At 39.8% G+C, this 105,313-nt stretch overlaps 3 protein-coding genes across 8 annotated transcripts; 2 read left to right on the forward strand and 1 right to left on the reverse strand.

Annotated features, from left to right (window-relative positions):
* Positions 1-31,708: 31,708 nt before the first annotated feature.
* Positions 31,709-32,875, reverse strand: rprma (reprimo, TP53 dependent G2 arrest mediator candidate a). Its single transcript, XM_082507123.1, has one exon. It carries the CDS (start codon positions 32,573-32,575, stop codon positions 32,267-32,269), a length of 309 nt encoding a protein of 102 aa, XP_082363249.1. The 5' UTR covers positions 32,576-32,875; the 3' UTR covers positions 31,709-32,266.
* Positions 32,876-35,010: 2,135 nt separating this feature from the next.
* galnt13 (polypeptide N-acetylgalactosaminyltransferase 13) lies at positions 35,011-71,791 on the forward strand. Of its 6 annotated transcripts, XM_082507179.1 has the most exons (15): positions 35,012-35,431; positions 40,461-40,550; positions 40,733-41,013; positions 45,354-45,522; positions 47,841-48,007; positions 48,872-49,079; positions 52,046-52,216; positions 52,834-52,951; positions 53,884-54,064; positions 55,734-55,873; positions 57,780-57,878; positions 58,991-59,125; positions 59,423-59,452; positions 62,321-62,543; positions 68,761-68,849. In XM_082507179.1, exons 3-14 carry the CDS (start codon positions 40,872-40,874, stop codon positions 62,504-62,506), a joined length of 1,746 nt encoding a protein of 581 aa, XP_082363305.1. In that variant the 5' UTR covers positions 35,012-35,431; positions 40,461-40,550; positions 40,733-40,871; the 3' UTR covers positions 62,507-62,543; positions 68,761-68,849. The 6 variants fall into 6 exon arrangements, with proteins under 6 accessions (XP_082363306.1, XP_082363305.1, XP_082363304.1 ...); XM_082507180.1 differs by lacking the exon at positions 40,461-40,550 and having other exon boundaries at positions 35,011-35,460; positions 45,357-45,522; XM_082507178.1 differs by lacking the exon at positions 40,461-40,550 and having other exon boundaries at positions 35,012-35,460.
* Positions 71,792-79,878: 8,087 nt separating this feature from the next.
* kcnj3a (potassium inwardly rectifying channel subfamily J member 3a) lies at positions 79,879-103,667 on the forward strand. The gene is made up of 3 exons (XM_082507184.1): positions 79,879-81,432; positions 82,402-82,618; positions 101,789-103,667. Exons 1-3 carry the CDS (start codon positions 80,755-80,757, stop codon positions 102,382-102,384), a joined length of 1,491 nt encoding a protein of 496 aa, XP_082363310.1. The 5' UTR covers positions 79,879-80,754; the 3' UTR covers positions 102,385-103,667.
* The last annotated feature ends 1,646 nt before the right edge of the window (positions 103,668-105,313 follow it).

The raw sequence follows: 105,313 nt of genomic DNA on the forward strand, positions 1-105,313 counted from the left end.
CTTATTGCTGACCTCAGGAGTAGAATGTGTGACCAAATCATCTCACCTTACATTTCACACTTTCTTATATATAGCTATCTAAAAATAGAATGTCAGTGATTCTGAGAAACTGGTGATATTTCAGCCAGCCTTAAATGTATTTTGTATTTAATCAGGAAATAGCATGCTGACATGAGATTCTGAGCATACAGCCATGTAAAAAAAAACCCAGTCCTGTGAAAAATTAGCAGCCAGATGCTGTTAATCAAAAGCATTTGATTAATTGGTCATTAGCAAGTGTGAGCACCTCTATAAAAGCAGAGGTTTTGACAATTTGAGGTGCATGTTAACAAAATGGCACGCTCTTCCCAGCAATGGATGTTCTAGCAAATTCACACACAGAAATTGCAAAAAAAAAGAAGAAAAGCAAGAGCTCCAGGCCTCAGTTGGAATGTATGGCTTGTTTAACGGGTAGCCATTAGGACATCTTGATGCATGCTCAATCATCCAGGTAAGTAAATCCCCAAAAGTTGATTCTGTTCATCTGGACGTAGCGTATTCAGTGGGAGAAACGTTTTGTCACTCATCCAAGTGACTTCTTCAGTCTCAGCTGACTGCAGGTTTCCCCAATCTTATAAACAGTACATTTGCATAATGACTGAAACTAGCATGGGCTGGGTGGTCTGTTCCTTGATCATTAATATGCAGATTCTCATGACCATTGATCAACAACCACTGATCAAAGCCATGAGAAAGTATTTTCTCTCTAGAGAGAACATGGCTTTGCTTAGATTTGCAAAGGTTAGGTTTGCAAACCTCAAGACTTCTAGAACCTTGTCATTTGGTCAGACGGGACTAAAGTGGCCAAAAGTGTAGCATGTTTGGCAATATTACACACAGCATAATAGCACAAACATCTCAAATAAACAGCCAATGCATAGGTGGAGTGGTTGATTTGAGCTTGTTTTGCAGACACAGGACCTGGGAACCTTGGAGTCATTGAGTCAACCCTGAACTTCTCTGTGTACAAAAGTATTCTAGAGATAAATGTGCTCTGCAAAAGCTTTGCCCAAATTTGGTCAGGACAATAATTCAAAGCACAACACAAAACAGAACAGACTGAAAAAGAAGAATCGAGGTGCAATGTTGCAATGGGTCAGAAAAAATTCAGACCCCAACCTGGCTGAAAAACTGTGGCAGAACTTTAAGAGAGCTATATATAAACAAATAGCCACTAAACTCAATGAGCTGAAGCAATGTTTTATAGAAACGAGGGCCAAAATTCCTCGACAATTGCATGAGAGACTGAGAAGTGCTTATTACTGAAGGTAGTTCTATAGACTACTGAATCAAGCAGTGCACTGTATCCAGTCCTGTGAAAACTTTCTCTTTCACACCACTGTAATTTGTTAGTACTCCCCAAGAAGTTATGCTGACAAATAGGCGACTGAGCTGATCATTAACACTGATAGTCAACAATGGTAATATTAATGCAACGTGCAATGCCACTTATATGTATGACTGCAGTTTTTAAATGTTGTTTATCTGCAGTTTTCAACCCTCCCTTCTGGGTTCTGTTTTCTGCCCTATATTAAAAACTCAATTTCTGAGTTTCCCAGGGACCCATGATACCCTCACAGAGTCAGACACTGCTATCTCATATGTTGTGACTGGCACAGCATTATGATATTGAGCGTGCTGAATGCACCTGCTCCGTATGTGCAATGTATATGTGCAGGCTTTGCTGCACATCAACCAAATACTAAAAACCTGATGGAAACTGTGAGCCCAGGTAAAATGACCGCATGTCTGACGCTCGTGTGGTGACTCAATTTAAAAATCCCTTTAGCTGAGTGACATATTTGATATTTCATTTAAGCGTTGCCTTAATCTGCAATGTGAGAAACTGCAGTTCTCTGTGGTACGCTCTCCTCAGAGGTTTGTTTTCATGATTATTCCAACCTACAAGGCAAATTCTCAAAACATGGTTTAACATTATTATTATTTTGTGAGCAATAAATAAAAAAATAATGGGGGCAATCATACATTTCCATATTATGATATTAGAGGAGACTGGAAGTAAGATATTTAAAACAACATTTGAATTTGTAGCTAAAAAAGGTATACTAAATATGCTTAAACATTAGATGATGTACATGTTACTGCAAGGCTGTTAACTGCTGTCTCCTATCTTTTTTAGTCCATTATAAAATGTTGTTATTTATCAACATGAAAACATCTAATTTGTTGGATAAGAGATGCTTAAATGACGCTATAATGGCACTCCTCCAATCACAGAGTATGGATAAAAGCTCTCAACTCTCTCTCTCAGGTTGATTGTGATCACTGATGTGAATTAGGGTGGAAACACATGGCAAAATTTGAATAGTATCTAAAAGATTCTTTCAACTTAAACAGATGAAAAGTAATAGATGTATAATTACGTGTACCAAGGGTTCAGTTGTTGTTCCATTAGGGTAAAATTTATTTATAGCCTTGACTCATGTTCCTGTTAAATCTTAGAGTTGGGATCTGCTGTCATTTATATTCGCTGAAACTTCTTTCATTCTCTAAGGGAAAAAAATTCTTTCTTCTTCTGTGATAAATCAAACCTGCTAACGATGTGGGGAAATTCGCAATTCCTCAGTGCCGCATTTCAGCCAAATTGGACACTTTTGAACGTGTCAGCATCTGGCAATCCCCGATTGTTAATTAGATATCATGTTAAACTGTCATTCCCTGTTTGCCTGACTTATTTAATTTGCTCCATCCCAAGTGCTCTGTTCCCCCTTATCTCCAGGAAACAGTTGGGCTGAAGCCATCTCTCCACTGGCTCTCGTTTAGGCTGCTGCAGTCCTGTTGACTTCACACATGGAGCAATCCTTTTGTGCCGTTTCTTAGAGGCTGTGATACCACAGGTCTGTCCTGTCAGACTTGAGACAGGCATTTAATTAAAAGACCACTTCTTAGTTGTTTTTCACTGTCTTGCATTGAGCCGTATCACTTTCTCTTCAATTGGTTAAGTGGTATTTAAGGAAAAAACGTCTGGTGTTTCATCTGTTTAAATACAGCTCCAGTTTCATTAATATTGATAAACCTTTCAGCCCATTCGGATCAGTTTTTGGACCGAATCTATGATTATCACATTCAAATGTAAATTGAGAGCATTACCATTATTAAACAGTGCTCTCAATCGTCTGTACTCTGTTGCAAAGTTGTGATACTTATCAACACGAAAATGTTTAATTGTTTAGATAACAGATGCCTAGATGTTGCCGTAATTGCACTTCTCCAATCACTGAGCGCAGATAAAAGCCCTCGACTCACTCTGAAGTTGTTTGTGATCACAGAGTGAAAATAAGGCCATGAGATTTATAACACATTTAAGTGATTCTTGAAGTGAATGTAGTAGATTAAATGAGAGTGCCAGGAGAAACACTTATGCAGATTAATTTCTAGAACTGCACAAGCAGCCAATTAAGAACAACAATAAAATGCCTGCTGATACACCATTTTCCCCAGTGTTCAGTTGCTTGGATTGAAGTCATTGCATCGCTTACAAATGGCTGACGTATACGTTGAACAGAAGTTAAAATAGTCTTGAAACCTGAGAAAGGTTTTCAGCCTGTTCAGCATCATGATGTATGTACACTCATGGCCACTTTTTTTTAGATATACTTGTTCTGCTAACAACTGCTAATTAATTTAAATAACCAACCAGCCGATCACGTGGTAGCAACTCGGTGGATTATTTACATATTTGGGATGTGATGGAGAGGATGATTTACATCAAGGATGTGCAGCTGAGAAACCTGCAGCATCTGTGATGCTGTCATGTCAATATCGACAAAAAATGTACCCAATTAAATGGCAGATGAGTGTATAAACCAATCTACACTCTATATAGTGTCCAGTGGCAGCATTGCTTTACTTCGTGGCCGAGTTGCTAGCATTCTTCATTGCTTTCAGTTTGTTATAATACCACTTTCAGTTGACTGTGGAATATTTAGCAAGGAAATTTCAGCTATCCTGGTTCCTCACTGAAATTTGCTGAGCTCCTGAGAGGGATCCATTCTTTCACAAATGTTCGTAGAAGCACTCTGCATGCATAGGTGCTTGACTTTATGCACCCGTGGCTGTGGAAGTCATTGGAACACCTGGCTTCAGTGATTTGGTTGGGTGGGTGAAAATGTTTGCCGATATTGTGTATGCTATCTGCCTTGATTTGACATCACTACTACAAAAGTAACAAATAATAACGAATCGAGTTAACGCATCTTTTCCCTAAAACTACAGAACCTAAAAAGATCTGCCTGTTTTTAAATGTTGCATTTTATTATTTTTAGACAATGTTGGAAGGATTCAGAAAGAATAAATAAATCTTCAGTGTTACACCAAGAAAGACCCAACTAACACATGTCAACCACCTCTGTGCACACACAAAGCAGTAGATACCTGTCACGGGCTGAAAGCAGGGACTCAAGCGCAGAGCAGGTTGATGTCTCAAAACACAATTTATTTACACACCCGTGCAATAATATATACAGTGACGGGAAATTCAGGGTTCCAGGGGATTAGGGGAAGGCTCTCTCTCTCTCACGCTCGCTCACGTCCTCACACACGTTCGTACCGCGGGGAGGTCACAGGTCCGGGAAGATAAGGTCAGTAGCGCAATCATCCCGCGATGAGAGGATCTGTGACTCAGCCTCAAATAGAAGACGGATAATCAGCTGATCGCCAACAGCTGTGAGAGCCAAGGGCGGGAGCCAGCTGTGAGCTCCGCCCAGGCAGAGAGATAGGGGGAGAAAGAGAAAAAAAACACAAGTGTAGCCTTGTGAGGCCGGCTGGGCAGGCACGGGGACCATGACAGTACCCCCCCCTCAACGGGAGCCTCCCGGCGACCCACCAGGCTTACCTGGATGCCTGCGATGGAAGTCCCGAAGCATATTCCTGTCCAGAATAGCCGCCCGAGGCACCCAGGAACGTTCCTCTAGCCCGTAGCCCTCCCAATCCACCAGGTACTGAAAACCCCTGCCGCGGCGCCGGGAGTCCATGATGCGGGAGATGTCATAGACCAGCTGACCACCCACAAGCCGGGGGGGCGGCGGGGGCCTGGCAGGAGGACACAGCGGGCTGGAGAGCACCGGCTTGACCTGGGACACATGGAAAACATTGTGAATCCGCATGGTACGAGGCAGCTTGAGGCGAACGGACACAGGGTTGACAATGGAGTCTATGGGAAAGGGGCCAATGAACTGAGGTGACAGCTTCTTAGACTCCGTCCGCAACGGCACAAAACGGGTAGACAGCCATACCTGTTGACCGATGGAGTATTCAGGGGCCGGTGTCCGGTGACGGTCAGCGAGGGCTTTGTTGCGCTCCTTAGTGCGGAGTAGAGCGGCCCGAGTAGCACGCCAGGCCCGGCGGCACCCGCGGAGGTGAGCCTGAACAGAGGGGACAGAGTGCGCACCTTCGACAGCTGGGAGCAGGGGTGGTTGGTAGCCCAGGGATGCCTCAAAGGGTGACCTGCCCGTGGCGGCGGAGGCGTGGCTGTTGTGGGCGTACTCGATCCATGGCAGCTGTTCACTCCAGGTCGATTGATTGTGGGAGGCAACACACCGGAGGGCAGCTTCCAACTCCTGGTTAGCCCGTTCGGACTGTCCGTTGCTCTGTGGGTGGAAACCAGAAGAGAGGCTGACCTTGGCCCCCAATGCGGTGCAAAACTCCTTCCATACTCGGGAAGTGAACTGTGGTCCCCTGTCCGAGACAATGTCCTCGGGGATCCCGTGGAGCCTGAACACATGTGAGGCGAGGAGCCGAGCCGTCTCCAGAGCCGTAGGGAGTTTAGGAAGGGCGACAAAGTGTGCAGCCTTAGAGAAACGGTCGATGATAGTTAGTATGGCGGTGTAACCTGCAGAAGGAAGCAGTCCAGTGATGAAGTCCAGCGCGATGTGTGACCATGGTCGAGCCGGCGTAGGGAGAGGTAGAAGATGGCCCGACGGAGGTTGGTTTGACCGCTTGTTCTGGGCGCAGGCGGGGCAGGTGGTCACAAACTCCCTGGCGTCCCTCGCCATGGTGGGCCACCAGAAGTAGCGTCGAAGGAAGGACAGGGTACGGAAGACCCCGGGGTGGCATGAGAAACGGGCAGTGTGAGCCCACTGGAGTACCTGGGAGCGGACCGCCGAGGGGACGAAGAGGCGGCCCGTTGGGCCGGTCCCAGGATCCGGTTCAGTCTCTTGTGCCTCCTGAATGAGGGATTCAATCTCCCAGGAAACGGCTCCAACCACCCAGGCCGCCGGCAGAACTGGTTCGGGTACCGACTCCTCCTCCGTGGTGGAAAACTGCCGGGACAGGGCATCCGGTTTCACGTTGCGAGATCCGGGCCTGTAGGTGATGGTGAAATCAAAGCGAGCGAAGAACAATGCCCACCTGGCTTGCCGAGAACTGAGGCGTCTGGCCGAACGGATGTACTCCAGGTTCTTGTGATCCGTCCAAACAATGAATGGGTGAGCAGCCCCCTCCAGCCAATGTCTCCATTCCTCCAAGGCGAGTTTTATGGCCAAGAGTTCCCGATCCCCGACGTTGTAATTGCTTTCTGCGGGTGAGAGACGGCGAGAGAAGAAAGCACATGGGTGAAGCTTACCGTCCTCCTGTTGTGAGAGAACCGCCCCCACCCCGGAGTCAGAAGCGTCGACCTCCACCACGAACTGCCTTGTGAGGTCCGGCTGCCGGAGGATGGGCGCTGAGGAAAACCTCTCCTTGAGCTGGACGAAGGCTCGCTGAGCGGCAGGGTCCCACAGAAAAGGAACCTTCGGAGAGGTGAGTCTAGTGAGAGGGAGAGAGATCTTACTGAAATCGCGAATGAATCTCCTGTAGAAATTAGCGAATCCCAGAAAACGTTGCAGTTGGCGGCGATTAGGAGGGACTGGCCATTCAACCACCGCACGCACCTTCCCAGGGTCGGTACGTAGATTTCCGTTCTCAACTATATAGCCCAGGAAAGCCACCGCAGGCGCGTGGAACACACACTTCTCCCCCTTCACAAACAGCCGGTTCTCCAAGAGGCGTTGCAGGACCTGTCTCACATGCACCTGATGCTCCGCGAGTGACTTAGAAAAAATGAGAATATCATCCAAGTACACAAAGACACAGCGATTAACAAAGTCACGAAGCACCTCGTTCACCATGGTCTGAAAAACAGCGGGAGCGTTGGTGAGGCCGAAGGGCATAACAAGGTACTCAAAGTGCCCCTGGTGAGTATTGAAGGCCGTCTTCCACTCATCCCCCTCCCGGATGCGAACCAGGTGGTAGGCGTTGCGCAGGTCCAGCTTAGTAAAAACAGTCATGCCCTGGAGCAGCTCAAAAGCAGAGGAAAGCAGCGGCAAAGGATACTTGTTCTTGACAGTGATCAGGTTAAGGCCGCGAAAGTCGATACACGGGCGCAACGAACCGTCCTTCTTGTCCACGAAGAAGAACCCAGCCGCAACCGGGGAGGAGGAGGGACGGATCAAGCCCGTAGCGAGCGACTCAGAGATGTAACGCTCCATAGCGACCCGCTCCGGCTGGGAGAGGCTGTACAGGCGGCTAGACGGCAACGGAGCCCCCGGAAGGAGATCGATAGCGCAGTCATACGGGCGGTGGGGGGGAAGGGACCGCGCCCGATCCTTGCAGAACACGCCACGCAAGTCATGATAGACCCGCGGAACCGCCGAAAGATCTGGGGGGTCGGACGGCGAACCAGAGGGCAGAAGCGGAATGGGCGCCGTGGCCGCCCGAAGGCAGGACATGTGACAATTAACACTCCAACCCAGGATGTCACCCTTCTCCCAGTCAATGTGCGGGTTATGGAGCACAAGCCAGGGGTGACCGAGAACCAGCGGAGTGAGTGGAGCCGTGAATGCAAAAAAAACAAATCCTCTCCGTGTGATTGCCCGAGAGAGACAACGAAAGGAATTCCGAGACATGAGTGATATCGGGCAGGCGGTGACCAGAGAGCGCGTGCACGCGGAGAGGGCGTGACAAGGGCTCCAAAGCGATGTTCAGCTTGGCGGCGAGCGAGGTGTCAATAAAGTTCTGCTCAGCCCCAGAGTCAATGAGTACTGAAAGCGAGTGAAAAACAGATTGTACTTGAAGTTTGGCCGGTAAGAGAAGTCTGGGGAGAGGGTTTTTACTAGACAGATCGCCCACCAGCACCCTCTCAATCACTGGCGAGCGCGCCCTTTTGCCAGCGTCGGGCACGAGGAGACAGAGTGACCCTTACGGCCACAATAGACGCACTCACCGGCGGCCAGACGGCGCTGGCGCTCTGCAGGCGTTAGCCGCGAGTGTCCAAGCTGCATGGGCTCCTCCTCATCACCGGCGTCAGAGTCGCGCGGCCCGTGGCCGGCTGGAGAGGCCCCGTGATAATCCAGTGATTCCTGTCCCGTCCGTGTGTGCGCGCTCCGGTGTGCACGTACTCTGTCATCCAGCCGAACGCACAGGGTCATAAGCGCTTCTAGGGAAGAAGGCAGTTCACGAAGCATCAGTTCTTTCTTTATGTCTTCGTTAACATTAGAAAGCAAAGTACTTTTTAAAGCCTCCTCCCCCCACTCTGTCTGTTCAGCTAAGGTGAAGAAGTCAATAGAGAAATCAGCCAAACTCCGCTTGCCTTGTTTGAGCGCGAGCAGGCGCTGGCCGGCTGTGAGCGTGGTGGATTTTCTATCGAAGACGCCTTTGAACTTATCCAAAAAGTCAGAATACGTTATGTCAGGGTTGGCGTGGAGCACAGCTTGAGCCCAAATCAGAGCCCGATCCTGGAGTAGTTGAACTATATATGCAATCTTAGCACCATCGTTAGCAAAAGCTTGCGGTTGCTGACGAAACTGAAGGGCACTTTGAGTGAGGAAGCCAGCACATTTATCAATTTCTCCGGAGAAAGCTTTCGGTGTGGGTAGAAATCTGTTAGCTTGGGAAAGTGAAGAAGCAGGAGGTGTGGCACTTACTGCTGAGGCCGAGGCTTCCTGGAGAGGAGCGGCGGCAGGTGGAACTGCCGGCAGGGGTGTTCGTTGGGCCACAGCCTGCGTGAGAGCAGCGAGCTCGCCACGGAGATGAACAAACATCTGTTCGTGTCGCTCCAGCATTGCGGCCAGGGTGGCGAGAGTGGGAGTGGAGGCCGCCGAGTCTGCTGAGTCCATTTCCTGGCGGGATGATTCTGTCACGGGCTGAAAGCAGGGACTCAAGCGCAGAGCAGGTTGATGTCTCAAAACACAATTTATTTACACACCCGTGCAATAATATATACAGTGACGGGAAATTCAGGGTTCCAGGGGATTAGGGGAAGGCTCTCTCTCTCTCACGCTCGCTCACGTCCTCACACACGTTCGTACCGCGGGGAGGTCACAGGTCCGGGAAGATAAGGTCAGTAGCGCAATCATCCCGCGATGAGAGGATCTGTGACCCAGCCTCAAATAGAAGACGGATAATCAGCTGATCGCCAACAGCTGTGAGAGCCAAGGGCGGGAGCCAGCTGTGAGCTCCGCCCAGGCAGAGAGATAGGGGGAGAAAGAGAAAAAAAACACAAGTGTAGCCTTGTGAGGCCGGCTGGGCAGGCACGGGGACCATGACAATACCTTCACTAAGTATGGAAATAAGTAGGGATAAACTGTAGAAATCAATCAACACGAGCAACAGTTGTGTGATGCGTAAAATTAACTGGTTCACTGACTTCCTACATGTGATTATTTTCTTCTTTTTTGATTGATTAGTAATTTTAACAGCCTCATGAAAGGTTAATGTACTGTACTGCTGTGGTATTGGTGTTTGATCATGCTATCCTACTTCTTTAATATTCTTCTTCTTTTTATTTTATTTCATCTTGAGTCCGAGTATCATAAGAAACAATGAAACATACTCTAAAATTCACATTCGCCCATTTAAAAATAAATCCTAACATTAGCTAAAAGGCAGTTGTGTACAATGCAGTTCAATTCAACATGAAATAATCTAGTGAGTGAAATTTACTGAAGATTGTGTTGTTATTGTTTGAGTGGCAGCTGCCCCTTATTAGAGTCACTTATTAATTCTGCTGGCCCACTCACACGCTCATTTCCATAACAGGAATCTTTGAAGGATGTGATGCCTATTATCTCTAGACCTAAACATGGAAGTAAAGGTCAGGAGCTGGCAACATTAATTCAGTTATGAAGGGCTTGAAAGGAAAGAAGTCCACCGATCCTCACCCTGTTCTGCACGTGATGCTGTGGAGGGACATAAACATGGTTTAAGAATCACACAGGCAACAGTCACATGTTTAACAGCCAGCTCTCAGATTACATTCCAGTGTCCTGGCTGCTCAAAACTGAATCTCAAAGTGTCAGTTGCCTTCTGTCAAACCTGTTCAACCTGCCAGTAATCAGTGCCTGCATTCAAAGGCTAACGCAACATGACAGTTGTCAAATCGATGCACCATGTCACCCACCGCATCTTTCCAGAAGACACAGCCTTACAGCTCACAGCTACATATCTGTGGCATCGCTGTAGAAATTGGATCTGTTCAGCGTTGTGCACAGACATAGGAAAAGAGGTTTCTGACCATGGTCTTGTGACCAGCTTTTAGAATGACTGATATTTTACGTAGAATTTTGGTTTAATGTACTGAAAATGCAAAAAAAATTGTACACTTTTTAATGGCATATATTTATATTAACATATTACAAGGACTTAAAAAAAAGTTTTAGTCATAGCCCTTTATGAAGAGGTGACAGACAAAGGAGTTGTAACCAAAGGCAAGCTTTTTATATTTTTAATGAAAAACCTCTAAATATCCCAGTTTAAATAATGACATGGATCTTACAGTTTTTTCATGTTATCTGTGGTTGATGGATAATTTTGATTTAAAGTTGTTACGTTTTGTGGGCTTTGTGTCAACACCTTATTTCTCTTATTAGTGGAGCATCACTGGTTGAATATAACACTCACACCCTGGAACTGTGGAAATTCACAACTGGCGTTTTCATGTAATCAACTCATCGCTTAAGGGTTGTAATCTGAAACACGTTGGAGCTTTTTAGGATAAATGTGACCACGCCATGAGAATAAAGACATTTTAAATTTTATTTGTAAAGAGTCTGCCTTTGGGTTTGTTGTAGTTTTAGCTCACATGCATCTCTCCCAAAATGATTTCGAATTATTTTACAAAAAAATAATTTGAATTTTCAAAGCATGCTGTGGTGGGGCGTGGTCTGTGGCACCGCTGACACACTGGAGCTGCATCAGCAATTATGCGTCACCTGCTTAGGAAGAATGAACTGGGTCCTGACGTTGTTGTTGGTGGTAGTGTGTGTGGCTGACAGCTGAAAAGCTGCAGCTGAGTGTAAGAGAACGACAACCGTAATAAAGTGTGCTGAAAAGTGCGAATATGGTGTCGGGTCTGCCTTAAGCCTTCATGTGTTTGAGGTGTGGTCCAGAGTCTGCTGGTAGAGTGAAGCGTTTTGTATTCCTGACATCCACATTTATTCAATCAGTCATAAATGTAAAAAATGTTATTACTACAAAAATAATGATTTGTGCAAACGTAGATTTATTTGTACAAATGAGGGTAAATTCAAGGTTTTGCTTTATTAGTATGCAAACAGCTAGCTTTAGTGTGTACCCCAATGCACTGTGGCCATAATACAAGCTATGTTTTTGCAGACCAACAACTGGCAGTTTCTAGATGCAGCCTCTTGATTTTTTAATACCACAGTTGTCCCCCCTCTCTTCTTAGAGATCTCCATCAGAGCATTGCCCACAGTGGCGTATTTCCAGAAGAGCCTCTGAAATTGGATGCTACAAAATCAAGTGGGGATTATGAGGCTAGCCAATACCGAGCCAGTCATTCGCAGTGTGTGCTTGTCTCATTCTTGACCAGACGCCAGAAGTAAGTATTTCAGTTCACCCACAATGAGAATGATTGATTAGAGACAGAAACCTCGCAGCTAAGATAGTTTTTTTCGAAAGCCAACAATGATAAGTGTCACAATTTCTCAGTTGCCTAGAAAAATGTGCCGCTTCTTAATGGCAGAGTTAATCCCAGTACATGTTTCGTGTAACACTTTCAGTCTTATACGTATGTACCCTATTTTGACACCTTGGATCTTGTGAATGTGCACATTGCTGTCTACAGCCCTATCATTCTTCAGCAAAAAACATTCTCCCATTTATAGGTATTATTAGAGTTCAATTTATGTTCCTTTCAGCTCAGCGCAGTCTGGCAGGCTCTGATTGGAAAAACAATGCATTTATTTTGCAGGATGAAGGAGCAGGTTTAATGTTGTGGTTTCAGGGAGAGATGTGGGTGTCTGTAGCCCCTGTGAGAGATTTGCATTTACAGAGCCAGAGCTGTGGAGCCTGGTGGCACTGAAACCTATGCTGAAACAGCTGATGTGTTTTGACACTAGTGTCACCAAAATGCAAGCTGAAAGCAAACAGGGTCCCACTGAGGACTTCAGAAAGAGTGACACAGCAGAGATGGGGGGGAGTAGAGAGAAGAGGACTGAAGACCATTAAAACAGGATGGATAAATGCACAGATAAACATCCACGGAAAGAGAGATATTTTATATCTGACAAAGTTTTCATAGTGTCGCCTAAAAACAAAAGAAGCTCCATTTCAGCACTGTCTACCTGAGAAATCTGGCAGCTGACCATGTTCTGTTATTACTTTTTCATCATGAAATGAACAGCTTTCCAAATGTCACCTGTAGTTTTCAGGGCTTTCATCCATCAGCAGCTGACCAGCTGAAATAGTCTGTGTAATGGAGACAGCTTCTCATGCACTCTCAGGTGTCTGTGTGCTGCTGGTATTGAAAGCTCTTAGAGTTCACTAACCCTTATATAGTGAATGCTTTAGGGCTCTGAGAACGACAGCTGTCACTTTCATCTTTGTCAGAGGGTATTAATCATAAAAACACAAATGCAGTGTCAAGTCTAAGAAGAACAGTGCATTTCTTCTAGCTTTCCACAGCCCCTGTTTTGTGCTGGTATCTTATCAGGTTAGAAAAAGATTAAAGGAGCTAGTGATATTATCGGATCATCTCCAGGCTTTTCCATCCATTTTGTGCCAGTATCACATCTGCTATGTAAAAATAACCTAACATGACAAGGCACCACCCGGACTGAGATATTTTTAGAGCAAACCTTTGAAAAGTAATTTACCTTTCCGATAATCTTTCAAACAACCAGACAAAGTAATGCCCGTGTCTGACATATGACAAAGAGGTCCCCCCTCACAGGCTGCCTGTTTTGAGGTGCTTTGATGTGCGTTGCGTGATAAAAGCTGGGGGCAGTAGAGCACTACTTTCCTCTCTGCCCTTGGGCAGCTTCAGCAAGGACCTGCTCAACCTTTACTGGCTGTCAGCTTGGGGATTTTGTGTTGAGCTGGTCTAACCCGGTGAGCGTACTGAGGTAATCTATATATGTCTTTGCCAGTGTAAGAGGAAGACTGGGATATTGGTGAAACTGTCACAGGATGGCTGTCGTTGTCTGCAGTGGAAAGTCCCATGGATTCATACACATTGATTTTAACGAATGAACAGGAGGCGTGGCAGCAGCAGGGGATGTGGCTTTGTTCGGCAGAATATCTGAACTGAAATTGCAATCCAGAAAGCAGCATTCATTCTGAATTTTAGCTTTAATTATTATGTTCCTGCAAATTTATTTTATATTGAATTTATATGCTAAATAATGCAATCATTATGCAATAAAATGCCCATAAATTAGAATTTCATGCCGAATTAGAGCCTAACGTGTCCACAAGCTAACAAAAACATTAAAAAGAGCAAAGACAGGACATATTCTCTGCAAAAGGTACCAGAACAATTTGCATTCACAGGTAAAAGTGAGGCATTTTCAAGGGATGTGATCACTTTTGCAAATAGTGGAGCAGAGGGGGTCGGAGTTTGGCTTAGGGACACCAGCTGCAGTTTCTGACATTACTGCAGGGCACAGATTAATGGCAGCCATGACCCCTTTGCATCAGGCGACAGCAGCAGGAGAGTAGGAGGCTGATAGCACTCTAATGATCCCTCTTTTCACACTTTATGAATATGTCCCCAGCACAGCCCCTCCCTTTTACAGCCATTTAGTACACACAAGTTTTCTTTTTGTTCTCGCCCCAAAGCAGAGCCTCTTAAAAACACTTGACACATCTGTCTTTGATTTAACTTTAGACACAGAAAACAAAGCTCTTGAAAATAGATAAAATATACTAATATTGTCTCACTGACACTTTGTGGAAATAATTTTAGAAGAAAACTTTTTGTTCAACACAACACACATGTTCCTCTTGCTCATACTTATCAATCCAATGAATGTTGCTATGCCACGTGAGCCGAACAGTCTGATGACAAGTAGTGTTTGTCTCTAAACATTCATTGTTATTACTTCGTCCTGAGTTCAGTTCACGAAAACAATTTTTTTGACTGTTTCTCGTGCTCTGAGCTTGATACGAGCCCAGCCCTCAATCTCAAAGAACGTCTGTAAAGACAACTGAAGACGGTGCTCGGCTGACAATTCAGAAAAGAGATGAGTTGTGTGAGTACATCCAGACAAGCCAAAAGTATTAATACTTGATCATAATAATTAAACTAAAATTAAAGATGAAAGATACAATTCTACATGGCAGGGAATAAGCAACTGAGGATGTACAGGGACAGGTATAATTTTCAAAATAAGGGTTTTATTATACACTTAAAAAAGGCAAAATAATATAAATAAATACATTATCATGAAAAAACTATTTTAAGAAATAAATGAGTCACCTAAAGTGAATTCCACTAAGAAATAATGCTTAAAAAATAATATCTGAACACACTGACCTGTCCAAATGGGAGACAGCTCAATCTATATATTATCTGTGTAACTATTGTACTTAAATTCCTCCAGATGTTGACATGACTAGCTTACATAACTTTAGTTCAAGTAGCGGGTCAGATTTACTGCATGAAGCACTCCTGCAGTGTTCTCACCTGGTAAAGAAGAGGAAGGTAATTAAGTTAATTTGGGTACCTGCACACGTTGGTATAAGAGGAAATGAAATGGCAGGTACTGGGGCCAAACAGGCACTTAAACAGGGAACGGTGGAGATGGCACTTAGTAAAATGGAAGCAAAAAGCATTGACAGCACTGACGATGAAAAAGAAGCTGCAGCACAGGTGAGACAACAGGTCAAAGTGAAGACACTTATGTAATATATAAGAAAAAGTGGGGCAAGTCATATTCTCTAGGTTTTGATTGGGTCATACAGGGTTCAATTCAACCATGCAGCTATTAGAAAAGCATTATACAGGACACTGAAAAATGATAAGAAAAGGAAAAGTGTAGCAGTGTTACTGAAGTGTAATGAACAGTGTTGGGTAAGTTACTTTAAATTAGTAACTTAGTTACATTACTAGTTACTTCTATCAAAAGTAACTCGGTTACTTGAAGTTACTCATTACTTTCAGAGTAACTAGTTACTAGGGAAAGTAACTTTGGTTTAACTCAGAATTCTCTTGTTAATGTGTTGCTTCCGTAACTGGATACCCAGCAAGATTGCCAGTCTTCTAGCTTGCTTACTTGCCACAAGTGCACTGTGCCACCTACCAATAGAAAGGAAAAAATAATGTGCACATTTCCACGAGAGAAATCCCACGCCTGATTCTATCCTAGCCATTCTATCCTCGCTTTTTACATCCAACACAAAAACTGCAGTCGTGGTGCTTTCGATTGTACTCAGAACTCAGAAATTCTGCCTTCTGAATAGGAAGATGTAGGTAACACCAGACTGCAGATGAGCTGCATACAGAGCTGGACTGGGACAAAAAAATCGTCCCGGGCATTTTGACTAGAGACCGGCCCACCATTATAGGAAAAATCATAAAGTCTTTGAATGAAAATAAACACTGTTGTGACTGTGATGTTCACTGTTCTGATGGTATATATGTATCAATCTATCAATTGTTTGTTGCAAGACTCAGATAATTATTTTTTTAAAAGTGAGACATTTTAAATGAGAATAAGAAAGTATTTCCTTGTGCCCCCCTTTCCCTTTTAATGCCCTACATGGACCCCTGGCAACACTTTGCTAGACCCGCCCCTGCACAGTTATCAGCTGTCAGCTACTTAGAAAAGGATCCTGGTGTTATTTGTCTCTCAGAAACAGTCCATAACTTCCCTTCAACTCATTCATGTCACCTAAAAGGTAAACCTGTTTCTCCATCACAGCTCTGATGATTCAGTAAGGACATCTCCTGGTTTCATCTTCATGTTTCCCTCTCACCACATAACCAAACCGATATCATGACCAGCAGCTTTACAGCTGTGGCTCCAGCAAACATCAGCTGATACTAGAAATTAATATTAAATAAATTCTAACAACAGCTGATCAAGCTTAAACGTGCTGCTGTTGTTTAGCGCGACATCCGCTGGTTTCCTCTTCCTGGCGCAAAGTGGGCGATAAATAAACAAGAGAGAAAAGCCGATCAGCTGATCATTGATCAGTTTCATGATTGAAGCAGAAACAGGAGAGAAGAAGAGGCAGCTGTGCAGCAAACACACAGTAACTCCAGCTTTGTGTATTTTTCATTGTAGCTGAAGTCCGGGACAAACTGTGTTTCTTTTCACCTAAATACGAAATGCGTAATATTTTCTCTGAATACGAGACGATTCTGTTTTTTACGTGACGGTTGGCAACTCTAATAATTAACCTTATGAACAAAATAAAGTTCAACATCAGTAACATAGCACCACCCAGCTGTATAGAAACTCCGTCATGCTAGCTAGCATGCAGTACGAAAAAGTCAGAATAACGAAAATAAACTCCACCTAAACTTGGTTCATATCTGACCCAGAGAGACTGCAGGTCATAACTTCTTACCTGAAGTTCAGTTCAGCTGACACTCTCGGACCAGCGGCCGCTTCGGGTCTCTCCTCTTGCCTCCCATTTCCTTCATCCACCTGCTGGCTTCCACCACTTGCTAATTTTATTGAATCTGTAGAAGCTCTGCGATAGCCACCACACGAAGTAACGAATAACGAGCCTATCTAAATCCCAGTAACGAGTAACGCGTTCCCGGTTTTGGCATAATAACTAGTTACTATGCTCGTTACCACAATAATAACGTAGTTACTGTAACGCGTTACTTAATAACTCGTTAGTCCCAACACTGGTAATGAATATATAGAAGAGCTTTAGAAGTTCTCAAGGTGAAATAGAGAAATAAAGATAGACTTAATTTTGGGTATTTTGTTGCAAGAGGTTGTTAATGCTGGGACCTTCTGCACAAGAAGAAGAAGGAGCAGTAGCAGAAGAAGAAAAAAACCAGGAGCCTCCTCTTTTATTTAAACCAGGAAGGATTGGAGCAGCAGACGGATAACTGAAGAAAAGTGTAATGTAGTGTCATAATGTATTAAGACAAATTAACCATATTTATTAAACCAACTGTTTCCTGCATAACTTCAGTGAAAATAAACTAATGTAAAAGTGGAAGTGTAAAAACTTACTCTACATTACAACAACCTTTTTTGCGTACAGCATATTCCAAATGGCAACGCATTTCTAAGACCAAAGAAAATAATTTAAATAATTGTCTAGATTCATGCTTTTTTAAACACATTTTTTCCTCCAAGTTCATACTTTGCATTAGAGCAGGGCGATATAACCAAAAATATTTATCACGATATACATTTAAAAATTTGCGATAACGATATAACTGACAATATAATTGACACTGGACAAAATACTTCACAACTCCACAACTTTATTAGTGCAAAAAAAACCCAACAACAACATTAATGTATTTTAACTTAAACAAGCAGCTGTTTTTTATGTGCATTAAAGTTATATAAAAATGTAACAGTGCAAATGCAAATTCCTTTCTGACAGTTTAACCAAAAGGCATTTCCAGTGGAAATTGGCCGACATATCCTCAGCATAACCAGAGATGGGTAACGCGTTACTGTAATCTGATTACTTTTTCAAGTAACGAGTAAAGTGAGGGATTACTATTGCAAAAACGGTAATTAGATTACCGTTACTTTCCCGTAGGAACACTGCGTTACTAAAACCGTGATTTTTTTGCGAGAATGTCTCACGACAGTGACATAAGCGAGTGCGCCGTTAGTGACAACAGCTGTGTGCAGATCAACAATGGATCATATATCGAGTGCAGAGAGAGTATGAGCGTGCAGCGTTTAAAGCGTGGAAGTACTGACCTTACTTTGAGTTTGATTCCATAAAAAGTGACAAAAACATTAGCGTCCATCGTGCGTTGGAAGAAAACTTCTTTTTACAGCGAAAAAAAACCCTAAACTTCCAAGCAAGCACCGAGTGCGCTACGACGTAATGGGAAATTCACAGAGAAACTTGCGGATTCTTCCATTGACCGCGGCACACCTGCACCAGGGTAAACCTCCGCCTACCGCAGTCCTGCTTTACAGGTGAAAATAGAGCAACAGGACCGCTGAGTCTTTGACTTTATTTATTTTCTGCTGTGTTTTACTTGCATCTATTTGAAAGACTGAGTGTAAACACCAAAAATATTTTATTTTATGTGCTGGAATGTGTAGAAAATAGGTTTAAATGTTAAACTAATTTATTCAAGTCAGAGAATGTTGCTTATAGTTAAATTTTTGCTTGATGCATAAAGTTAAAAGAATAAAACTGATAAAACAAGTTAAAAAAAGAGACTTTTCCATTTGATTACATTTTGTATGATGGATTATGCAGAAAAAGTAGAATTGGGCTGAAAGATCTATCGCTTTATCACCTCTTCAGGTTGTAAATCGTGTTTTTTAAAAAGTAACTAAGTAACTAAGTAATTAATTACTTTTGAAAATAAGTAATCAGTAAAGTAATGGGATTACTTTTTTGGGGAAGTAATCAGTAATTAGTTACTGATTACTTTTTTCAAGTAACTTGACCAACACTGAGCATAACCATGTATAATATCCACAAAAGAGGTTATACACACACAATACAGTAATATTATGTTGAAGCACAGTATGTATCACTCCTCGAGGCTCCTGCCTACGATAGCCGTAATGCTCCGACAATCCATCAAGCAGTGCGGCTTCGTAGCTTAGCAAAGTCGTACTGAAACATTTGACAGATTTTCCAGCTCCGTGTACCACATAAAATCGTTTCGAGGTCAGTAAACACAACCAGAATTCATACATAAGGCACATGGTATTATTTTTCTGTTGATTTTCAGAAAAATCAAAGGATTGATTTTAAGTGTGCCGTATTTTCCAAGAAACACGGTAATAACGACGGCCTGCTAGCATGCTCTACCAAAAATAGTGCTTTGTTGTGTATCTGATGGACGAAAGCTAAACCAGTTCCACACCCCTGAAGTTGCAGCATTTTTACAAACCAATTCTGGTTCATCCGTTTCATTCAACAATCTGCTTTCGCCCTTCTCATTCTGCGTCACCGCCATGCTTTTTCCACGGTGTGTATGAAAAAAGGCATGCGTGTTTTACCCATATTCTATCGCGATATTTCATTTTTCATATCGTTGCCCAACATTATACCGGTCATACCGTGAACGGTATGATATGGCCCAGCCCTACTTTGCATACTTTCAAACAATCTTTGAATACAGTTTGAATGGACTTTAATGTGAGCTTTAAACATTTGTTTGTAGTGCAATGCAGAGATCAGATAATTCATACAGATTTAAGGAATGCACTTTATTGAATAGTTCATTCAAGTTCTTACAGCTTCTTTTCTGTTTCTGTCTGCTTTGTTCTATAAGTGTTCCTTCAAACCTCCACATAATAGGTAATGTGTGGAAATATTAGCAAACTGAACCCTGACTGTGCACAGACCTTTAGATTTTATGTAACAACTGACACCACCCAATCTCAAGGTGCTGGACAGGATCCTTAAAGCAAAAATCACCTACACTGCTGTTAAAATCAAATGTGTAAAGCCTTCTACTGAAAAGGAAGCTTCATCCATCTGGAATTAAATCTAGTGCAAAATGCGCAGGGGTCTGAGTACTTTCAGAATCTGCAGCCAGCGTCACAGTCTGTCTACTGCATGAGCCAAGATCACATCATCAGTTTCTTTTTATTCAATTTTCTAACACAGAGGAAGTAAGAGTACATGTGAAATACAGTGAAGTGTTTCACTACCTCCATATGCATAAAACGATTGCTTTAGCAGCTTCAGATAGATGTTATATTGCGGACATCTTCTTGCTGTCCTCTCCAAACAGTGACTCTGCACTGTAAAAACCACCCACAGACCCGGGAGTCTGTTCAGACACAAAGACGCCTCTCCTCCTCTTTCCTGTTTTTTTCTTTTTTTAATCGCTAATCAATTTCCCCTCAAAGGAACCAGAGAGCTGTTTAATGGTTACAAAAAAGCGGAAAACAAGCAGAGAAATAGATCAAAGCGTCTCTAACACTAGCCAGGTGCAAAGCTCTGGGATCAAACCTTTTATGTGTAGCTAATTCACAATATTATAGTCAGACTTTGTCTTTTAAATTGGTGGTTCTATGGCAATTAAAATGCAGCGACGTCACTCACCATAGTCATTTATAGGCTAATAATATCTGAGCATCTGAGGTGGCTGATTGGATGACTGGTGCTTTAGATAAGACGTTTATTGCACATTATATTTAATATCCAGCAAGAGCTTCTTAAACACTTCAAAGTATGTTTTGATAATTTTGAAGAAAAACTTCATTTCTTTATTAATTTTACCTGGAAGTTATACCGTTAATAGCCCACAAACACTTCTTTGTGGCACCGTACACCTGAGCTGATGCAAACCGACACAGTCAAACAGGTGGGCGCTTATTTGTCATATGATGGAGCTGACCTTTCATTGGTAAGAATAAGCAGCTCGGACAACAGAACAGCAGAGGTCTTTCAGAAAGCAGCTCCTGGAGTGTGGCAGGCTGGGCGCTGATCTTTTGCGACAGCTGTTGTGCGGTAAGGTGCGGCTCCGCTAGGCCGAGAAGTCATTTCGCACACGCGCTGCTGCAACACTTTGTGGTCGCAGCTGCACCTGCGATGCAGACCCTTATAGTGTATGAGCAGAGGAGAGAAAGGTGTCACACACATAAAGACGCACGCCACATGGTGGAGATAACACCGCGGCGACTGCAGCTCAAGCTGAAGAAAAGAGACCTGAAAGGAAGATGTTATCAGGACGGCTGTAGTCAAAATCAATTTGCCAGATTATTTACTTCTATTTTGGCAACACAACAACAACAGCTTCCCAGCGGCTGTTGCTCATGCACTTACTGTATGTGGGAGAAGCCCTGTTATATGTTACAGTAGTGACATTTCTGAATGTCACACACGTTACTTGTGCGCTGGATAATTTTGACACTGAGTGATTGGCACTCTTCTTCTGCACTCAGATGAAAATCATTTGCACAGAAAGAGCACTTCGAGTTATCTGCTTTTCTGACTCATTTGCTTCAACTTCCATCTTTTTCTTATCTTTACTTTTTCTTCTTGCTCGCTCTCTCTATCGCCACGTCTCCTCGGCTATATGATAGATCTGTTCTGTCAACGCAACTTCTTATCTTTACTCACCAAGTCTGTCTTTTTCTTATAAAATATGATGCTTTTAATAGAAAAGTCATACATGGGAGTAATTATTGTCTTTCATAAGGCTTACTGTAGTATACTTTCATGTGTTCACCTTTAACACAAACTGAGCCATGTGGCATTATTATTTTTCCTGTGATAATTTAAAAGTTTTCTAAATTCAAATCAATCGCATGCACTGTGGAGTTAAGCTGCAGTATAACTTAAATAGAGGAAGTCAGGGATGTGACCGTAACCTGCAGACAGAGTCAGGCGATAATGGAGCCAGGCCTGGGGGAGGAAGAGCTTGCAACACCGTGAGAAGCAATTTGAGGTAGCTCAATAAGTCATGACCCTGTAGAGGTTTTATCATGCAGCATTCAGGCTTTCATGTGCTGTGACAGAATCAGAAGGTGCACCATTAGGCATGAATTCCCAAGGTACGGCATCAGATCGGAAAGAAAGGACACTTTGCCCAGCTGGCAAGTCACATTTGACCTATTGTTCATACTGGATGCATAGAATAGGTTACAAATGTAGTCATTCTGTTTTCAGATCTGTCCTGTAATAATATATTCGATCCATTTTAAAATATATTTGCTCATATAAAAGTGATATACAAGTGCTTAAAAGGGCTTGCCCCAGATTATCTAGTGGATTTCTTTTTACATTCCTATGCCCCATATTGCTCACTTAGAGTTGTGGATCATCATCCAGTATCTCTTGGTCTTAGTCTATTGTTACCTTCATTAGGTTTATAATTGTGATTCTGTTTATTGTATAGGTTTTTATTTTGCTGCACTAATGTAAGGTGACCTTAAGGCTCTTTAAAGGTGGTATAAATAAAATATATTATTATTATTATTATTATTATTATAATTATTATGAATTCCCAGTTGGCTTGTAAAGGTGACTGTGTATTCAGTCACAGTACCAACACTCTGGAATAGTCTCCCTCCTCAGATTAGGCCATCTACCTCGCTAAAATTCTTCAAATCCCATCTTAAGACATATTTCCTTTCAATAGCTTTTTGGGCTTCGTACTACTTTTGAACATGCTGCATTTCCCCTAGTGCTTTCTTGTTTACGTTTATTATTTTAATTGTTGTTTTTACTGTGATCATTTTAGATTTTTACATGTTTTTTTAAAATATTGAATTATTATTTTTATTCATTTTATTGCCCTTAAATCATTTACATTGTGTTTTGATGATTTTATTCATTGTGCAGCACTTCGGTCAGCATCTGTTGTATTTACATTTCCTATATAAATAAAATGACTTGACTCTATATCTGTATACTGCATGGGGCAAACTGTATAGCTGTATATAAAGTCTGTTGTGGCCAAAGCGTAGAAATGATGCAGTTTGGATGAAGATGATCAGGTTAAGAAATACTGTATGTTATAGTAAAGTATGGCTTGGCCAAAAGTAGTTCATTAATGGTACAGTGACTGAGTGCAGCTGACAGCTGGGGCATGGGAGTGCACTGCATAGGCAGATAGGACAGTGGTGCTTGGCAGGGAGGCCAAAACTGTCACGGCTCATTTCTACGGTCAGGAATGAAGAGTACACTTCTCATCAGTGTATCTTTGCTCAGCCAAAAGATTAGCTCTTCACATAAACGCTGCAGAAGACTTTGTACTTTTGAAAACAGAATAGTTATTAACTCTATTAATTAGAGGTTGTGTGACCTTATAATTGCTTGTTTTTATTGTACTGCACCATCACTGTTTCTCTCTATCCTTTCAAACGGTAAAGCACTCGAATGAGTACTCCTCTATGTCATTCAGGTCTCACGAGAGCAGGTGGTGGTGGTGATGATGAAAGCCCACAGACGGGTGTGTGATGCCAGTGTGAGCCAGATGTCAAACTGAGGTCTTCAGCTGTTTTCCTGGCCACTGAAAGTGCACAAACAGCTTCACACACAATTGACTCAAAATAAAGACCGCTTGATTAAAAATACACTTTGGTCATGGTGACAGGTCAGGGAAAATGTGATGCAGCAAACTGTAAACGCAGGAAGAGCGCGGAAGGTCTTTTGTTGTTCTGTTGAAACCATCTCATTAATAAATAAAAGAATCTGTCTGTGTGGGGCTGGTCTTAGCTTTTGTTGTGTACCATTCATCCAGTCTGCTTTACACTTGGTGGGTTTAGGCCTATTGCTGATAATGCAGAGCCAAGCTTGAAGTAGTTTGGATGAATGCTTCAGGTAGAGTAGAAATACAGACTAAAACTTGCCCAGCTCCTCATAGATTACCAAATGTTTTCAAATTCATGGGTTTTCTTGGAGAATCAAGCAGTTGTAAAAATGAAGACATTGCAGAAATGGCAAAAACTGTAGTTTCTCTCCTGCTCAGTCCATTGTGTTAAAGGTATATAATAGATGGATCCTACTGTGAGATCATCTACTGATTTGTGAGCTTTACAATGAGTGTTTTTGAAATCACCATCTTGATGTTTTGAAACCATAATCTAAAGTCATTTACTCATTCAGGTCAGGGCTGTGGACTGTTTTTCTTATGGATTCTGTTGAATTCTCCCAATTCTTTGAATCTTTGGGCTGAAGGAAGGACAATACTCGGTGTATAAATGCTCAATCAACAATCATTTATTTCCATACAATTCAACAATAAGAGCATTACAACGTCCGGACGGGAGAGATGCTACCAGAGGGTCAGGCACATGTCTCAAAATGGTGACGGGTTGCTCAGCTTTTTATAGTCTCTAGTGGCCCCCAGCTAGTCGTAAAAGCCAAAACATCACATTTTTTCTCTGTTACAGCGCCTAAGTTATGACCTCGGCAGTTGTTTCTCTGCTTTCTGTAAGGTGGGGGTGTGGAATGTTGTCTATCTCCCTAGACACCAAGTCTCCTGCTTACAACCTTCTTTTGATGATTCAGCAGTAAAGCATGTCAAGAAAACAGTATAAGACATTCACAGCCGATCAAGGATACAGAATGATGCACATTTATCTAATGAACTAATATGTGAATATGTTCTGTTAACTCAAAAGTATAATGAGGACTAAACTACATACTGATCACACACTCTATATTAAAGGGTATAATATGATCTACAGCAGTATTCTAATTCAACTACTTTGATTACATATATAAGGTAACATATAATAACAGAATAATCTAATAATTCATACAGAACTGAGGGTCTTTTTGCAGCCACTGATATCCCTCGTGTGTGTCTTATCTATAAGACAATAAGTTAGGGGTGTGGCTGCTTTGATTGACAGGAGCTGTAGCTTATTCTGGTGATTTGAGTTAGTGAGCTCGACTTCTTGACTGTCGATGTGTGGAAAATAATCACAACATTTCACTTTTTCCACATTTTGTCACGTTACAGTATTACTTCTCGCTGTTGAAAACACTACATCCACATGAACAGATTACAGATTCAAATCATTACCCAGAAATATTACTACACTAAAACAGTTTGTATATCAGGAATGAAAGATAGCAAAGTCTTCTCATTCATCAAAAATCAGTTTGAAAGTGCAATTTAAGAAAAAAGCAAAAAAAAAAACAACTCCCTCCCTTGATACTCTGTCAGAGTGGTCTCTTGAAAAGGTTATTACCTGGTGGTAATGGTGTATAGAGAAACTTCCCCCCGAAAGCCAAGTAATAATTCCCTTTCGGTGACAACACTGTTCTGATTGTAGCTGGCAGAGAGTGGCATGGTTAGAAGGTCAGTAAAGTCTGAAACGCACTCACGCAACAGCTGTAATGGATTGCAGGTTCAATAACACATCGACACCACTATTATTTTAAAACAACAAAGACTCATTACATATTGTGCTGCACTGTGCTTGCATGACTGCAGTGAATGATGAGTTCCTGCTGTTGTCTGTCATGAATCTTGTCTTTAGCGTGAAAATTGTTTGGTTTAGCAAAATCTGATGTATCCTCTAATTACAAGCTGCCATAGCAAAGCTGGTATTGCTTTTACCTTGTGAGTCTATTTGTGACTGCGCTGTGTTGGGTACACCTACCACAGCCGCATCTATGACAAAGGTGGCTGTGCGTACTTTGGCAGGTGCATTTTTGTCTGTCTTCCGAGTGGGGGGTATAATTATTTGATCCCCTCCTGAATTTGTATGTTTACTGACTTACAAGGTAATGAAAAGTCTCTAGTTTTTATGGCAGTTTCATTTTAATGGTGAGAGACAGAATATTAAGCAAAAATTTCAGAAAAAAACATCACATTAAATAAAAGCTATGAACTGATTTGTATTTTACTGAGTGAAATTTGATCCCCTACAACTCATCCAGAGTCCTACATATCAGCTGTGTGCTGATTTTTTTGTGATTACAATCAATCAATCACAATAAATAAATAAAAAATGCTATGTATATAAAACACACCCGTCCACATAATCAGTTTCTTCCACTCCAAACTCTCCACAACCACCGGCAAGACCAAAGAGCTGTCAAAAGACATCAGGGACAAGAGTGCAGACCTGCACAAAGCTGGAATGGGCTGCAAAACCATCAGTGAGAAGCTTGGTGTGAAGGTGACAACTGTTAGTGCGATTATCCGGAAAAGGAAGAAATATAAAATAACCATCAATCGCCTTCAGCCTGTAGGTCCATGCAAGATGTTGCCTCATGGAGTGAGGATAATCAAGATTAAGGTGGTCGATCAGCCTAAAACTACAAGGGAGGAACGCTTATATTGTGTTTGGGTCACATTTGACTTGTTTTCAAGTTTAGATATGTGAAAAGCACTCTGCTTTTTTTTTTTTTTGAAACAAGGGTTCATGTCAATCTTCAGAAGCAGGTTTTTTAACAGTGATGTAACAACAAAAATGTGTTTTCACTTTCACCATTTTAGTAAAGATCTTCAAAAAAAGGCCCATTTGTTGCGTTACAGGTCAAATATGAGCTGGCAGAGAGCACTGAGAGCATCCATAAATTTTGAGTAAGGGGACATTTTATTTTACAAAGGGACACTTCACATTTCTTCCCACATTGTTTTTAAATTTTGACTGTATTTGTAAGTTTATCAAATGTTTAAAGATTTATTTACATGATAATGTATCTTATGTCTTTCACTTATTGATGTTTTATTATGGCCGTTGTCACAAAAGAGGTTTTGAGTACGTTGACAGGTTCTTTTTATTATCACTGTGGATTTTCCCAACACGATAGCATCACAACCGGTGTAAGATCCTGTTACAAAACTTAACAAGTGTCTATTTAGAAAATAGAAATACCCGATTACTTCTTCAATACACACTAACACACATGCACACACACACCTTTATCCCAACTCTGTCCTTAAACTCATATTAACCTACTTTTTAAGGCACCAACTGTCTGTCAGATTTCAGAAGTCTTATAAGTTTATTGCAGGCCACGCTGTCCAGCATGGATAACAAACCTGCATACACAACATCAAGTTTTATGTAAGTAGACTGAGAGATGATAATACTTATTAAATTGTAGGCTAGCATGCATGGATGCAGTTTCTCTATCCCTGTATTATCTCCTCCTTGATGCAGCCATGATAACAGCTGGAAGACACATTCTACGAACAAGGCGTCTGCTGGCCAAACTAAATGAGATTTTCTTTCTTGTTTAGCACATGCAGTGTATGAGCTTTTGGGTTTGGACTTGCTTTGTTTTTTCACACCAACATGAGTGTCAGGGTACCTCTCATGTGGTATTCCTGTTGGTTGATTAATAAATAGATTCTAGCATTTATATTATGAGATAGTAATCTTGTCAGTCTTGTCAGTCAGTTATTGTTTTGTCCAAGTTAGCGTTCTTAACAACCCGTCATTTGTTAAATTTCTGCAACAAATGTTTTAGAAATCTGTCAAAAACTTGTTTATAACTATAAATCATATTGTTATATATTAGTCAAAAAACAAAAACCTAACTGAATTCATGTTTTTATACCAACATTTGAGCAGGCACACTGGATTTCTATGAAATTAATCAAATTTCCTCCACTTCTTCCTGTTCAGGAGTGCAAGCAAATAGCTGTAATTTGGCACACAGAAACATAAAAAATTATTTCAATAATTAACAATGGTGTTAATTTCAGGCAGCTGTGCCATAAACCTTACATTGAGTGGTAAAATTGCTTGAACGGTAACTTAATCAGAGGTTTTTCACAAAAAACGGGACCCTGTCATGAATGAACACAATAGCATTAAGCAGTTAAAGTCACTCCGTAAACTGAAAATGATGCTTCATGGAGCTGTGATGTTCAGCCAAGTTGGGATTTTGCATTACTCATTACCAGCTGCACTTCAAGAAACAAAAAGTGAACGAGTTGTTCAGCTTGAGAGTAATCTAAAAGTGAACAGACTTTTGCTCCTACTCTTTCAGTAATGTATGCACACACACGTTGGATTACACTAAAGTGTTAGTGGCAGGATTCCTCAGATGTTAAATCCCAGTGATGCTTCAGTGTGAAACAATCAACAGTACAACAGAGCCATGACTCATCCTGTAACTGCTGTTCGAGATGTGAAGTAATGCAATCAGTCTTCAGAACTAGTCCTCGTGGATTTATCACAACTTGTCTTCCACAATTATTGCTTTTGTTAGATTTTGGCATCTCATGACATCTGCACCAGCTGGTTCAGACCGAATACATTTTACTGTTGATGAAAATATCTGCATTTTATAGTCTGCATTCAGCTTTTTTCCAGCCATGTTTCCAAAGAAGCAAGAAGGCTGTGGTAAATGCTAAAAAAAAAAAACCTATCCAAATGACTGGCAAATCCCTACATTGATTTAATAGCACAACAAAGATAAAATGAAAAATGTTTTTCAGTTGGAATTGGGTGCAAGACAAACATTGTAAAAAAACTGGAGTAGAGGTATGAAAATACTGCAAAAGAAACACCTGGTAGAACGTCTCACAATTAATGACGCTAATTAGGAAAATGACGGGATATAAAAAGAAAATCCCATAAATCCTGTGTTTTTCAGAAGTACAGATAAAGGGGGGTTCAGGTCTCTGTGAAAGTTGGTGTCGGTAAATGCTTTGAGATTTTAGAAAAATAAAAGATAAAATAAAATGTCTAAATGTCTAGATTTCAGTAGATTTCAGCTGTGGTATGTAAAATCTTTAAAAATCTGTCCACATACAAGTGATATGGGTGAAAACCAATACAGAAGGGTTGTAATCTTAAGGCCCTTGGATAACACTGCATTAAAATAATATCATATTCTGGGTGTAAACTGCATTATATACAGATTTAGGAGTGTCATATGGTACCCAGATGAGGCTTGCTTATTTCTGAACGACAATGTCAAACCAGATTCTGCACATGCTGCAGCAGCATGTATCTGTAATAAAAATATAGTACGAGTTAAATCTCTTGCCTGTGATGCTTATGCAAGGTTTTTCAAAGAAGAAGTGAATTGTAGATATAAACAAGCCCCTGTCCTAACTCTTTTGAAATGGGCACAAACACTATTTTGTTTTAAATACAATTAAATTAATCACATTCAGCAATAGAGAATTGGCTAAATTTGCTTATGTTTTTTTCCTCTTTTTAAAATGTGTTTCACATTTTAATTTTCACTCTTATTTCAGTGTACCAACTCTTTAAAAATGGGAAAGTAATAAAGAATTACATTGAGCCTGAGTAGTTTTGAGAAGAAACATCTCACTGTTTAAAGACACAGCAGAGAAAAACTTCATCAAACCACAATTCAATGAGATAAACATAAGACGACATTAACAGATTTATTTCTCCCACATCACGGCTATAAAATAAACTGAATGGGAATAAAGCTGTGGGAGAATAGGAGTAAACCGAGGAGGTGGCTGTGGTGCCTTGCTGCTATTTGGAGCTTTTAGTCACTATCCAGTTCATCGACTGAATCTCTGCTTACCAGCCAATCATATGAGAGCGAGTCAGGACCCGAAGCCTCTTTTAGCCCACAATCAACACCCTGCAGATGCAGTCACAGTTGAACAAAGCTGGCATACAGTCCACATGGGATAAAGTGAGTTAATGCTGTTTTTACCTGTGCTGCGGTTGTGATATAAGTTACTCTAACCAGACTGCAAGTGTATTAACAAAATAAGAACATGTTTGTTTGTTTGTTTTTAAATCCCAAACACTTTGTGAATAAATGATGATTAACACAAAACCAGGTAACATCAAGTTATAAACTGAACCATGTTATGAAGCCCTAGCTTGGTGCTTTTGTTTTACACCGAGTAAAACTCTTAATGTGTGCCTAAATATATCGAGAGGACTTTAACATAAGCTTTGCGGGGAACTATCAGATTGCTGAGAGCAGGAAGGCCGGCGGTATAGATGACTGTTTGCTGTTAGAATCTCCTAAATCTCCCTCAGCATTGGTGTGTGACAGGTGTGTGTATTCTTTGAGATGGCCTCTAGTGGTAAATCCAAAGTAAAATCCTAAATAAGAAGAAAAATTATAGTATTTAAACTTGAATTTCCAACTTTAGATCTGCTTCTTTCAGGATCTCTAAAATGAGCCAGATTTCAGCCTATATAAATGTGTATGAAGCACTGCGGGATAAACTAACTACAGCTCAGCTGCAGACAGAAGATTGTTCTCTGCTGGATATTTAATATTTGAGAGCTATTCTCAGCACTACCTAACAGAAGCAATCACAGAAAAGAGAAACGCTTGGAGTCATATATACAAATACAATTATACCTGCTGCATTTTTACTGTTATTGTATCCCATATTCAGTTAGGCCAAAAAAATTTTTGTGTTTATGTTTTATGTTTACTTATATTAATAACACTTCATGCTGTTATTAACAGAGAAAGACATGTTTCTCTTTGCATCATTTGCTTTGTTAATGTGTTACTCTAACTACAGAGAGTCATACCTGAGGTGAAAATGTGAAAAAATCTATTGCTCAGCTTGAAAAACTAAATGTGGCTTAATTATTCAGAGGTAAATTTATGGGGTGTGAATTTTACATGTAAAGAAGCCTATTAACTTGCTATGAATAACCTCCCAGGATTGTGTGCTTTTGCAGTTATTTCTTATTAGAAATTTGAAGAAGGCAAGACAAGAACAGAATATGAACCCTATAAACCCAGCTCAGCTGTATATTTAAGATTTCCAGCTCTGGGTTTCTGTGGAGGCTGACTCCGAGAGGTGTTGATTCAGTTGTTGCAATTTCTCAAGCTGTTGTTTTTGGTGGTTTTTCATTAAACTCCTCTCTTCTAAAGAATCTAGGCAATATTTGCCCCCCACTGTTGAAGACTATAAAATATAGCCGCAGTAAAGTCAACATCATAAGCTTCACAAATGCAGCATTTATTGCCACTCTACTGGATTGTGCCATATTTGATAGCAGTTGTTTTAATTTCATGTAACCCATGTGTAGGTCTTCCACCTATAAGAGTATAAAATCTAATTACTGCTTACTCATTTATTTTTCCTCAGCACGATTAGTAAAATAAGTGCTTGCTTGAATTCTTCAGATCCAGCATGAGGACAGCAAATGTGGCCTGAGACAGTTTCCACCTTGACAAACATTCATCAGACGAGTAAGGCCGTGTCAGACAAGATGCATAGATCAGAAAGGGTAAAACAGATGGAGTAACTGGGGTGAAGGGCATTTTAAATTAAGTTGATTCTATTTAACTGCGAGCGGAGCACAGGTGGGCAATCAGACAGCAGCGTATTGTCTCTGAACTGAGAAAGCAAGTCATTTTTAAGGCTCCAGGGGAGGTAGAATCCAGGTGAAGCAGGGGATGAGCATAACAGATGTTTTGGCAGAAGGAGGAAGGATGTAAAAAGCTGCATGGATCAAAATCTGACCCAGACAGGGCTCTCTTGGGAAGGCGGGAAGGCTTTTTTTTTTCTTGGACTCTAGAGCATTTTTAAGGCATCCTTTTGGGTAAAATAATTCATATTTAGATGTTAAATCTAAATCTAATTTAAAAAATCAAAAGAGGGAAAAGCAGCTATTTCTTTGTTCCCTGTAACTGTACAACTCTTCATAGATATAGATAAAGCTTAAAAATATATATTCATCGGGATCAGTACCCTCTGTTGTATTTTAACATCATGTCATTATCACAGTATGAATCAAAGAGCTCTTTCTCCTGCTGTAATTTTAGCTTCTGAGATCTCAGTTACTTTGGCAGAGGGCGTGGTGGAGGATATGACAGAAAAGCAGATCTTAAGAAGAAAACTTTAATTACAGAATGAATTTATTCAAATGAACATGATACACAGCATTACGGACTTTCACCGCTGCCGACAAAGACACGCAAACAACTGTCACCAGAAAATAGAGAGCTGCATGTTGCATGCAGAGGCATACAACATTCATGTATTTTGCCCTTGCATTTTCGATGCAAGGAGGTATTTCTAAGCAGCAAATACAAAGACTTTGCCACTATTTTGACAAAGGATGCTGCTTTACAAACAGGGAAACTATACTGAAATGACAACAGTGCGTGATTAAATAGCCTACAGTACTTAATACAACAATAGGCTTAAAACGCACTATACCTCTAGAAGATGAATGAGTCTTTCTTGGCTTTAAAGGCCAGCAGAAATAAGGTAGACCCACCCCGTGAGTATCAGCCACCAGCAGAGTTCAGTTACCTCTTGCAAGGTGACCGCTCCTCTGAGTTCTTGTTTCTTTTTCTAAGTACCATTATGAAAACGGGGCCCGGTTTTGGCGGCTGATCATCACACTGTCTCCGATCTGTGGCCATCTGATCAGAGTGTGATCACTGTATATGTCTTTATCAGTCAGTAGGCTCCAACAATAACTGCTTCCGCTTCTTTTGACGGTCTTCTGTCCGTTACCAAAAAGTTTATCATCCCCTCTGACTTTATGAGGAGGTTGCAGCCTAAGAAAAATATGCCAAACACCACCGTGAGGGATAAAACGCACATGACAGCTATCTGGACCACCCTCATGATGAAGAGGCTCCTCTCATCCGGAGCGGCTGCCACAAAGCCATTATCAGTCACCACGGACGAAAAGTTGCAGCAAAAAACCTCCTCTGTCTTGTTGAATAGGCCGCTCTCTGTTTGGTTGAAGCCGGTGTTATTCATGTCTACTTTCGCAAAACCAAACTTTCAGTGCGACAGATGCGGAAGGCGGAGAGAGAAAGACGCGCTGGGCACGATCCGGCAGAAATTGTCATCAAGTGAAAAGTGAAGATGAGGAGGCGGCGAGTTGAACAAGTTCCCTCAGATCAGACAGCGCTCTTCTTGAGTTTAACAAGCTGCTTTGGCATCGCATTACTGGGGATTTCATGTGGTGTGCTGCCAGTTTCAGAGCGGAATGAAGCCACCAGCCCCGCCGTTAAATAGCCAGACTGTCGCTGTTTTCCAGTGGCAGGAAGGCACAGCAAGAGCGCCACCATACGACCGGACCGCATGCGTGCTACTAATGTGCATGTATGTAGGACATTACGTACTGTCTGTTACGTATGTTTGGGTGTTTGCGGCCATCTGTGTGTTGGTGTGTGTATGCATGCATGGTTTACTGAGTTGGTGGTTCATTCAAAACCTTGACAGGTCTTTGCTGACCCCGTGTCAGAGAGAGGCCAGAGCAGCTTGCATCGTGTTCCTGCAGCCATACTGAAGACCAGAACTGTTCAATATACGAATGCAAAGTGAGCTTCATAAGCTTTACAAATGCGTGTTGCAGCTGAAACGGCACGTCTCAGTTTTTCTACATGAAGTAAATGATGTAGTAAATGTAGTAAGATGTAGTTAATACATGCGTAAAATTACAGAAAAAGTCCTGATGAATTTGTCTGTGAATTGAAAAGCAAACAAAAAACGAAAGAGAGAGAGAAATTTCTGTAGTTTTAATTGTTATTGTTGATCTGTTACTTAATTCCTTTTTATGAATGGCAACGATGATTATCAGATTACCCGGAAAAGCTGAAACCTATGAATATAAGTTAAAAGTCCAAAATATATTCCCTCCTACACATGATCTAAAGCCGCCCAGACTGGATGCTTAGCTGGCTGATTTAAGCTCCCCGTGATAATAATAAGAACACAAGTGTTACAGATGTTTGTAACAATGGCTTTGTTCATGACAGTGAACCAACATGCACAATATGAGGACCCTGAAATGGCTTGGAGGCAAATTTAATAATATGAATCAGTGTTTTTTCCACTGCCACATGCAAAAGGCCTGCTTATAGCACAGTGTTTTCCTATCTTGCCTTTAGGAGGTTTATGCCTCACACCTCACAGCTTTGGCCTGTCATAAACAATAAAAGGAATCCTTTCTGAATTTTTTTGAAATAAAGTTTTGAGTTCAAAACTCAGGTTATTTCCACTGAGTTTTACTTTACATTTCCCTCACAATTACCCAGCCAGTAGAGCTCACTCTAAAACTTGAAAAAAACTTTATACTATACATCAGCTGTCGTAGAAAAACATACTCCCCAAAGCCATCTAGTTACTCAAAGTCTTAAAACTACTACTACTAATAATAATGATAATAGAAGTATTATTTTCAATTTTTTTTATTACTTTCTAACTCAAGGAGGGCGTGTAGTGACATCTAGTGGATAATTTGGGTCTGATCTGAAGCCAGTGTTCATCTGCATACACTGCAGATATGAACGGAAGTCAGATTTATTTCACAGAAAACAGATTGCAGTATTTATTGCAGCTTCTTTATTGTCGCTGAGGTAAATGAAATAGCAATAAAGGAGAGTTTGGAGTCTGTGGCTGCACATTGTTGACAGTACATCAAAGTTTTTATGATTCCCTGAATGTTTATTAAATGCTTCGGTTAGATTTTATCTGGCTAATTGCCCAGGGGCAAAACCGAGTTTCTTATCAATAACAGTAGATGGCAGCATTGTTCAACACGATCCACCAAAAGTCTGCTTCAAAATAGCTGTGATGTACACAAGTGTCTGTGTCGTTTGGAAATTTTCAGTGAATTGACCTTTAGACCCTGACCGGGTGTAATCTGCCTTAGAGTGCATTTTAACCAGCTTTCTCCTTGTCCCTACTGGAAACATAAACAGGAAAACGCTCTAACAGTTGCTTATAAGCTTTATAAAGGCGAAACTACAAAACCACACGAGGAATCAGGCTTAGTTCAGAATATTAGGACAAAGTTAAAACCGAGAATGTCAATAAAAGATCATTTCACAAAGAGCATAGGTATTTGGGCGTTTCTTTTGATTGCTTTTATAGCTGTATTTCTTGCTGCAGGTAACCTATGCTAAATGAAAAGTATGGGAAATAACTGTCATCAAGTTGACCTCCTAATATATGTCTGAGAAGATTCCGTGAAAACGAATTTAAAACAAAATAAAAATTCAAGTATCTAAAATCAAATTAAGCGTATTTCGATAAATGTATGTTAATATATGATTTAAAAAAACAAACACTATATTTGGTGGCATGCACGCGCCTACATTTACCAGACGCCCGTGAAGCCCTACTTCAAAGGGATTTCGTGAGCGACGTCGCTGTGAGCCAATCAGAGAGGAGACTCGGTATATATGCAGGTCGGTCTGAGCTGAGGTTAGATTGTGCTGACTATTATCTCAGCCTGTCCTCTTAGCGTTACAATATTCACTCGGAAAACAGGTGCGCGGAGAGAGGCGTCTGTTGCAGTGACCGCATATCCATTTAAACGCAAAAGGGGAAAAATAATGGAGACTCTTCATATCCACCGGTTTAGTGCGGCTCAGCCGGAGACTTATCACATTAAGGAGTCCACACAGGTACCATGAGAAGGTTTACTGGACGGACTGGATTTTGGACTACTCTGCGCTGAGATGGACTGCAACTTAGGTGTCTTTTTACGAGATGTTATGCGCTCGCGCGGTAAATTTGGCCCCGTTTTTTTAAACCAGTAATTAGCATTAGATTTGGGTATGTCGTCCACGTTCAACACGTTGCCCGGGAGCGAGTCAGGAACAGGTCAATGGTTCACTCCATCCATAATTTAGGTAAGCAAAGAGTGTCCCCGTTTTCTGTTGCGTGCACACCTTGCATAGCAAGACTAAAATTTGGCTCCTATGGTTACACATCACACCATTAAACCGTGATCTTAATGTGGTCGAGAGCTTGGTTATAGTTTAGATTTAATCTATATTACCATAAAATGAGTGGTTTTGGTTGGCTGCTCTTACAGTATTTGTCGTCTTGTTCATGTGACATCTAACAATTAATAAACCAGTCTTTGAAGCCAAGGCCTAATGTACCTGAACATGAATGAAAGATTGACAGATTGAGGGTAATCAACACTTTTAAGACCACCACAGTGAGCTATATAGATGGAGTCTTTTCTTCCAGTAAGCCTATGATTTTCTGCTGCCACAATCTCTTGCATATGCATAGTGGGCAATCTAAGATCAGTGTATGTATTGTTATTTTTCAGTGCCACTGCGACTTCCAGTTTGTACCAATATGTTTAACCCAATTATTAATTGTTTGTATGCCAGTTTTTTTTCTTTTACCATACATAACAAATACAGTTTTCATTTAACACTTAAGAAAGTACTGCAGCTTTACATGATGCTTGTGACCTTTTAGATGCAGGTGCGTGATGGGAAAATATCAAAGTCAATTATTAGCTGGCCTGGTCTCTCTTACTCCTAAGAAAGCACCCAAACCTCAGTGGGTGCTTTGATGGTCAGCAGGGTTTGTACTGTAAATGTGGAGGAGAAAAAGATTCATGCAAAAATGTTATGTTTTTTTAATTTATTAAATTTTTAGTCTCCTGTTACTGTCACAGCTCCATTGTCAGATGCTGATGTGAGCCGTGTCCAATTATATTACTGTGAAACGCAGTTTGGCAGCTTAAGTATACAGCCTTTCATTTGCATACAGTAGAAGCACTCCTGTTGAATGGGCGAGGAATACATAATTTAACTTGTAGCACTGCACCAGACATTTCACAACAAAGAGTGTTGCTAACAACACAATTAAGTGTCACTTGAGAAGCAGTTAATAATGGCCAGTGGTTTACACTCCTATTGAAAAGATTGAAAGAAAAAAAAAATTGCTTCAAGTCGAGAATGTAGACATGTATTTTTAGAGCTGTGCACAGCAGACAGGAAATATTCATCTCTCCAGATGGTGGGACTAATTGAGTCAGACTTCTTCAGACCAGCAAACTCTTGGTGGTGTGGCTGGTGCAGTCATAGTCACCCAAATATGTTTGTAACACACATGCAGCAAAGCAGATGGTTAGAGATGCAAACAGACATCATAAAGGCAGAATCATCATTGATCTGTCTACAGTGTGAGTGGAGGTGATAGGCTAGATGCAGACTTGTGTTTCGCTTTTAATGTCACAGTTTTGTTCATTACAATCATTAAGTGTAGACTGCATCCATCTACTTTATTGAGTAGTGTGCAGTTTCTGTCTGAGTGACTGAAATCATCCACTGCACTGTGATTTCAGTCTTGATGCAGCTGGGTAGAGGCTGCCTTATTTTTGAATGAGATAAGAGTTAGCCTAAGGTAAGCGTGTCAGCCTCTGTGATGGACATTTAGACAGGGGGCACAGAGTTGGACTGAGAGATGCGCGCGTGTGTGTGTGTGTGTGTGTGTGTGTGTAGTGCAAAGTCTTTACCATGCTGCATGCGAAAGATAAGGAAATCTGTCCTTACTCCTCTGCAGGCGTTTTTCAGCTAGTTATGAAAGTAACTACTCAGGTAAGTTATATCTAAATGCATTGGCAATTAAATGCATAGTTATTTATGGAAACTATGTTTAATGTATTTTACATTTTGAGAATATCAAGAGGCTCGTGTGGCTTTAATACATGGGATGTACCACATCATCCTAGGCTGGAAACAATCTGTAGACCATCCAATCTTTTTGATCTGTTTTACTACCCAGAGTAATGTAAAAGCACTGTGGTGTATTTTGTTACAGATGTTCAAAAAACTCCTGACCATTTCTGTGCTTGGTTTGTGTATTTGAATGTAAGCGTTATTCATGACTGTAATATCATCCAGATTGTACTTTCGTAAGTCTTTCAGTTAACAAAAACCTATAATTTCAGTCAAGTATCCTTTTAGACAGAAAATTATGTTGTCTTTCATCAGAAATATTGTGAGGCGCACTTTCCATGCCAATGAGATATTTAACCTCTGCAAATTGCCTCTGGTATTTAAGCATCCCAGATGGTCTTAGCAGCACTACTGATGAAGTGGGTGAAGACTGTACAAGGGAAATGAGCATTCACTCATCCTCTCAAATGGAAGAATGCGAAGGGACTGTGGTCAGTCCAATGTGGGAGACTGGATTTGACCTTCATTCCTCAGTTTTTAATTTTTATCTATTTATTATTCTTGTAAAAGCAATAAAGAATGGAAATAGAAAATGAGAACCGTGTATGAAGAAAATATACTATGTGTAGTGCTATTTGTCTCATATGTTGCTCATCATTATTAGTTATAATTAGAAAATGTTTGCAGTAAAGTTAAACACCTGTAGAGAAGCAAAGATTGCTTGAGAATTGACCGTGATTTATAGAAGCACAGAGTTTGAGTAATAAGCTATTTGGCTATTATTTTACTCGCCTTTTTTACTCTCTATGTGTTTATACACGTTTCTGCATTTAATCATTAGTTATTATTAATCTAGGCTCTCTTCCACCATATGTCTTTGCCCTGTCTTCCTCTCCTCACCCCCAACAGGTCGCCCCTGTCTGGTTGTCTGGTTCTGCCAGAGGTTTCTTCCTGTTAAAAGGGAGTTTTTCCTTCCCACTGTCGCAAAAGTGCTTGCTCACAGGGCGCTGTCTGATTGTTGGGTTTTCTGTTTTCTCTCTATTATTATAGGGTCTTTTCCCTGACAATATTAAGCTTCTTTCGGCAACTGTTGTTGTGATTTGGCGCTATATAATTTAAAGTGAATTAGACTCAGCTGAACCTAGAGTCATGATAAAAGGAAAGTATGCCCTAAGGTTTTACACTCTTTACATAGCATGTAAATGTTACCAGGTCATAAAGTTAAGTAAATACGACATCAGATGACCTATAAAACATGACAAATTGCAGTACGCTGTGTTATTATTTATTTAACAGAAAATGAACTGAAGTGCAGATCGGTGTGTGAAAAGCTACATACCCACATGATTTAGTGGCTTATAGAACAACTTTTAGCAACAATAACTGTATTATTTGTTCACTTTCTCACATCACTGTGGAGGATTTCTGTCCCACTGTTTTTTCCAATGTTGCTTCAATTCATTTAGTTTTGCAGATATTTGTTCATGCACAGTTTTCTTAAGGTACAGCCTGTTTTCTTTTTCAGTCATTCTGTAGATTTGCTGCTGTGCTTGTGATGATTTTCCCGTTGCATGACCAAATTTTGGCTGAGCTTTAGCTGTCGGACAGATGGCCTCACATTTGACTCTAGAATATTTTGGCATACAGAGGAGTTTGTGGTTGACTCTATGACTGCAAAGTGCCCAGATCCTCTGACTGCAAAACAAACCCAAATCATCACCAATTTATCACCGTACTTGACAGCTGGCATGACATGTTTGTGCTGATTTGCTCTGTTTAGTTTTCACCAAACGTGGTTATGTGCAACCATCTCCACTTTGGTCTCATCTGTCCAAAGGAAATTGTTCCAGATTTTGCAAAGCTAGGCTGTGCTGACATGTTTTTGTTTTTTTGAGAGAAAAAGCCATTCATTCTTGTTCAGTCTTTTTCTAAACATATTGTCTTAAACTTAAACATTTAACTGAGTCTGAGATGTAGCTCATGGGTTTCCTGCATAACATGTGGACAGTGGAAAAAATAGTGATAAAAAACGTGGAGTGTTCACTCACAGCCACACACTTACATGCTGTTAGCATGAAAGCTCTTCACTGTAAGCGAAGACCCAAAGTTCACCAAAACAAAGCGTAGGGGACCACTACGAAAATGTTCCTATCAAAAAACCTGATCAGACACTGAAGTCACACTCATGTAGCTGAACAAGAAAAAATAATCCAACAAAGGAATTTGTTGCATTGAAGAAGAGTATATTTTTGTCTGTATATGCTGTCAGTTATACTTCACCGGAAGAAAATATGATTTGCAAAAATCAGTACAGGGAGGTCATGCTTAGAAAAAATGAAAAATTAAGTGTGATATACAGTTGAATACAAAACAGGCTACTGTCAAGCAAGATCATTTTTCATGGGGTGTAGCCTGGTGGTCCTCTCAGCTGTTGCACTGTGTCACATGCAAGTGCATCCTTACTGCTCCACAGAAACTAACAGCTGGTTTTGGCAGATCTCACCATATGTTTATTATGTCCTGACATGAAAACCATTGAACTGAAAGAGCAGTGTACTTTTACAGTGACTCCATATAGCAGAGTGGAGTCCCAACAATGCTGGGACAGGATCCCCTGGAACCCAGATGCTGGTGACGGTGGAGAAGAAGTAATGAAAAGTTAAATGAAGATCTTTTAGTTAGGTGGAGGCAGGGAGGAGGCAGGTCGCACGAATGAGACTCTGAAAGGCAGAATGATAGAAGAGCGCTGAGATCAGAAGGACATGAAAAAGTGGGTCACTAGCTTGTAGAAAGTGGGAAAATGAATGGGCTAAAGTGATGAAGACAGACTCGAGTGTTTTAAGAATGGACTAGCAGGTCAAACACACAGATGAGTAAATAGAGAGCTTACTTCTTAAACTTATGCATGAACTTCATTGTTGTTTTGCCACAAACTGAACCACTACTAGTAAAAAAAGAAATCGCAGCTTGTATAAGACCCCCTGGATATTTTTAAACATTTCTAGGGCAATGACTCAAAGCAAAAAGTAGATCAATTACAAAATAAATTACAAAAGGAAATATTTGAGCTTCATAATGGTCCTCCTCCTAAAACAGTGAAGAAGCAGTGTCATTACTAGATTATAGCTGATCAATCAATATCTTAGAAAGATCATAGAAATTTTACTTAAGTTTAGCAGGTCATACTCATACTAATGTTTTTGCAGGTCTTTTAAGTAGCTACTGGAAACCTCTGACAGAGGATGCTAACAGAGCAATGGAACTGATAAAGTGAAGCCTGAGAAAGGTTAAAAGAGGTTAATATTGATCTACTTTAATGTAGTTCCTCCTTTGCATTTTATGTCATTTTATTGTAAGGATTGATATCAGTTGGATTCATAGCAGGAATACTTAAACTATTATGATGTCATTTCACATTAAATTTAGTATTCTGTCCTCTTTTTTTTTTTTTTTTTTTTTCTTCTCCCATCTCCTGAAGGATGATGCCCCGCGGTCAAACCTGCTTGGTTTCGTCCCTGTTACTTCACCCTGTCATTGGACTTCAGATGTTTCACTGGCAGCCTGAGCGCTCCTAAGTGCTCGCTATCAACTTGCCTGGCTGTCATCCTAGAGAGGTGATGCGACGGTTTGTCTACTGCAAGGTGGTGTTGACCACCTCTTTAGTGTGGGTGCTGGTGGATGTGTTCTTGCTGTTGTACTTCAGCGAGTGTAACAAATGTGATGATAGGAAGGACCGCTCGCTGCTCCCTGCTCTTCGAGGTAAGTTGATGTTGCAGAATTTCCCTGTTATTTTGTATTAAACATGCATGAGAATGTAAGCTGGAGACAATAATACCTTCTAAAATTTCACTTGAGTGTAAAATATTCATCATCTGTGACAAATCCTATTAAAACTGTTCACTGAGGGGAAAGCTTTGCCTGAAAGAGCAGAAAAACACATAAAACATATGAAACAGTTAATAGTTGATGGTAATGTAAGAAAAGGTAGGAATTCTGGTTTTATAACTACAAAAACATTAATACATTTATAGGAATTAGACATTTCTGATGTAGTGTCTTTTTTGCTCAATGGACTATGAAACAAAACTGATGAAATTGAGTTTTTTGTTGTTGTTGTAAAACTGTGCTTTTCTGTATAAAGGTGTGCTGCTCAAATCACTTTAACACACTTCCTCTTGGAGAGTTAATTTCCTCACATGTCCTCAAGTAAGCAGGTTTCTAAGAAGCTTAGTAATCTGCTTTTAAGGTTAGAATGATGCTGAGCTCCAAGTTACTGTCTCATTACCATACAAAAGTCAGCAGTTACATTGGATGTTATTTTGCATTTAAGATCGCAGGATTTTCTGTGTATATGAACTATATCTTAGGATTGCTGTCAAACACTGGATTTTGCAATGTCTCTGCAGGTGTTTCAAGTTTTATCTTGTTTAGTGTACCCCTGTTTTATTTTGTTTTTTCAGCTGTCAAATGAAAATATAATTTTTAGTCTAGCACAAATTCACTGCTATATTTTGGGTTTAAAATAGATCTTTGCTTGGATTCACATTAGTGAAAACAAGTCTTGCATGAAAAATTTGCTTTGTCAGTACTGCAAACCGGCTGAAAACACAATAAAGCACGTGTTAGTATGTTAAGTAGACAAAACAAGCTCTGAGGCTGAATAATGAAGCCCTTGGGGTTCCACGAATGACTGCTCGAGGCCGATTAAGTATTCCCTATAGAATATGATTTAAAAATGCTTAACTTCAGACAGAAAATTCATATCTCTTGCAGTTTAATATAAAAATAAGTTTTGTATATGTCTCCATAACAAATTTCTTCTTTCTAAAAAATATCTACAAGGCAGTTTTAGGTTATCAGGAGTATGGCTGCTTTGGTACACCAGTGCAACAGCTTGATAAACAAAATGTGTAATCAATGACACCAATCAAGTGGTAGCAACTCAGTGCATTTAGACATGGTCAAGATGACCCACTGAAGTGGATCATCAGAATGGGAGCAAAAAGGTGAACTAAGTGACTTTGAATTTGGTGGTGTTGTTGGTGGCAGATGGGGAGATTTCATAAACTTGGCTTTACAGAAAATGGTCCAAAAAAGAGAAAATCTCCAATGAGCTGCAGTTGTCTTTGTGAAAATACCTTGTTGATGTGAGAGGTCAGAGGAAAATGGCCACACTGGTTTAGGCTGGTAGAATCAGGGTGCGTTATTACATGTCAAACCATGAAGCAGAAGACCACACCGGGTGCCACTCTTGTCAAGTCAGCCTCAGTTGCCTGTTTTCCTATAATTCGCATGGTCTCACTTGATTGATCTCCATTCTGCATTGTTGCTGATCATATCTATTCCTTTATGTGCTCATCTTCAGATGGCATTTTCCAGCAGGACAATGCACCTTGTTACAAAGCTCGGATCATCTCAAGCTGTGAATGGTCTTCATTGTCACCAGATCTCAATACTATAGAGCAACGTTGGGATGTGGTGGAACTGAAAATTCTCTTCTTGGATGTGCAACAACTGTGTGATGTTGTCATATCAATATAGACCAAAATCTTCCTGGAATCTTTGTTACATCTATGCCAAGAATAATTAAGCCAGTTCTGTGTACTTACATTTCACAGATGGTACATTAATTATAATTGGCTGGAATCTTTCTATGAACAAAGCCCCTTACCTGTCATGTACCACCAGAGAGAGTTACAGTTAAAGTACATATCAGAGACTTGTAGAAGCACTCTGTGTGATGTGTGTTCATGGTCTTCTGTGGTTATGTGTTCAAGAGGAGCTTCTCTGATCTTTAATGAAATGGCAGCTGTGCCAGGCAGGAAGCAGAGCAGAGCAGGAGAGGGAAGAAGAGGAGGTAATGTCTGGATGAAAAAGAATGGATTGAGCCTAAGGAGGAGACTCCAACTGTGTAACACTACACAGATCTTTTTCTACGTAAACGAGAATGAAAACAACAGGGGAACCTTAGGAGCCATGTGATGATGACTGCACAAAATCTGCACGCTCACGTGTGTGTTGGTCTCAGCTGTGGCTTCTTCTCTTACCTGGCATTGCCTAAATAGCATGTTGGCTACTGTTCTGATATTCCACTTTTACATCTTTCTCTCTTCCAGAACCTTTCTTTCTGATTTAGCTACCACAGCATTACAGAAGGTTGGAAATATTCTAGAAAACCAAGCAATTTAATTAGATTGCTAATTGCACTGGTCTGTTGAAGTGTTTCTTTAGGCCTCTAGGTTCTCTCTTTTGTTAAAATCCTGGGTTCAGACTGTTTCAACACTTATCCATGCGTACACTGACTCGGGCTCAGAACGTCATTAGGAAGTTGGGCCCTAATCAACTGATAAGGACTTGGAAACCAGGTCAAGAAGTGTCATTAGGGAGTATGATAATTCAGAGACTGATGAATTATCAGGCCCTTCAAATGTTATGGGCTCCTTTAAGAAAGTGACCGATGATGTGAAGTGAAGCTAATTGGTGCCTACAGAGTAGGGGAAGACTATTAAAAGATGTCCCTTCCAGCTTGCATTTTCCACTAGGACAAGCTTTATGACCATTGAAGGCTTTGGGAAAAAAAATCACAATGCCAACACAAAGCTCACAACAAAGATGCACGGATGTGTTTAGTGCACATGGTTCGTAGCTAACAATCAAAACATGACAACTCTTACCTGTATAGTTTAAGTTGGATCTTGAGAATTTACACATAATTACACATTTAACTCTCATTTTAGCACCTTTCGCTGCCTTTCATTTGCCCTTTTAACCCTATTTTCACATTAGCATATCTAATACTTTGTCAGCCGCTATAAATTAGGCAGTACAAATTAGCTTTCAGATAACACAAACCTGTACTGTACAGCTTCCAGCTTTTAGTCATTGCACTGCTGCTTGGCCGCCATCCATCTATCAAGCAATATTGCACAGTCTCAGCTTTGCAGCTGGCAATTTCACTACAATTTCTTTAGAAACCCAAACTACTATTGATGGTTTGCTTGGTGCTCTCTCTCTTTCAGCAGGACGTTTATCCACACACAAAGAATGATGGATTGGAGTATGGCTGGAGCAGGCTGAGAATGTTTTGATGCTCAGTCATGCAGCTCGAGAGCTGTGTCCATCAGATGTCAGCTGGTGTCCAAATGAAGAGTGTCAGCAGCATTATAAAGAAAACCCAGGATCAGTTTAGGTTATAATCCGACCGATCCCAGTCCGTCTCCACAAAGGGGTCTTAGGAAATCCTCTTAGCAGCAGGCCATGCAGCTAATGTGAACTATGTGTCCCCCTTTCATGGAAATCACAGCCTCTGTTCTAAGAGATTATTAGAGAGAAAGAGAGTGAGAGAGAGCAGAGCCATAAATCAATGGGTGGTTACTTACCTTCGGTGAAAGAAGCTTGCGCTGTGCAGCACCAGTAGCAATTCTGATATTTTCCAGGCCTTTCATAGCAAAAACTGTAGCAATTGTTTTGCTGTCATGCTGCTTTTTTTTCACCTATTAATACATCGGCCTAAATCTCTGAATTCAAAACCTCCTAATAGATTAAATTTTTAAATTAAATATAGCTGGCAAAGTGTACAGTGCTTAATACCCTGTCAGCCTAAGCCAGAACCACCAGGAGAGGGCTTAAGCGGAGTGGATGCACTGTCGCTGTGTTAAAGGTTTTTCTCTGCTGAGCATGCACTGATGTTTGAAGAAACACATTTTTCCTTGCTTTTAATAGCACAGGCTTTTAGAGGCTTTCACTTTTTTTTGTATATACAGTATTATAATAATGTAATAAATGTGAACATGATGTACTGTTCATATGTGAACACCAGCTGCCAGTACATTTATTTCTGTTATCAAACGCACATGCACATTGATCTGGAAAATTAGGTTTTCATGCTCTGGGTGCTATATGAGTTTAGAAAATTTACAAAGTGGACAGAAATAGAACACGCACGCTTTTCTGCACTCTCCTTGTTCCACAAGGTCCATTTTTTATGCAGTAGGATTTGTTTTATGATGCAGTTTGATGTTAATTTTTTGCCTCATTGGTGAGAAAAAATATGTTTTCTTATCAAATATTTTTTCTGTGGTGTCCTTGTTACGTTACAGCAGTGATATCACGGAGCCACGAGGGTCCAGGTGAGATGGGCAAAGCGGTAAACATCCCTAAGGATGACCAGGAGAAAATGAAGGAGCTCTTTAAGATTAACCAGTTCAATCTGATGGCCAGTGATATGATTGCACTCAACAGGAGTCTGCCAGATGTGAGGCTGGATGGGTGCGTAGGCTCGTGTGTCCTCACTAACAGCAGATCTTTGATATCCATCACATTTCATGGCACATAATGTTTTTACCGTCATTGCTAAGAGGCTTGTTTTGTTTTTGGGTTTTTTTGTCAGATTTTTACTAACATATAATTAACTCAGAGTTACTGAGAAAGCAACAGAGAATAATAGAACAAGACTGACTCACTCTACTCAAAGCAAACAGCCTGGTAAGAATACAGAGGTGACTTCCATGGTCGACACCATATCTGGCATTTTATTCTTGGAGGAATTTTTATAGTGATAAGCCGCTACACAAAAACCAGAGCCAAGTATGTGACGCACTTACAGTTTTGAGCAAGAGCTGAACGAAGCTGTACGGAGACTATTTGAGTGCGAAGGAGACTGCAGAGAGAGCTTAATGATATCTGAAAGTGAAATCAAGAAATTATGCTATCAAATTGATTGAAAGATGCTTATCTAGTCTCATAAGGACTGCAGAAACTAAGGAAATGTAAGAAAAGTTTTATGATAATTTAAATAGAATTTAAACAGTTGGGTCCATTACATGTTATTAGTAATAACAACTGTACCCACTGTGAAAGATATCTTTAATAATGACTATCATTTCCATGCAGGATCTATTAGGTCCCTCGCGTTTTGCATTAGGCTTGACATTTGAATGGGAGTAGGGTTTGTTTACTGTCATTCAAGAGCCTCTTGAACACCTAATGAAAATTCAAAATGCATCTTGTATGAAACATGGGCACATTCATTTAAGGCTGCTGATATGCACAGACGTTTGCCTAGTGCGGAGACAATATCCAAGTGATTCATGTTTAACTATTCCAGTTGAGTTCTTCACGGCACTTTTCATTAAGTGGTTATCAGAGTCTCTACCTGTCAAATGAGAAATAAGCCACAAAATTATCTTTCTAAACTCCTACATTCTTTTTGTTTTAGCTCCTGTTTTTGCCTGTTTCAAGAAGAAGACCACTCCAGATTGTCTGGGATGTGGAAAAACTGTATAAAATACAATACATAAAAATTTATACAGTGCAAAAGAAGATCTATATTAGAGAGAAAAAGTTGAACATTCAGATGATGTGAACTCTGTATTTCTGCCCAATATGGGTCCATATAAATAATACAGCATCTTTATTACAGCGCACAGCTGAGCTGTGCAAAATTTCACCAGCATTATGTCTTCAAGGCAGCCTCCTGGCCTAGTTATGTCAGTCAGTGCTGTCACATTGAATAGACAGGACAGAACTAGCAATGCTGCCTGCTCCGGTAACCCCCTCCCCCCCTCCCCCACATCACCACCTCCTCTAGCCATACATGCTGCCTTCACTGTCCACATCCTCTTCTGTAATGTAGCTAATTCTTTATTCAACAGCACTGACTACAGCACCGTCCCACATTTACACCCTTTGGCTTTGACAGACGTCACATTAATCCAAGGACATGCTGACATAGCTGTCAACACTGGTTTAACTTTTTCTACTTTCTTTCTCAATATCTTTCAGTAAACCTATTGTGACAGTGTTTTTGCACTGATGGCGAAACTGGATAACACTTGGGAACTTTATGTTCTCTGATACAAAATAATGGGCTGCATTTTGAAACTAACTCAGTAGTAGTACAGCAACAGATTAGATGCTCTGTGCAGTGGTTCAAACATATTGAGAAATTATGTTTGTCATTGTAAATGACCATTTTAGTTTTGGGATACATTTTCAAAGTATGAATCCTTTTAATAAACAGAATATCAAAGATTATAACAAATGATAATCAGATCATCAGCTATCGTAACATTACAGTTTTACCATATATTAACCTTTTAGAAACTTTAATTGTCACAGCTTGTAATTTTACAGGACTAAATTATTTGAGACTAAAAGTATAATTGTTTTTCTTTCAAAAAATGAAATAATATTTTTAAAATTTGTTATACAGTAATACATATTGTTACACAATAATCTGCAATCTCCAACAATTGTCAGTGTAAAAATCTAAACAGTCTAAGATTAATATATTGTAAAATGGTGATTACATATTAATAATTATCAGTATGAAAAACATCCAGTATAGTTAAAATATTTGTGAAATATTTGAACTATAAAAAAATAAAAATTTAATGTTATTTTATCAACAAAGGACAAAAACACTCTTTAAATTAACTGTCAGCAGATATGGATTTAAATTAATAGGGTTTATTAAAGCTCTGACTTTTCACCTAGTTTGTTGACTCTGCATATCTAAGGGAACTTTCCTCTGTAAAGTCTTATGTCACTGATTTGCCTTTTCCCCCCCTGTGTTACTCTGTCAGCTGTAAGACCAAAGTGTACTCGGATGACCTGCCCAACACCAGCATTGTCATCGTGTTTCACAACGAGGCATGGAGCACGCTGCTGCGAACTGTTCACAGCGTCATCAACCGCTCTCCTAAACACTTGCTGGTGGAAATTATCCTAGTTGATGATGCCAGCGAGCGAGGTTTGTAATCTGTGTACGTTAACAAAGTATACAGGATGTATGTGATGGAGTACTGTAGGATGATTATGATAAAAGGGATCCACGTTTCTGGCTGTGTAGCAAGATAAATTAAAGCTAATCTAGCTTTTTTTTTTTAAATTACAACATAAGGACTTTATGGTGTTAGTATTTATTTTTAGAACCTGATGAATAAATACACCAATTAACCTTCGATGTAAGGCTGTGAGTCCCATTTGTTCTTGTAATCTTCAAATAACCATTTAAGATCTTTTAGATTAATAAAAAAGCCAAATGGAACGTTTGTGGTTCAAATTTACATAATTTTGGGGTTTTTTACTCTGAGAACTCCTCACTAAACCCTGGAAAAAACAAATGAGGAGTGTGATGTTGAAGACTCAAGTAAAAACACATTGATAAGTACATTTTTGAGCATTATAGAAATAACGGTCGGGTTTCCAGGTTTTGATTCAGCCATATCACAGTTTAAGGAATCGTGAAATATTGAAAGACATGTAAGTAAAGAATTTCTTCCTTTATTGGTTATGCTATTATTTTAGGTGGCACTTCCACCTCTGATGAGTCAAGAAACAATATTTATGCGCTCAAGTAATTATGGTCTTACTATCTTTACCTTATTTTTTAATTTGCAGTTCTGTAACCCATAAATATGACATATAATCCCAATAGGTAGTAGCTAAAAACCTTGTTTTCAAATGTTATTATTTTATTTTGGAATCCATAAGATCTCAGCTGGACATAAGCTGACTAGCTCGAATTGATAATTTGATGACCTGATTGAAATCTCATCATCATATTGTCCATATTTAACTTGTTATGAATTTTCTTTTGCATAATTTCTTTCAGATTTCCTAAAGAAGAAACTGGAGAACTATGTGCGTACTCTGGAGGTGCCGGTGAGGATCCTGAGGATGGAGCAGCGTTCAGGTCTAATCAGAGCCAGGTTGAGGGGGGCAGCCGCCACCACCGGTCAGGTCATCACCTTTCTTGATGCTCACTGCGAGTGTACTGTTGGCTGGCTAGAGCCCCTGCTGGCTCGCATCAAAGAGGACAGGTAGGAGCTAAAATTGACATCACTAAGTATTTTGAATTTAATGCTGTTTTTTTGAAGGCACTGATAGGAAATCACACATATGTTTGACGTTTTTGCAGCAGTGCACCACACTACTGCAAAACCACCTATTGTTTTGACAGTTTAGTGTTACTATTGAGCCCTAAAAACGCTTTATTACTGCAGTTGTTATCATATTTCGCCTTGGTTGCATCACTGGGTACTTGAGCCAAAACTATCTGAATACTGATGGGAAAGCAAACTTTCAGTTATTAATACGCTGCCTGGCACTGCTGATATGAGATAATAATTATGCTGCAACCTCAGAGGAAAAGATAGCTTCTGTCAATCTGCAGGTTATGCAAACTGTAGAGTGTAAGGTTGAGAACCCAAAAAACAGACACAGGAGGCAGCAGGGTTTAACAAAAGGTAAGCCGTTTAATTAGGCTGATGGCAGACGTCCACAGAGCAAAACACGAAGAGAAACAAAACCTAAGCCGCAAGAGCATGAAGACAAAACCACCCGGGTGATGATCACAGACAGGGACAGAGGGGAAGACAACAACACTTATATGACAGTATTTATAATTAAGGGAAAGCGGACACAGCCCTGTAACGAGACACAGGTGAAGATAATCAAAGACAGCGAGTCAGGTGGGGAAGTAAGACTAAATCCAAAACACCGGAGACGAATCATTACAGGGAAAAAAAGGGAAATGGCTAATAAATGCAGAGATTAGACACACACCTACACACAGCAGCTTTACACTAAGGCAAATACTGGGAAATTTCAGTAAAGTTATACAAGAAAGTCATTAAAGCAAAATAATCACAGCATCAAAAAAGAAACTGTAATAATAAACAAAACCACCAACAAATAAGAATCCTGGGACCATGACAATTAACACCGTCATCATGTCAACACTATATGACTTACGCAGTATCTGTATTAAGTGGGCAAAGGTTTGAGTTTGCTGCATCTGTAAAACCATTAAACAAATAGCTTTGATTTAAAGTGATGAAGAATTCATTTAATTTATGCTGTTTATCAAAATATTAAGATACTACATAAGGCATTTGCCCATGCTCTGTAGACACATTTATGCCAGCCACTGTTTCTGTGTGACAGTAATGAATGATGATGATCCTCTTGTGATTCTTACCTTATCTGAGGTCAGACACATTAATTTACCCTCAGGAGGAAATTGGTATCATATGACTCCGAATATTGTATTATGGAGCCATTACACTTTTACTGAATGCTGCTGCACATGTATTGATGTCTTTAAGTCTGAGTGCAGACTGTTGAGATGGTGCAGAAATTACACTGTATGTTCAAAGATTAAATTTCCAGACCTGCTCTTTTTGATAAAGAAATAATTTTGTCTGTGACTATCCTGAGAGGAAGTACATGCATTTATCTTACAAAATAATACCTGTGCAACCATACTTCCTACACATCTGCACCGCCCTTCAATAAAAACAACGCAGGGATTCCAAGAAACTGTATTTACATTGTCTTCCAACACACAGAACTGAGAATGTTTATCGTTGTTTGTCAGCTGCCCAAGAATTTCGGTGGTCCTGTGTTCGATTTTGTTCAATGTATAATATGTAAAATGTTTAAATAAAACCTCTTATTGTGGGGTAGCTACAGTCTTACTGTGCTGTTGTAATGCATGCAAGAAAATTGTCTCGATCAAATAAACATAGACATTGTCTGGATGGCAGCATATAAAACATAGAATATATCTTTTTAAAAATATATCCCATAAGATTTTAGCCTTTCAACTGCGCTGGTAATAAGTTGGGTGGTCCTTTTCCTCTTTATCCCATAGGATGTAGGATCTGTGATTTCCATCACACCACCTGACAGTTTGCCTACTTCCTCTCAATCCATCTTAAATGAGCTCGGGCTCCGTTTTTCTTTGCATGGTAAATTTTTAGCTGCGATAAAATTGCGTTCAGTTGCAATGATTTTCAGAGCCCGTGAAGTGATTTCCATTACAGAATTGTAGCTGTTGTTTTTTGTTTTTTTTGTTTTTTTTCTACTGCAGTGTTGCCTGAGGGCAAATTCAAAATATTCAAGCTTCAATATTGGTTTTCTCCGTGTCCCTTGTGTACCGAGATCTCCCCGGATTTTCTGAATATTGCTTGCATAATTTCAGAAATGAAATTGTGTTATTCCATGTGCCTGCTTTTCTAGGTGTTTTTGTTGTCACTGTTGATCTTTTCTTTGGTCACTTCCGCTTTCCCACTATTTTAAATTCCACTCATTCTTAATTTTGTCGTCATCCCCTCTGATCCCGTAATCTTCTTGACTCCTTCTCCAAAGCCAATCAGCCTCTCAGATCCCTGTCCTTTAAAACACAATGTCATTCTGCCCTTCAAACTGTTACACAATCCTCATTCCCCCAGCTCCACCTTAAAAATGTTGTTAGATATAAATTCAACATATTAAGCTATTATATATTCCACCTAATATTCAATATATTGTCTTTATTTTGTGTTTAGGGTTTAAATGACTTCTGTTTTGACTTCGTATTTCATAAGTTGAAACAGGGATTCATCTCTGTTTTTACAGAAATGTTGTTTATATTACAGCAGCTGAGTGGACAAAAGGAGAACAACACATTTGATGATTTAATTTTCATATTTTCTTGTAACTTTTTAAAGACTAACCAGTTAATTGATTAATCAAAACGTGAATGTTCAGCTGATTGCAGCGCTTTACGATTAATGATCATTTTCTTCAGAACATTTAATAATGTGAGTAATAGCTAGTTGCTGGCATGTTGTGCATAGAATTTGCAGTTACAACCCAGAACTTGATTTCTTCACAGTATGCGGTCGATTTTATGATGGTGGGATGTTGAGGCACGTTGAATATGATAATGAACCACATGCTTCATTTCAGTCAAGCCTGTTTCATCATACATGTGAACATTATGGCACTTTGTGTGTTTCAGGACTGCAGTGGTGTGCCCTATCATAGATGTCATCAGCGACGAGACATTTGAATACATGGCAGGCTCTGATATGACTTACGGTGGATTCAACTGGAAGCTGAATTTTCGATGGTATCCTGTTCCCCAGCGGGAGATGGATCGACGCAAAGGGGATAGAACACTCCCTGTCAGGTACATCTGTGTGTGGCTTTGCACTTGCATATCGTCTTGAAATAAGAGAGGCGAGATCAGATTAAACGCTGAAAAAGTTGGAAATATTTTGTAAGCTTAATTAAATGCAGCTTTTTTTCTGTACAGCAGGCTACAGAGGAAATGCTGAAAGTTAAATTTCTCTACAAAATATTATTTTATAAAAAGCTCCATTTTTATCTAGAGCTAGAAATAGATCATCTTTCCCTCTGTGTCCCACTGATGCCAGCTTCTGCCTAAATGGCATCCACAGAGTTGTGATGTTTCTCTTTGTAGTATAAGCATCCATGTATTTTGAAACAGGAAAATAGAAACTGCTTAGAGCTGCCTTTTTTGGCTTCACAAAACTCATCTGTATGCAAATCACTCCAAGCAGCAAACAATATCCTTTATTTAGGACTGACTTGAGTATAGAATGAATTAAAAGATAAAAGTAATTGCCCCTCTAAGGCTTTGTTTCAAATTGTCAAACAAATTGGCCTGTTATTATATCCTCAATGTTCCTCTTAGTTACAAAAAGATGCTAACGAATTCAGTATGAGGAAATGAAATATTACAAAAAGGTTTTGTGTTGTTGCCTTAATTTATGTTTTTTGCAGGACTCCCACCATGGCAGGAGGATTATTCTCTATAGACAAGACGTATTTTGAAGAAATTGGGAGTTACGATCCAGGGATGGATATCTGGGGAGGAGAAAACCTGGAAATGTCTTTTAGAGTGAGTGGTTTCTCTGTGTACCAGCACATGTTTCTGCCTTTTGATGTTCCCTTTTTATAGATATTTATAGATATTATAAAATTGGATGATCTTTCTAAATATAAAAAAAATAAAAAAATACACTGTTGCAAACATTTTTTGTTTCCTGCTGCAACCATGTGGTTGCTGCTGCTGATTTTTTTGTGAGAGTCTCTCTTTGTGCATCATCCTGGCAAATGTACTATTGTGCATTGATGGGTTTGAGCACTTTGGCAGACATCTGTGGACAGATTTTTGTCATTGTTGTAATGTCACAACTGTACAGGATGTACTCATGAAACCTTGCAGATGTGGAACTGACATCACATGAAAGCCTTAGATGTGTGTGCTCATATTACATGTTGGTGTGTACTTAGCTTTGAGCTTACACAAACATAAGGGAAAAATATTTAGTCTCTTTGCTTTATGTTTGTACAGTTTATTGTAAAAAGTATATGTTATTATTACCAGTTAGTGATAGTGTGGTTCGTACTTCACCTCATGAGTCTCTCTGAATTTGCTATCATTGAAAATTTAGTTCTGGGGACACTTACTGTACCAGAAACTATGACAAGGGCAGTTTATAGAAGGTGTTTTTGTCTTCCTGTCACAGCTTGTCGTTAGTAATCAGAAAACATGAAGTGCTGTTATAAGGCATGCCTGTGAGCTGCAGCATCTAGTCACAAACAGATCTACAGTAAGTGTGTGTGTGGTACGATGGTACGCTGTTAAAATTTAAGAGCAAATCTTTTTACTGGTAACAAACGTTATCATTTATGTAGGTCACCTAAGCATCAAGGGGGTAGAACAAAGGGAACAAGCATTCACTGACTGTTTCATCAGTTTTTATCCAGCCTATTTGTCTGCTTTCCTGTCACATACTACATAAATCTGCCTTGTCTCTACGCTTGCAGATTTGGCAATGCGGTGGCTCCTTGGAAATTGTAACATGTTCACATGTGGGCCATGTTTTCCGGAAGGCCACCCCATACAGTTTCCCTGGAGGAACGGGCCAAGTCATCAACAAGAACAACAGGCGCCTGGCCGAAGTCTGGATGGATGATTTCAAAGACTTCTTTTATATCATATCACCAGGTACAGAGCAATGAAACCGCCACCATGTCACTACTACTCTCAGCCACTAAAATGATGCAGAAAACTGAAAACCAAGAGTTTAAATCAGCTCTGCTGATTTTACATGTTATAAAAAAGGTTTCAGTGTGCACTGCTGGTCAAAGGAAGACGTGAACAAACCTCATTGCTGGACCCCTGTGTGGTTAATTTAGCAAATTGGTGTAAAAGGAAAGACATGTCACTTCCATTTTAGTCTTTCATTCTCTTGCAAGGTTTTTTTTTTTATTCTTATGCAAATGTACATTTTCTTTTACTTTTATATTTGAATTTAATGCAGCTTTGCCATCTTCAAAGTGGGATTAATTAATTCCTTCTCTCAGATACATTTTTTTTAGTGCTCTCTTGAACTTGGGTTCAGAAATTAGTCACGAACGGCCATCTTTCAAACAGAGCTCAAACACATATGGACAAACTAGAACAATACGACTGTGCAGATTGAGAGATGAGTACCCCTCCATCTGTCGACTTAGTAATGTGATTACCCTTTTGCAGGAAGCGGTATCCCAGAAATCTCGGGTTAACTGTTTTAGATGCCAGCCAACCTATAAGGGATCATCCCCAATCTTTCGATCTTACGGCACAAATTGTGACCTTCTCTTCCTCTCAGTCAGGCAGGATTCTCCACGGGCATGTGTGCAGACAGAGCCAGGGCTGTGATGGATGATTCTCTGTATATTGTGGCCCCGCGATGACTGTCTGTTCCTCCAGGACATTAGGGAGAATGATCTGGGTTGTGCTGCTGCCAGACCTCCCTTATTGGTGGAGAAGAGCACAGTAGGTTGCTCAGGCTGAATTTGGGAGTGGCATCTGGTGATCCTATTAAAAGTGTACCCCTTTCCTTGTCCTTCCTCTGCACTGGATCTAAGAGGCTATTCATCATGAGCTATAATATGTGATGCTTAGCCCCCGCAGATAGAAAAAAGAAAGGGAGAGAAAAGTAGCCTTCAGCTCACTGTTTTTATCTGCCAACTTGATATTTCTGTTTCCCACATTAAAGCCTGAGATGGTATTGGTAAGCTGTTTGCAATATCTTAGTTATGTGTGATAGATAGATAGATAGATAGATACATACATACAGTGCTGTACGTCTTATATGTTGACTGGTTTTTGAAAGCTGTCCTCTATTTTCCCTCATTGCAATCATGCTCTTTCATATTAAATTACCACCTTGAGTCTATCTGCATTCAAGCTACGAGTCCTCAAGCGGCACTTTAGGAAGAAACCATCTGTCTAATGTGTTTGTAAGTGTCTGTGCCCAGTCGCTGTCTAATCCTTTCTTAGTCTTTAGTTTCATCAAGGCTGATACATCAGGCAGTTCACATTTGGCTAAAGTGACTTACATCATGGCCCACAGTTATTGCACAGCTTTTGCACTTGTGCGCTATTGAAGGAGATGCATCTTCCACATTACACTGTTTGTAAATGGGATTGCAGGCTAACATTATGATTGGGATATTTTCAGGTAAAGCGCTTTGTTTCCCTTCATAAAGGTTCCCTCTGGTGTCGGGTCTCGGTGGTGCACAGACACAACCATCCTATTTTTCAGAGCAGAAAATGTGTCTCTTAATGTGACGGATGATGTTCACTGATACATATGGCTGCATTTCCTGTCTTGACATTTCATTTGCAGGCGTGATGCGGGTGGAGTACGGAGACGTCTCCTCTCGCAAAACCCTCCGTGAGGCCTTAAAGTGCAAACCGTTTTCCTGGTATCTAGAGAACATCTACCCAGACTCCCAGATCCCAAGAAGATACTACTCTCTTGGTGAAGTATGAGCTCTCTTATACTCTAATCTTCTATAATGTATCGCATACACCGGCTCCTTCTGCGTTCAGTCAGATATATCCTTTTAGCGCCTGGCCTCATTTTTTTCATTTTCTTTCAGAAAGACAATATCTCTGTGAGATATAGCCTGAAAATATCAGGATCTAGGAAAGGCTTAAAAAAAGCTGAAAAACAAACAACCAAGTTTGTATTGAACGTGCATAATAAACAGACGTTTGGCTGTTCAAGGAGTCGGTATTGATCCCCCCCACATGTTGAGGCAGTGAGATAAAGCTCGTGTATGCATTCTAGATAGTTTTGTATTCTGCTCTTTAAAGAACAAAAAAAGACTGTTTCCGAGTACCTACCTTAGAAATCAGATTTTTCATAGGGTTGTTAATATGTAGAAATTGTAAGCATGTAGTATGGTTTGATAACTACTCATTTACAGTTTTGACACAGCTTATTTTACGAGAGATTTTTTTAGTTATTTCCCTTCTGCTTTTTTAAAGTGACCACAATCAGCTTCTTGATGAACATAGCTTTGTGCGGGAAGCATTGAAGCGGGGGTCAACTCAGTGCTAACATGGGCCGTGCTATCTGGACATAGATGGAGGTCATGTAAAAGTAATGTCAGTCTAAGAACTGAGTGTGAAATGAGGTTGTAATCCTCTAACACTCATACAGCTGAGGATGAGGGGACTTTTCTCTCTCCTTTGCACTGCTCTCCTATACTGCAGTAAAAACTGGTTTTCTCTATCTCCCTTTAGCCACTGCAGCACCTTTTTATTTTTTTTTTTTCCCCATTTTCCTCTAAACCAGACTACTTCTGGCTGATTCTCATCCCCCATAACACACAGTCAGCCTTTCCTTAACAGCCGGAACCATTAGGTTTTATATCACTTAATTATTATGAATGCCATTCCGTTCCTGCATGATAGGCATGGTAATGGCTTAGGCAACATACATAGTCAGCTCCGCTTCAGCTCTGTGAATGTAGGAGTTCATTAGATAGCTGAGTTGACTGGAAGTCAGTAGGAGCTGTGATAATTGCTTATTGAGAAGTGTGCAGTCAACTTAGCTCAGTTTCATCTTTAAAAGTGGATATAATGAGCAGAGGTTGGACTAAATTAACTCAGTGACATGGTATATACATGATTTTAGCTATAGGATTTATGGAAGATGGTGACAAACTTTTTCCAGTTTCCAAAAAGAAAGCATCATTAAATCTGTGACTTGCATTTAAAGTGGTTTCAGCATTAGTGATGCTGCAATATTTGCAAACCTGGGGTGGCAACTAACATTATTCTCTGTTATTTGCTTATATGATTATTTTATCAAATGCCAAGAAATAGGTTAATTTTTTAACCCTTTAAAGCCTGAACCATGAAATAATTGCCAGAAAATTAAAGATTTTGGAAATCGAGTGATTATTAAACCTTCTGACAAAGAATTAAAAACAAAACACTGATGTATGTTTCCAAAACTCATGGATCAAATATTTGGGTTTAAAAGGTTAATTAAAAAACTAATCAAACCCTAAAGATACTCAGTACAACTGAGTGAACTAAAATGCTGTTGCTAATTATATATTAACAGATTAATTTCTTTGGAAGACAATATTTAAGATGTAGTGATTGATAATCAATTTGCACAAGAGATCCTTGGATGAAGAATTCAAACAATAAGGGAGGACAAAAAACAAGGACTTAGAAAAGGAATTTTTTTTTATTGATGTATTAAATGGGACGTCATTATTCTGGTAATGTATGTTTTTTCCTGTTCCTGTAGCCTAGCTGTTGTCAAAAGAAACATAAATAAAATGCTATGATGTAACCCTTTAAGACTTTAGTGTTACAAAGTTAATAAACTTGTACTTCTTATTTGTAAATCTGAACTTCCTGTCTATAGATCAGAAATGTTGAAACCAACCAGTGTATGGACAACATGGGGAGAAAGGAGAACGAGAAGGTTGGCTTTTTCAACTGCCATGGCATGGGTGGAAACCAGGTGAGGAGATAACAGGAAATACTGTATTGAGAGTATTATGCTTAATTGTGAAAAGAAATACTATTGTCTATATTATAATAGAATTTGCAAATGTAACTTTAAATCTGAATGAAACTAAGCACAGCCTTAAGCGTTCTACTTGGGTAGCAGCCAGGTGTTGCTAACTAAACATACTTGATTAATTGATCATTAGCAGGTGTGAGCACCTCTATAATTTGCTGATCTGGAGCATTTAGGTGTTAACACAATGTTCCCAGGAGTAGACATGCCAACAAATTTACTCCAAGGTCAGGGCATGTAATACTTAAAGATATTTAAAGCACAATCCCAAGAACTAGATCTCAGACCATCCAGGCTTTAATTAGCATGTTAAAGCCGAAGGACTGAAAAATAAAATGATCACGGTGTTGCAATGGTCCAGTCAAATCAGACCTCAACTTGACTGAAATGTTATGGCAGGAGCTTAAGAGAGCTGCGCAGAAACAAACTTCAATTTCTCCACAGTGATTCGAGAGAATGATGATTTCAAATTATTGCTCATCATTTCAAATTATTACTGCTAAAGATGGTTCTCCAAGCTACTAAATCATGGGGTGTACTTAATTTTAAAGTGCAGCCTCTAGCAGTACATTATCTTGCCCAAAAACTTGACTTCAGGTTGGAAGCAAGGAGTGTGTTAATCTCCAACTTCTAAGTCAATGTGCAGATTTTCAATACAATGCTTTCTCTCTCTCATTTCTGAAGCCCAGTGTTGATTAGACTCAAAGATTTCTAACCCAGAATTCACTTTGGTCCAATCAATATTCTTTATACTCGAATCTCATTATAGTTTTTTTTCTGCAGCACACAAGACAGAATATCTGTCCAGTCTTGTATAAAAAATATCTGTAGAACATCCTGGAAATGCCCAATAAAGTACACAATAAATTTTTAAAAAGCTCTGGAGTGTAAATAAAAACAAAAAATAAAAAATAAAAAATAAATTAAGGTTTAAAAAATATTTACAGTTTAGTCATCTATCCCTAAAACCCCTTACAATACTGTTGTTTTATTTTTTGTGATGTTGATGTTACTGATATTTTTCAAGAGCTAAATAAAACCTCTTCCTGTAGGTGTTCTCGTACACTGCGGATAAAGAAATCAGAACAGATGACCTCTGCCTGGATGTCTCCCGCCTCAACGGGCCTGTTGTCATGCTCAAGTGTCACCACATGAAGGGCAATCAGATGTTTGAGTACGATGCTGAGGTAGGATCTGTGGCCCTTTTAGGATCCAAATAATTCAAAATAAGGGTTCTAAAGCAAGTGGCCATTCTTTTCCCCTGTTCCTCAATTTAACGTTTGTACCTTTACCTGTCAAAAGGTAATTTCATGAGCAATAGGACACTGAGGATCTTTGGTCGTGGGAAAACTAGAATGACTGTTTTCTGCCACAAGATGGTGCTGTGTGCTGTTGTTGTTGTTTTTTTTTTTTTAAAGCACCACGGAAGTTGAGTTGCTATTTCAACCCAGCAGCTGTTTCTCTTTTCTCGTCTCATTATGTAGTATGTTGGCAAGTGGGAATATGATTTTGAGGTAAGCTGTTCAATTTGTCCCTCCTGAAGTGCCACATTGTGATTTAGTATTGTGAGTATGAGTGTGTGGACGCTGAAGTGTTAGTGTTTAGTACGGTAGATCGTTTATATAAATATATTTTTTTGGATGTGTACTGAAGTCTTTTTCTACATCGGTGACCTGGAATCACGCATTGCAATTTATCCTTTTATATTTTGTAGACAAATATATTGTATGTGCAGCAGAACAATCAAGTCACCAAATAATTTACATCGCAGAGAGAAACTGAAGTCTAACCTATAACCCCACCCCCCCCACCCCAAAAACAAGCAAACAAACCAAAACACAAGTATCACCTACAAATATCAAAGACAAATGATTGCATGCATTAGGTGCAAAATGGTGAGGTGAAAAAATAATAACCTTATGTCTTTTTTTTTTCTTTTTCTTTTTCTTTTTAGCTGTGTTGCTCATTACAGTTATTTCTATATGTGTATATATGTATGTATCAAAGTCTTTTCCTTTTGCAATAGCACTGAATTAGAAAATATAATTGACAAAGCTAGACGCTGCATATTGAACACCAGGGTTTCACTTTACCTAATATTCCTGGGTATGCAAGCAGTAATAAGCTTGCATTTTTGATATTCAGTCAAATGAAGAAACAGATGTTGTGGGCAGGAAACAAAGACATTTTGAATCTCATAGGAAAACTAAATATTCTTCTCAAGCCTTGTTTCCGTAGAATACATCAAAATACATTATGGATTACACAACTCAAAAAGCATTTTTATATGAACAATTTATGCATTTTTAATCCTCTGGGAGATGGTTAGACGAGGCAGCGTCGCATGCAGAGTTGTCTATGAGTGATTGAGATGTCCTATCACTGACATGGCGGTATGACAAAGTGAGGAAGCTCAGAGGCCTTTCCATCGAGCATTGAACAAATCCATGGAGAAATCCTTTCATTACACTTTGCTCTCAGTGTGTTTTCCTTAAAATGGGGGGAAAAAAAGAGAATAAAATGAATAATTCATAACGAAGAGGACCGGTCTCTGTTGTAAACAGCTCTGGGGTTTCATCGCTGTCAGTAGCCGGTGTTATTTTTAGCCCAGGTGTGACTGACAGGGACTGAATCCTGGATGACTACAGTACCATTAACATTTCATCTGGTCATCAGTTTCACTTTCACAGAAATACCTGGCTTCTCCATATTCCTCCTGTATTCATTTACAGTTGTGACAGACATCCACTTTCCTGTTCACCTACTCTGCTGTTTCAGCCAGCAATAAGTTCTATTTGCTGTGCTTTCCCTCGCATGGATATCCCACTCAAACACATGATAGCCAAAATTTCTAAGTGCGCTGAAGTTTTCACCAATTTATCTGTACTTTTTAACTTTGCTGTGCTTGTCAAGTTGTGTTTTAGCTTTAGTAGAGTCTAATTAATGTAGTTTTTAAACTTTTTTTTTTTCCCAGCCAGTTTTCTGGCTAAAGAAACCCAGAATGTTCTTTATTTTTTTAAGACTTAAAATATTTGAGCTAATCGTTATTTAATTCACACTTGAACTATTGCAGCAAAATGCAAGTAATGAGTTTATTGGAGATAAAGAGTTTGAGGCATGGATTGGCATATTGATTGAATAGCTATTTACAAGTGAGGCACACTAAGCCACAGGCTGTATCAGGGAGTAAAATGGGAGAATCAAATAGATAAACTCAAATTCCTGCAGGTAAGGGGCATGACATGACCGCGTTTCACCACTGTTGGACATTCTCTTTATTACGCTTGAAGCTCACACAAGTCGGCTCAGCTTCCCAGCTGCCAGCCACATACCAACAACAACAGCAACACCACAACAGGACTCTATACCGATCTTAAGTTGGCGAGGCGTGATTGCGATCCTGTGCAGCTGGGTCCGCTTTCCCTGCCGACCACGCCCTGCCACGAATTAGAACATAGATATTTAGTAAAAACATGTCATCTAACTTTTTTTTTTTTTTTTTTTTAAATTGTCCATCTCGTTTTATAAATTGCCCCCCAAAATTATTTGCATTGTGCTAATTTTGGCAAACATCGTCTGCCTCATTGTAAGGACATGTTCAAATTGTTGATGTGGTCATTTTCTCAGGGGTTTGAACTTTGAAACCAACCTCCTAGACTTTCAAGTGGTTGCTTTGGAGACAGCAACCAGGCCTGCAACTACTTGCAGTCAGTTGCTGACCCCAAAGCCACTTTGTGCATCAAGATGTCTATTAAAAATAAGTGGGTCTCCTATCAGACTGTCAACAGTCTGCCATTGAATGGGGTCAAGTTGGCAGTTACATGCAATCTGTGAGAACAGAGGGATTCACTGTGATAAATCAGCAGAATATGGCACCTTTATATTAAACATTAAACTGTGATGTAATTGCTGCAGGATGGCAGTTTAACTAAAGAATGACATAGGCACTCTGCTTGCTTTTATATAGGAATTTAACCAGGAGACTTTCAATGGGCAAGCGCTTATTGGTGCAAACACACTCAGATTCATAAATGCAGACAGATTTTAATGTGTTGCCAATCTGTCTGCATCAATGAGATCTGCCTACAAGTGATTGTTGCTACTGATTTGATGCAAGGAGGTTGCCATCCTGTTACCTTTTTTCGTGGGTGACTGAGCCAATAGTCACATGAATAATTTGAAACATGACCCATATCGCTTATGAAGATATGGTCCATCTAATAACTAAATAAAACAAGAAATGGACCAAATAAGTCAGACATTTAGTCAGTGTCTGGGAAAGTTTACTGCGAAGAACAGACGCATCAGTTTAAGAATTACTTTATGACTCTGTGACTTACCTTGAAAACCATCTGTCCCTTTTCCCTCCTGGCTCACTGCAGAAGCACACCTTCCTCCACATCATCACCCAATCATGTCTGACCATCGGCCGTCTGGAGGACGGCACCTATGGCCCCACTGTGGAGTACTGTAACAACAGTCCAATACAGTCGTGGATCCTCCACAACTACACTCGTCTGGAGGTCGCTAGACACCTCTACTTCAGTCCCACGGATTATTTTCTCTAAACTCAAGTCTGCTCTCGGGGGCTACGGGGGGCGTGAGGTGAGCAGATTAGCACAAGTTAGGTGTAGAATTAGAGGTTGGTGGTCATCATAGTTGCTCTGTAGCAATGTAGTTTCACACTGTTAGAATTCACTAGACCTGTTTGGGCTGTAATAGGCAACTTTGGCTGTTTTGAGAGTATGTTTGATTTTCTGATTTTTGTCAGTGAGAGTAGACTTGTGGTTCTTCCAGGTGTACGCCTGAATGTGCATGTGTTTTAGGAAGCATTAACACTTTTTTGTTATTGGTGACCTTTCAAGGGGGGAGTGCACAGAGACGTGGGAAGAGCTTCATTACACAATGACAGATGTCCTGTCAAGATGCTTCTCTGTATAAGATGCTATCTGGAAGACCTTTAGCTAATCTTTTTGCTAAATTACATCTCAATTGACATTTATTTTCCAAAATAAATATTATATTTTGATGTGAAAATTCACTGGCTGTCCCCTGGACTGCCTGCACATGATGAATGATGGCCGAGATGGAGGACGTGCTTATTTTTAGCTGATTATCTGCATGCGGAGCTTATTCAAATGGGCTCGCCATTGTTTACAAGTTCTTTTGAAGTGATCCTTCATTGTGAACCTATCTTTCATGGCTGTAGTTGCTCAGGCCACTCTCTTATTGGCCAAAAGCAGCTGTGTACACAGTGTTCCATGTACATTGTAAAATGCCCATTATCAGTGTTTTTTCACCACTAAGCCTTCTTATTTACATACTTTTGTGAGGAATGTTCTTCAGCTCAGCATTTCTGTCCATTTCGGAGTTGTTATTTTCCTGCCTTTTCCAGGCTTTGTGTCTGTCAGTCATTCTCTCTGTAGCCAATTCTGTTCTGTTGAGTAATTTGGAGTGAACATCTCAGAATCCTGTACTGTTGTATCTCTCAAAACGCTAAAGAGCAATTTCACTGTAGCATGCCACAGTTTCTGTGTCCAAGCAGGGCAAATTGGGTAAGGAGCTCCCGGGACTGCTGGTGTGTGTCAGAGTTGTGGCAGTATAGTGACCTGCTGTTAGATGGCCTGATTTGCTGTTCACTCTCAGATGTCCTCCTAGCATAGCAAGCAGAGAGGAGCACGTACACAAGAGAAGGGCTCCATTAAAGCAAATGACACTGTTGCTGAATCTGCCCTGAGATACAAAAGTATCTGCTGTGTTTGTATCCCACAAAAAAGCCACTCCTCTATCTAGATCCCCAGCAGCAAGCACAGAAGATCACGTCAAAACAAGAACCTCTCTGCCTTTCAGCAAGTCCAGTGTGCTGTGTGGTGATAAAGAGGATGCTATTCCTCAACCTGGGTTATGGTTAGAAACGGTCATCATTTAATTAGCTGGTCTCAGCTGTGCACACACTCGGTTTCTTGCTCTGGAGACTGTGCTTGGTTTGCTGGGAGGAAGATGGGAGTTTTCTCTGCCCCAAAGCAAGCATGAAATAATTATGAGCAAAGGACAGGGCCTCCATATTTCGAGTAATTTCATTGAACATGGAACTTTTTTCTTTTTCAAATCATACTTTTCTTGTGCCACATGTTCCCCTGGAGTAAATTTAGATTTTGAATGAAAGGAAAAATAGTATCTTTATGATTTAAGGCTGTTTAGAAAGGCTTTGTAAATGATTATGCCCTGCGCATGGCTCAAAAATGTAGTATTCATTCAGTCTGGATTAGGAAAAAATTGTTGATCTTTGCTTCTTTTTTATTCTTCTTCTCAATAGTTTAGGGAGAACTTTGCTATGAAGTTACAACTACTATTAAAGAACTACTTTTTAAATTAAAGTATAGTGTAGCACAAGCTTACTGTTCTTTTCCTTTGTTTTTAGACAGGTGTGTGAGGTTGTGTGCCACCTGCTCTCTTTGTTCTCACTCTGTTTGAACAAGTGTGCCCTGTAGGGCAGTCTGCAATGTGTACTTCAGGAAAGGTGTGTGTGTGTGTGTGTGTGTGTGGCTGTGTTTGCATGCACTTCTTTGTATCCAGGCAGATAGTGTTGGGCCCTTGTGTTTTATAGCTTGAGATCAAACATGGCCTGAGCGTCTCCGTGAGCTCATTAGTCTGAATATCCTCTGTTAACTGTCAAAGCACAATCTTGTTTTAATGAAGAATTATGCCTCGATTGCAGAATTTAAAAACCCCCAAATCATGCTTAATGACCAGTTTTTATGCCATGATGTATTTTTAGGTTACTTGTTCACCTGCGTTTTATTTTTTATGCCAATATAACATTGTGTTAAGCTGCAAACTGCTAAACCTGAGGCTATCTCTGTTTTGGTTTTCATTTATACGCTTATACATTTTCATATATTACATGGCATCTTTGTAGCTTCTAACATAATTTTCCCAATTTCTCTCGTGGCATTGTTTTTCTCTGCAGAGGCTCTGCTTCTCTTTACAAACCAACTCTCAAGTCCCCTACTCCTCTGCATGTGATCATTAGGATGAGAAAAGCAACTCAAGTGAGGAATGAAATTGCGGAAGCATGTTACTACTGAGGGTTTAAACATAAATGGTTAATCAAGGCTATTGAGGGCTCTCTCACAGTTGTTAGTGGGGGGTGTTATCTCTGGTGACGTGTGGCAGATAGCCACAGATTCTCTCCTGTGGTACATACCACTTGTGTGGTGCTTGAGTTCGAGCTCATCACAACAGGTGTGTTATTTCCAGTCTGGTCCAGTTTGTCCTGTTTTCTAGCCTTTCTGGTTTCCACGAAAAAGCATCACATAGGACAGACAGGAGCGATGGAGTGGAGCAGGAGAAGGAATACTGTAATTACATTAACGGGGACCCTGTTCTATTTAAGTGTCTTGATGAGCTATGGCAGTGACAGTGAGCCAGTATGCACAGTACCAGATCCCTGAGAGTGTAAATGGTTTTCACTCATCATTATTTTACTAAAATGTCTTTCATGAAGAAAGCCAGTTAATCAGTCATTGTCACCTGAGCCCAGTTAGACAGAGCCCAATCCAACTTGTCCCACGGTCAATTTAGTTAGCAGATGATGGCATATTTGGCCTGTGATGTGTAATGAAGCCACTGTGAGAAATGTAAGGTTATTAAAATACTTCTATAATGATAAGCTTTGCAGTTACACACCTTCATTAGTTCTGTACAGGTGTTTTTACTGGTATACAATGCTGTGCAAGTCTAGAGCAACCTCTTATTTCTTTATATTTTGCTAGGAAAAAGGGAACTAAGTGCAGTGATTCTCAAAACGTGCAAACATACATAGAAATACAGTTTATAAGGCAACAACAGAGTTTGAGCAATTGCAATGAGCTTGAAAGTCAATATTTGGTGTTACTGACTTTATACTTTAAAAAATGACATGGAAGCTGCCTAAGACAGTTCACTCTGTGTTAAAGTAGTCTTTAGGAATAATTCTCAAGGCCTCTTGAAGGACAGTCAAAGCTCTTCTTTTGTTCCGTGCTTTTACTGCATTGCAGTGTGTTTGAGTCCACGCTGAAAACTGAAGCTGCTGCCAATCAGATGCCTTATAGTTGTTGGTGGGTCAGAGTCTGACTTTACTTCTCGGTGTCAATAATTCCATCTATTTTGACAAGGTCCCTAGCACCACTGGCTGAATTGAACCCCCAACCATGACCGATCCTCCGCCATGTTTAATACATAACTGTGGACACTCCCTGTTGTACCTTTCTCCTGAACTCCTCTGTTCATGATGATTTGAACCTAAATTTTCTAAACTGGATTTATCACTCTATAAATATAATTTGGCATGTCTTGGCCTTTTATCTTCTCTGCCTCAATTTCAAACAATTTCTTATGATGTGTCAGTGAACAAGAGATGGATCAGTTCAATGGCCAGATACATCTCTCTGGTTCTGTGTCAGGTCTTTGCTGGATTCCCCCCCCCCCCTATTTTATAAGGACACGACAAATACAGTGAATCTGCTGTAGCCACTTCTTTTGTCCTTCACTTGTCTAGTTTCCTCAAAAATTTTAAGGACACACTGCACACCCTGCTCAAATATGGCAGGTTTTCTGCTAATAACTCTTTACAAATCACCTTGTTGGTAGGGATGGGTACCGGTGTCCGGTGCCATGATGGCACCGGTTCTGACATAAACGGTAGTAACCAGACCGAAAAGCAGCGCACATTTCGGTGCTTTATTACGGTGCTTTATTTCAGTGCTTTATTTCCTGGGCTGTGATACACTTTAGATTCTAGCCAATCATTTTACGTTTCCGAGGATAGTAGGCGGGTCCAGGTACCTACGTTCTTTTAGAGCAGAGCTACAGATTAAAAATGCCCAAGGCGAAGCGGTCAAAAGTCTGGCTGTACTTCACAGCAAAAGATGCAAACTCAGCAGCCTGCAACAAGTGCTTTAAGCTGATACTGTGATACTGTCAAAGGAGGTAACACCTCAAATCCGATGAAACACCTGGCGACGCAATTTAATGCTGTCAAACTGTGTTGTCTTTGAATCAGCTGAAAAATGGCAACAAATTGTGTTGTTTTTTTTTTGTGACACACTGCTAATACATGGACTGGTTCTTATATAGGTTTTTTTCAACTCTAACTGAGCACTTAAAGTGCTTTATACAACTTGCCTAATTCACCCATCCATACAAGCAACTTGGATTTACTATCTTGTCCAAGGATATTCGGCATGCAGACTGGAGGAGCCAGATATCGAACCACCAGCCTTCTGATTAGTAGATGATCTGCTCTACCTCCTGAGCTACAGCAACCATAGTAACAAAAATGGAAAATTTTTATCAGATTTTACACAATTTGCAACTGAGAGGCGGTCATTGTGGTGTACTGATTAAGGCACACACAATCATTAGGGTAGAGATATTTGTTGCAACTAATGTCACATTGTAAACTTTTTCTTCTCCTCGTGATCCCTGGTTACTTATGTGTTCTGAAAAAAGATGCTGCTATAATGTGTCGCATTAACAATAAAAACACAGTTTATCCCAAGCATGGTGTTGAATAAATAATCGTGATGTGGTCAGTGCTAACAAGCACCAGCAGTATTACTGCTGGTGCTAATGGTGCCTATTATACTGTAGCACTTTGATCAAAAAGTAAATATAATGAGCTGCAGTGTTAACAATAAACTCTTTTTCCTAGGTTATTTTAATAATTGGAATAAATAAATATTTAAAACTTATTGTTCCTGAGAATGGACCAGATCACCACATGTATGTGATAAGGGTCACTCAGAGGAACAAACATTATTATCACCTCACATCGCTATCATTTCAGCTCTTTGGTTTGATTTTCTGGCCTGCAGTGAATGGTTGGTGAAAATTAGGAGCTACAGGACCGGATCTTTTCCTTTGTTGATGGCACAGACCAAAACAGAGATAAAAACGGAGTATAAACAGACCCTACATTAATCTTTAAAGCTGCTTTGTAATTTCGGGATGTGTAAAGAATGTGTTATTTACATTCGTAATCAGAATATAATCACTTTTTTAATGGTCCAAAAATCAGCTTTAAAGACTAGAAAACGCCTCAGTAGACCTCCTTGTTAAGGTCAAATGTATGCACAGGTCTACGTTTACTTTGTATGCGATCCACTTGTTCATGATGTGTCTTCACCTGCTATTCAATGAACATACAGGAGTTTGCAAACCTAAACATAGTGATAAAACTGAAAACACTGTAGCGAGTTTGTTGCAGTGGTTTTAACATTAAAACAACTCCTTTTCCCATTACCACTGAATGTGGGGGGGAGTTGGCTCTAGAGAGGTTGATGCTTTTGAAGCTCAGTCAATCACAGAAACATCCTTTTGTTAAAGTGCCAATGACAAGTTTCTCCCCCGACAGGAGCCTCGATTTCCACAGCGTTTCACAGTGAGAGATGTATTGTATGAGGGGTAACCCTTTTTTATGTTCCTTATTTTGTCATTCTGTTTTTATTGTTTTAATAAATGGTGCAGGCACAGACTTAAGTTTATTTACTGGGTCAATGGTACAACAAAGCTGAAATTTGGGAAATTGGTAGTTAAAATGAATCTGAGGGTTGGTTTGAGTGATGCGCATAGATTCAGCTTTTCTTCAGACCACAGTTGAAGCAGTGAGGCACTGGCAGCTGACACTGATGCCCTCAGTGATGACCTGCATCTTTGAGAGTACATGACTGTAAAACACAGGGGAGGTTGGTCTTCAACTTGTAATTGTTTAATGTCATGCGTATATATTTACATCAGTTGTAACTGCCTGTTGTTTTGTTTTTTCATCTTTTCTCTCCAGCGACTTACTCTGCTGCATGTGAATAGCAACCAGTGCTTGGACATGCCCTCTGAGGACGACAAGATGGTCCCCACATTGAGAGACTGCAATGGCAGCCGTTCCCAGCAGTGGCTGCTCCGTAACATGACCCTTAGCGTCTGACTCGTCACCTCAGTCCTCTGTCGTTCTCCACCCAACCAGTCCTGGCTTTCCTTACCCTCACCAGATGGCTCTTACCACACATCATGCACCTCTTGCTTTTACATCCTGGCCAAGAAATGCAGAGAACTGGGCAGCAGCGGCTTTTCTTCCATTTGATCGTATTACAGTTCAACACAGGTTTGAGGATAAACTGCACTTGGCACCTGCATTTCTAAAAATATGATGAGCTGTAGCTTTGGGAACTTTTACAGATCTGAACTAGGATAATGACGTATCGGGTCGTGCATGGAAAACACTCACATCAAAGGAGTCACACTGTGATGGACACCTGCTAGCTGTGAATCTGCTGCACTGACTGCTGATTAGCTTCTGGAAAAACATAAACAGGAGACCATTTGTCATTTTCTGAGACGTATCTTTGCAATGGTTGAGATTCTATAACCACCACTGTATCCAGACAGGCATTGATGTATCTACTATAGGTACAGTTGTAAAAGAAAACAGCTGGTTTGCTGCTCATTCTCTTTTCGTGTCGGTGTCTACTGTGTCTATGCTTGAAGCAGAATGGTGGTCATTTTAACTGCAACTGTTGACTAACATATGGAGATCAGCACTGATAGGTGTTACCCTCTTAAGGTGATTTACTGAAGGGATAAAGTCGTAGCCCTTTATAACCTACAAATGCTTTTCCTTCTTCTTTATCAAGCCCACTGTAGCATTAGCTATTTAGGACGTGTCTTTTTATCACATTTCATGAGACCGTGTGGTAATAAATCTGCTCGAGAGAAAACGGAAGCCCAACCTTAACAAACTGAACAATCAAATTTCAGTTGAAGCCCTGACACCCATATCAGTTGTTACATTTTAACTTAAGAGGAGTGCCATTTTTATGAAGATCCCTTAAACTTGGTTAAAGAGTTGTACTAATCTCTTTAAAGTTTCTAGTACTGTGCAGAAAGTCTTGAGCCACCCTTAACTTCTTGATATTTGCAGTGCTTTATTGAAGTATGCAAACATACATGGAGATGCAGTATAAGACAAAACAGTTTGTATAATTCTAGGGAGCTTTAAAAAAAATCAGTTTTTAGTATTCTTCAACACAGCCTGAACTCTCTTAGGCAGCTTTCTTGTAACTTCCATAAGTAAGTCTTCAGGAATAGTTCTCCAGGCTTTTTAAAAGACATTCAAAGGTCGTCTTTGGATGTTGGCTGCCTTTCTTTCCATTCTGTCAAGTTGATCCCACACTGCTTTATTAATGTTGAGATCCGGGCTCTGGGGACGCCAGTCCATGATTGACAGTGTTTCACTGTGTGCTTTTCTATCCAGGTATGTTTTTGCTACATTGGCGGTGTGTTTGGGGATGGTGGATCTAAATCTGATCAATTTTGATGAGTTTTGAAGATCCCCCAGTAATAGTGGCTGAATTGCAGTCACAACCATGACAGAGCCGCCACCTTGTTTTACAGATGGCTATAGAGACTCACTATTGAACCTCTCTCCTGAATGCCTTTGTTCATAGTCTTGGTTTAAAGAAATTGTGGGGAAAATGTTTTTGCAACAGAATGCTAATAACAAAGCGCCTAAAGATACCCCCCCCCCCCCCCCAAAGAAAATGCAAAATCCCCCCAAAACATTAGTCTGAAAATGGTCAGGTGCAAGAACTTGTCTGAAATTAAAAACAACAACAAAAAAAGCAGTCAATGTCCAAAGACAAAATTTTAAAGATTCAAATGATAATTATTGCTCAAGACCACTTTAAAAATTGCATGAAACTCTAACTACTTTGGAAGCAAAGCAAAAGGAAATGAGGGGCAACTCGAGACTTTTGCACAGCACTATACCTGAAACATATCTTTGAAATTCCAGGTCGGTTGTTAACTGACGCAGCTGTTGATGTTCCGTATTACTCCAACAGGAATTACATCAAGGAAGTTAATCTATTACAGGTGATGAGAAATATGATGTTGGTTTTGGACTAGAAATACAAGTGATACATTTTGAATGAATGTAGATTTTAACAGGTACTTTTGAGAAAATCACACTGTAATATTATAGCTATCAAAACATCATTACATCAAAAAGATTATTTTTAAGTCTGTTTCCATATGATTTCAAATTCTTTCCATAGGAGATATCATGACATATCCGGGTGCAAATCTTTCCTTATAAAAGTTGTTACATGTTTGGTTTTTAGTGATTTTGGATGGTTGAGGCGTTTTATGTTTGAAAAGGATGGTTTGAGATAAAATATTGCAGCTTATTGATATTAAATAATTACCATATCTCATAAATAAATGATACAAAGTCTTGATCATTGCATTAAGTGAATATGAAGTATATCAGTACTCATCGTTACCTTTACAGATATCTTTCACCACATTCGGCAAACAAATTGTATTGTACATAATGCTGTTCAGATGTATCTAGCACCATTGTTGTTATATATACAGAACCAATTATTTTTCTAAGATGCTGTAAAACTGGAATATTCTTGCAAAACATACTGAATGATGATTAAACGAAACCACGTGATAGATTTGGAAGTAATAAAAACAGTGCTGACTGTGGGTTTTGAAATTGTGCTGTGTTTTGGAAATCCTCATTGGTCCCACAAAAACCAATTCGGAGACTATCTGAAGGACTAAGTACATGAGGGGTGGGGTATACTGCCCATGCTGCTTGAATACTGAACTGATGCCAGGTGCCTGCTTGGCATTCAGATTGAAAATCAGTGACCTCTTTGATATTACGCACACACATTTATTGTTTTTCATTATCTTAAAGTGCATGGTGTTAGAACAGGAATGTAATGTTTCAATGTGTGGGTTGCACATTTGTCATCTGTTTGTACATTTCGCTTTTTTTTTTTTTTTTTAATTTTTTTTTTTTTTTTGTAGAAAAAATAAAACTTCTGAACATAAAATAATGATTAGCTTCACTGTTGAGCACCTGACAGCTTGTCGCACCAAAATATACGGTTGATTAATAAGCTTTTAAGGCCTCACGTACATCTCATTACCCGGGGTTACTCTGTCCTTTTTAAATGTAGCAAATTGTACCGTCTCTTTTATTATGAGCTAGAAAAAAACACCAATACAACAGGATACTATAAGAGTTACATTGTAATGAATGTTAGTTGTTGGTTTTTTGCTTTATGTGTAAAGGAGTTTGTCATTATTCTGTGTGCTTTTAATCACAGAAGGCTCGACCTTTCAGGTGACTCTGAAAAAGTCTGAGACACAAAATTGTTCTTTTTGAGCAAAGCTTTGAAAAAATAAAGCTAGCAGAATACCCAGCAGACACTGGACGTCATGAATTATACAACTTTACTAATTATTATTTGGAATATTCATTCATTTTTCTGATTTTTGTTCAGTTGATTACTTAATGGCTTAGCCTTGAAGCCTTAAGTTGTTGAAAAGGACAGCATATATTTTTAATATTTGTTTTCTATACTCAAACCTCTTACAGGCAAAGTTGTCTGAACAGCAAGTCTGCACATTTCAGAAGCTGGAATCAGGAAAAAAAAAGGCTTGATGACTTACTCAATAAATGTCAGGCTTATTGATTGGAACCAGGATTTCCAAAGTGCTGCCCACAGTCCAGTGGCCACCATGATATAACACAAGGTAGCATTTCCAACTTCTTCTATTATAGCTATCAAATCAGGCTTCATAATAGACTTCATAGCAAATCATGTTAATACTTTCAAGAACAGCTGGTGTCAGTCTAGTCACCCAACTAAAAACTATTAAAACGACTAAAAATGGCATAAAACACCTTCCTCACTGCAAATGTGTTTGAAATCGGCATTTTTATCCAGCACAATATTATCTGCTGCCACTCTTTGTTAGCACAGAGCGTAGGAATTAGAAAACGATTTGAACATGCTGACGAACATCCTTACACTCATCACTTTATACAGTAAGTTAGGCTTGACTAGTACCCACTTTTGCCTTGCGAACTAATTGAATTTGCTATTGCATAGATTTGTTTTCTGCACATCAATGATGCAACTGCCTCTTTCCACCACATGAGCTATATTAGATTGTAACCAGGTGCCTATGAAGGCCGTTTAAGTACAATGAACTGTCATGTTCCAGTTTGACATTGGACCAGAGAATTGCCGCTCACTTGGTGTTTTCTCTTTTTCGATCCATTCTCGCGAAACCCCAGAGATGGTTGTGTGGGAAAATTCCAGTACATAAGTAATTTCAGCCAACCCGGCGCCATGTTCAGATGACATCTCTTCCCCTAGGTGATGCTCGATTTGAACTTCAGCCGATAATCCTGTCATTATCTGCATGCCTAAATTCACTGGCTGTGATTGGCTGATTAGATATGATGTTAGCAAGTATGTGAGTCTCAACACCTTTCTCACATCTACATGAAACAAAGAATCTCTGAAGCTAACTTTTTAACTTGTTGGGTATAGCATCATTAATCCAGCAAAAATATATATATATTTTTTTAATATAGTGCCAAATCCCAACAATGGTCAATACAAGTCACTTAACACTGTAAGGTAAAGACCTAGTAATACAGACAAACACCAACAATCAGGCGACCCCCTATGAGCAAGCACTTTGGCAACAGTGGGAAAGAAAAACTCGCTTTTAACAGGAAGAAACCTCTGGCAGAACCAGGCTCAAGGAGGGGCTTTGAATAAAACCTGACAGCCTCATAGAGATGTGTTGGCTCGAAGTGCAATCCAGAACAAAGTCCATGCAAAAATATTTGTACAAAAAATATAAAAATAGACCAATAATGAATATTGACTGTGTTGGGTGTGCTGATGTTCCTTGTTTCTGCTCAGCTTCGCATTTAAAGTACAGTGAGGAGAGTGGTGTAAGTCTTCATTTTTTCATCAAATAAAAGAAAGAATAACCATTTAAGCATAAAATTAGAAACAAAAACTATTTGTGCCTAAAGTCTCATTAGACATAGTGGGTAAATAATAAACACTCATAGCAGATATACTGTGCATTTTCATTGTCCTCACTTATGGTAGCTTTTTGATCAGTATTTCTCAAAGCTCTCTAAGGTGCCCACTGCAGAGGTATTAACAGTTGTTGTTGTGGGGCTGACAAAACATCAGTGCCTCACAGCGCTCCCAGCAGCTGCCCTGAGGGGACTGACTGTGGTTTCAGACAGTTTCACACCTGTAGGAAGCGAAACCCAGGCTGGTTAACGGGCCCTGTGAGGATAAGATAGCGGGTTTGTTGGCACACCAGGAGGGTCCATTAAGGGGTGAGATGCTTTAAAATAATAGCCCTAATGGAAGCCTTATCTGTGGCTGTCTGCAGCTTTCTGTCGCTCCGGAAGGTAGAACATCCTCACGATGAAGACTCTGCAGTTCTCCGCTATTTAAAACATGGTCTTTTTTATGCTCAGGAAATACTGTATAAATAGGTGGTTTTATCTAGAGACCAAAGACCATATTACACCATGTCTAATTCCCCCATTTTACACAACAAAGTCCCTATTATTCCTGAGACTGTTTGTTTAGAAAACACAAGGGAATTATTTAATGTTTTATTCAAAAACGTGAATTCATTCAGAAGCCAAGCATGCACACTATAAAAGTACCTTTAGGTTTACAGTAGTATTTGTGTCACCAGCAAAATCAAATGAGTGCAAAGGAAATATTTAAGTTGCAGCACCGGTGTGTGAGACTTACTGCAGTGCATTCAGCTACATGTGGCAATAAAAGACGATAGTGTGTGATTTGTGTGCACTAAATTGTGTCTTGTGTGTTGCAGTTAGTTATAGTTAATACAAAAGCAACAGTATGAACAATAGAATAATTGTGTTGAAGTGCATAAATGTGTTTTAGTGGGTTATTATAAATAGTGCTATTAATAAGGTTGGTAAATGCCATCCTTTTAAAGGTAAATCCAAGCATTAACTTGAGTTTTTTTCCCCTTTAAATCATGACTACTGTTGCTTATAGAAAAGCTCATTTTTGTTTGTTGTTTTTTTTTCCTTGAGCCCATCCTGGTGGAATTTCCAAGGACGCAACAGGAGCAATTGAACCTCGTCTCCTTAAGTCTGATAGTCTCCCTAACCCGTTTCCATTAAACCATCATGACAAGAAACTCAACACTTTCGTGCCCTGACTTCAAATCCAAGGCTGGACATTTTGTGTCCTATCCCTCCAAGTATCTGCAGTTTGCTTGATTGTATACCGGTCTGCCTGGCTCTCCCCTGCACTATATATAGGTTTCCATCAACTAAGTGAATCCAATAATGGGTAGTAGAAGAGAGAGAGAGGGGATAATCAAACCTCTGAATGTGTCTTTTCGCCTCGCTTGAGACCAAAGGAGAAATCCTGCACTTAATTGTTGAGGGGACCTAAAGTTCCAGAGCGCCTACGTTGGAAAGCAGCTTTAATTAGACATAGTTTGAGGCTAATATCTCAGATGGGGTAACATCCACTGCCACAGGAGGCACCCACACACCCACACATACCGAGAATAATGTACAGTACCTGCCTGTAGATGTGCAGAGCCAGCCTAGGGATTCAACTGAGACATTTCTGATGTATGCTTGCCATCTCTTGAGTAATTTTTATTGATTTTCAGGGAGGAAGTGGCTCTAACAAGCTTCTCCTATGTGATAATCTCCTTTTCACGACGAAAGCAGTGATTAGGAGGAAGGGCCCCGCTGCTTTCAGCAGTAATTGTGTGGTAATCAATCATCAATCTCCAGGAGCTGTTCGACAAAGCACTCCTGTTCAGATGCTATTTTTGACCCAGGCAACAACTAATAAGGTCTCGCTTCAGCTAGGGACAGAAAAACCAACAGACGCAGAATAATATTCCCATTTGCTGTTCAGTGTACCTACAATTTTTATCTCTTTTTAAATCTATGATTGCGTAGCTGTAAGAGGTATGATAGTTTGTTTTGCGGTTAAATGTTGCCATCTCTTTCAATCACTGACAAAAAGCTGTAATGTCATTTGATTACCACAAGATGCTGACAATTTCATATGTCCCTTGGAGGCACCACATTGTGACCCAATTGCTTTACTCCCATTTCTCCACCAAAGCAAGGGCTGAGGTGGGTCTGAGGTGAATGTCATGAAACTTGGTGCAGAGGTGTAGCAAAGGAAGAAGCCGTTCAGTTTATGTGTATGGTTTGTGTCTGCAATATATCCTTTTCTTTTAAATTGCAAAATAGGGCATTGCCCCATGGGCTCATTGAATGCACTCCCAGGGTGCCCTTTTGTTTAGAGATGCTGCTCTTCTTATCCACCACATGGTTTTACATTACATGCCAAGTATAGAGGAGAGTCTGATAATGCTTCAGCATCCAATCAGCATGCTTCAGATCATGTTAAAGCCTAATCTTTGCAGGGAGAAAAGACATAGCACACATCTTTTATAAGAAGAGGATTGCTTGTTCAAAATTCAAGAAATCAATACTGTAGCAGCTAAATAAGATTACAGAGAATTTTTAGTGAGGAAGTCGTAAATTTGTGGGGGGCGTAGAAGAACAAATCCATCAAAGCCAGCATCAAAGCTGAGGCGGTTTTCCCTGCACTGTCTTTGATTGTAGAGATTATAAAGGAAGATAGAAAATAAGAGAAGATTGCCTGACATGATGGCTGATCTTCCGAGAATAACCTCAAGTGCTATCCTAGCTGATTTAGGGAGGGGGACAAATGCATCTAGTGTCCTACATTGGTCTGATTAGATTAATAAATCAATCCCATCCTCACCCGCCCATCAGGTTTTGCCCAGGCTATTTTTAAGAAATGGGTTACAGAAGATCATCAAAGTATTTCTGATCACTGACTAACACATGACACTAGCTGTTGCATAACTAACATCTGCATGGAAGAAGTGCTTTTGGTGGAGAAAACCCCTTTTTCTTTGTTGAAGCAAAATGCACTACTTTTTTAAAATTCTCTCATTATTAGATGAGAACTTATCTGCATATATTCCAATTTAGTGCACAGAGTTACACATCAGCTGCCTCCTGGTGTGTGACAAGAACAAGCCCGGACTTTAACGTCTTTCTTGGATTTAGCTGTCACTGACAAGGCCTACCGTATGTGCTGAGCAGAATTAAGGAAGCGTGTCTGCAGGGTTGGGGATGCTTGAATGATGCTTCAATTAATGGTTTCTATAGACTCCCTTACAGTTGATAAGTTCTGCATGTTTGGATAAAAAACACTTACTAACACTGCATGATCTTTTTTCTTTGTAATTGTCTCTGTGGCTGCAAGTTAACCTGAAATCAATCCATGTGGAAATGGGAGCTTTTGTTGTGAATTACATGAAAGTAAAGGTACACAATGACAAACGGTTCCAGTAACCAGGACTGTGCAGTTTCAAAGGTTCCTGCATACCATCTCTGAATTGAGGAGGGAGCCTGAGGGTACATCTTTCACCTTCTCACAATGCTGTTAGTCAGTGGTGCTAGGTTTGGTCATTATGCAAATGTACTGTTTATAAGATTAGGGAAACCCGCAGTCAGCTGAGACTGAGGAAGTCACTTGGATGAGTGATGAAACATTTCTCTTCTCTACTTCCTAGAATTTGGCAGCATTTCAATGAAAATCATGGGCTAAACTCACATGCTCACACACACAAATAAAAAACAAAGCAAAATAAAGGCAAGAGGATTCATGATTTTTTAACCCAGGTTGATCTGAGTTACAGTTTGAGCTATGCAAGCAATTTTATGAAAGGAGGGGCGAGCACATTTCACATTTCAGACAAACAGTTGATGAGGATTCAAATCTCCCTACTCTTACTCTCTGATTGGTGAATGCTTTTTTTTTTATGTGTTCACAAAGTGTTCAAACCTTGTCTCTCTGTCAGGCAGCTGGTTGAATCTGATAACGAAGCCCTGCTTGAAATGGACTAACTTACATTTTCAAACTTTTAAAGCCAATTTCTATATCTGTCTGTCAGTATCACTGACTCTGCCACAGTTTCCACACATTTAGAATTTTGATTTTACTATGTAAGCATTAACAAGAGTCATTGTTAGTAAGCCACTGGGTGCATTGTGTGCAGGGTGCTGTGTTCAGCACACAGGCTTTTGGCTCTTTTATATTCTTAAAAAAAAGTGTTTTTTTCTTACTTTACTCGGTGCCTATTTAATCAGGAACATTTAATTTTCTCTTGATTTGGAGGCCTCAGGGGATTTTTAAATCATGAACACTGAAGATAATCCAAAGGGACTTTGTCATTAAAAAAGCTCCACTGTATCCTGGAGTTAATTGCTCTTTTTCTGGAAGTACATGCAGGAGAGACACTTTGACAAAAGTAGTGTACAGACTTTTGTTTCAGTGAGCATATGTATGAAATACAGCAATTAAAAATTTCTAGCTCGTGGTGCTGGCTGGCTGGCTGATGGCCAATCCAAACTAATAGCCATATTTTTTGCTCTGCAAATATGTGAATAGCCTTTTCCTCTTAATGAGGGCCAGAATGCAGGAATTGGGTGACCTGTGTCCCCCTGCACTCATTATAAAAGCACAGAATTGTGCAGAAGCTGAAGCCAATGTTCACCTGGCAATTATGATGGCCTGGTGACTGATGGGGAAATCTTTTCCTGTGTGTTCTCCTCAAGAGGACTGAATCACAGTGCCTTGCAGACAGTGCTCAGAGGCATCTCAACTTTGCTCTGTGCTGCCATGCAATCATTCATTTGGAAACAGTTATGTCAGGCCTTAGTGCTGTTTTTAGAAGCTACCATTGGTACAGTAGGGCTTGCTGGGTTCTGACTGGACAAGGAATATCATGTGGTTAAGTACAGGGACATAAAAGATATTAGGGGAGGTAGATTTCGCCTGGAACCAGACTGACTTAGCAGAGACTTTGCATTGAGAAAGGGTTAAAGAAAAGGGAGCAACAGGCCATTATAGATATTTACACTACAAAATCAAGAGATACCGCATGAAATGGCAGTAAATACAAAACAAATGATTGATATTCACAGATGACTGTGTGTGATACTACACCGGATGCAACAAGATGTGTAGGTGACTGTCAGGCCTGATTCAGAAGGTGATTTATTCATTTGATCTATTTACTCTTTCTGGGGTGAAAATGAATACAGCCAAATCAATCCACATTGCTGTTGCGCTGATGATGCAGTGTGTATCCTGCTTTAATGCTTTAATATCTAAGAGGCACACATCATTGACTTCGATAGGGGTAATTGTGATTTTAGCAAGAAAAAAAGACATAATCACAAAAATAAAATAGAAAATAATAGAGATGGAGATACAATAGACAAGCTGTTTGTTTTAGGCTGCTCACCCTGCTTCATGTGTTTGAGAGAAAGCCTGGGTAACTATGGTGTGGGTGTATTCCCCCGTGGCCTTGATCTTGGTAATATGATGGGTGAATTCTGGTTTCAGCTTTTTTGTCCTCCTGAGATCTAAAAGAGTTTGCTGGGAGTGACAGCAACTACACCGCTGAAGGTGTTACTCTGTTAAGAGATCTAGTGTGTAGCATAGATCGGGTGCAGTCACCCATGAGATCGATGAATGTGGGGGTCAGCTGTGGCTGTCGGTACAGGTGACCCAGAAGAATAGCCACTAAACATTTCAAAATGTTCACTGGCATTGGGACGATTTTTCCTTAAACTGGTTACTTGCTTAAAAAGACTAATGAGCATTAGTTTGGCAACTTTTTATTTTATTTTATTTTTTGCAAAATAGAGATAAGCTGCAGGAGGAAAATGTAGCTTTTTAAAACACGCAAAAGGCATTTATAATATCCTTAATAACTGTTATTGGCAATCTATCTCTAAGCCAGGGGTTCATTCTTCCATTATTGGAGTCTAAAATGTTGCTTTCGGTGCAATTATTTGAAAGTCATCAAGACATCTCGACTGCAATTTCCCATATTTGATCACTTGAAAAAAAAACCCCGAAAAAAAAACCTGTCAAATCAGGCGAATCCTCTTCCCTCCTCCTCCAAATTGTCTGTCTTTGTAGTACCACTAGGCAACAGTGAGTGCATCACTGAAATCGTGGAAGTGCGCAGGAGCCGAACAGGGAAATCGAAGGGAAAGAATGATTTAAGCAGCCAAAAGAGCATCTGGTGGATCTCTGCCGCTGAACTATGAGAATCCAGTCGATATTTCTCTAAGAGAGGAGAAAAGGTGCCCGAAAAGAACCAGGCAAACAGCGTCGATGCGCGCAGCAGCAAATGACGACAGTGGGACAGTGATTTTCTTCCTCCAGCTCGTCATTTTTTACAGTCATATACTTGGGCGCAATTTATCTTCTATGTGTAGAGATCGCAAAGGAAGGACTGGAAACCGAATTATCTCCAACACAGCCGCAAGTGCGCAAAGAGCGTTTTCATCTTGGAAACCGTTTCCACAGACTAATTACGCAGAGATAATTGTCTTTTATAGACCACTTAAGGATTTTGAACTTTCCAATGAAAACTTACTTCGTGAGTACAGTTTTGAACAAGTCGATATAGCCCCCCAACCTTCACTGGCGATGAGTAATCCACGACGCTGCAACTGATAAACCTCTAAAACCTGGACTGCGACTGGCGCGCTTGGATACCTTATCCTGTGCGTCGCTTATTTTATTTTATTTTTTTTCATATGGCTTCTATCTTTGGGGTTTGTAAGCTGGTCGTCCATTATTGATATTTCATGGCTGTAGAGTGTAGCAACAGTAGTGTGTGGCGAAAGAGGACGATGCAAGTCTAACTCGGGAGAAGACATCGCACTTTTATCGCCTTATTTCCCAAAAAGGAGACATTGCGCACGGGCACTAACGACTGCAGCAACTAAAAGCCAGACTTTAAAAAAAGAAAAAAAAAACATTGAATCATTTGTTATTTCTTTCGCTGCTGTCATCGTAGTATGTCTGCACTTCGAAAGAAATTTGGGGACGATTATCAGGTAGTGACCACCTCATCTAGCGGGTCTGGATTCAATCAGCCTCCCCCAGAGAAAAAGAAGAAGAGGCAGCGGTTCGTGGACAAGAACGGGCGATGTAACGTCCAGCATGGGAACCTGGGTGGTGAAACCAGCAGATATCTCTCAGACTTATTCACAACACTAGTAGATTTGAAATGGCGCTGGAATCTATTTATTTTCATCCTCACCTACACAGTCGCTTGGCTCTTCATGGCCTCTATGTGGTGGCTCATCGCGTACATCAGAGGAGACCTCAACAAAGCCCACAATGATAAGTACACTCCATGTGTGGCCAATGTCTATAACTTTCCCTCAGCCTTTCTCTTCTTCATAGAGACCGAGGCCACGATAGGATATGGTTACAGATACATTACAGACAAATGCCCCGAGGGGATCATTCTCTTCCTTTTCCAGTCGATCCTCGGATCGATCGTCGATGCATTTTTGATCGGCTGCATGTTTATCAAGATGTCTCAGCCCAAGAAAAGGGCCGAGACTTTGATGTTCAGTGAACATGCGGCGATTTCTATGCGAGATGGAAAACTAACTCTCATGTTCAGGGTCGGGAACCTGCGTAACAGCCATATGGTCTCTGCACAGATCCGCTGCAAATTGCTAAAAGTGAGTGATGATGCTTTTGGGTTTGTCCCCAGTGTTTCTCATAGTTCACCTCATCAGTTGTTTAGAAAACTGATACAGAAAGGCCTACACACTGACATTTAAGCCTACTCCTAACTGTTCATAGAGCCGCGAGGCATCTGTTGGACAAATCCTCATTTGTATTTCCAAATTTCATAGACTGCAGTGGATGCACGTTACACCACATTTGTGACATAACTCCAGGAAGATCATTACCTACCCTAAATCAAAACACAAAAGGCATATGGTTTCCAGGAATTATAATACAATTACAAAAAGAACAATAACAGTAAAAAATAATTTGGCAACTTTTTCCAAGCGGCCTGCACCTTAGTAATAACATTGTGTGTCCATGAGTTCATTTCTCTACACAAGAATATTCTTATTTGTCACTTCCCATGCCTTTTACTGCTTTGCTTCATAAACACTTTCCATAATGTAAATGTACATCCACTACCATAACAACAGACAAGAGTATGCTGACAATACAGCAGAAACATTGCAAAAAAACCCTGCAGCTTCTATCACATTAAAGACGTATACGCCACACTGCAACAACATCCATGTTAGTAAATGATGACAGTTGCTTTTTTGCTTTGCTTTGTTTGTTCGTTTTTCCATAGGGGCAAATAAGCCACGGCAGGTGAGTTTAATGCAGGTGAATCCACTTTGATCAAGTGGATCAAACTAAATCCAGTTTATTTAATTACACATGTAAAGAGTCAGTGACACCTCCAATCTATGCTAAAATGGATATTCTCAGAGCATGTGTCCTTCTTTTGCCTTAATTTAAGAAAATTGTAGTAATTTTCCTGATAGACTGGTTGGATCTGATTGCATATAAAATGTGAAAAGCTTACACAAAGGCTCTTGATAAGCTGTGGATAGCTGTCTTACCCCTTCCTTCTCTCTACTGAAGAGTTCTCTGTCACTTTCTGTATGCTTCTTTAGTCTCGCCAGACCCCCGAAGGCGAGTTTCTTCCGCTGGATCAGCTGGAGTTGGACGTGGGTTTCAGCACCGGAGCAGATCAGCTCTTTCTCGTCTCACCACTCACGATCTGCCATGTGATTGACACCAAAAGCCCCTTCTACGATCTCTCCCAGAGGTCCATGCAAACAGAGCAGTTTGAAATTGTGGTTATATTAGAAGGAATAGTGGAGACCACAGGTGAGTAAGAGCAAACATGCATTTTTGTTGGCTTGCTGTGGTGAAAATGACAGCTTGTAGCCTGTTTTACTTCAAGTCATAGCTGCAGTCTACATCTTCAGTATAGGAGCATGTTGGATTGTCTTTTTAATGGTGCTAAAGTACTTTGATGTGTTTCTGTAACAGAAATGGATAATATTGAGCTTCTTCATAGGTGTTAATGGTTGACATCCAAATGGACTTGGTATTGACCTCTTGATTGCAATTCATTGATTTTTATTTCTCTGGCAAACACACAGAGCTGCTAATAATGAAAGTGGTTGGCATTTATAAATCACTGATGATTAATTTTGTCTGCAGGCTTTAAATGAATTTTAACACCTTGTGTGCTTTGAGAAGTTAGGCAGAATTTTAAACCACACTTAAGTGCAGAACACTTGAAGCTCTAGCAGGTCACCGTTTTGGTTTTACACCTTTTCTTTTTGTCATCTGCAGTAAATTCCATTCCTCCGTCTTTGTGCCTGAACAGCTCTTACCTCTTGGATGCTGTTCTCAGAGGGCATGATAATTTGCTTTCTAAGGTCCCTTTAGAATTAGGGGAATTCCATTTCCACAAGATGAGCAATGCCCCGAGTAAAATTCTCCACCGTGGTCATTTTAAATTCGACGATTTATTTGACACAGTTGCTATAGTAAGAGTGGGGCGAGCTCCCTCAGTGTTACAGAGTGAACACAGGAGCAGTTGTAATAGGCTGGTTCAGAGAAAACAGCATATGGAGATGTGACAGGGAAGCTTGCAGGCCAACACTGCAGACAGTAATTAGCATAGACATTCAATTCCTGATAGATAATCATGATAGCAATTTATTGCAGTTGTATCAAAGATTGAGCTCACTGTGACCCTCCAGCTCAGGGCATGCAGTATTTATGATTCGTCATTTCACTGGCATGTTGCATAGATGAAAGTGCGCTGCACATTATTGAGTTGTGTTAATATATTGCAGTTTGTATTACGTTTTAATATATTCCAGTACGCAGCATCTGTACAGACTTAATTCTGTGAAAGACAAATTGAGGATGTCTCATTATAAATTAAATAAATAATCACTAAACATCTGGTGTAAAATGATCTAAATCTTAATCTTTCATCTTGCTGTGATTGTACATCTTTTGTGACTGTCGCACATTTGGCTAGACAACTAAAACTCGCTGTTTTAAGCAAGTGCGGCAAATCTGCAGTGTAGCAATGCGATAAAAATCATCATTGTTATATTTGCAGATATTTATAGCGTTACGCTGTCGCTGAAGCATGTGTCATCGCATCATCCGTTTGTTTTTTGGGGGGGATTGTTGTGCTCACGTTTGTATTCCACAGAAGTGTCTGTATGGAGGAGCACTTGCGGTTACGTGAAGTTGGTGAGAAGGGTGATGTAGAAACAATCTATAGTTAAAAATTGATGTACAGTGAAAGTCTAAATCCTCAGACGCTTTCATTTCTGGCCAGTGTAACTCTGTTTCCATGGCAACCTCTCCTTAAGTATTCAGGATTGCAGCACTGCACCTAAACTTAGATATTTTTTATATTCTTATGGTATAGGAATCATATAATCATTTTGGTAATAAATTGGGTAAACATGTTTTTTAAACATGAATCTAATTTCCAGTTGTTGACACCACCTGGCATCAAGGAGACTCTCCTCTGAAATGTGAAAAGCACACAGAGGCGTTACTCTTCCATAAAGTGCTTTCCAGAACAGGTGATACAGCAGAGAAAGAATAAGATGAAATATTTATGAGGCTTGGTGTTTACTAGTGAAGAAGCTGCCCAACTCCCCACTATTTTCTTTTTTCTCTCTCTCTTGTTATGCGTGGAAAAACACTGTCTGGAACATGAGTTAAAATACTCTCCAGATTAAAGCCTCGCCATCACTGGGCTGTTGGGCTTCCCATTAGATAATAACAGACACAACACTGTACCCTTTTTGACACACTAACCTTTCGTTCCTCTAGATCACACGAAAATATTTTGTCAGTTCTTTTTCCGCACAAAAGAAGAAAAGAAGAGCGTGAAGGAACTCAGAATTGTTCTATTTTGCTGTAACCTCAGAAAACCCCTACATTGTGCAAAAAGGCACAAGCCTACCCTCTTCTCTTTTAAACAAGAGCCTAAGGTGTTTTTAATCACTGCCTCAATGTGATACAGCTTCCAGATGAGACGTGTAGGTTGTCTCGTGGCATCCTATCTTTTTTCTTTTCCGCAGTAATACCAGTTGTGCTCCAGAGGATAAATTGCAGTTAATGTACTGTGCATGCTGCCAGAAGAGCAGACTAGCTTTAGAAAAAAACAGCATAGGCTTGTAGTAACAAGTTTTAGATGAGTTAATGGCGCTAACAGGAATAATGTCAAACAATCAATAGAAGCAACACACACCAATTTACTTCCCAGCAAGAAATTTTAGCAGTGTGATGGGCTACAGAGCAGTACGCGTCAGGCTCTGTGTCTGTGTGTGCTTCATCCACCTATTACTTACTGGATCTCTGTAAAATAATACCCGGCTTAGTTATTTCAGCATTATTCGAGCACTGCAGGCCTGACAGGTGCTTGGATCAAAGAGGAGGAATTTATTGCAGCAGGAGTGGATAACAAGTAATGACTATAAACCAGCTAATATCTGATGTTTGCGACTCTGGTATAACTCCAATGCTTAATAAATACAAATGCATTTTGTCCTTTTAGAGTAATGATAACATTTTGTACATATGTGATTATACATTTGACATTAAATGCACAGTCTGTGATAGACTAAGACTGTAGGGCAGAAATATTTGCTCACTTTCAATAAGGTAGGGTCTGCAGGAAAAAGTGATTATTATATGCTTAAGCGTTTTCTGTGCATGCTGGACTCTGTTTAAACTGGATGTTAAGATGCATTTCGAACAGTCAGACTGAAGAGTAATTAGGTGTGAAAAGCGTGGCTCAGTCACCATAGACCTGTGTCATGTGTCGTTATGTGTCTCCAAGGTGTCTCGCTGACCAATCGTGCTCTGATTTTTTCTACATCACTTCCGCTAGAAGGTCAAATTTATTGTCTGTCGCCAGTGAAGCAAAAAATTTATTTAGCAAGGTTGAGCAAAAAAAAACCCTAAATGGCTCAAGATGTACGGGTTATTCCAGCTATTTAGGGTAGTGAGAAAAAGGACTACCATATCCTGCACTAATACATCCCGTGTATTGTTTTGTTTTGCCTTTTTTGAGGCTGTCTCAGAACACAATAGTATTTGCACAATTCATTTCAATTCAATTTTATTTATATAGCACCAACTCACAACAACAGTTTCCTCAAGGTGTGTTATATTTAAAGATAAAGACCCTGCAATAATACAGAGAAAGCAGAGAACACCCTTCAGAGGACGTAGGGTCTATTGAGTCCCAGATCAATCCTGGCAAGTGGTCTAGTGGCCGTTTACACTCGCTGTCCATTTGTGATTATTCAGAGTTTGTCTCATAGAAACTGTTAATACAGCAAGACTGCAACAAAGCCATCCTGCCTACAGTCTCAATTTATTTATCTGATAATACATATAAATATACATAAAGCTTTAGATTGTCGTTTTTTTGTATTTTTTCATAACCGAAGATATTAGTGGTCACGTTATTTTTTCTCTTTATTTACTACTAGAATTAGTTAGCAGTATACTATTTATAATGGAATCAACAAAAAAAGATTTTTCACAAAAAAATTTGAATATGCAAAATTAAAGTCCTTTTCAGTGAGTCTCAGATGAAGGCAGAGTAAGCAGATGAGTGACGAGACTTTGGATGAGGTGCTCTGGACAACCTCAAAGAGTTGGCGACAGGGACGAGGGGTGTCAGGACAGCTCGAAAGGGAGATTGACAGATCGCAAAGAATTAAAAGAACAGGGGCGGATTGATTTGGACAATGTGGGCAGATAAATCATTGGAAAAAAGTAGTAAGTCCACAATTTGGATGACAGTGTGTGAAAACAGAAGCGATGATGAAAACAGGGCAGCAAGAATAGCCCATATAACCACAATTGATTTTCCCCACTTGGTGACACACCTGCTGAGAAAAAAAATAATAATAAAAAAAAAAAAAAAAAATATATATATATATATATATATATATATATATATATATATATATATATATATATATATATTAGGGGTGCAACAATACTCGTATCGGTATTGAACCGTTTGATACAGTGCTTTCGGTTCGGTACGCATATGTATCGAACAATACAAAATTTTAAATTTATTTTATCAACTTTCCTTCTGACGATGCTGTCTGTGTTGAGAGCTCAGTGGATCTGCCTTCGACTACTCCGCCTAGGCTGCACTGATCTGCACAGATCTGCGCAGATCCACTGAGCGCAGCGCAAGCTGAAGCTAAGCTAGTTGCAACATGGCAGCTGCCTCAACGCTAGCCGAAATTGAACCTCTCACACCCTCATTCAGATCTGGCGTTTGGAACTATTTTGGTTTTCATGTGAAGTATGACCCTGATGGTAAGCGTGTCATGGACATTAGAAAGTAAAACAGTATGTTGGACGTGCCACGCCAGTGCGTTAGCGCAGTTAGCTTGTTAACGTGTTGACGCCGTCCAGCCCAATGCACGGGGCGATCCGCGGTTACTCGTTAAACGGAGATTTGCGGCGTTATGGCGTTAATGTCATTTTAACAAGATTAACGCTGACAGCACTAGTGGGAACACAATACATATGACTGCACATTTACACCGACATCATCCTAGTGCAAAGACAAGTGGAAGCAGACAAAAACAACAAGCATGCATGCTACAAACTTTACCCGAGTCATTTAGACAGCCATTAGCACATGATTCTCCTTATGGGGACCTGATATGTTTAATATGCTGCTGAGAATATAGCCCAGAAGAAGCGTATAGTATAGCTTTTATTTTGGAAAGAGCCATTTGTCTGTAATAAACTCTTTTTTCCAAAGATGAGTGATTTCTCGATCAGATAGATTTTTTTTTTTTTTAATATTTTGTTGTTTCAGCAACATTACATTTAAAAACTGTACTTTTGAGTTAAAATATATATTTATAATTGTGTACGTGTACAGCTGCATGCTGTCCTTCAACCTCTGGCTGTCTAGATCATGTCCAGAAAATGATGTGAGCTTTATAGACACCTGACAAACTCTCTGGGGAAAACCTGGTCTTATTAGGAGAGATCCATCCCACTTTGGATGGTGCTGCTCCCATTTCTAGAAGAATGGCTGAATACGTAAAACTTCCCCAAAACCCGACATTCCAGAATTTGGACTGTAAAGCAGACTTGCAATCTTACGCTCCTCTCTGCAGCTTCCCTTCTATTGTTATCCCTCCAAAACCTCATCCTCACAGAGACTGTGACTGCTCCCAGATCAGCTACAATAGATCAACACAAAAAATGACATTAAAAATGACTTTTGAAACAGCACCAAAGAGCAAAACAATGAAATATGGTTTTATAATCATTAGATTTCTCTCTTCTAAATGCTTATGAGTAAATGATTTTATAATTGTTCAGTTGTGATTTATGTTGCTTTACAGAAACCTGGCAATGGCAGGAATAATACATTAGTTTAAATGAATCAAACCCCTCACATTATACTAACTGTTAAGTGTCTTGAAGCATAAGCCCAGGAGGAGGAGTGGCAGCAATCTTTCATGTTAGCTTACAAAGACCTAAAAGGAGTTATAATTCATTTGAATGTTTTACTCTTATATATCCAATCAAAAACAAACAAACACATAAAAAATGTTTTCTTTGTCATTTATCATCTACCTATGCCTGACTCAGGCCTTTTGTATGACCTATCTAACTGAATTTGAAATCATTCTCAATAACACCCCACCATAGAGCACTTTGCTCTCAGATTTCAGGCTTGTGGTTTTCAGACATTCTCAAAGTAGAATAGGATGTGAGGCCTTCAGCTACAAAGTTCCTCTCATTTTCTGTGACGAACTGGCTCAGTATGAATTTGGGAAATGGACAGCCTCTCTACTTTTAAGATTAGACTTAAAACTTTCCCTTTTATAGTTAGGGCTGGATCAGGTCACCCTAAATCATGGCTTAATTACACTGCAATAGGCTCTGTCGGGGACTTCCCATGATGCCCTGAACCTTCCTTCTTCTGTCACCATTTTTCACTCATGTGTTTCTACACCACCTTTGGACTTTTGCGTTTAATGTTGTCTTCTCTCTGCCGGCATTAATGTTTGACTCTGTATCTCTGTGCTCTCATTTTTGTTTCTTGAAGTAGATGGCTGCCCATCCCTGAGCCTGGTTCTATTAGAGGGGTTTTTTTTATGTTAAAATGGAGTTCTTCCTTCCCACAGTTGCCAAGTGCTTGATCATACAGGCTCATCCCTTAGAGTTTAGCTCTAGTTGGGCAGGGACTTACCTTATGATATTAAACACCTTGACATGACTGTTATTGTGAAGCGGCAATATATGCATAAAACTCAATTAAAAGGAATTGCATAAGGAGGAAATGAAATGACAGAAAATATTCTACTTATGAACTTACCTCAAATATGAAATTAGTTAAAAATAAATAAACAAAGATACTCTGATTGTTTTCTATAAATGCATTTTAACATCTGCAAATTGTTAACTTGCAAGGCATGCTCCTGGTCTGCAGTACGGGCTGTATAGTTTGATGAACGTGCAACCACTCATTGGGATTAATTGAATGTGAGGAAAGATCGTGGTTTTGCTTTCATACAGAATAATTTTAAAGTGTCTTGAACAACAAGATATGCAGGATGCAAACTCTAGTGTCAAAGCCCTTCACTTTGAATCCTTCCACTCAACCATCCACTTAAATTACCTCCAAGATGAGGTGCAGAACTGAACCAGCCCTTTCTTGAAAAATCTGTTTATGTGTTTTAAAACGAGTGTCACATATAATCACAGGTCAGAAAGAAGATATTTTTCAAGAAAATAATTCACGTTAGTTTTACATAAATGTAGTTTCTACAGGCTGGGACTGGGATGACTGTAGCTCAGGAGGTAGAGCAGGTCAACTACAACTCAGAAGGTTGGTGTTCAATCCCAGACTGCTCCAGTCTGCATGCTGAAGTATCCTTGGGCAAGATACTGAACTGAAGTTGCTCTCCAGTGCTTTCATTGAAGTGTGTGTGAATGCTAGATAGGAAAGTAGAGCAAGTGGAAACGTGCTATAAAAGAACCAGCTCATTTACTATTTGTGCTAAACAAGTATAGGCATCAGAATATAATACAGGCACCAGACAGAATATGAATGTACAGAGCTGCTTTTAAAAAAATCTGATAGCTAACCCTGTTATTTTTCTTTTTGACATGATTTCCAGTATGACTCCCGTTATCTTTTACCATATAATACCTTGCATCACCCATATTGACTGAAATCATACTCTTCATGGGCAACAGTTTATCTCATACCAGGCAGCCAGCATACACAATAGCAGGGCCCCAAACCCAGCCCACCTAAATACAATGCAGTCACACTTTTTTCCTGGTATGACATGCCGCACGTCTGCTGTTGTGCAGCACAGCAAATGACAAGTATTGTTCTAAATATATATAAAAAAGTTGATCTTGAATGTCAGAAAAATAGAAACAAATTGTGATATAATGACATATTAATAGCGCTGCAGGTCATTTTCACTGTTCTGCTGCAGCGCGGATGGTGACCTGAGTTTGACTTGCCAGATGAATCACAACTACTACATGCAGTCTTAAAATACATCAGAAGTTTAGATAAGTGTCCCATTAACACCAGTAATGCTGCTCAGCACTACGAAGGCTTAAATACCGAGCCAGAGGCAATCTGTTCGTTAGTGGAGGTGAATCTTGAGAGCTCAAAATAAACTGTAGCTGCCAGTAACAGACGTTTAGGTTGCTGTAGCCATGAAACTCATTAGTGTGTTGCGAATAAATGTATTTCATGATTTCCACAGCGCTCCTGTGCGAATGCTGTGTTTTTTTCTTTCCCACGGAGCTAATGTGCATCTATGTAATTTAAGACCATGCACTTTTCAGATTAGAGACGTAATAAATAACGATAAACAAGCTAATGATTTATTTCGTGGGGCCTCATTTTCATTACAGAAGTGAAAGTCAGCACATTAGTCTGTCCCTGAAATTTTGTATTATGTTTTCAGTCTAACATGGCGGCAAAACAGTGTTGAAATCTTCGCAAACCTCCGAAAAGTGTTTCTAAATTCACTCATCGGCTATGAAAAGCAGTGATTCATGAGCATAAAGTGTATCATCAGCATAAACTCTTTATCTTTTCAGAGAGATGTGACTTTCATGCAAATTTGTGGAGTGTGATCATTATACTTGTTGCGAAATTCATAGAGTGCTGCATATAGGTCATATTTAGAAATGTTTTTAAGCACAGTTGCCAAGGTTCTTCAGGATTTATACTTCATGATGAACTCGGTGCTCTTAGATGTCATTTAGTTGGTTGGATTACTTTTTTTCTTCTTCTCAGTTTTCACTCAGATTTTGCTTCATTCTTCTGGTGACGCATCACTTTTGTACCGCGGGCACAAACGCATTCAGCTTACTGCACTAACTAATGATCTCAGTGTTTCGAAATGATTTTCCTCTGTGTCGTACATGAAACACTGAATCACGCTTCATCTCTTGATTTGGTTCTGAGGCCGATAATGAAGGAAATTATGGGTAAAACATCAAAAGCACTCTCTTTTCATCGATTAAGTTGTGCATTGATTTGGATTGTTTGCAAAGGTTTCTTTCGGCCCCCTCTTTTTCATACTGCTACAAAGATTTGTCATGAATTACTGTTATGGAATAAAAAATAGAATAACCCAGCTATCTGCTCATTTTTTGTTAAATGAGTGTAGGTGGCAGGGGTGGTTGCTTATAGACTGGAGCAGCTACTAATGTTTATTCATGTGCTTTTGTATGCATAAATACTGTATAAATACTGACTGGAGAGATCAGCCCTGAATGATGAATCTTCTACCTTCAGTTTGTTGGAACAGCAGTGTGTCTGTTATAAATGAAGTTTGTGTTTGGGCATGCGTTAAAGTTTTAAAACACGATGCAGAAAATATTAGCATTTGGATTCGTCTACATAAACAGATGCTCGAGATTTATCATCAGATTGTGGAATCAGTAATAAAAAAGGAATTAAAAAGGCTTGGCACTCATTTTATGTAAATAAACAACAATGAATACTGATTTGTGTGGAGGAAAAACTATTAAGTTATATAATATCATCAATTAAGTTGTTGTGCAACAAATACACATACTTGGAAAATGAAATTAAGAGTAATAATCACTTTGATGTAGACTCTGTCTAGTGGTAAAGCCAGCCAGCATAATTAATTGGGAACATTCATTGCCACTGATTAACAGAGCAGCCAATGTCATGGCTTGATCTGTGCTTTATCATCAGCAGCAGCAGTAATTGAAATGAACACTGAGACCTTTCTTTTACGCCAGAGGCCTCACAGTTTCATTCATATGAGCAAGAGGCCATTGCCCCGGAGGTCTGGGGTCACCTGACGTCAGTTACAGACGCAAACCCCGTTTATGAGCCAGCTGTGAAAGATCAGAGGAGCTGACCATAATTCATTTTGAGTCATTGAAGCGAGAGCATGTCCTCTCATCTCAGTGTCATGCTCCCTGTCTCGGGCCTGCGGGTCAAAGGGTTAAAGTGGGTTCGGTGGAGAAGTTGCGAGTCGCAGCTCAGGTGAGAGCAAGGCTTTCCAATTAAATCTAACGTGCTCGGGGTGAGAGCTCCTGAGAGAGGTGTCTGTCCCCGCAGAGATCCACCTGTGCAGCTGAGGAGATAAACCACGTGTTGGATGCCTTTCAGCTTTAAGTTTAAATATTTTCAATGAGACTTTCCTATATAAACTTTACCTACAGTATAGCTTCACTTTGCATTAATATTTAATGAATTCAGTTGTGTTTTCATTTATGTACTGTATTTCAAAAGCCACTTTACTGTAAACTGCTTTATTGTACCTGAGTAAAGAATCAGGTTTTGCATGTATTTCTCACTTGAAATGAATAACTTCAAAGATCTGTAGCTGTGACACATCCAGAAAGAAAAAAGAAATGACACAGAATCACAAAGTTCTATATAAATTTAATGCAATGCGTCACACTAGTCCCACAGTAAGAACTAACTTTATGAAGCAAACCGTTTCATTTTATGAGAATGTCAGAGAGGTGTTGGTTCAGCTAAAGTCTGAGTCTAGATTATGCTGTAGTTGCACTGGATTGGGTAATTGGGTTTTATTTGCAATATATTTCACTCCATTACAACAACAAGAAAAACTGAAGCTTCATATTCATCATAGAAACAAGTCAGAGCGTCTCGTAGCCTAAGCTTTATAGGCATCAGACAGATTTATTTCAAAGCTGATTTGCTTATGTTATATTTAAAATGTGTTCAACGTATTTTGTCCAACACCTGTAGCAACTGCTGCTCTGCACAAATGTGTTTCCTTCATGTCGTATTGCGACATTAGCATTGCAAATTTTAGGTAAACAAGGATATTCTAGGAAGACGTGTAAGATTAACATCTTATGGCTATTGCACATACAATAATTGCTCTGGGGCTGAACCCCTCATAATGGACATTGCAACGAACTAGCTATGACATACCGGATTCATTATCCCTTTCAGATGCTGCCATCCCAAGGGGTGAGCACGGTAATTGTGTCTTTAGGGATTTGTCAAGTCTCTGTTGGATGGCAATAAATCACTGGTAGAAGAGGTGTGGTGGCAGACCTGGAATGAACCTGCGCGATAAAATAGCAGTACCTCAATATTTGCCTCTACTCCGAGTGCGAGAAATAACTGACTTGGTTTGAGTAGATGTTGTCTCTCAGAAGATGCGTGTGCCACTTTGTTGTGAGGACACTTCTTTTTTTTATTTTTATTAATAACACAAACTGGAGACCTCAACATTGACATGACTCCAGCCATAATAGAGGACAGACACTCAGGGCAAGTGTTACGTTGTTATGCTTGTTTAAGAGGTTATCACCCCAAAGAAGGTTGTGATGCACTCGCAGCATTGATTTGCGGAGCTGTGACCGTCCCTGAAGTGCAGGTGAATCAATCCCGAGGCCTAAACACAGAGCCCCATGAACATGTTGTTCTGAAGGCTTGTCTTCTTGCAAGGCCCTCCTCTGGGATGTCTCTTTCTATTTTTGCCGCTCAGACATGGTTTAGTTTACTGGAATAATGCGCTCTCAAGCTCAAGTGACAAACTTGAAAAAAACAATAGAGATTCTTTACTCCTTTTAATACCATCCAAGCGAGATCTCTTAAGGCTTGAAAATCCCTCTTTTGTCTGCCCCCCTCTTAGCTGTAACTCCTTTTCATGACTTAAGAAGATTTAATAGTGGCGATCAATATGAGATTATAGCTTCTTTCACTCATTCAGTCTGTTTTAAGGAAAGAAATTGGCTTTCTGATCGTTTCTGAACTCAATATACTTTATAATGAGAAGCAAATCTTTCATATTCTCAGCTGGTGTGGACACCTACTCAGTGTGATTTCTCCTGTATGAACAATAAAGGTTTTTTGGCCTAAAGGAAATCCATTGATTGGCATTTTGCTCAACTGCGTCCCTTTATGACGGTATCAGCTTTGCCTTCATTTGGTAATATGCGCTCTTCTGGCTGTGTTAATGGCCCTCAGCCATATGTTCCTGTAGCCTGCCCGACACCCCACCTTGCGTGGAGATGCTTGGCAGCCCCGCTCCTATTCCTTTTCCTTCCTTCCCTTTCCAACAGCCTCCACACTCAAGCAATTGCCACAGCATCCAGTCTCTCCCCTCCCCCATAGCAGTGCACTTCCCCTGCCTTTTCCCTCCATCAGCTTCCTTCTTGTTCTCATTGCTGAGCCCCGCGCTGTGGGGCTGGAATAGAATCTGAGAGCTGCAAGCAACTTGAAGCCATCTTCACAAAGGGATTACGCACTAAAACAGTATTTAATGAAGGGAGGGGACTTATTTGCATCCTTGAAAAGTCCAACTGTGAAAAACAGGTCACTGAATGCTTCTGGATTTCTCTACAGTTTACCAGTTGATTGTGGTCACCATAGAAACAGCTGATCAGGACTTGTGGCCGCAATAGCACTATCACTATCAAATAAGAAATTTTATTGTGTTGCAGGAAAAATTTAATACTAGAGTCAAATTTTACAAAAAAAATAGCTGTGACAAACTAAAAACATGTTATTCAGACCTGTGAGCTGCACTTCTCTTTCTTCAGCAAGCAGATATGGCATCCATCGTCATCATCCTCTGATATTCTTCAGTTTTTCATGACCTAATACAGACAGGGGAATGCTCCTCCCTGATTTAATTGAAGAACAGAGCAGTTATTATGAATTAATTGTTATACCTCGCAATCGCGCGTTGCAGACAAAGACGTGATGCGGATAGCCTCGGCTGCAGCAAATGTTTGACAGGAGCGGCGCACAGATAAAAGGCTGAATCTTGAATAATGTTGTGTGACCGTGTGTGTGCAATGTCCAGATTCTCATGCTTGTTTTTGCTAGCGTTTTTCTCATACATAACACTTGAGCTGTTTCCACAGCCGTGATAGACTGTCAGGGGACTTTGCTGACAGCACTGCGCTGGTGTTTGTGTGTGTGTGTGTAGAACCATTTGAGTGACTGAGCGAAAGGGAGAGCCAGACAGAGAGTGAGCGAGGAATAAGGAGGTTATTTGTGATTTTGTCACTAAATATGAGGTTGCGAAGAACTCTTTGACACCCACCTTCCCTTTTTTTTTCTTCTTCTGACTAGCACTCAGATGAGAAGTCATTTGAATAAACCTTCATTTTCACATAGCCGTCAATTTTGAGTGTCGTTTGCCGGGTGGCTGTGGGTTGTTTAATCATACAATAGCTCTGATTTATTTATTTGAAAATCTAGATCGAGACTCTGCCTAGATAATTTGACAGAGCTGAAATTAATAGGCCTCTGCTCTCACGTCTGCCCCTTGACTCTACTCTGTCCTCAGTGTGTCAAGTGCAGATTTGCAGCGGTGATTTTTACGGAGCCGAGTACCAATCGGATATGATCCTGCAGCTTTTCCAGCCTGGATAAGCTTCTTTTAGACCGTCGTGTCTGTGAATACCACTTGTCTTGTTTTTTTTCAGCTACTATCAAGAAACACTGGCAGGCTGCCTCTGAGTTTACAGTGCTTTTCTGTTCCAGTCACCAAAGAACCCATTTTATCTTTGCTGTCAATCCGCTTCACTTTGTTAGCCCAGAGAAGAAGCTAGCTCTGTCTTATCACAAAAGTGCATTTATTTAGAGTCTCAAGCTGAGGTGGCTTTCTGGGCGCCTAAATCTCAAAGCTTATTCTTGACGCGATTTCCTGTTCTTCTTTTTTTCATTCCATTGTGGAGTCAGTCGGTGAAATATTTTAAATATGGTGCAGATAGGGCACAGGCAGCCTCTACATCTCACTGCTCTCTACTAATTTCCTCAGGGTTTAGCAAAATACCTGTGAGTTGATTTTCAAACATGGTTGTTGCTGAGATGACAAAAGAAGATCTGCATGCTCGTTCTGTTTTCCATGTTCTCTCCTCTCTGAAATCTACTTTTAATGAGCTGCATTTTTATATCTGTGCAACATTCCTGAGTTCAGCAGAGGATTATTCAAATGTTATTCATGCTGTTACATGAATATTACATATCATGTGAGTCCTGTTCTGAAGGGGGGCGGTTCTGATGGGGTTTCATACTTTCAATTTAGGCCCCAAAATACCATATATCACACAGACTGTGCAATGTAGGGATACTTTTATGAATAGAGAGATCCTTAAAATGTTTTTTAAAAAGTTCACAGGTAATAATACTGGTTTAAATGTTGCAATGATTTGGGAATGTATAATCTTTCTTAAAAAGCTGTGCAATAAAAGTCAGCACTAAGTAATATCTGTGACTTTCACTTTTTTTTCAACAACCAATATACTGGCATGTTGAGGTAAAACGGGAAATGATTCTTATCTGAAAGACTGTCAATCAAAACTGAAGAGAGATGCAGTTTTTACCCCTGTTTCAGCGATACATAATAAAGTAAGAATTAAAGCATGTAACAGATGGACTCATTATGTTACCAACAATGACATCAGTTCACAGCTGTGGAGATGGAAAATCTAAATCATCTTTAGCTCTGTTTACTATGTTCAGCAGTCAGACGTTAACTTTGTCTGCGTTTTGATGCTCGGTGTTCAATGTGGGACTTCTGCTTCTACTGTTGTATTTGTCTTTAGTCGAACGGCTACTTTTACTAAAGGACTTTGCACTTCTTGTACCACTCGCTTAGGTTAATTGGGGGACTGAAAGCAGATAATAATTTGATCCGAGTCTACCCTCTTCCCCCATATGTTGCCTGCCAGCATAAGTGCCTTTGAGGTGGTTCAGTAATTTGCAACAGCATTATCGACACACACACACACACACACACACACACACACACACACACACACACACACACACCAAAAAAATCAGACAAAAGGAGAGATACATTTTTTTAAGATGTTGTAAGTCGATAACAGAGAGGTCTTCCTCTGTGAAACTTGTGTATTGTTGATAAAAGAGCCAAAAGACCCTGATTTGTCTTCCAGAGAATCTGTAAGAGGGGTGTTCAGAATCTCTTATTGCGGAGCACTTTATAGAGAAGAGCCACTCCACAGAGGATTTGAAATATACTGGTATTGCCTTATACAGAGTCACAGAAGGGAACAGATAACGATTTACTGAAATTAGAAGTGTAATGGATCCACACAGTTACAAATTTCTCTCCTAATGGGCTGAATGAGGAATTGCCTCTTTACTGATTCCAGTGATGTTTTTTCCCCCACTTAGTTTCTTCTGGCTTCTCTTTTCTTTAACAGAGTTGGTGAAACCTGACGGTTTTCTGTTTACATGAACTGAAGAATGAATGAAACTGACCACAGGTTGATTTATTATTATGATTATTAGTGTAATTAATAAATCTGTCAGTCATTGTGTCTCCTCAAAGGACAGTTAAAAAATTCTACATATTCAAATTACTTTTTTTTTATCATAAAAATCATAAAAAGAAAGAAAAATCTAAATACTGGAAAAGCTGGAAAGCGCTGTTTTAGTGATTTTTGGATTAAAAATTTCAAACATTATGTTGATTTTCTGTTTTTTCTGTCATGACTCATAGAGGTAGGTTAAATTATTGTTACAGCACATCGTTTTTATGCCTCGATGCTAACGACATTTCACAAAACAACTTTTGGGCTGTAAATGCGAAACTGAAATAATTACACATAAATGTTTGATCGGATGAAATAGTGAAGTGAATAAGTGAATTTTATCAACTTCATTGTGGCGCGATGATCTTTTCTCACCATTATTAAATGCTATAACTCAGAAACAGAAGGGGAGATTGTGACAATTTATTTTTACATTTTCACAGATGCTGAAATAGTGGCTTTAATATTTCATATCCACCTATAAATTTCTCTCACAATGTACATATTTTAATAAGAAAAGATAATATTTTAATCAGGACAGCCATGGATGTTAACTGCAACTTGTTCTTTTTGAAGTGATGGGGTGAATAAAAAGAATTTGAATTTCCCAGAAGTGGTTAAAAATCCATGTAGCGTAGTTCCAGTGGTACCAACTCAGTATAACTGGGAAGCCTATACTATATCAAGCATACAGTATAAAAACTGTGACTACAAAATTATTTTAGCTTTCACTTTTTTGACATAGAGGTGTTGGTAACATCAATAAACCTAAGTTTCAGTGACAACACTGTACACCACATATCAGAGGTGTTTTTTCTCCCCCTCTCTGCTGTGACGTCCTGCTGTTGTTCCCAGCAGCACAGAGCACAACAGATATGTTTATTTTTGTGCGTTTGCTTGTTGTGTTCTTCTTTTTTTTTTTTTACCCCTGCTTCGCGTGCATTTATGACCCGTTCGTGTGATACAGAACGTGCGTGCCGCAAAGATCATCCGAGGGAAACAGTGCAATATTCCGCCCGAGTGATGGATGAAAGGGGATGAGAAAATTGCTCTGCGCTTTATTAAAAATGACATTTGTATTATGAGTTTTGGGCTTCGCTGATGAGATGTCACCAGAATATATGTTTTCCCCACTTCACCAAAAGGCAGACACTTTTGAGCTGTGTGGTTTTGTGTTGTAAAAGGTCACATTTCAGTGACAATAAAACTATTTTGGTCTGGCTCGGGAGCCATATTGAGGATCTGAGCCCGTCCTCAGTGGAAAATCCATTCTGAGCAGTTGGGTTGTGCATTTTTTTTTCAGCTGTTGAGAGACTTTTGTGTTGTGTCACTGTTACTTTTGACCAAACTAAGCAGAGAAAAAGCTTTATGGCTGTCACATGCACACATTTCTACAGTTTTGTTTCCATAGAAACGCTGAGTTCTGGGCAGGCGTGTGTTTAAGAGTTACATAAGGCTTTACCAGTAATACATTGTACAATCCGATATGGGCATTCTCATTTGAGTAGATTTCTATTTTTAGCAATGATACATAGTAACTGTAAAAAAAATATCTAAATGAGGTTTTATGGTTTCTTGCTGCTGCTATTTTAGGCTGTGTAACTGCACTCTGTTACTCGATCTAGGGCTGCCTCTCTAACTGATACGAAACTTCGATATACACAGCATAATGTTTAAATTTCCATACAAATTTGCAGTGTCTTGGCCTTACTGAAAGTCGAGGTGCACAGTTCATTATCACTGCTGTGTCTGTTATGGTGTGGCCATATGAATGTGGGCGTTGCAGAACAGCAGGTCTTTAGCAACACAATTGTACATATCTGATGCAACAGTGTCTACAATTATGCAATGGCTCAAGTATCTGTTCTTGAATAATGTATGGAATTGAAATCTATATTAATGATCTTGATTAAGCCTGGTGCTATTGTTAGTTCTTGAAGGATGATACAGCGGATTAGATCATTGACATCAGAGAGGTTTCTGCTGTAGTGGGCTGAGTGGGTTGAGAGGAAGGGGAACAGGTTGAGCAGGGATTCGGCCCCAGGCCTGCAGGGTTCATGGGTTTCCAGAGACAGAGGTCTTACAGTAACTCCTACACTATCTGCAGGGCCGATAGTGTTATTAATAGATGTAAGATGAAGCTATTTGGATTTTGTTTTTACTGTAGCAACCCCTTTCACTCCTTTGATTTAAAAAATAATAACTAAAGAGTGTTGTAGTCTTTTAGATATAGTATCAATGTCCAATTAGCACTGAGCGACATGTTTGATTAAGAAGGTGCAGCTCATTTGTGGTGGTGATTAAGTAGCTGTCAAAAGCTATAATCTGAAAGCATTTTCCACCAGAATTTTCTCACAATCGGTGTTTGCACGCCTGTTGATGGCGACTGTGTTTTGGCTGGCGGAAATTTAACAGGTTCACTATGCAATAAGATTTCCATTCAGGCTTAACTCTATCGCTCTGGCCCTACAGTTCTCATTAGCTTTGCCCACTTTATTCACTGCAGCACATTTGTATATGCCCAAAAGGCTCGGGGACTTTGAGGCAATAGTGCAGAAGTAATACACTGAATACCCTAAACGCACTTGATGTTCACATCTGTGATTGTGTACAGAGCTGTTATCAGTGAATTATTTTATGACCTTGGGAATCAGGCGGAATCGCAGATGCTGCTAGTTTCGATGATGACATCCTCGCAATCAGCAGCAGTGTCTCACTGTGAATAAGCGCTTCTCTTAGTTTGGACCCAAATGTCGCTGCTAGAACAATATTAGTTTGGTAATTAAAATGTGTGATAATTATGAACCGCAGTTGCTGATTTCCTGATGGATTTCAACAAGTTTTAACATGAATGTCCCAGCCATTCAGCTGTGTGATATAACCAATTTAGTATTTTGTTCAAGATGTAAACCTAATTATAGTTTTTCTGCACTCACTTTCAGCTAGAAATTAAAATTGTTTATTCAGCGGAATGTTAACTATGCTGGGATAGAAAAGGCTTTCCTGTAAGCAGGGGAGTGTGACATAATGCACACATGGCTTTGATAGCTACTGCTGAATAATGACGATGAGTAATCACTTACAAGCATCCAATAACTTTGGATGAAAACAAATGTTTAATGCTGTTTAATTCAAACCTTGGGATTTTTCTAATTGCATTAATTTGTTTCTGAGGATGCGAGGGGAGTTTTAAAGCAGGATTTTAATTCCCCAGTGAGGGAACATTTATTCCAAATGTATAATAGTCTGCTATCATGTGCCAAATTTGCAAGGCATGGTTACAAGTACACACACAAGGCAGACACATGCTAATAAGGCTATTGTGGTTTAATTTGTAATCTCCAAAGGACAGAATTGAGCACTTTTACCCAAATTGTCACGCTGGTTTTGGCTTAACAATGTCATGAAAAAGGATAATGAACATTTTTTTGTCTGTATGTGTGTGTGTGTGTGTGTGTGTGTGTGTATGTGTGTTTTGCATAACATCTGATTCCCCTTTAATGTCTTAAAAAGAAATATTACTTCTATCTGTTGTAGTTGCTAAGGCGTGGACAGAGCTGTTAAGTAGAATAAGAGTGGATTTGAGGTCTTTTTTTCCTGTATTTTTGTACTGGACTGCCATAAGTGAAGACGATGCTAAACCAAAGAGTAAATGTAATATTAATATGCACTGTACTCTTTGAATACATGACAGGTGCAGTGGAAGTTCCTTACTAATCATCATTTTTAATTAAAATTGGACTTTTGTAATTATTATTTTTTCATTCTTATAAAACACGTGCAGCCAATTACTCAACTATACTTTTAATTAATGTTCATGTTAGCCTGGAAATTGCTCATAAACATCACATTTAGGAAGGGAAAATCAATTAAGCTTTTTATTTAGGCAGCTGGCTCTGTAATACAGTAAATGCTTAATCATTGAGGCAGTTTTGTTTGCAATATTGTTTGCTTTGTCATCTAAAAATAGCTCTGGTGAATAACATATTGGCTCTTATGGAAGAGTGCCAAGCACATAATTAAATCAGGGCTCTGCTGTATAATAGTGGAGTCTTGAAATATTTCATATTTAAATTTTTGGGGTTAACTGTACTGTTATAAGTCAGTGACACATAATTTGTGAAACTTAAAGGGTCTTCTGTCTTTTCGTCACAGGAATGACCTGCCAAGCGAGGACATCGTACACCGAGGACGAGGTTCTGTGGGGACATCGCTTTTTCCCGGTCATATCTTTGGAAGAAGGTTTCTTTAAAGTGGACTACTCTCAGTTTCATGCTACATTCGAGGTGCCCACCCCTCCTTACAGCGTGAAGGAACAGGAGGAGGCCCTGCTTCTCTCCTCGCCCCTCATGGCTCCATCCCTTTGCAACAGCGGGGAGAAGAACAGCTCTCTGGACTGCTTGGAGACCCTGGAGGACAATGACAGCACCACCAAGCTGCCTACCAAGCTCCAGAAGATCACAGGGCGGGACGGCCTGCCTAAGAAGCTACTAAGAATGAGCTCCACCACCTCAGAGATGACTTACAGCTTTGGCGACCTGCCCATGAAGTTGCAGCGAATCAGCTCTGTTCCTGGCGTTTCTGACGACAAGCAGGGTGGGAAGGCCTCCAAGATCAGCACAGAGCCCATCAGTAAGTCAGTGGCGGACCTACCTCCAAAGTTGCAGCGACTGGCTGGAGGAGGGGCGGGCAGGATGGACGGACACCTGCCGCCTAAACTTAGAAAGATGAATTCAGATCGCTTTACATAAAGCAGGCAACATATTTTAAATTATGCCATCCACTTTTATTTCCCTAACTGAAGTCCTTGTACTATTCCTAATTTATTAATGGACAATATTCTTATATTAAACGAAATGTAGAATATGTGCACAAAAACCTTATATAAAGTGTGGGGATGGAATTGAGCACATTTGTCTCTGGATGTAAGTGTACATGCTCTGATGAAAGACCTCTGATTTTTTTTGGGTTGTTTTTTTAAGGATGATGTACAATTAGCACAATCTGGCATGTAAGAAACAGCGCATGTAGAACAGAATCTAAATAATTTCTGGCATGACATTTATTGATATATTATTTTACAAAAAGAATTTCATTAATGAATTTGCAGACGGTGGAACAATTGCACAAAGCCATATGATTTACAACATGGAAAACCTACATTACATGGTTCTAATTTGTGGTGACGACAGGCACATACATTTGTTTTGAGTTGATTGCTTTTGTTGTTTAATGTAAAATCGTGGCAATGTTATGTTAACTGCATGCTTCTCTTATTGACTTAGCTATACAAAGGTAATAGACAAAGATGTTTAGCCTTAACTATATTACCTTGTTTCCATTTTCATGTTTGTTCACAGCCGTATTTTTGGCATTTCATATATAGACTATTTTACCATGTGCGATTTTATGAATTTATTAGATGATCAAATACAAAATATGTTGCTAAATGATGCATTTTACATTTACGTAGGAGTGCATTATCAGCCTCATATGACCTATCGGAACTGGGCACAATGAGTTTCACTTATTAAAGTAACACTTAAGTTGAAAGATTGAATATTTGTTCCTGATAAGCACAAAACAATCATTATATTATACCCTGTGATATTAAAACCTATTTATGGGCATTCTGTTTTAAATTGACTGCTTAGGGCAGTAGTCTAGTACTGTGCAATCACATTTTTCATTATATAACAGAATACAATCTATAGTAGGCCTGTGTGGTCATACAAGACACTCCTTTAGAATTTCAACTTAGGTGTTACTATTTAGATTTACCGGGCCTATAAGAAAATCATAACCTTTGTTTTAGGGGCCCATAATATTCCTCCTCTGTGATGAAAGCAATAATATTATAATGACTATAATCTTTATATAGCCACAGGGTCTACCACAGCCCCATATTCATTCTGTTGACTGAATCCATGCCATGAAATCTGGTTTTCTCTAAATGCATCAAAGACATTGTATGATACCCAATCTCTTCAGGAATAAAGATCTAAAGTAACTGTTGAGCATCTTGCTCCTTTGACTTGATATAATGCATACTTTACTGAGTTGGTGAAAAAATGTCACCGTGTTAAGGGCGGTCAAAACGATGGAAGACCAACACCATTGTTTCGTTACTGTTAATAGCTGACCTGTGTGGCTGCATCTACTGCCATGTGAATTACCCAAAGCTGTGTACACTCACTGGCCACTTCCAATCGCATGGCAGCAAAATGCACCCAAATGTTCTTCGAAATGATCAAAACAACGTGCTGAAATTTTAACTTTGCATCAGAATGCAGTGACTTCGAACTTTGACTAAACTTTGACAAGACTTTGAATGTGGCATGATGTTTGTACTTGGATTTTCCCACTCAGCTATCTCTAGGGTTATGGTCCCATAAAAGAGAAAATACTGAGTGGCAGTTTTCCAGGTGAAAATACCATGTTGATGCGAGAGGTCAAAGGAGAATGGCCAGACTGGTTAAAGCTCAAAGGAAAGCAACAGCAACTCAAATAACCACTCACTAAAACCAAAGTATGCAGAAGAGCATTTTCTGAATGCACAGTCCAACGAACCTTGAAGCAGATGGGCTACAGCAGCAGAAGACCACACCGAGTCTCACTCCTGTCAGCTAAGAACAGAAAACTGAGGTTATAATTCACAACAAAATTGGACAATAGAAAACTGATGTGATGATTGCGAAGGTTCTCAGTCATCCAGGTCATGGTAATCTAAGGAAAGAAAAGCGACTGGACTTCTTTAAGATTCAGTAGCAACACTCAGATGGTAGGGACATAATTTGATGTAAACAACATAAACGCATGGATCTATCCTTCGTTTCAGCATTGGTTCAGATGTGATGATGTGGGAATATGTTCTTGCACACTTTAAGCTTCTTAGCACTGACTGTGCATCATTTTAAACAGACAACTTTAGCATTGCTAACCTGTCCATCCTTTTATGATCATAGTTTACCCATCTTCTGATGGCTGCTCTCAGCTGGATAACATGCCATGTCACAAAGTTTAAGTCAATTCACTGTAATCCAATAGAGGTCTTTTGAGATATGGGGGAGCAGGAGATTCACATCAATGGATGTGCTGTAACTGTGTGATGCTACCCTGCCATTATAGAACAAAATCTATGAGGAATGCTAAATCCATGCCAAAAAGAATTAAAGCATTTCTGAGCATGGAAAAGTGTACCTAATAAAGTGTCTGGGGAGTGTTCAGTTTGGCTATGCAACCTTTTCTTTTTAAATTTTGGAATGCTTTGACATTTGGGAAAATACGTTACTTTCCGAGTGTAAGATGAGACTATTGATATGACCCCCATTCTTTTTCCACTCCAAGATGAAAAAAGGTCCACTTGCCACAGCATGACAAGAAACATTTTTGACACATAACTTCTTGTATAAGCTCTCTATATTTCCATTTGTAATTTAACGTGAAGTGTAAAAACGTTCAAATACTGGTGTAAAATGTAGTATCATGCTTAGGGTTGCGATATCAAAATGCATGCAAATCTTTCCTGAAAAGCAAGGATGCCTCTGTATTCCAGGTAAATTCTACAGCAATTTCATTAACCAGTTGTTTTCTTTGTAAATGTCTCAGAGGGACATGTATTGTGTGTTTTTAATCAGCAGATTCAGAGAACGCTGTTAAAAATTACATACTTAAATGATC

The sequence above is a fragment of the Aulonocara stuartgranti genome (genome assembly GCF_965226115.1).
Source record: "Aulonocara stuartgranti genome assembly, chromosome: 16".
In the NCBI taxonomy this organism is placed as follows: domain Eukaryota; kingdom Metazoa; phylum Chordata; class Actinopteri; order Cichliformes; family Cichlidae; genus Aulonocara; species Aulonocara stuartgranti.

Excerpts from the sequence above, each read along its gene's own strand:
- rprma (XM_082507123.1), bottom strand. The coding sequence starts at position 32,575 with ATGAATAACACCGGCTTCAACCAAACAGAGAGCGGCCTATTCAACAAG.
- kcnj3a (XM_082507184.1), top strand. The coding sequence starts at position 80,755 with ATGTCTGCACTTCGAAAGAAATTTGGGGACGATTATCAGGTAGTGACC. Across the intron at positions 81,433-82,401 it reads TCCGCTGCAAATTGCTAAAA|TCTCGCCAGACCCCCGAAGG; the intron begins GTGAGTGATGAT and ends ATGCTTCTTTAG. Across the intron at positions 82,619-101,788 it reads AGGAATAGTGGAGACCACAG|GAATGACCTGCCAAGCGAGG; the intron begins GTGAGTAAGAGC and ends TTTTCGTCACAG.
- galnt13 (XM_082507178.1), top strand. The coding sequence starts at position 40,872 with ATGCGACGGTTTGTCTACTGCAAGGTGGTGTTGACCACCTCTTTAGTG. Across the intron at positions 45,523-47,840 it reads CCAGATGTGAGGCTGGATGG|CTGTAAGACCAAAGTGTACT; the intron begins GTGCGTAGGCTC and ends TTACTCTGTCAG. Across the intron at positions 57,879-58,990 it reads ATGGCATGGGTGGAAACCAG|GTGTTCTCGTACACTGCGGA; the intron begins GTGAGGAGATAA and ends CTCTTCCTGTAG.